Source organism: Hevea brasiliensis, chromosome 1 (assembly GCF_030052815.1).
Source record: "Hevea brasiliensis isolate MT/VB/25A 57/8 chromosome 1, ASM3005281v1, whole genome shotgun sequence".
Classification (NCBI taxonomy): domain Eukaryota; kingdom Viridiplantae; phylum Streptophyta; class Magnoliopsida; order Malpighiales; family Euphorbiaceae; genus Hevea; species Hevea brasiliensis.
In genome coordinates, this window is record NC_079493.1 from 109,958,501 (window position 1) to 110,102,679 (window position 144,179).

The following is a 144,179-nucleotide window of genomic DNA, read 5'->3' on the forward strand; positions in this document are numbered from 1 at the left end:
CACAACAGTTTCAGGATAAATAAATAGTTAATATAACCTGAAAAAAGGATTTTTCTTTTGGTTTTTTTTTTTCCAGGTTATTTTGCATCAAGCAAGCTAAAAATTCATGCCAGTGGGTGCATGCTACTAAAATATTGTGCTCTAATACCAAATGTTTGGCGTGTGTTTCAAGTTTTGATGGCTTTAAATTTGACTCTTCTCATCAATAACTTTCAATAGTCATTTTTTAATTTTAAAAGTTATAACAGAGTCGTCTCTAAATTTAAAAATATAATATAAAACTCTTTAAATTTAAAATTTTACTCAGTAAAATCAAGTAACATACTAATGTGGACAGTCCAAAAGTGACGATAATATGGACTGTTGTTGCTGTTTTTTAAACACAGAATCTCTTTAATCAGTTGTTACATATTTAGTATTGATTTTTTTTATGGTTAATCTGTGAAAAAAATTATAACTGGTTTTGCCACTATCACACAGTAGATAGAGAATTATTTATGTCATTATTATTCTGAATTGCATAAATTGAGAATCAGAGAGTTTTATATTATTTTTAAATTCAGTTACAATTTTATTACAATCCCTAAAGAACAACTCTTGAAATTTACCCATATTCTCATGCAACATTGATCTGAGACTGAACCAACTAAGGTATGCAACACAGCCAAACATCTTGAAGGCAAAATTCAAGATCATAAAATATATATATATATATATATACAAAACAACATTTACCACAAGCATGGAAAACACCATGATCTCCTGAGAAGATACTGCTTTTGCTGGTAATTGAAATTTTCCTCTGTGACCTCTGTTTAGATAACTTATTGGGCTCTTCCAACCCGCGTGGTTTCGTGCAGAAAGCAAATTATGGGAGGAGGTTTTTCAATAAGTGGCATTTCAGACTTTTAAAACGTCTCATTATACATTTTGATTTTTCCGAAAGTGAAATTATTATAGCCCTGCGATCTTCCTATCACAGCGCGAGTAAAACAAACGCACTAACCTGTTTAAGCAAGTGGTTTGTGACAGCTGAAAAATATATTAAAATAATTTGGGGTAAAATTACTCCCAATTAATCTTCCTATTTCAAAATCCCTAAATTCCCAATATAATCCCATTTCTTTACAGATTCTAAACCCACCATATTTAAAACCAAATTGAAGGAAGTATTATCAATTTCGAGTATTTTACAATGGATGTGTGTGAAATGTTATTTGATCTCTGCATCCATCACTTTATGGATTCACTGTCAACTCCACCGTTAAGATTTGCTACAGACCTCTTTTTGGAACCACTCGATACCCACGCCGGCAATGGATACATGTATAAAGCGGTTGTGCAACATGAAGACTGCCACCAACCACTTCCCTATTTACAGCACTGCCTAAACACTCCAGTGCAAGAGCATATTGTGCCGGGTATGGTTGACTCCTCAAATGCAATCTGGTCCAACCCCAAATTTAATCCTTTCCAATCAGACTTAGAAATGACTGACTGCTTATTCAAATCATCACCTCCACCAGCCATATCCTGCTCATTCTTCCATTCATGTACATGATTATGTTCAACTCTTCATTCTCCCACTTAACCTTCCTTGGAGATTTGGAAGCCTTTTTGTTAGGCTGTATCACCTTGGCATCTTTTGATCGTTTATCCTAATGTGAATTTGCAGCCTTGGAACTGATAGATGACATTGAGGGTGTTTCGTTTGTCTACATTTCCTTAATACCATATGAAGCTTCATTTGAGTGGGGCACATAAAGAGCATGCTGCCGTGGGGGGAGCATGTACTCCACCCCACGTGCAGAGGATAGCTTCTTCCTTATTAACACTAATTTTTATATAATAATTAATTTAAAAATTCGCACAACGGGCAAATAACTAGTTTTTAAAAAAACATGTAAAGATGTTCCTAAGCAGCTGCTATCCGAACTCTTAACAAAAAATCACCAAACAAATCAAAGAAAATAAGCGTGTGGTATTAGCATCTTCAACATTTATTAAAATTTCTTTAACAGGATCTGCATGACAAAATGGAGTCCATAGGCATGGAGTACACCAAGACATTTTTATATTAGATACACACAGTGATACGTCATATGCAATGATCAGAAATCGAAGTTCCATGAAACAAATCACACACTCTAGTAGCTAGCCACCCATGTAAGTACACAGGAAGTTCAAGGGAGTTACCATCCTGCACAAACATAAAGTTGTCAGTAAAAACATTCTCTCAGAATAATAAACTAATTTCTCAATATATTACTTACTTTAGTTGCTTGCTTGGTTCCCAGAACGATAAGCGAAAATGATGGACAATATAATAACAAGTAGGATAATCTGCATCGAGTTTATGAAAGAAATTAGTAGATATTTTTTAAAACAAGTCATGCAATGGATACGTGTATCCAGATGTTTAAGAATGGATATGATTGAAAAAGAGAAAGAAAGAGAGGAGCAATTCCATTCAATTTAAAGAAAAACAAAGTTGAAAGACAAAAACTGGCTGATAATTTGACAGGTACTCACCAGAGCAGGATTATATCTTGGCTTGTTTCTAATAATATAAGATTTTCTGGCGGAACCAAGAAAGGAAAAATGTCAGCCAAATAAAAGAAGAAAAAACAGATCCAATGTTGATAGGACAGCTTGACAACCTTTTGTTTAGAAGTCCAGACTCCCTGCAAGTTTTTTGTATTGCTTCCACCCTGCTAAATGTCTTTTCTGCATTAGGATCACTCCTGTCAACCTGCAGTTGCCAAAGGCACATTTTCAATAAGCACATGTATCCTCAAGAAAATGTTGCAAAGAAACAGTGTTTCCACTTAGTGCAATGCTCAAAACACTTGTACCAAATATGTCTTGTAGCATATTAAAAATGTTGGCCTCATTTGCAAGTAAAACAATCTGGTAACCCATCAATCAGGCTAAAAAATGTCTAAACAAAATTTAAATAGATTGCAATTTTAACACAGAAATTTAAAACAAAGTCCACAATCACCGACTTGTATTAAACATGGTCAATTTGTAAGGTCCATTTCTTCATTGTCAATATGGAACATTCTAACAGTTAAAAAATGCATAGACATGATAATTCCCATAGATGAAAACATTGATAACACTGCTCCCATCTACAAAATTATTGTCTAAAAAGTCTCTTCAACATGTATTATGCAGAAACACTCTTATGGTTCAAATAAATAAAACCAACAAAATTGAAGTGGTATTGGATAAAGTATTAGATATTACAAAGTTAAAAATAACACTCCCAAACTAACTTGCTAAGCAGATATATCTTGTTTAGAATTAATGGAAGCATCATACCTTGGACTTGAGCGTACAGGAAAAGTCAAAGAAAGCACCATAGACATCAGCCATAGTTTTTGTTTGGTCGATGACTTTAGCAGTAAGACCTAGAAACAAACATGATTGAGTAAGGAATTTAACATCCGAGTCTTTTCTACTCGCATTTTTTTTTTGGTACATTGGAAAATAATTCAAAAATCCGAGTCTTTTCTGCTCTCAACTTAAAAAGAAGAATAGTTCAAAATCCTTCAAAGATGAGAGGGCAGCAGGGGCTGATGGCTCATAAATGCTCAAAATGGCCTGACATATACAAGTTGAAGCATGTTTGTTGCCTGGTAAGAAATTATCATATTCGTAGACAAAAGCACAAATGGTACATTAGGCATGGAAGTATGGTTCTAATATTGGATTATGAGATGACACCATTTCATGAAATGATATGGAATAAAATAAAACGAAAAAAATTGTCCCAAAATCTTCCTAAATAATTGGGAAATTAAATATATTGACATTAGGTGCTACATTGTTCTTTTTCAGAAATAATATTCTAGCTCTTTTAGATCTTTTTACAAAATAAGTTTCAGTTGTTTTACTATGCCTCAAACCCCTTGACAATAGCTTTTAGTAATTTTAATAGTTTTCTCTGCACATCTAAAATATAGTTCTGGTTTCAGCAGCCTAAAAAGCAAAAAAAGTAGTTCATAGATTAAACTTACCACGCCTCATTTTTACTACACCTCTGAATACTTCAATGTTGTTGTAGCATAGTGCTAGGGTTCCAATTGCCATGACCTAGCAATAGACATGTCAAATGAGAAGCATGCTTCCACAGAAACATCCATCATAATCATATGAGGAACAATTATGATAATATGACACATCAAATTCAAAACTAGGAACATACCAACATTTCATTATGTAAAAACACATTCATAAGAAGATGGAAGTGGCATCCATTAAAAAAAGTTGAGGGAAAGAAGATTCAGGTGGTTTGAACATGGGCATCATAGATCAGCAAGAGAAAAGATAAAGGGTATGCCTAGGATGACAGAGAGTGAGGTGGTAAAAGAGTATTTAGCGGCCGTATATCTTTCTAAACATATAGCCCTTAACTAGGTAGAATGGAGGAAAAAATCCATATTGCCAACCTCAATTAATTTGGGATTAAAGCTAAGCTAAGTATGTATGTAATAAATTTAGATGAATGCATTCATGTGGATCTCATGAAAAAAGCAACTTAAGAAAAACCAGAAGAGACAGATACAATTTCAGAGAAGTATTACCGAGACAGTAACATCAAAATAAAAGAATAGAATGCTAAAGGTGGAAATGTAAATCTGATCACTACATTAAACAAGAAAACAAAATTTTGGAACTATCAAAGAGTTCTTAAGACAGATAGAAAAAGCTCATCCTAGTTAGCTACTAAGAAGGCAAGAAACTATCAAAGTAATACCGCTTTGAGCTTAATTAAAGGACATGACAGCTACTAAGTAAACTAATCATAAGTTCAGAACATGAAGTTTAATTTTCAAATCAGACGACAGCATAAGCAGTGATGTGATTTATTGGATTATTTATTGAAAGCCTTAGCAAGAAAAAAAATCCAAGAATTGTACAAGGCTGCATCTCAGATAATGCTAAGAAAAGCGCATTCATATCTCAGATGATGCTAAGAAATGGGCATTCATATCTCTTGCTTTTGTGGATGTAGACTTGTGGATGTCCCTAAATAGTACCCAGATTAACATAGTAGGTAAAATGTACACAAAGGATCATCTTGAATTATTTCATCTCTTATTTTTTTCAAGTCACAATAATATAATAAACAAGCAGCAAAAGGGTGCAAAAAGATTTGCAAATTTTTGCAAAATCTATATTCATCTGAGGATTAAACAGGAATTCAAGTGTCAAGTTCAAAATTTTGTTTATTAGTCACATTAAAACAAGCAAACGACATAGCAAGATATGCAAGCTGATAACAAGACATGAGACCACCATTTTCAAAGATCAGTAGAATATATTTCACACCTGAGGATGGCACAAAATCGAAATATAGCGGGATCTCGCAATGCAGACATGTATGTCAAGCAATCATCCACATGAATCAAAGCATTAGTAATCATATCATTCAAGCATTGCACTGCCTTGACTGAGTTCTCTTCATCTTTCAAGTCCTGAGAAGCAAAACAAGAAATGGAGGGAAAATGGCCTATCAGAACAGGTATGCTAACAAATAAGGTGCAAGTCATTGCCATTCAATGACAAAATGACAACCAAGAATACTAGTATTGGAAGAATTGAGACAAGAAATGGAAAATAAACAAACCTCGAGTTTGTTAACATATTTACTCCAGGTCTGTGAGGCCAAAACATGCGTGACTTAGGGATCTCATTTATATCCTCCAAATAATCTCTAATAATGTTTGTTTTCTGTGTTTTATCAAATGAAGAACATATGGTATTAGAATCAAATATGAAGACAAAGTTAAGAGACTGCACGTGAAGCACAGGTTACTTCATGCATCATAACAATACCTGAAGAAATAAACCCATTGAGTTGGAGAGGACATCTGGTGCCAAATCTTCTGATCCAGAGGCATGGAAAAGTTTGGACAGGCCTAGTCCAACAAGTCCAGCTACATAATGGCAATATTCATCATAGTCATCAACTGTTTCCACCTGCAAGATAAGAAGTTTAATGGCATCACATAGAAATTTTACCTATCTGCACCATGAAAAGATAACGACAATATTCATGCTCTGAAGCTTATGCAATTTGCATAAAACATAACTAGCCTCAAATACTTCAAAACCACAGATCTGATTACCATGATGCATGTTAATGGGTTCACTATGGTCCAGATTATATGACTGAATAATCACGTCTGACATCACAACAGATGCACTGTACATATGCTTGGTTGCACAAAAATTTGTATTATATATCATTAGAATTAATAGTGATTCCCAGAGAACATTTTTCAGTTAGTTATCTAATCATGCAGTACCCTTACATGATAAAATTTCATCCCACTAACCTCCTTGCATATGAATTTAGCCATTCCTGCACCCATTCTTTTTGTAATATCCTCGATTGCCTCCTGATAACTAAAGAAGAAATTGAACTCTCTAAGTCATTTATAGAAGAAAAAGAATATAAAGAATATTCACAAATAAGTTTTAGATGCATCAAGTTGCTAAACCATAAATTACATCACATAGACTCCAAATAGATTACAAGACATGGTATTGTGAAAATTAACCCTCCTGTAAGTCTTAAATAAGGTTTAGTATTCTTTTTCTTTAAAAAAATAACCTATTAAAATCTTCAATAACCCAGAATAGACTTATCCATGTTAAGAGAACCATATGCTTGGTAAATGGCTTGGGCAGATTCTCATCATTAAATTGGTTGCAATATATTTTCTAACAGTTTCCTTGAAGTGAGACATCACTACATTACCAGAGAAGTTCTTAGAAGTTAACTTGTTCAAAAAAATAAGCCATAGGATAATTCTTACAACAGAAACTAAAAATAAGATGTGGAAAGGTGAGGAAAATGGTAAAGATACAACTATCTATCATATCATGGTTAGAAACCATAAAGGAGTCAAGAACAAAAGGATATATCTTCAAATTTATAGAAGGTCCCTTCAATAAGGTGCACCAGGAAAGATACAGGAAGTAAAGGAACCTTTTCCCAAGCTCTAGAAAGGCAGTTGAAACATGATGAAACTGGTCCATGAGAACTTTGTAGTCCTTAGTACCACCTAACACAAAAGAAATAATCAAATTAAAGTAAGCACATATTTTTATTAACATGTGAAGCATTAAACATAAATTCCATATAACCATGGTCTCTTATGGCTAAACTTCAGAAGCTTTCTTCAAGAGATAAAGGAACTTGGAGATTTTCTAAGACTAAATTATCATAAAAAGAAAAAGAAGTAAAACAGTTTTAAGCACAGTGTTCAAGCTCTTAACCATGATGAATCATCTGTTAATATGGTAATTCTAGCGAGAAAATATGGTTTTACAGAAAAAAAGAAACAAACTTAAGGAAAAATGAATAAATATATGCTATACATCACAAAATGATTGAATAGAAGATTTAGAATTAATCATGATTAAACTGGTATGCACATCCAGCAATATATGCCAGGAATGTGTCAATTAAGAAAATATGTGCTACAAGTGCAGTAAAACAATATTGTCAAACCAATTTTGGCAACTGAATATATCCAATCTAGTGCTCTCCATTTTGTAGAATCCAGGAAAATCATAAGTGAGATTTTAATACTCACAAGAAAAATGCCACTCGCAATCATATATATGACGGTGAAAAGCTATCAGAATAGGCACCTTCACATCTGTAGGTATGCTTGTATCATCCTCTGTAAAGAAATCATGAGAACAATTAAATAGGAAAAGTTGCATCAACTTTAGACAATAGTATCAAGAATAAAATATTAGAGGACCTTCTTATACAATGATTGAGTTTGTCTACCTAGTACTCTTTACCATAGTTACCTAGAACATTTATGCGCCTTGGATCGTGGTACCAGTGCAGTGCGTGGTACTCCAGTTATCTAAATATAGGGTATGTAGGGGAACACCTAGTTCATACATTAATTCGATTACGATGCGCAAATTATATCAATTTTATTCGTGGTACGTGAATTACATTAATTAACATAATTTCTAAGCCTAAAAATACTAAATAAAATAATAATTTTCTTTTATTTTTCTTAATTTTATAATTTTTTATGATATATACATTTTATAAGATTAATATTAGTAAAAGAAATAATAAGTTAAGCCCATAATTATAGGCCTTATAATAATATCAAGATGGGTTTTAATTGTAACTTAGGTTTACATAAAGATAAGCCCAAAATTTGAAACATAATAATGAGGTGGACTTTTGTTGTTGGTCTTATAACTTAGTCTTCAAACAATGTGCCTTACAACCAGGCTTCTATTATAACTTAGGCTTCTTCTATTGAAAAAACAAAAATATCAGCTTATCACATCTTGTCCTGTTCTTCGCTGACTATTCTTCTTCTTTTAGATGCAGAGAATGCACCTCTTATTCTTCCTTTGTGATGCTTGTAGAGACTTCTTCTTCTTCTTCTTCTTCTTCTTGTTGTTGCAATGGGATTGCTTGATTTGGCAACCTAGATCGCATCCCCAAGCGATTTGGGACAAAAACATCCACGAATTGGGATCGAGACCCAAAGGGACTGACAAATCTGACAACTATGCTCTCTACCAGTGACCTGTCCAATTTCCTCTTATTTTTATTTTTTCCAAATTTTTGCATAGGACCTAAAATTTCAAACCCTCTCACTCACCCATCAGCCCAAAAAAAAAAAAAAAAAAAGGAAAACCTATATTTCTCTTCTCTATCTTTTCAAACCCTCCACATGGCAGCTTGATTGCATTTTCATAAGATCCATCTTTTTAAATGTAAAACTAAAATATTATCTCAGATGCAACAAGTGGCATTCATTGCAAGCAGAAATTTGTTAAAAGGCGTTTGAAATGTAACCAAGCTTCCTATTTGCCTATAAATCCAGGACTGACACAAATTCTCATGCTCAAAATGCAAAGATAAAAAAGTGACTTCATCCGGTTTCAAACCAACCTACACTAGCTTATACATGCTCCCAACTTAAAATCCTTGTGAACATTTAGTAAAAAAGATATATTGCTAAAGATAGCAACTTCAACTGCAATTTGGCAACTGATGATGTAAGAAAATACGCAACTTGTAAGGTTAAAGATAATAGAGACAGAGACAAACCAACAGTATCAAGGGCTCGAAGAACCAAATAGAATATGCATACCTGCAAAACACAAAAAGCAACTGGAAATTAGAAATCATTTATGCAATAAGATACAGTAAACACATTATTTGGTAACAATATCTCACAACAAACAATAACAACAACAACAACAACAATAATAATAATAATAAAGTTGAGAGAGGAAGTACTATTCTGTAGTACATGCTTATTAGAAATCAAAGCTGGATAGTAGAACCCATAGAAAAAAGCAAGGAGAATGCTACAACTTATAAGTTCCGGAGGCCACATGAAAAGCATTTTATGCTAGAAACATAAAGGAAGTTCTGTCCTGTTATTCTACATGTCAAGTGATTATACTAATTCATATAGTTAAAACACTTTCCAAATATTAACTCACAATTCACAGAAGTTTAGCAACATAAAGCAATCAACCAGCTGCATAGACCGACTGGCGATAGCTAAAATGAAATATTAAAAAAAAAATAGTTTCACAAATAATATATGTTCATAATTCTTTCCCAAAGAAAAAAAATCCTAAGCAGAAGCGCTTGATTCATATCCTCAAATATAGTTCATAAAACAAGATGCAGATAAACAATGACCCATGCAACCAGACTTTAAGTTGATCATCCAAAAAAAAGAAAAAAAAAAAAGAGCTCTGCCTTAATCTCATTCTAGTTGGGGTCAGATTTATGGATCCTTTTCCTCCATTGTTCTCAGTTTAGAGACTCAATAACAACATTATATTCAGATTAAATATACAGTACAGAACACAACATCCATATTCCAAAAGAATCATCAATTGCAAAGCACCCAACATGTAAAACCCACAACATCACTCTCAACATCTAAAAAACAAAAAGCTCACAGTACTTCAAGCTGTCAGGCATATTTTGCTCATACTCTAAAAGCTATTCAATATTAAAGAAGTGGAAGACATTTACACCAATAAATTATTTTGCTAACTGTTTCTGGAACGATTTTCTGAAATTTGTTTTCAAGTCCTTCCTGTTTTAATAACATGAAAATGTTGTCTTCCAGTTACAAGTGATTTCAAAATTTCCCCCCAAGTGATTTCCAAAATTGTGTAGAAATAACTCTAATAAGAAAAACTTGAAAAAAAAAAAAAAAAAAAAAAAAAAAAAACTCCACAAATAATTCAACAACTCCGGCATCCAAAAGAAAAATTGGTACAGTGAACAAAAAATAGGCCACAAATCCCATCAATCATAAGAATCAGAAAAACAATAATAGCTCTGCCTCACTTTCTCTTTCCCTGTGTGTTTATACATCTACCCATGAAACTTAACCACAAAAAATCCTTGCAAATTTCCCAATATCCAAAACGAATACAGCCTACACTGATGAAAAGGTCCAGAACCAATCCATAGCAGGTGAAGATCATTAACAGTCGCAACTGTAAAATTTAATCGTAGAACCTGAATTTCTTCCAGTAACTCAAAAAATCTCAATAACCCACCAATGCAATCCCCAAATAACAAACTTAACACAAACAATTACACAGAAGAAATGCATGCATAGATTGGCATACAGTTTTTTAAAAAATAAAAACAGTCAAAACTCACAGCGTTACGAAGCTGAGGACCAAGCTGCTGAATGACTAGAGCAAAGCTACGAGAGACCTTGTGAAGCATGGAGTAACAAAAACCCCAGTGAGGTTCTGGTGGGATCTGCTTCTCTGCATGCCTCACGGCCATTTTCAACTTCAAAAGCGGGTAAAAATCATCTGGGTGTTTCAAAATGGCTCCCAAACTTCCCATTATGACCAGATCCCTTGAGAAACGAAATGGGATACGGAAAAGGATTTTGATTCCCAATCGAGTTTTACAGGGCAATTAAGTGAATGGGTTTTTATAGGAGAAGAAGATGGGCAAGGACTAAATAAAGGATTCAACTATGAATTACCCTCAAAAGTTGTTGGTTTGGCAAATTGGCTGACATTCAAGAAAATATTTTGTATAAGTTGGTAAAATCCACAAGCAAGAATAATTTGCTGCTTGAAAGCGACCCATAGCTCTGAACTACACAAGCAAAAGCCATGGTGTGGAATATTAATGGCTTTTAAAAAAAAATTGAAAATATATTTGCGAAGCCAGTCGCGAGGGACATATGTCGGACTTTTTCTTTGGTAAAATGGTGCTCTTGCTCTGAACTACACAAGTAGAAGTCATGGTGAAAATAGCAAAATGGCAACGGCCTTTTCACAGGAAAAGGATAAGAAAATTGGAAAAAAAAAAAGGGTAACTTTTTTGTTTTGTTGGGAAAAAAAAGGAAATTAAAAATTCAATTTGTATGATAAGGAAGAAGAAAAAAAAATTGTGATAATTTATGTGAGATAACTTTTAATTATTATTTTTTAAAATAATGTTAATTTTTTTTTCAAATAATTATTTTTTAATATAATTTTATTTATTTAATATAAACATAATAATAAAAATTAAACAATTTTTTACTTACTTTTTCTTATTAAAACATAAAAATAAATAAATTACTTAATTTACTTTCCTTTTCTTATAAAAATATTTACAAAAAAATAATAAATTTTCATTCTATTGAGACTTTAATTTCATTATGATTTCATTTACTTTTTCTTACTTAGCTTTCATTTTTATAAAACAACCCTATCGGTCTGATAGCTATGAGAAATTATAATATAAAAAAATATAATATATTTTATATTTTTAAAATTTTAATTATTTTTTAAAATATAAAAATTAAATTATATATATATGAGAGAAAATAAATATATATTTCAGAAATACTAACATAAATTTTAAATATTTTTAAATTAAATTTGATAATTAATGTGAAATAAGAGTTTTTATAAGATTTTAAAATCATGTATTTACAAAAGTTCATAAATTTTAAAAGTAAACTATATTTAGAGGTTTTTATAAATCTCCATTTAATTTCTCTTTAAAATTTTTAAAATTTGTTTAAAAAATTTTATTTTTCCAAAAAAAATAAAAATTTTAAAAATAATGAAAAATTTTATGTTAAAAATCCTTGGCTTCCTCTAAAATAAAGTATTCATTTTATTGATTTTGGTTAAATTAAAATTTAATGAATAAAAATTATAAAATATAATGAATAAAAGTATTCATATTATTTATAAAACATAATTAAATATCTTAAAATAATAAAAAAAATCAATAAAATCAGTGATATTGTAATGATATCCGGACACGTGAACTTACAGTCACAATCAATTATATTAGGGAGAGAAAGCAATCATTTATTTTAATAATTTAAAATATTAAAATAAAGTCAAAAATATTAATTAAAACATTTTTATTTAAAGCATCGTTTGCAGGTAGGTGAATGGCCAAATCATAAATAAAAGTTGACTCTATCTTCCATGATATGATCCTGTGACGTTTTCTTTCATCACGCGTTTAGGTGATAACCCATTCCTTAATATTTAATATCAGTGGTTGAAAGCCTAATTGCATTTTTTTTTTAAGAAGACTTTGTTGATTGCTTTTTTATAATTTTAAATATAGATAATCCCTTTATCTCAAAAACATAATCTACTTTGCTTTTTGCATATGGATTAAGGATTTTAGTTATTATAGTTTAAATTTTTTTTTCACATTTTTTTCTCTTTATGCCCCTAATTCAAATTGTTTGCCGAAGTAATATTGCTTAAACTGCATTAAATATACGATCAATATAAAAAATTACTGTTATAAGTTAGAGCATCAATTTGATCTTCCTTTTTAGGCGGTGATTTACATCAATGTGCCTTTAATTGAAATCTTAAAACTTCTCATTTATAAAATCAGAATATAAAGAAGTTAAAGTAGCATTCAAGTGATGATAACTTAAAAAAACATGAAATCAATTAGGGTTGTGCAGTTTTCAGTGTGAACTGAAAAATCAAACCAAACCGAGCCATTTCAGTTCAATCGGTTTGAAAATTTGAACATATTCGGTTTTCTATTCATTTAGGTTTTTTATCGGTTAAAACCAATTAAACTGAATAGTGAAATAGCTCAAATAAATTTTCAGCCCAATATACATAACCTGGCCCAAAATGCATAACCCGGCTCAAGATGCATAACCCAGCCCAAAAAAAATAAAATTCTAATATTTTTAGTTTAATACAACGGAACCGAACTGATATTTTTCAATTTGATTAGGTTTGATTCTTCTTAGGTGATCGGTTCAATTCGATTTATATTTTTAAGTGATTCGATTTTTTAATTTTTGGTATTTGATTCGATTCGAAATCGAACCGACCGAATACTCTCTCCTAAAATCAACAATAAATTTTATTGTCTTTTATGTTGTGATCAAAATTGACAATAAATTATTTACTGCACTCCACTTTCTTAAAAAAATGTAAATGTCATTAATTGTTATAAAATATAATTATATGACGGTATAATTGTAAACTCAAAAAAATACATATTTTTAAAAAAGAAAAGGATGACAATAGAGAAAATATAGACTATTTTTTTTTGGAACAGAGTGAGTATTATTATTTAATATATTATTAAAGACCTATTTGGTATTATAATTAAAATATCTAAAATTTTTTTTTTCTTGAAAAATAATTTTAACCTTCCAACTTTAATACTAAACAGATAATAAATAAGTTCTTGTTAAATAAAATGATACTATAACACTTTAAAAATTTTAAAAAGTAACTATAAAAATTATCCATTAACTAAATTTTATTGATAATTACCTATGCTTTTTACCAATGACAATACTGACCAATTATCGATGAAACTTTTACCTAAACATAGAGTACTAAAACTTATTAATTATTTATTGCTTCTTTGAGAGAAATCTCATTGAATTTTGAAGATGTTTAAATTTAGCTTGTATTTAATATAAATTTAATTCCACATGAAGATAATTTTATAATAATTAAATTAAATATTTATATATTTTAAAATTAAATATTTAATTTAATAATTATTAATTTCTTTCTCATGCAACATTGGTTTTATAATAGTAGCACCCTTAAATTTAACATTTAAAACTTCTTTTGGTGGTTGTACAGGCGTCAAGCAAAATTAATGGAAGCTCATTTATTTTCTTTGATATGCAAACACAAACGTCCTTTTCAAATTGGAGCCATTAAAATTGATATGAGTGAATTTTGAGAGTTTGAATTTGACAATTTCACAAATCTTTAATTTATATTTTAAGATTTTTCTTGTCTTTATTTTGGACTTATTATTATTAGTTTAGTATGTTACTTTCTCCCTCGTATGGGGTGAGTATTAAGTTCAAACAAAATCGAACTGAATTAAATTATGAAAATCGAATTATATATTTTAGAAATCGAATCAAATCGAAATAGATGAAAAACTGAATTAAACCAAACCACTCTATTTTAGTTCAGTTCTGTTTAAACATATCAGTTTTGATTTTTTATTAATTTTTTAATTTAAACTTAATTTTCAAGTTATTTGGTCTAATTTTAACATTGATTTGAACACAATAACTATTAATCAATGAAATTGAATATATATATAATTCATAAAATTCTCATAAAAATAAATCAATTCAAAAATCAGTTCAGTTCGATTTGAATATATAAAATACTATTTAGTTCGGTTTAATCGTTTTTTTTTTTTCAAAATCAAATTGAACTGAAATAACTGAAATTTTTATAATATAAAACCAAACCGAACCGAATTATTTTAAAAACCGAACCAAATTTTCAAATTAAGACGATTCAGTTTGATTTATTCGATTTGAACCGAATAATACTCACCCCTACTCCCTTCACAAATAATAGTCAAATATAATTTTTTATTTTATTTAAAATTATCTGTTATATTTAGAAAACCAAGGAGATTTAACTATTTTTTTTCAATTTTACCCTTTATCTCTATAAAATACAACAAATATTTATATAATTTTTTAGAATTAATATTATTACTTCATTTTTAATTAAATTAGTTATTTGTCACATTTATATTCATTATTCAGATTTCCAAAAAATGATAATTAAGTAAATTATTAATATTTTTTTTTATAAAAATGAGATTATCTAATTATTTTATGTGAAAACTCAAATTGTGACTATTATTTCTAAATAAAATAGGTATTTAATTAAATACTTTTACGAAATGAAACTCATTTCAGTTAAAAGAAAAAGCCTGAGTACATCAATGAACTCAAACTTAATAGTAATATTGTCATTTTTAGGACTATAAGATCTTAAAATTGATTTTCAATCAACGTCAATTTTTTCAAAAAAACAAAGTCAAGTAGAAATTTTTTTATAAAACAATTAATAAGGTCTTAAGGGTAATTTACAAAAGGTCCTTGAGATTATATCATGTTTACATGTTAGTCTTTTTTTAAAAAAAAATTGAAAATCTCTATAATTTGGTTATGTTTCTTAATTAATCATTTCACACAAAAAATTTTCTCAAGTTTTCATTAATCAACGCAACATAAATTGTAAAATCATAAATTAATTAAAAAAAAAAAGAGAACTCATAAATATGACCTAACCTCAGGGTTTTATAATCCAACAACGCTCATTCATAGCTTATTACAAGCTTATAATTACCCGCGCGATGCTGCAGTATTATTATTATTTTTTTTTATCATATTTATAAAATTAATAAATAAATATTTATATTGAAAATATATACTATTCTATTTTATAATAATATAAAATATAAAATATTATTTTACAATAATAATATAAAATATTATTTTGTAACTTATAAATAAATTTAATTATTAAAATCATTTGATCAATACAATTGAAATAAAATTTTAATCATTTACTATATTGTCAATTAATGATGTGTACCTAGTTTAGTTTAAGACCAACTAATATTAATAATATAATATTTATTGTTAGTTATTATAATACATCAAATAAAAATAATTTAATTATAAAAAATATTTAATTGTAAGGTCTAATTATAACTCAACTCAACTAAGCCTTTATCCTAAAAATTTGGGATCGGCTATATGGATTCTCTTTCTCCACTCTAAACGATTTTGAGTTAAGTCCTCGGAAATGTGTAATGCTTATAAGTCATGTTGTACTACTTTTATCTAAGTCAATTTAGGCTACCCATACTTTTTTTTCTATCATCTAACCTAATGTGCTCTACTTGTCCAACTAGAGCCTTTGTATGTCTACACTTCATATGATCAAACCACCTCAATCTCCCTTCTCTCAACTTATCCTCAATTGACACCACTCCTACATTTTCTCTAATACTCTCATTACGGCCTTTATCTACTCTAGTATGGCCACTCATCCACCTTAACATTATCATCTTTGCAACTCTTATATTAGACACATACGACTCATTCAGTGCCCAACACTCACTACCATATAACATGGCCCGTCGTATGGCTGTACAGTAAAATTTTCCTTTCAACTTATTGGGAATTTTGCGATCACATAAAACTCCCGTTACACGTCTCCACTTCAACCATCTGGCTTTAATCCTATGACTAACATCCTCCTCACATTCCCCATCTACTTAAAGGATTGAGCTAAGATATTTAAAGTGATTACTTTGGGGCAGTACTACTCCATCTAAACTAATTCTTTCCCTATCACCAATTCGGCCTTCACAAAAACTTGCAATGCATGTATTCTGTCTTCCTTGTACTTAACTTAAAGCCCTTTGACTCTAGAGTGCTTCTCCAAAGCTATAGCTTTCTATTGACTCCTTCTCGTGTCTCATCTATCAGAACTATATCATCCGCAAACATCAAGCACCAAGGAATACTCTTTTGTATATATTTCATCAATTTATCTAAAACTAATGTAAAAAGGTAAGGGCTTACAGCTGAACTTTGGTGTAATCCAATTGAAATAGGAAAATCTCTTGTGTCCCCTCCCATTGTGCACACAATAGTAGTTGCTCCTTCATACATATCATTTAACACTTATATAAATATCTAATAGATACCCTCTTTTGTTCTAACACTCTCTATAAGATATCTCTTGGAATACTATCATAAGCCTTCTCCAAATCGATAAAAACCATGTGTAGATCTTTATTCATATCTCTATATTTCTCCATCAAGCTTCTAATGAGAAAGATCGCTTCCATAGTTGAACGACCGGGCATGAAGCCAAATTGATTGGGAGAGATAGAAGTGTCTTGATGTAGTCTATGTTCCACAACTCTTGTCACGACCCAACCTATGGGCCGGACCGGTACTAGGACCTGGGCCAACCTAAAGCCCCCGAGGCCCGTAGTAAGCCTAACGATTCATTAACCCAACTCTAAAGCCCATTTGGGCCCAATTTCAAGAAATCAACCGGACAGAGTCCGGCCATAAAATGGACCTTTCAACGAGGAGTTTTTGACTCACCCGACCTGTAAACACAATAAATAATCAATTGGGGAGCTCAGCTGACCCTCCACATACCCATATCATCATAAAAATATATGGGAGCTCAGCTCCCTCATCCAGTCCATCAAACATGCATGAAATATTAAGTTTACAGGTCCAAAATAACAATTTATATTACAGACCCAAATCAAATAAATATTTTTAACACATGCGGAAATTCTAGAAATTTATAGAATTACACCAACATGAATAAATGACCTGCGAGGGATAAAGCAGGTTAACCTAAAAAATATCCTCCTGTGGCCTGAAAAAATATTGAACAGGAGTGAGCGTTCGACTCAGAGAGTAAAATATCAATTTTAACCATAATCTCTATAACTATCTAAAACTAATGCACCCTGTGGAGTGAAATGCAGCATCAGCAATAAATTCACATCATAACAGCAAAAAGGTAATTTGGAACTCAAGCTGGAATTTCGCTTAATAAACCAAATCGGGGTCCCAGCGAAGAACTCAAGCCGTGACTACCTCGAAGGACCGGGCCCCAGCGAAGATCTCAAGCCTTGTCTACCCGTCCTATCCATAGTCCACACCACATCACATGCACGCTAACGCACGCACACTGCTCCAAATTACCACAACAACATCCATGGTACTTTAACAGTTATGAATGCAACATAAATCGTGCCTAAATTTTAACTACATAGATATATACATATAAGTGATGCATGGGCATGCTTGAACATATAATAATATCGAAATTACAATTAAAATTAATATTTTACTCACAGACTTGACAACGGTCACTGTGGCGGCTGGGCGGAGGAAGAAGGCTGTCCCGGCTCACCTGACAATTACATTACAATTATTTAATAAAATTGACTCAATACAAATCAAGAAAAGACCAAATACGTCCTAAGTCCTGTCGAAAATCTGGCAGAGTCTCCCCTATACCTAAGATCTACCCAACCTGCAAAAAGGGTCCAAAACACACTTCTATATTCACAACCCATATATCCACAACTCAATCTCATCACACAACCCCTCCTGGGCCCATCAAATCAATCATCCATCACAATATGTAAAATTTCAATTTAGTCCTTATAATTGATCATTTTTGCAAAACTACCCAAACAAGCTCTAAAAATTCTAAAACTTTGCCCCACTGTCCTTAGCAATATTACTAGGCCATTGCAAAAAGAATCATAATTTTCTAAGCTACCACGAATATTTTATGGATTTTTAATCCTATTCAAGCACTAGAAAAATACAAAAAAGCAAGGTTTGGGTTTACCTTTGCCGATTCCGACTCTGGGGACGTGCTCGAGACGTTTGACAATGGGGGGTAGCCAAAATCTCGATCCAATTCGGAGACTTTTCCGGTAACGGGTCTGTCTGGCCGGAAATTCACAGACCCGGACAACTGTCGAATTTCCGCGAATTGATGATACCTACACGAAGCCCACAACACGGGGGTTAGTACATAAATTTTTCAGAATTTTCTAAGCTCATTTAATGCTCGAAAAAACACTGCGAAATTCTATGGGACCCACCGAAAAACAGTGTCGGAAAATTTTGAAATTTATATCCCCGCGAAGCTCTCGACGAGTGGAGCGCTCTGGTACTCTCGGTTTTCTCGTGAGATTCACGGTTTGCGAGAAATCTTGCCTGAAAGTCAAAATGGGCTAAAACTTCCCCGGCAAAAATTGGACAAACCGCTCGATGGATTTCGGTGTTCTTGGGAAAGCTCTCGACGAGTAGATGAGTTTAGACACAAGACCCGGTCCGATTGGTGGCCGGATCGGCCGGATTTTGGCCAGGAAGACGAACGGTCGCGCGCGCAAGGGAGGGGCGTTCGAGCTCGTTTTCCAGCCGTTTGAGGCGGCAGCCGGCCGTGGGGAAGGGGTGGGGCGGCGCACCGGTGAGCTGGGGTGGTGGTCGGGCTGGGGCTTGAGGAGAGAGAAAACAGGAGAAAGAGAGAAGGAGGAGGAGGAGACGCGCGCGGGAGAAAAAGAAGAAGGAGAGGGAGTCGGTCCGATTCGACCGGTCCGATTCGGTCCGGTTCGATTCGGTCGGTTCGATTTGAAATACAAAATTTTAAATTTTTACTCTGCCTCGGGACCGAAAACGAGGTCCAAAAATTTTGAAATAATTCCAGAAAACTCAGAAAAATTCGTAGACTCCAAATATATTTTTAGTTTTACCACGTGGTCTTTAAATTAATTTTTAAAAATCATCAAAGTTTATATTTTCGGAAAATCGAACCCGATTTTTAAAATTCGAAAAAATCTCAAATAATTTCTTAAAATTTAAATAAAATTAAAATACCAATATTACTCATCAAATAATAAATTTAAAATTTTTGGGGTGTTACAACTCTCTCCCACAACTTCATAGTACGGCTCATGAGTTTAATTCCCCTATAGTTTGAGTAACTCTGTATATCTCCTTTATTTTTAAAAATAGGTATTAAAATACTCCTCCTCCATTCATCAGGCATTTTTTGTGAGTTTAGAATCTTATTAAACAATTTAGTTAACCATGCCACTCCCACATCTCCCAAACACTTCCACACTTCAATTGATATTCCATCAGGTCAACAGGCTTTACCTACTTTCATTCTCTTAAGTGCTTCCTTTACTTCTAAAGATCTAATCCTTCTAGTATAATTCATATTCTTTTCTATTGTTGTGTAGTCTATATTCCCGCTATTACCACTTTGACTATCATTAAAAAGATCATTAAAATAATTTCTCCATCTTTCTTTAATGTCCTCATCTTTCACCAATACTTTTCCTTCTTTATCCTTAATGCACCTAACTTGATTGAGATCTTGACATTTCTTTTCTCTCCTCTTTACTAATCTATAAATATCTTTCTCCCCTTCTTTAATTTCAAGTTTCTCATATAACTTTTCAAAGGCTTGCGCTCTTACTTGACTAACTGCCTTTTTTGCCTCTTTCTTTGCTATCTTGTACTATTCATATGCCTCATTATTATCACACTTAGATAATTTCTTATACCATTCTCTCTTTCTCTTCACTGCCTTTTGTAATTCCTTATTCCACCACCATCTCTCTTTTGAGGGTGGTCCATGTCCTCTAGACTCTCCAAGTACTTTTCTGGCTACTTCTCTAATCTTTGATGCCATATGCATCAACATACCATTGGCATCCACATCAAGCTTTCATGCTTCGGACTCGATAAGCTCATTTTTGAACTTCACTTGCTTTACTCCTTTGAACTCCCACCACTTTGTTCGAGCTACACTATTTCTTCTAATCTTACTTGAATTGTCCTTAAAGTTGACATCCAAGACCACCAACCGATGTTGACGTATTAAAACCTCTCCCGAAATGACCTTACAATCCTTGCATAGAGCTTTATTTGTCTTCCTGGTTAAGAGGAAGTCAATTTGGCTTTTATGTTGCCCACTTTTGAAAGTCACTAAATATAACTCTCTTTTTATAAAGTAGGTATTTGCTAGTATTAGGTCGTATGCCATAGCAAAATCCAGAATATTTTTTTCCTCCTCATTTCGGCTACCAAAATCAAAACCTCTATGAACATTCTCATAACCTTGCCTATCACTTCCTATATGTCCATTCAAATCTTCACCAATGAAAACATTCTCTTCATTTAGTATGTTTTGCATTAGATTATCCATATCTTCCCAAAACCTTTGTTTACTCTCACTATCTAGTCCTATTTGTGGGGCATAAGTACTAACTATATTTATTGTTTCTCCTTCTAGTACTAATTTTACTAGTATAATTATATCTTCTACTATTTTCATAGCTATTACAGCATCTTTCAATGTCCTATCTATGATTATGCCCACTCCGTTCTTATTTTTCTCCTTTCCGGTAAACCACAGTTTGTACCATGAGTTACCCACTTTCTTGCTTTTCTCTCTTACCTATTTAGTCTCCTGAATACAAGCAATATTCATCCTTATCCTTTCCAAGGTATTCACAAGCTCCATTAATTTTTCTGTAAGTGATCCAATATTTCAAATACCAACTCTGATTCTCTTCTTATCCAGTTCTTTCCTAATTAATCTCCTTCTATGATATCTTTTATTACTCTCTATGCCTACCTTGTATTCTGTTCCACTATCTATTCTACTATCTGTCCTGTGGACTAACTTTTTTACCCACACCCATCCTTGATGTGGGAACTCTTGCTCATTTAACACCACACCCGGGCACCGGCATGGCTCGTCGCTTTCGGTGAATGCCCTACACCCTTGCATATTTCTCATTACACCTGAGCTTCGATGTAACGCATCGTAAGTAGAGGACGCCCCAACGTTTATATTATTTAAATCCATATCATGAGATATGATGAAATTTTTACACTGGTTGTTACTTACCGCAACCCTCCTCCTTTATCTAACCTTGGGATCGGCTAAGCACAAACTACTTAGGCGGAGTTGTAAGGCCTAATTATAATAATAATAATAATAATAATAATAATAATAATAATAATAATAATAATAATAATAATAATAGTTAAAAAAGTAAATTAATTAACCCATCTAAAAAAAGTCTAACACTGTTCTTATAGTAATAGGCTTAATTTTATATTTATATGCACATCGTTTTAACATTTTTTTTAATTTAAATTTAATATATTATAAATTATATCAAAATTTAAAAATAAAGCAATTTTAATTTTTTGTTACTTATAAACCAAATTTACACATTTAATAGGCTAACAAATCTAAATAAATGTTATGAAAAGCCTATAAATATTATTTTTAGATAACAATAATAATTACAAAATTATAACAATAGAATGTAATTATGTCAATCAAAATCTTAATATTTTAAAGTAGTATTTATAGAAAAAAAAATACAAAAAAATATTGCTAAAATAGATTATTATACTTTCTTCCTTATAATGAGATGAAAGTCTAATGTTTAATTAATATAATGTTATATAAAGTGAGATTTATATTTATCATAAATTAAAATTTTATTAAAATTGATTTAATAGTAATTAATGCAAACTGAATGACTAAAATAACAATAATAAAAAAATAAAATACTAAAAAAATAATTTAATTCATATACAAACACTTAAGTTTTTAAAATTTATAATAATAAAAATTTTGAAAACTCATTTAATAAAATAAAACTCATAAACAGAAATTTGATGGTGATAATATTTTTTCTAATAAAATAGAGGCAAAGAGGAACTTTTACTGTTCTTATAAACAATAAAAGTGTCTCATTTTTTGGTATAATAATGAGGATAAATGCAAATAGGGGCGGACTTAAAATTAAATGCGGAGGAGCTAAAATTTAAAGAGTTATATAATTATTAAAATTAATAAAAATTTATAAATTTATTTTTATTAAATATTTATTAACATTTATATTAAAGTAAGTAAAATGAGTTTTAATAAATATATAAATTACTAATTTAAAAAAAAATAAACAATATAAATTTAACAATATTCATATAAATATATTTTAAATTACGAAAATTCTGTTGTATAATTGTTCTAACACTATATTGATCGAGAATTTACTATAACTAAAATTGAAATTAAAAATTATAAGAATCCAGATATGGTAAAGAGACACTAAAAATCATATATTTTAAATAACCAGCAATTCGATAATTTAGTTATGCTAAAATCACGAGTGGAAATAAAAAGAGCATAGAGGTCTACACAGATTTTAAAATATGTGCTATTTTAATAATTTTTATCTTTATTTTTATTTTTTTATTTATAGAATATTCTAAATAGATCTTCACACTTTATAAATATTTAATTTAATTATTATTATTATTTTATTCACTTTTTAAATTATTTTTATTATAATAATATTTCAATTCCATAAATTTATTATTATTAATAATATTCCTCATTATTCGAATATTGAACGCAGGATTTAAATTTTAGAAATTGCATTCAAATAATGTTAATTATTATCAAAATGATTGAAAATATTGGTTTAATAATGAAAGTTGTATTCGAATAACATAATTTTGCGCCTATTTGGCATTGCATTTGGAGGTTCAAAATTACTTTTCTGAATAAAAGTATTATTTTATATGCTGTTAAAAAAAATAATTTAAAAAAATTATTTTATTATTTTATTATTATTATAACTAAAATTTATTAAATTTAATTTTAAATTATTTTTTAATACTCTATAATTAAGATATTTAAAAAAAATAATATTTTCAATAAAAATTCTAACAGTAATACAAAACAGACCTTTTATATCCGAATATATGCCATTTTCTTGTGATTTAATTTATTACTTTAGACTCTTATCAAATACAATAAACATCCATTTAGAATGATAAAACCCTAGTAATCTTAGAAAAAAAAAAAAACCTTAAATTTGTGATCATTATTATTTATTCTAGTGAATTTTAAACTCTAAACAAAGGAAGAACTCTTGAGTTGTAATTAATCCTCGTTTGCTGGAATCCTTATAATAAATTAGTATAAATACATATTAAATTCGCACATTACCTGAATCCGGCACAAATAAGTTTTTAAAACATATAGAAAAAATATAAAAAACACTTTCTAATTTTGTATTGTGACATTTTTTTCTTCGTTAGTAAATGTGGTCTAAATTATTAGTTACCATTAAATAATATTGACATAACGAACATATGACGATATATAATGTTGACATAATGACACATATTTGCCGCCATATTATAACATGTTTACTATGTTAATATTTTGAAACATACTTACTAACGGAGAAAAATACAGAATATTAAATCGATAAAAAGTAAATTATAGTCATTTGTTCTCAAATGTAATTTAGTCAAAAAAAATTTATATATTTTTAATTTGTAAAAAATGCACTAAATTTTAGTATTCTATTACCCTTATGCTAAGATTTTTATTTATTTATTAATTATTATTCTATCTAGTGTATTTTTTTTAAAAGAGAAAGGAAAGAGCAAGCATAGGCTGGTGCTGGTTTTGATTTAGTAGCAAAGGACTTGAGATCGAGAGGGAGAAAGATATAATTTTTTTTAATTTAAATTTGATATATATAAAAACTAAAGCAAGTATTGTAAGAAATAAATATAAAGATCTCACGTTTCAATGTTAATTTTCCTCCCCATTTCAAGCAAATTTAGCTTAAAAGAGAACTTAGTCTTTTGAGAGAAAAATAAAATTAAAGTCCTTTTCAGTAATGTTAAATTATAATCAAAATCCAATTTTTTTATATTTATTTCATTTAAAAATTAAAATATATATATAGATATTTTCTAACGAAAAAAAATAGAATTAACTTACAGCATTACGGAGGTTAGCTCCCTGGCGTTGAATTACGAAAGCGAAACTCTGAGAAAGCTTGCGGAGAATTGAGTAACAGAAACCCCAATGAGAAGGCTCCATTGGAATCTGCTTCTCTGCATTCTTCACTTCCATTTTCAGCTTTAAGAGCAGCAAAAGCTCATCTGGGTGTTTCAGAATCTCTCTAAAACTATTACTTCCCATTATTTCCTCTCAAAACAAGCTCACGTGCCTTCAGCAACCGAATGGGTTCTTTGGATTTTGTAGATGCTTATTATGCTTTGGAAATGTGTCCATTAGATTCAACTTCAATTTCATTCTTTTATTGCTATTATTATTTTATTATTTTTTAATTTTTTTGGAAGATAATTTGTTTGCCCCTAGAAGAAGCCAAGCCATGATCCACGAAAAGTGGCAAGTTCCATTTTTGGGATATGATATTGCGAACTTGAATGCGTGCATTAATTGTTTATCCTAATTTTTTTATATCAAATATTTTATAGAATATGACGTTATAAATTGTTTATTTTATAATTTAAGAAGATGAAGTTTTTAAATTTTAACAAATTTATAATTTCTTTATTTTTAATATAAATAATTGATCTTTAATTAATGGCTTATACCATCATATTATTTGAATAATAATAATAATAATACATAATAACATATATTTTACTATTAATAAAAAATGAATCATTTCAAAGCTAAAAAGTTATTAATTTCTGATTAGCCAAAAATATAAAGGGAAAAATTCACTCACTAATTCCGTTGCTTTCTTTCAAAAGAAAAATATATTTATAATCGTGCAATATTTTCAATAAATCTTATCAAATCTGAAAGTAGTGTTTTCTGATTTCATTTGAAGGGTAACGAGTTCTAAGATGATATATTAAGATGAAAAAAAAAATTAAATATTAAGATGATTTTTCTAACGACTTCAATATCATTATTGTACACCGAAAAAATATAGAAATTATAAAAAATAAATAAATATACAAAACATTAATATTTTACATGATTTATCGTATTCATGTAGGGTTATATTTACGGCCATATCATTTTCTATTATCATTAATAATAAATCATCAATTATAAACTCAAAAACTATATCACCCATTAATATATATATATATATATATATATATATATATATATATATATATATATATATAAAACCATCAGTAAACATTAAATATATTAATTAGTCTCTCTCATCCTTCTCTAGATATAATCTAATATATTTACTATTCTAATTATCTTATACACTATAAAGAATATCCTTAACTACAATAGATAATAGTTTCTTCCTATTGGACTATATCCTTCTTCACCTTAGACGAAACCCCTCTCCCTTCATGGGAATACAATGGGCAAGAGCCTCTCATTAATCGGCAAAACCTCTCCCTATAAGAAGCAACAGTATTTCTGTTGGTAGTTTGAATGAGTCAATAAGTCCTATTCTACAGGAGCTATTTTCTGTTAGTTAGTATATACTCTTACTGCTATATTTAGCATGTTTTAGCAGATATTTCGTTTTTCTGTTTGTAGTAAAGGCTATATAAAGCCTAGCATTTACTTCAATAAATATCACGTTCAAATCCAATTGTTCTGGTTTCTATTTTGTTTCTTAAACCTCACAATTGGTATCAGAGCCCCACTAGCCTTGTGAAAGCAACAATAGTTGAGTGATCAAACACCGCGAGGATGAGTGACGATAAAACCTTGACTAAAATTCCTCACTTTGAAGGTCACTACGATCATTGGAGTGAGCTGATGGAGAATCTCCTTAGAGCTAAAGGTCTTTGGAGCTTGATAGAGAATGGTTTTGAAGAACCAAAGCAGGAAACGAGACTGACAGAGGCACAGCAGGCCCAACTTGACGATGCGAAAACCAAGGATCATCAAGTGAAGCATTATCTATTTCAAGCAATAGATAGGACAGTCTTTGAACAGATTCTGGATCGCCGGACAGCAAAAATAGTCTGGGATTCATTGAAGAAGAAGTTTGGTGGAAATTTGAAAGTGAAGAAATCTCTTCTTAACGCATTACGAAGGGAATTTGAGGTTCTTGAAATGAAACGAGATGAGACTATCACTGAATATTTTGCAAGGGTAATGGTGGTAGCAAACAAAATGAGAAGTAATGGAGAAGAAATGACGGATACCAAAATTGTTGAGAAAATTTTGCGTACCCTCACAGATAAATTCACTTATGTCTGTGTATCCATTGAAGAGTCAAAAGATATTGAAACCATGTCTGTTGATGAACTCCAGAGCACCTTGGTGGTTCACGAACAAAAATTCCGACGTGTGCACAGGGAAGACGAAGACCAGGTGCTGAAAATTGAAGGCCGCTCAAACTCGACCACAGAGGAAGAGGCTCCTATAGAGGACGGGGACGAGGTAGAGGCAGAGCTGTGTTTAACAAAGCTACCGTTGAATGTTACAAATGCCATGATTTAGGGCATTTCCAATATGAGTGCCCGAATTCAAGCAAGGAAGCCAATTATGCCGAATTGGAGGAAGAAGATGAGTTGCTTCTAATGGCGTATGTCGAACTCCATGAGACCAGTAGGAGTGATGCCTGGTTCGTAGATTCGGGTTGTTCGAATCATATGTGTGGTAACTCGAAGATGTTTTCAAGCTTAGACACCGATTTCACCCATTCGGTCAAGCTTGGAAATAACACAAGAATGAAGGTTACTGGAAAAGGGGTTATAAAACTGTTCCTGCAAGGGGTATGCTATACTGTAAGTGATGTGTACTGTGTCCCTGAACTGAAAAATAACTTGCTGAGTGTAGGTCAATTACAAGAAAAGGGTGTCGCAATTTTGTTTAAAGACGGAGTGTGCAGCCTCTATCATCCACTGAAAGGAAAGATGGCAGAATCAGTGATGAGTGCAAACCGCATGTTTATTCTGCTTGGTGAAACACTTACTACGGTGCTTAATGAAAATTGTTTTCAAGTTGGCAGTACAGATGAATCGATTTTGTGGCACAATCGATATGGGCATCTCAGCTACAAAGGCTTACATACCTTGACTGACAAGAACATGGTTTTCGGATTGCCCAAAATCTCAACACCAACGTCCCCATGTGAAGCATGTGTAAAGGGCAAGCAACATCGGAACCCAATCCCAAAAAGGAGCAATTGGAGAGCAACAGAACAGCTGGGCCTTGTTCATGCTGATATATGTGGACCGATTACTCCAGCTTCGAACAGCCATAAGAGGTACTTGTTATGTTTTATAGATGATTTTTCAAGGAAAGCCTGGTGTTATTTTCTTGTTGAAAAAACAGAAGCATTCTACCATTTTAAATGCTTTAAAGTGCTTGTGGAAAAAGAAATTGGGTTTCCAATTAAATGCTTGAGGATAGATAGAGGAGGGGAGTTCAACTCTACAGAGTTCACAGATTTCTGCAAGCAGCAGGGAGTAAAACGACAACTGACCATGGCCTATACTCCACAACAAAACGGAGTAGCTGAACGGAAGAATCAAACCGTGATGAATCTAGTGAGGGCAATTTTAACCGAAAAACAAATACCTAAAGTTTTTTGGCCAGAAGCGGTGCAGTGGACGTTTCATATTTTAAACAGATCACCCACACTAGCGGTAAAAGACAAGACTCCCGAGGAAGCTTGGAGTGGGGAGAAACCTTGATGGATTATTTCAGGTTTTGCCAGTCGGCCATGTACACATATCAGACGCAAAAAGAACAAAACTTGAAGTAAAGAGTACAAGCTGCGTATTCTTTGGATTTAGCCAAGAATCCAAAGGATACAGGATGTATGATCCGATTGCAAAAAAAATTGTTTACAGCCGCGATGTGGTGTTCGAAGAGAATCGGGCTTGGGATTGGAGCACAGACTCTCAAGAGAAACAATTACTTGAATTAGAATGGGGTAATGACATCAGCACAACTGAAGAAGAACACTCTGCTGGGCAAAACAATACTGGAGATACTGATGTTATTTTACCAACAGAGGGCACTTCCGATCTCGAAAGAGATTTGGGAGCAAGGGAGGGCAGAACCAGACGCCCCCCCATACGACTAACTGATTTTGTTTCAGGTGAGGGCTTGTCCGATGAAGATGAAACAAACATGATGGCCCACCTTGTGATCTCTGATCCCACAGATTATGAGGAAGCAGTAAAAAGCAAAAAATGGAGGATGGCCATGGATGATGAGATAAAATCCATTGAGAAGAATCACACCTGGTACTTGATGGATTTACCAGCTGGAGCCAAGAAGGTTGGCGTGAAGTGGATTTATAAGACAAAATTCAATGAGCATGGAGAGGTTGACAAATACAAAGCAAGGCTAGTCGTAAAAGGGTACACCCAGCAATACGGAATAGATTACACAGAGGTTTTCGCACCTGTGGCTCGAATGGACACTGTTCGAATGATTATTGCTTTTGCAGCACAAAGAGGCTGGAAATTGTATCAGTTGGATGTCAAGTCAGCCTTCTTGCATGGAGAACTGGAGGAAGATGTGTACATCGAACAACCGAAAGGTTACGAGAAAGCAGGAAGTGAGAAAATGGTGTACAAGTTGAGAAAAGCCCTCTACGGTTTAAAACAGGCACCCAGGGCCTGGTTCAGTCGGATTGAGTCTTATTTTATCAAAGAAGGTTTTAGAAGCAGCTCCAATGAACAAACCTTGTTTGTCAAGAAGAAGGGAGAGAAAATTTTAATTGTGAGTGTATATGTAGATGATCTGTTATATACTGGTGATGATGATAAATTGCTTGCAGATTTTAAACATTCCATGGAAAACGAATTTGACATGACTGACTTGGGACCAATGAGGTTTTTTCTTGGCATTGAGATAATTCAACAGAATGCTGGAATTTTTATTTGCCAAAGGAAGTATGCTAGCGAAGTTCTACAACGATTTGGGATGGAGAACTATAATCCAGTAAGTAATCCGATTGTTCCTGGTCAAAAGTTGAGCAGAGATGAGGGAGGCGAGTCAGTTGATGCAACGCAATTCAAACAAATGGTGGGAAGCTTGATGTACCTCACAGCTTCACGACCCGATCTTATGTTCGTTGTGAGCTTCATTAGTCGGTTCATGGCCAACCCTACAAAGCTTCACTTTGCTGCAATAAAAAGGGTGCTAAGGTATTTAAAGGGGACTGTTAATTATGGACTTTTTTACAGAAGAGGTGGCGAAAGCAGGTTGGTTGGTTATACGGACAGTGACTATGCTGGCAACATAGATGACAGCAAAAGCACCTCCGGTTATGCATTTCTGTTTAGTGGAGGAGTTGTGGCGTGGTCTTCTCGCAAGCAATCCATTGTTACCTTGTCAACTACAGAAGCTGAATTCATAGCTGCAGCTGCTTGTGCTTGTCAAGCCATTTGGATGAGAAGAATACTAGAAGAAATTGGTCATTCACAGGAAGAAGGGACTGCTTTGATGTGTGATAATACTTCAACCATCAAGTTATCTAAAAATCCTGTTTTACATGGACGATCCAAGCACATAAGGGTGAGGTTCCATTTTCTCAGAGATTTAGTTAAAGAAGGTATTGTTGAATTACAGTTCTGTGGCACCAAAGAACAACTTGCAGATGTGATGACGAAACCACTCAAGTTAGAAGCTTTCCAGAAGCTGCGTCAAGAACTTGGTGTATGCATTCGAGTTGTTGAACTAATTCTGCATGCAGGAATGAGTTCAAGGGAGGGATTGTTGGTAGTTTGAATGAGTCAATAAGTCCTATTCTACAGGAGTTATTTTCTGTTAGTTAGTATATACTCTTACTGCTATATTTAGCATGTTTTAGCAGATATTTCGTTTTTCTGTTTGTAGTAAAGGCTATATAAAGCCTAGCATTTACTTCAATAAATATCACGTTCAAATCCAATTGTTCTGGTTTCTGTTTTGTTTCTTAAACCTCACAATTTCCCTATGAGCTGAAAGCTGAATAACCTTTCACCGTACTTCTATTTATAATGTTACCCTAATTCATAATCTGATTAGAAATTCAACTCAATTTATGAATAATATTAAAATAAAAGTTATACTCTGTATAATAAATATTCATCTATCCTATTGAGAATTATTTCTCCCACTCAAATTAGGTGAAGGTTTTCGAAATCAACTAGAATTTTGAATCATAAATATAATAATTATACTCATTAATATTTATTAAATACATTTATTTATTATTTATTTTGTATTGAGAGTTATTAATATTGTATACAAATATATAACATTATATAAAAAAATGCAATATAATATTGAAAATACAATTTCTTATATTATCGGTTCAAAATTAGTACTCCCTCCATCCTAATATTCTATAGTCCCACAAGGATTTCACATAGTTTAAGAGTTTTTAAATTATGTTAGTTTAATTAACTATTTTTGCATGTTTCTTCCTGAAAATGCCCCCTATTTAAATGGTCAACAGCATTAACTCAGTTAGCTAGATAATTGGAATGCATTAATACTCTATTTGCTGCATGAGTGAGTTTAAAATTCTAATTAATGCTAGGATTGGTGCCAAAAAAAAAAATTAAAGGATTAAAGAAGTTAATAAGGGTGATGTAGGTGGGATTTTAAGAGAGAAAATGTAAATTTCCAATTCCAGCATTAATGAGTAAAGTTTGAAAATTCTCTATTATTTAGGTATCATTACAACATTAAATGTGCAGTTGGCCTTTAATACAAGGGTAATATAGTAATCTTAAGCACACAAAAAAAAACCACAAACGAAAGTGGGATGGATATAGACGCCAAAAACAGAAAGCTGGACTAGAATTTAATTAGTTCCTTTCTTATGAGTGAATTTCTCAAGAAATAGGTCATTTAATCCAAATAAGGTTTTAATATCACAAACGTTATGTTTGAATAGAAAATTTGAGATTTGAATTTAATAAAAATTATAAAATTTTTCAATTAATTAGAGTCATAAATCTACACTAGACTCATAAATGTTGTAACACCCCAAATTTTTTTTATTTATGAGTATTTTTTATATTTTAATTTTATTTAAATTTTAGGAATTTTTTTGAGATTTTTCGGATTTTAAAAATCGGGTTCGATTTTCCGAAAATATAAACTTTGATGATTTTTAAAAATTAATTTAAAGACCACGTGGCAAAACTAAAAATATATTTGGAGTCAACGTATTTTTCTGAGTTTTACGGAATTTTTTCGGAATTTTTGGACCTCGTTTTCGGTCCCGAGGCAGAGTAAAAATTCAAAATTTTGTATTTCGAATCGAACCGGCCGAATCGAACCAGACCGGATCGGACCGGTCGAATCGGACCAGCTCCCTTCCCTTTTTTTCTTCCCCGCGCCGTCCCTCTCTTTTCTCTTTCTTTTCTCTCTCCTCCCCTCGCTGCGTCGCTCCAGCTCTCGGCCAACCGGCCGATCCGGCCACCGATTGACCGGTCTTGTGTCTAAAAACATCAAATCGGCGAGATCTTTACATAAACACCAATAACGCCGAAATCCATCGAGCGGTTTTTACGATTTTTGCTCGGGAAGATTTTAGCCCAATTCGACTGTTTGGCTAGATTTCAAAACCGTGAATCCACGAGGAAACCGAGGCCACCAGACGCTCCATTCGCCGAGAGCTTCGCAACGACATAAATTTTGAATTTTTCCGACACCGTTGTTCGGTGGGTCCCACGGAACTTCGCAGTGTAATTTCGAGCATGAAATGAGCTTAGAAAATTCTGAAAAATTTATGTGCTAACCCCCGTGTTATGGGCTTCGTGTAGGTATCCTCGATTCGCGGAAATTCGACGCTGACCGGTTCGCAAATTTCGCCGCATGCACTGTGGACCGGAAAAGTCTCCGAATTGGGCCGAGGTTTTGGCTAGCCCCATTGTCGACGCCCCGAGCGTCCTCAAGTCGGAATCGGCAAAGGTAAACCCAACCTAGTTTTTACGTAATTTTCTAGTGCTTAAATAGGATTAAAAATCCATAAAATATTCGTGGTAGCTTAGAAAATTACGATTCTTTTGCAATAGCTTAGTAATATTGCTAAGGACCATGGGCAAAGTTTTATAATTTTTAGAGCTTGTTTGGGCGCTTTTGCAAAAATGATCAATAATAAGGACTAAATTGAAATTTTGCGTATTGTGATGGATGATTGATTTGATGGGCCCAGGGAGGGGCTGTGTGATATGATTGAACTGTTGATGTATGGATTGTGAGTATAGAAGTGCGTTTTTAGCCCTTTTGCAGTTGGGTAGGTCCTAGGTATAGGGAGACTCACGGATTTTCTGCACGACTTAGGACGTAATTGGTCTTTTTCTTTATTTGTATTGAGTCGATTGTATTAAATAAATGTAATATGATTGTCGTGAGCCGATGACCTTCTTCCTCCGCCCACCGCCACGGTAATTTGTCGTCAAGTCTGTGAGTAAAATATTAATTTTAATTATAATTTCGATATTATTATATGTTCAAAGATGCCCATGCATCACTTATATGCATATATTTATGTAGTTAAACTCTAGGCACGATTTATGTTGCATTCATAATCGTTGATGTACCATGGATGTTGTTGTGGTAATTTGGAGCAGCAGCGTGCGTGCGTTGGCGCATGTGTGATGTGGTGTGGACTATGGATAGGACGGGTAGTCACGGCTTGAGTAATTCTGGGACCTGTTCCTTCGAGGGGTAGTCACGGCTTGAGTAATTCATTGGGACCCTCGATTTGGTTATTAAGTGGAAGTCCGAGCTTGAGTAATTCTGGCACCAGTTGGATTTAAGAGAGCTGTATAGGGATCACTCCCATATGTTATGATTGATACTACAGGTGTGTGAGTGCTCCAAATTACCTTTTGATGTTATGATGTGAAAATGTTGTGTATGTTGCATTTCACTCTACAGTTGCATTAGTTTGAGATAGTTATAGAGATTATAGTTAAGATTGATATTTTACTCTCTCGAGTCGAACGCTCACTGCATTCAAAAATTTTTACAGCCACAGGAGGATATTTTATTCGGTTAACTCGCTTTTATACTTCGCAGTTGTTTATCGATATTTGTGTAATTTTATTTACTCCTAGAATTTTCGCATGTGTTAGCGATAATTATTTGAAATTGGTCCGTAATATTATATTCATGTTGGACCCGTAAACTTAATATTTTAAGTCTGCTTGATGGATTGGATGAGGAGCCGAGCTCCCATTTATTATTATGTTGATGAGTATGTGGAGGGTGAGCCGAGCTCCCAATGGATTGTTTATTGTGTTTACAGTCGGGTGAGTCGAAAACTCCCGTTGGAAAGTCCATTTTATGGCGGACTCTGTCCGCTTGTTTTCTTGATATTGGGCCCAAATGGGCCTTAGAGTTGGGTTAATGAATAGTTAAGGCTTACTACGGGCCTCGGGGCTTTAGGTGGCCTGTGTCCTAGTGCCGGTCCGCCCATAGGTTGGGTCATGACAAATGTGGTATCGAGCTTAGGCTCCATTCCTAGGGAAAAGTTGTCTAAAGTGTTGGGAAAAGTCTAATAGGAGTCACATGCGGAAAAATAGGGTCCATATTCGTCTTGCATTGTCGTCTTTGCTTCTAGTTTCTGCTTCATATATTGTGTGTAAATATGAGTCTATAGAGTTGTGCAATGTGCAATTTTGAATTTTGTGGGCTAATGCTGCTGAATTTTAGGAAAATGCGTAGAAGGTGAGAGCTGCCATCGCACTGTAACGGATGTGCTCGACGAGGTGTCAAGACAGATGAGGCGCCGCCCGAGGAGGCGGGTAGGAGGCCTAGAGCCGCTCAAGTAGAAGAGCAGCTACCCACGGTCAGAACGATCTTTCATGGCACAGGGTCCCATGGACCCCATGGCACTACTCTAGCCGGTTCGCAGAGAACCATCGACATGATGGCGCAAAGATATGGTCCACCCTCCACAGCTGAGCATCCACCGCACCAAGAGGGGAACCTTACAAGCAGATTATAAATTTTAAGAAGTTGGTGCACGGTACTTATGATGTGTCGACGATGCATATCGGTTTCTGGATTCTCGCAGGCAGCAGAATGTAATTACGATTGATCGATAGAAGATTGATAGAGTGTATGCAAGACGTCATGGGGCCCATGCCTAGACAATGGATGAATGACTACGTGTTACCGGATGGAGGGTTTGACATGGGCTCGGTTTGTGGAACTTTTATCAATCGGTTTGTGCGTAAAGCTTCAGAGAGATCGAAGCGGCCTTTGAGGCCTTAAGACAGAATGGCGTGTCCAGATGAATATGCTGCACTTCGAATTGAGCAGATATGCCCCTACAGAAGATTCTACAGAGACTATGAAGGTGAAAAGATTCCTAAAGGGGCTTGACAGAGGTATGCGAACTGGCCATGATGTCGGATCGTCTTTTGATGTGGTGGTTGATCGAGCTGCATGATTGAGATTAGCTATCCGTGGATGACAATGAAGAGCAAAGAAAACAGAGCGTAGGGTTCCTCGTGTGTCCCTTCCATGGGTACTCCGGACGGTGGTGGCTGTGGTAATTACAGAGGAAAGGGTAGGAGCAAGAGAAGTGGTTTTGCACCACGAGGATCTGCACTGTGGTACGGATCCAGCAAGGGTCACGATCGGGTACAGCAGCCTGGTTCAGTTCAGATCCTCTTGGCACCGTGTGCACATGCAGGGAAGAGGACATTCGTGACCTTGTTTGATGGGGTCGAGTATGATCTGTGTGGCCAATCGGGCCACTTTGCTAGAGATCGCCTGCTGCAGTGAGCCACAGATGGGGTCACAGGGTTATGTTGCAAATGTTCCTCGACAATTGTATCCGGGTGCTTCCAACATGGCAGTAATCGATGGCTACAGGCCGAGGACAAACGGGACGGGGATTTGGAGGCAGATCCGGAGGTAGAAGTCGATGTCGAGTTCTGCCACTCAGGGTAGGGGTCAAGCACGGGTTTTCACCCTGACCCACCAGGATGCTTAAGCTTCAAATGCAGTTGTGGCAGGTATTCTTCTGGTCTGTTCTTATGAGGCTCGTGTTTTAATAGATCCGGGTGCTACGCACTCATTTGTCTCCCCTGTGTTTGCCATGAGGTTGGGTAGAAACCCTACAACTTTAGAGTGCCTTTTGTCAGTAGCTACCCCACTTAGTGACAACATAGATGTAGATATGGTTTTTCCGGGTAGCCCAGTGGTAGTGGATGGAAAGATCCTTCCAGCAGACTTGGTCCCTCTACCAGTAATGGACTTTGATGTAATTTTGGGGATGGATTGGTTGGCAACTCACTATGCCACTTTAGACTGCAGGAACAAAAAGGTGTATTTCCACATACCTGGTGTGGAAGAGTTTAGCTTTGATGGTGACAGGAGCGTGGCTCCATATAATTTGGTGTCAGCAATTAGTATTAGAAAAATGTTGAGGCGTGGATGCCAAGGGTATTTGGCATTGGTGAGAGATACATCTGTAGAAGGTGTCAGCATGGAAAATGTTCCTGTTGTCAGAGAATTTATGGATGTCTTCCCAGAGGAGCTTCCAGGGTTGCCACGAGGAAGGGAAATAGAGTTTTGCATCGATATTATGCCGGGTACAAACCCCATATCGATGCCACCTTACAGGATGGCACCAGCAGAATTGAAAGAGCTGAAGGAGCAACTACAGGAGCTCTTGGACAAGGGTTTCATACGTCCGAGCACTTCACCCTGGGGTGCTCCTGTTTTATTTGTGAGAAAGTAGTATGGTTATTTGAGGTTGTGTATCGACTACGCATACCGAACAAGGTGACGTGAAGAACAAGTATCCACTTCCTCGGATCGATGATTTGTTTGATCACCCAAGGAGCTAGATTCTTTTCAAGATAGACTGCGGGTCGCTACCATCAATTGAGAATCAGAATGAGGACGTGTCCAAAACGGCTTTCGTGACAAGATATGGTCATTATGAGTTCTTGGTGATGTCTTTTGGACTCACTAATACACCAAAGAAATTTCATGGACTTGATGAACAGGTGTTCAAGCCATTTTTGGACCGCTTTGTCATCGTATTCATAGATGACATTCTCGTATACTCTCGACCGAGGAAGAACACGTGTGGCACTTGAGGATGGTGTTGCAGACTTTGAGGAGCACCAGCTATACGCCAAATTTTCGAAATGTGAATTTTGGCTAGAAAGCATCTCATTCTTGGGACACGTGGTTTCAAGTGACGGTATTCAAGTGGATCCCAAGAAAATTGAAGTCAGAATCGATTGGCTTAGGCCTACAATACCACCGAGGTGCGAAGTTTTCTGGGTTTAGCTGGCTACTACAGGCATTTTGTGCAAGATTTCTCCAGGATAGCGGCTCCCCTAACTAAGTTGACCAGGAAGAATGTTCCATTCATTTGGACAGATGACTGTGAGGTGAGTTTCCAGAAGCTCAAGGAGTGTCTAACCACTACCCCTGTGTTGACACTACCTGTGAGTGGTGAAGGATACGCTGCAATCGTGACGCCCAGAGTTGACCTAGGGTGTGTTTTGATGCAGAATGGAAAGGTAGTGGCTTATGCTTCAAGGCAGCTGAAGAGGCATGAGCAGAACTACCCCACCCATGATTTGGAAATGGCGGCTGTAGTCTTTGCACTTAAAATCTGGAGACACTACCTATACGGTGAAGTGTGCGAGATATACACCGACCACAAGAGTTTAAAGTACGTCTTCCAACAGAGGGATTTAAACTTGAGACAGAGGAGATGGATGGAGCTTCTGAAAGACTATGATTGCACCATCCAAGACCACCTGGAAGGCCAATGTTGTGGCAGATGCCTTGAGCAGAAAATCTTCTGGCAATTTGGCGCACATTTCAGCAGAGAAAAGACCATTGATTCAGGAAGTACATGAGTTGATGGATCAAGGTCTAATCCTAGATCTTTCAGATGAGGGGGTATTGTTGGCTCACTTTTCGGAGGCCGACTTGAGGGACAGAGTTAGAGTTTCTCAAAGACAGAGACCAACAATTGATGAAGATCATAGAAAGAGTACAGCAAGGTGAAGGTGGTGAGTTTGGATTTGCCAATGATAGCGCCCTAGTGCAAGGTTCTAGGATATGTGTGCCCGATGTGGACAACCTCAGGAATGAAATCATGCAAGAGGCACACTATACATCAGACAAGATTCACCTGTGTTCCACCAAGATGTACCATGATGTGAAAGATAGCTACTGGTGGAATGGCATGAAGAGAGACATAGCAGACTTTGTGTCCAAGTGCTTGACTTGTCAGAAGGTGAAGTTTGAACACCAGAGACCGTCAGGGAAGCTGCAAGAGCTCCCTATCCCATAATGGAAGTGGGAAATGATTACTATGGATTTTGTGGATCGGGTTGCCTCGTACCACGCGAGGATATGACTCGATATGGGTAATTGTAGACCGCTTGACCAAATCAGCTCACTTCTTACTCAGAAGACTACATACTCGGGCACAAGATGCCGGCTCTACATTCGAGAAATAGTCGATTGCATGGAGTTCCGGCTTCCATAATATCCGATGAGGGCCCCGCCACTTCTGCTTTTGGAGAAAGTTTCTGGAGTCACTTGGCAAACAGTTTAACTTCAAGATGACCTTCCACCCTCGTATGCACGGACAAATTGAAAGGACGATCCAAACACTGGAAGACATGCTTCGCATGAGTGTCTTGGATTTTGGAGGTCTGTGGGATGAGCAGCTAGCTCTGGTGGAGTTTGCCTACAACAACAGTTATCACTCTAGCATAGGGTTGGCACCCTATGAGGCATTATATGGAAGAAAGTGTAGGTCTCCTCTGTGTTGGACAGAAATGGGGGAAGCAAGGGTGCATGATGTAGACTTAGTGCAGTACACTTCAGAGGTAGTTCCTTTAATCAGGAACGATCGAGGACGGCTTTCAAGAGGCGTAAGAGTTATGCGGACCCAGACGGAGGGATGTGGAGTTTGCGATGGCGACTATGTATTCTGAAGGTTTCTCCAATGAAGGGAGTCATGAGATTCGGAAAGAAGGGAAAGTTGGCACCTCGGATATCGGACCTTTGAGGTTACCGATAGAGTTGGAGCAGCTTGCTCACGGCTGGAGCTACCACCCAACCTTTCTCACGTTCATCCCGTGTTTCACATCTCCATGCTCAGGAAATACATTCCTGATCCTTCTCATGTACTGCAGCCGGATGTGATAGAGCTAAAAGAGAACTTGACATTTGAGGAGCAAACAGAGCCATAGTGGACTACCAAGTGAGACAGCTGAGATCAAAACAGATCCCTATGGTTAAGGTTTTGTGGAGGAGTCAGTCAGTGGACGAGTGCACCTGGGAGTCAGAGCGGGACATGCGTAGCAAGTACCCTTACTTGTTCAATGCATCATCATGTGTTTTATTCTGCTTGTGTAAAAATTCGAGGACGAATTTTCTGTAAGGGGGAAGAATGTAACACCCCAAATTTTTTTATTTATGAGTATTTTTGATATTTTAATTTTATTTAAATTTTAGGAATTTTTTTGAGATTTTTCGGATTTTAAAAATCGGGTTCGATTTTTCGAAAATATAAACTTTGATGATTTTTAAAAATTAATTTAAAGACCACGTGGCAAAACTAAAAATATAATTGGAGACTACGATTTTTCTCGAGTTTTACGAAATTTTTGAATTTTGGACCTCGTTTTGGTCCCGAGGCGCAGTAAAAATTCAAAATTTTATATTTCGAATCGAACCGGCAATCGACCGAATCGGACGATCGGACCGGTCGAATCGAACCGCTCCCTTACCTTTTTATTCTCCCGCGCGCCTCGTCCCTCTCTTTAATCTTTCTTGTCTCTCTCCTCCTCCCCGCGCTGCCGCGTCGCTCCATTTCTCGGCCAACCGGCCGATCCGGCCACCGATTGACCGGTCTTGTGTCTAAAATCATCTACTCGGCGAGAGCTTTCCATAGACACCAAGAACGCCGAAATCCATCGAGCGGTTTGTCCGATTTTTGCTCGGGAAGATTTTAGCCCATTTCGACTTTTGGGCTAGATTTCTCGAAAACCGTGAATCCCACGAGGAAACCGAGGCCACCAGCACGCTCCATTCGTCGAGAGCTTCGCAACGACATAAATTTCGAATTTTTCCGACACCGTTTTTCGGTGGGTCCCACGGAACTTCGCAGTGTAATTTTGAGCATTAAATGAGCTTAGAAAATTCTGAAAAATTTATGTGCTAACCCCCGTGTTATGGGCTTCGTGTAGGTATCCTCGATTCAAGGAAATTCGACAGTTGACAGGGTCTGCAAATTTCGGGCCAGACAGACCCGTGACCGGAAAAGTCTCCGAATTGGGCCGAGATTTTGGCTAGCCCCCCATTGTCAGACATCCCGAGCGCGTCCCCAAAGTCGGAATCGGCAAAGGTAAACCCGAACCTAGTTTTTACGTAATTTTCTAGTGCTTAAATAGGATTAAAAATCCATAAAATATTCGTGGTAGCTTAGAAAATTACGATTCTTTTTGCAATAGCTTAGTAATATTGCTAAGGACCGCGGGGCAAAGTTTTATAATTTTTAGAGCTTGTTTGGGCAGTTTTTGCAAAAATGATCAATAATAAGGACTAAATTGAAATTTTGCGTATTGTGATGGATGATTGATTTGATGGGCCCAGGAGGGGCTGTGTGATATGATTGAACTGTTGATGTATGGATTGTGAGTATAGAAGTGCGTTTTTAGCCCTTTTGCAGGTTGGGTAGGTCCTAGGTATAGGGGAGACTCTGACGGATTTTCGGCACGACTTAGGACGTAATTGTTCTTTTATTTTTTTTTATTGAGTTAGATTGTTTTAAATATATGTAATATGATTGTCGTGAGCCGATGCCTTTCTTCCTCCGCCACCGCCACAAAGAATTTGTCGTCAAGTCCGTGAGTAAAATATTAATTTTAATTATAATTTCGATATTATTATATGTTCAGATGCCCATGCATCACTTATATGCATATATTTATGTAGTTAAACTCTAGGCACGATTTATGTTGCATTCATAATCGTGATGTACCATGGATGTTGTTGTGGTAATTTGGAGCAGGTGCGTGCGTAGGCGTGCGGGTGATGTGGTGTGGACTATTGATAGGACGGGGTAGTCACGGCTTGAGTAATTCGCTGGGACCCGTTCCTTCGAGGGGTAGTCACGGCTTGAGTAATTCGCTGGGACCCTCGATTTGGTTATTAAGTGGAAGTCCGAGCTTGAGTAATTCGCTGGCACCAGGTTGGATTTAAGAGAGTCAGATAGGGATCACCACATATGTTATGATTGATACTACAGGGTGTGTGAGTGCTCCAAATTACCTTTTTGATGTTATGATGTGAAAATGTTGTGTATGTTGCATTTCACTCTACAGGTTGCATTAGTTTCAGATAGTTATAGAGATTATAGTTAAGATTGATATTTTACTCTCTGAGTCGAACGCTCACTCCTGTTCAAAAATTTTTACAGGCCACAGGAGGATATTTTATTCTGGGTTAACCTGCTTTTATACTTCGCAGGTTGTTTATCGATATTTGTGTAATTTTATTTACTCCTAGAATTTTCGCATGTGTTAGCAGTAATTATTTGAAATTGGTCTGTAATATTATATTCATGTTGGACCTGTAAACTTAATATTTTAAGTCTGTTTGATGGATTGGATGAGGGAGCTGAGCTCCCATTTATTATTATGTTGATGAGTATGTGGAGGGTGAGCTGAGCTCCCCAATGGATTGTTTATTGTGTTTACAGGTCGGGTGAGTCGAAAACTCCCCGTTGGAAAGTCCATTTTATGGCCGGACTCTGTCCGTTTGTTTTCTTGATATTGGGCCCAAATGGGCCTTAGAGTTGGGTTAATGAATAGTTAAGGCTTACTACGGGCCTCGGGGGCTTTAGGCTGGCCCAGGTCCTAGTGCCGGTCCTGCCCATAGGTTGGGTCGTGACAAATGTAGATATCTTATTTGGTTGTGAATTTAAAATAATTTATAAAATATTACTCCATCCGTCACAAAAAATAGTTCACGTCACTTTTTACATATAGATTAAGGATTTTAGTTATTATTATGGTTTAACTGAAATTTTTTTTACATTTTTTCTCTGTACGTCCCTAATTAAAGTTATTTGTGGGAGAAATATTATTTGGACTGCATTAAATATAAGATAAATATAAAGAATTACTGTTATTTGGCTAGAGCATCAATTTGATCTTCCTTTGTAGGTAGTGACTTACAGTAATATGCCTTTAATTGAACCTTATGACTTCTCATTTATAAAATAAGAATATAAAGAGGTTAAAGTAGCATGCAGGTAGTGATAAATTAAAGTAGCGAAAAATTAATAATAAATTTTATTATTTTTTTATGTTGTGATCAAAATTGATAATAAATAAATTATTCACTATACCCTACTTTATTAAAAAAATTAAAAGTCATTAATTATTCTAAAGTGTAATTACATGAGGGTATAATTGTAAACTCAAAAAATTATATATTTCTAAAAGAGGAAAGAACAATAATAATAATAAAAGAGATGTGAACTATTTTTTTAGAACGGAAAGAATATTATTATTTAATATCTTGTTAAGGACCTATTTGATATTACAATTAAAATATATAAAATTGAATTTAAAAGAAAAAACAATTTTAACCTTTTAACTGTAGTATCAAATAGGTAATAAATGAATTATTGTTAAATAAAATGATATTATAACACTTTAAAAAATTTAAAAAATAATTATAAAAATTACCGATCAATTAAATTTTATTAGTAATTATCTATGCTTCTTTTTACCAATGACCCATCAATTACCAATTAAATTTTTACCTAAACATTGATTAGTAAAACTTATTAATTATTTATTGCTTCTTTTATGGGAAACTCCATTGAGTTTTAAAGATATTTAGATTTAATGTGTATTTAATATAAATTTATTTTCATATAAAAATAAATTTATAATAATTATATTTAATATTTACATAATTAATTAAAAAATATATATATAATAAATAAATAAATTTAAATTATAATATTTAATTTAATAATTATTAATTTGACTCTCATATCACATCGGCTTTATAATAATAGCCCCCTTAAATTTATCATTTAAAACTTTTGTTGGTGGTTGTACAGGCGTCAAGCAAAATTAATGGCAGCTCATTTATTTTCTTTAATATCTAAACACAAACGTCCTTTTTAAATTGGAGCCATTAAAATTGATGTGAGTGAATTTTCAGAATTTGAATTTGAGAATTTCACAAATCTTTAATTTATATTTTAAGATTTTTCTTGTCTTTATTTTGAACTTATTATTATTAATTTATATATTATTATTTAATTATAAAATTTTTACGAAATAAATTTTCGAATAGAAAGTTATTTTTAAAATCGTAAAATTTTAAATTTAATTTTTAATTAAAATTAATTATAAAAAAATATTAAATAGAAAATTTTTTTTATTAAAAAATTATAAAACAATTAATAAGGTCTCAAAGGTAACTTACAAAAGGTCCTTGAGATTATATCATATTTAATGTTAGTATTTTTTTTTGTTTTAAATTTGAAAATCTCTATAATTTGGTTATGTTTCTTAATTAATCATTTCACACAAAAAATTTTCTCAAGTTTTCATTAATCAACACAAAATAAATTGTAAAATCATAAAATAATAATAATAAAAAAAAAGAGCTCATAAATATGACCTAACCTCAGGGTTTTATAATCCAACAACGCTCATTCATAGCTCATTATAGGCATAAATACAAATAGGGGCGGACCCAAAATTAAATGTGGAGGAGCTAAAATTTAAAGAGTCATATAATTTTTAAAACTAATAAAAATTTATAAATTTATTTTTTATTAAATAATAATAATTAACATTCATTTATTAAAATAACTTATATAATTTTCAATAAATATATAAATTACTAATTTAAAAAAAAATATTTAATAATATTTTAAATTAAGAAAATTTTGTTGTATAATTGTTCTAATACTATATTGATTATGCTTTATTGATCAAGAATTTATTATAATTGAAATTAAAAATGATAAGAATCGAGATATGGCAATTGGATCAAAAAGCAAATCGAATAAAGAGATACCAAAAATCATATATTTTAAATAACAAGCAATTCGATCATTTAACTATGCCAAAATCATGAGTGGAAATAAAAAAAAGCATAAAGGTCTACACATATTTTAAAAATATGTGTTATTTTAATAATTTTTATATCTTTATTTTTATTTTTTTATTTATAGAATTTTCTAAATCGATATCCATACTTTATAAATATTTAATTTAATTATTATTATTTTATTCACTTTTAAAATTATTTTTATTATAATAATATTTCAATTCCATAAAATTATTATTATTATTATTATTATTATTATTATTATTATTATTATTATTATTATTATTATTATTATTATTATTGTTTTGAATAATATTCCTCATTATGCGAATATTGGATGTAGGATTTCAATTTTAGAAATCGCATTCAAATAATGTTAATTATTATCAAAATAATTGAAAATATTGGTTTAATAGTGAAAGTTGTATTCAAATAACATAATTTTGTGCTTATTTGACATTGCGTTTGGAGCTTCAAAATTATTTTTTTAAATAAAAGTATCATTTTAGATGTTATTGAAAAAAACAGTTTAAAAAAAGTTATTTTATTACTTTAATATTCTTGTATTTAATTAATATATTTAAAAAAGTGATTTTTTCAATAACAGTTCTAATAATAATACTAAATAGGTCATTTATATCCGAATTTAAGGCACTTTTCTTGTGATTTAATTTACAACTTTAGACTCTCATCAAATACCATAAATATCCATTTAAAATTAAGAAAAAAAAAATAGTAATCTTAGAAAAAAAAAAGAAGAAAAATCCTTAAATTTGTGATCATTATTATTTATTCTAGTGAATTTTAAACTCTAAACAAAGGAAGAACTCTTGAGTTGTAATTAATCCTCATTTGTTGAAATCCTTATAATAAATTAATATAAATACATATTAAATTCGCACATTACCTAAATCCGGCACAAATAAGTTTTTAAAATATATAGAAAAAAATATAAAAAACACTTTCTAATTTTGTATTGTGATATATTTTTCTTCGTTAGTAAATGTGGTCTAAATTATTAGTTATGTTAAATAATGTTAACACAACGAACACATGACGATATATGACATTGACATGATAACACATATTTACCTCATAAATATCACATAAATACTATATTTATTATGTATCACCATGTTAAGACCTCGTATTTACTGTATCAATATTTTAAACTAAAGAAAAATATAAAATATTTAATTAATAAAAATTAAATTATAATTTTTTATGTGTAAAAGCATAGTGGACATGATATTTTTTTATATTTTTCCCAAATATAGATCCATTCCAAACTCATTTTTAATCATTAGAACTTCGTATTATCACAAATATAGATTTGTCATCTGAGTACTTAATATTTACTCGTCATCATTTGTTGTTAAATGTAATTTAGTCAAAAAAAATTTTATATTTTTTTTAATTAAAAAAAATGCACTAAATTTTAGCGTTCTGTTACCCTCCAGTGATGTTAAATTATAATTAAAATCCAATTTTTTTTTATATTTATTTCCTTTAAAAATTAAAAATATATATATTTTTTCTAACGAAAAAAATAGAATTAACTTACAGCATTGCGGAGGTTGGTTCCCTGGCGTTGAATCACGAAACCGAAACTCTGAGAAAGCTTGCGGAGAATTGAGTAACAGAAACCCCAATGAGAAGGCTCCATTGGAATCTGCTTCTCTGCATTCTTCACTTCCATTTTCAGCTTTAAGAGCAGCAAAAGCTCATCTGGGTGTTTCAGAATCTCTCTAAAACTATTACTTGCCATTATTTCCTCTCAAAACAAGCTTACGTGCCTTCAGCAACAGAATGGGTTCTTTGGATTTTGTATGTGCTTCTTATGCTTTGGAAATGTGCCCATTAGATTCAACTTCAATTTCTTTTTTTTTTATTGCTATTATTATTTATTATTTTTTAATCGTTTTGGAAGATAATTTGTTTGCCCCTAGAAGAAGCCCAAGCCATGATCCATTAAGAGTGGCGAGAAGCATGTGTACGTTGCTTTTTTGGGATATAATATTGCTAACTTGAATGCGTGCATTAATTGTTTATCCTAATTTTTTTATATCAAATATTTTATAGAATATGACGATATAAATTGCTTATTTTATAATTTAAGAAGATGAAGTTTTTAAATATTAACAAATTTATAATTTTATTTTTAATATAAATAATTGATCTTTAGTTAATGGCTTATACCATTACATTCTTTGAATATAATAATAATATTAATATATAATAACATATATTTTACTATTAATAAAAAATAAATCTTATCAAATCTGAAATATTGTTTTCTGATATCAGTTGGAGGGTAACGAGTTCCAAGATGAAATATTAAGATGCGGATAACAAAAATAAATATTAAGATGATATTTCTAATGGGTTCAATATTTTAGTGGATCATGAAAGGGTGTAAGTTTAAAAAACTAAAATAAATATATGAAACACTAATATTTATATAAGTTACCCTCTTTATATAGAGCTACATCTACCGTCATATCTTCTTTCACTATTATCAATAATAAAATATCAATTGTAAGCTCAAAATTATACTACCATTAACCTAATTACACCTAAAAGAATCATCAAATTAAACTGGTTATAATAAATATATTAGTTAGTATCTCTTATATACTCTAGACATAACTTTATGTATTTACTATTTTAAGTATCTTACTACATAATATAATAAGTATTTTCAACTACAGTAGACAATAATCACTTATTATTAGATTATGTTTTTCTCCACCTTAAGCCGAAATCTCTCTTTCTTAATAGAAATACAATAGGCAAAAACTTCTCATCAATGGTATCATGACTCAAATTATAGGCCGGACTAATACTAGGACTTAGGTCAGTATAAGACCCCTAAAACTTGTAGTAAGCCTAAACTATTCCTTAGTCTAACCTAAAAGTCCATATTTGAGCCCATTTCAAGAAACCAATCGGACAGAGTCCGGTCATAACCCGGACCATCCAACAGGGAGTTATTAACTCATCTGACCTGTAATCTCAATAAAAAAACATTTGGAGAACTCAACTCACTCATACAATCATCCACAAATTAAAATAAATTCAAGTGGAAGCTCAGCTCCCTCATCCAAACCATAAGCCTAACCCATTCAACCATACATGTATCATATGAAGTTTACAATTTCCAAATACATAATCATTACAATCTCAAATCAAATTAAATATTTCCTAACACATGCAGAGTTTTAGATTTCAACTGACAATATAAATTATAAGAATAGGCATAAAAGGACCTGCGAGGTAGAGAACAGGTCAATTACATGTAAAGCTTTCCTATAATCTGGGAAAAATGGGCGAACAGGAGTGAGCATTTGACTCATAGAGTAGTATATTAATTTTAAATATAATTTCTATAACTATCTAGCACTAATGCATCCCTATGGATGAAATGCAACGTACATCAACAAATTCATCCAATTCAAATAATATTCACATAAAGAATAATTTGGAACACTCACACATCCGTGTGTCACATCAATAAATATACATATATGGGAGTTGATCCCTTATACAACTCTTTTAATCCAATATCTGTCAGCGAGATCAACTTGAGCCGAACTTTCTCTTATAATCCAAATGCGGGGGTTAGCGAGATCAAGTCAAAGTAGTACTCACCCCTACTTATCACAAAAAGGACCGGGCCCCAAGTGAAACTAGCTCAAGCCGATTTGCCCATCCTATCCATATCCATCACACCACACACATGCACACACACATACTACTCCAAATCATCCTAAGGCGACATCCACATCCATTATACAAATAAGAAAATGCAACATAGATGGTGTCTAGCAATTAGCTACATACGTATATTTATATGTGATGCATGAGCATGTCTTGAATATATAATAATAATATTGAAATCATAAAAAAAATCAATATCTACTCACAACTTAACCGAATATCACTAAGGCGACTGGGCAGAGGAGGAAGGCTGACCCTGTTCACCTAAACATTATATCAAAAATTTTATCAATATTTATTCAAACAAAACTTTAAAAAGTCAAAGGACAAATCCTAAGTTTTGCCTAAAATCCAGTAGAGTTTCTCTTATACTTAGTACCTACCCAACTTGCAAAATGATCTAAATAATACTTCTAATACATAAATCCTACATCCACATCTTATCATCATCATATGGCCCCTCCTGGGCCCTCCAAAATAGTCAATACTCATAATTTTAAAAAATTACATTTTAATCCCTATACTATCATTTTATTATAAATCATTCAAACGAGCTCTAAAATTTATAAAATTATTCCCCGTGATCCTTAACAATATTATGAAGCTAATACAAAGGATTTATAATTTTCTAGCTACCCACAAATATTTTATAGATTTTTATTCTAAATTCGACACTAGGTAATTGAAGAAACTTAGGATTTTGGTTTACCTATGTCAATTCTGATGCTTGGAACACGTCCGGGGCATCTGAAAATTGTGGGGTAGACTATAACTTTGACTCGAATAGGAAGTTATTCCGACAACTTGTCTGTCTGGCCTGAAAATGCAGATCCGAGCAACGGTCGAATTTCCAAGAAACGAAAGTACTTACGTGAAGCCCATAGCACTAGGGGTTAGAATAAAATTGTTAGAAAATTAATTAAGCTCATTTGGAGTTGGAAAAAACACTACAAAGTTCGAGGGACCCACTAAACTTTTGGTGTCGAAAAATTTTGAAATTTATATGGTTGCGAAGCTCTTGTCGAGTATAGCACACCGGTACTCTTAGAATTTTTGTGGGGTTCTCGATTTGGGAGAAATTTAGTCCAAAAATCAAAATGAGGTAAAACTTTTCGAGTAAAAATTAGACAAATCACTCAATAAAATTGAGTGTTATTGGTGTCTATGAAAAGCTTTTGAGGAGTAAAAGAGGTTTAAAACAAGACTCGATTCGAGTGGTGGCTGAATCGGCAGAATTTTGATCGGGAAGTCGAAAAGGCACACGCTCGCCTGAGGGAGGTTTCAAGCTCTACTTTCCGGCAACTGGAGCGGCAGCCGACGGCAAGAATGGATGCTGGAGGGGCACCGGTGAGCTGGAGAGAGAGGGGCAACTATTGGTCGACGAGGGGAGGAGAGAAGAGAGAGAAAATGAGAGAAGGAGAGGAAGCGTCGAGCCTGCTCGAGGAGGAAAAAAGGAGAAGGAAAAATGGGCCTGTTCGATTCAATCTGTATGATCTGTCCTGTTTGATTCGATCGGTTCGATTTAGAATACCCGAAATTGAATTTTTACTTTGCCTGGGACTAAAATGAGGCCCAAAAATTTCGAAAAAATTTCAGAAAACTCGAAAAAATTTTTAGAGTCCAAATATATTTTTATTTTTTATCATGTGGTCTTTAAATTAATTTTTATAAATCTATGAAATTTATTAGTTTAAGAAAATTGAACCCTATTTTTAAAATTCAAAAAATTCTAAATAATTTTCATAATTTTAATATAATAAAATATTAATATTTACATATCAAATAATTATTTAAAAATTAGGGGCGTTACAAATGGTCAAAGTCACTCCTCGACAATTAGCAAAGTCTCTCTCTACAATGAGCGATAACGCTAATGTATGAGCCGAAAGTCAAGTAAGCTTTTTTACCATATTCGTATTAGTGTTAATCTCTTAAATTCTAATTTAATTAGGAATAATATTAAGTAAGAGTTCTACAAATATTCACCTATTTTATTGGAAAATATTTCTCCCATTTAAATTAGAAAAAATGTCTTTCAAACTAGTTAGGATTTTGGGTTATAAATTTAATAATTATATTCGTTAATATTCATTAAATACATTTATTTATTATTTATTTTGTATTGAGAGTTATTAATATTGTATAAAGATATATAATATTACATAAGAAAAAGTATCATATTGAAAATAAAATTTCTTATATTATCGATTCAAAATTAGTGATAAATAAATATATTCAACTAAACTTAATTAGGATAGCATTGTATATCTTGGAATTTAATAATAGAAAAATAATATTCTTAATTGCAAATATCAAATAAAATAAATAAATAACAAACAATGGATGGAGAAATATGGGAGAAGGGGCAGATGTTATCAAAACGACACTTCACGTAGCAAATTTATCATATTGTTTCAAAAATTATGACCAAATTCACTTACCCTTATGATTTTTCCCTTAATTAAGGAAAGGATGGGAAGTTTATTGTATGGACTTTAAAATATTTCTTTTAGACTTGATGAGTTAGGGTTCTCCTTGATAATATTTAAAAATATGATATTAGAATTCGATAAATTATATTTTTTTAATTAATTAAAGTTGTAAATTTTATTAAATTTATAAATATGAAAAGCATATTATTTAAGTGTAGAATTGAAATATTTATAGAATTGATAATACTTGAACTGTTATTTCATCAATATAAATTTTACTTCCATCGTCTCAGTTAAGGACTTACAAAACAAACGATAAATGAGTTAAAAGTTCGTCAGAAAGGTGTACAGTGAGAACCCTTCAACATTTAAGATAGAGAGATGGCAGTATCAAGGTAGAGATAAAATAGGAGAGAGAAGAGCATAGAAAGAGCGAAAGAAAATAGTGGAGGAAGAAGGAATATCTTTCCTTTCTTATTTAGCAAAAAAGAAAAGGGATGGAAGCATATTATTTAGCATATTATATAAAATATTCCTTAGTATGGTATTTTCTTAATTAAAATAGTATATATTATATGTGATTATTTTACATTGCATTAAAAATACGTGTCATTTGAGATTCACTTTAAAGGAATTTTCAATAAGTAAAGTTGAATTATTTAAAATTCATAATTTATTAGTAATTTATACTAAATCAAATCTAAATTTCTTATTTCAAATTTCGGCATCAAACATAGCATTAGTTTAATTTCTCATATAGAGATTTTATTTTATTTTGACCTGAAAAGCATCAGTTAATTTCGTATTTTTCTTAAATTAGTTTGCGAAATTACATTTTTTTATGATTTAATTCTTTGTATCATTTAATTTTTATAAATTAATTATTGGATTTACTTATTTATTTATACTTTAATATAGGCAGTAAAAAAATCTCATTAATAAGAAATTGAGAATTAGACAACATAAAAATACCAACTATGAATAATAATTTCATTTATTTTTCAATAATTGACCATTATATATAATGGCTATAATTTGAAAATCTAGACCTGAATTATTTAAGAAAATATAATTTATTATATTATGGTTTTTAATTTTGGCCTATTATTCCTTCTTTTTATTTTTTTTATAATGAATACATATAGTATTTTTATATGTTGATTTGCACAATTAACGAAATTGAAATTTTAAACAATATTTTTAGATATTTTTGCATTTTTTCCCCAATGAGAATTAAAGAACAGATATTTTTGGTCAGCAATTCATTTTGTCATTTTTTAATTTTTTTTTTCTAACGATAATGCGTTTATAACAATATTAATTTGGAGAAATCATGTCTATTAGTTAAAAAAAAAATACAAATCAAACTTGTCCTATATCGGTTGATTAGCTTGGGTTGTGTTTGTGTATAAGCGTGACAGATGCATCGTTCAGCCAGTAATTACTTAAACGTGTGCGCTTCTATCGTAAGTCTTATATATACATATATAAATCAAAAGAAAAATTAATTCATATGTGAGAGGGTCAATAAGTTATTATGCTGATTGTGTGTGCTTTTGGTCTTAGACTTGTCCTATATTGGTTGATTAACTTGGGATGTGTGTATAAACATGGCAAACACACCATTCAATCAATAATTACTTGAATGTGTGTGTTTGTATAGTAAATCTTATACGTATATATAAATAATAAAAAAATACAAATTTGTGAATATTATTTATACTAAAGTAGAATCTTATCATCAACATTAAAATTTATAAAGAGAGCAGCTCTATTTTCTCTTTGAAAATCTTTTCTTCTTTATTTTTTCATTATACATATATATGTATTTTGTTATTTTCTTCATTTAACCTCTTCTCAGGCGGCCAATGATGAGTGTTTTTACAAGCAACTCTTCCCCTTTATTTTCTGTTGGTTTTATTTTTTAATAATTTTTAGGTCTGTATTTGTTTGAAATAAATTGTAATCATATATTAATAAATTTATCATTGTTAATAAATTTTTTGTGAATAAATCTTTACATATGTCCTTATCGATAGATATTGAGTTTTTGTTATATTTTCTCTTTTCTAATATATTTTTTTGTTGAAATATTTTATTTTTTAGAGAATAATATTTAATAAGTGCATATTTCTTCTTGATAAGAGATATAAATTTAGAAAACATCTGATGGGCTCATAGAAATATTATGAAGTTAAAGAGTGAAGTACTATTGGCTATTGACCAATCTACATGCTATATCAACATTATATTACATCTTTCTAATTATTTATATTATTTTTTATATGAATATTAGTTTTATTTATATAAAATATAATATATTAATTTTTATTTTTTTATTTTATTTTTAATTAATAATTTTTTTATTCCATTTCTATAAAAAAACTGCATCTTGATCACTATTCATGAAACCGTGAATAGTTTTTTTTTTATAAGTTTTATTTTTAAAATTATTTCTGTTTTCATTTGATAGTAAAATTCTACCCGCTAATAGATTTTATTTAAGATATTAAGCCATAATAAAATTTATCAACTAATAAGTGATATTATAATTTTTTTTTCATAATGAATTAAAATCACATAAAAACTTCAGACAGATTTTAAATTCCAAATTCTTCAATTTTAGGATTGACCCTTTTAAAATATTAAATTATAATAAAATTTATCAATTGATGAATACTAAATTAGCTTTTCTTTATTTTCTTATTAAGTTAAAGGCATAATAACATTTTATATAAAATTTAAACTCGATACATTTGTATATTAAACCCAATCATATTTCACTATTTCTATGAAAAGTTTTTTTTCTTTTTTTTTAATTTTTTTACTTTTAAAATTATTTATTCTTTTTATACAATATACTGAAATGATATTCACATTTATTATTCATTGGAAGAGTATTTTTTTTATTTTTTTATAAATTTTTTTACTCTTTTCGCAAAAAAAATGTCATACTATCTAGCGCTTAATTCCCTTCATGATCCTATTGCGCGTCCAAGCACCTTTTTCCTTTTAAGTATTTTTTTTTAAATATTTTTAATTTTAATTTTTCAACCACTTGAGTGTTATTTATATTTTTTTTGCTCTTTTTGAACAAGAGTGCTAGAATATTCAGTGCTCCATCTTCTCTATGACTTCACCATACACCCAAACATTAAACCCTCCTTTTTTTCTTTAAGTATTTTTTTTTTAACTTTTTAAAAATCTTTTCATTTCAATTTGTTTTTAATTTTTAGCCACTTTAACTTATATAATAATTTAATTTTTTGTTTTATTTTTCTTTTACATTGTATATATACTAAAATGATACTCAATTACTGTTTAAATGAATAATAATTTTGAAAATAATTGTGCTTTTTTTCTTTCCTTTTATCATACAAAAAAAATAATAATAACCTCACTACTAATCAATGCTAAATATAAAGAAAAAAAAATCAATAAATGATTTGTAAATCTGCGATTCTCTGTAATAATGGGTTTACATTAGAGAACATTCATATTTGTCTTAGCTATAAATGAGTTAAACATTCATATACAAGATAATGTCCCATGGTGTAGGTTATTTACATATGGTATTGTCTTAGTGGATAAAAATAGTCAAAGAGTTAATAAGAACGACTTTTGAAAGTGAGGGTTTTAAACTAAGTACAAGTAAGATAGGATGTATGCATTATGAGTTTAGCCCTCACAAGGAATGGAGAGGAGGTTTGATTGTATAGAGCTTTGGCGCCAAAATATAACCAAATTCAAGTATTTAGATGCTTTCATTTAGAAAAATGAAGTGACGGACGAGGATGTAACTCGTAGGATCAAAACATAATGGATGAAATAAATGAAAGCAACATATATGCTATGTGACTATAGGGTCCCTCACAAAATGAAATATAAGTTTTATAAAATACGGTCAGACAGTTATATGATATGATAGCTAATGTTGTGCATCTAAGGCATAACGTATCTACAAGATGAGAATAATGGAAATATAGATGTTAAGATAGATGTCTGATATTAAGATAATAGATAAGATTATAATGACTACATTTATCAGAAAGTGCATGTAATATATATTGAGAATAAAATAACAGAAAGTCAATTAAGATGGTTTGTCATTCCAACATAGTACATTAAATAAAAACCAATTCAAATTATGAGAATCCATTTCTTTTTCTAATTTTTTTCATTTTTAATAATTAGTGATAAATATGCAATAACACAAATTTTTAATTTTAAATTAGTTAGAATCGGTTATATTATTTTTTTTATCATTTGTCTTTGTTATACATTAGGTCCATATTAATATATTCAAAACTTATAAATCCTTTAAATTAATGATAAATATAAAGTTAACAAGACAAGAACAAAATTCTTAACATTTAAAAAAACAAGAAAAAAAAAAAGAGAGAAGATGATGATGAGGGAAACAAAGAAATTAAGTTTTAATTTTAATTAAAAAAAAACAATAAAAGAGTATATTGAATGTCCATTTCATCTCATGAATGATTAAAATTTAATTCAATTAAACTAAAATTAAAGTATAAAAAATTTAATCGACCTAACTAAAATTTGTAGAATTTAATATATCGTAATTAAAAGCTATGACCTATTTTAACAATCGAACCAAAATTTATTGGTAAATTTGAGTATTAGGCGTTAAACTTTATTTAAAAATAAAAAATGGCAACAAGTATGAAGACTAATTTAAACTATTTAAAAAAAAAAAAGTAAAAGGTTCAATTTCGTAATTATATTTATTGGAAAAGTTTAATTTAATATATTTTTAACTTTTGACCTAAATTAATTTAAAAATTTTAATTTAAGTTAAATTTTAACTTACAAATTAAAATTTATGAGTTAAATTTCTTAATTTAAATAAAAAATAAAAATTTTATTTTTTTTAATTTTTTAGCTAAATTTCTTAATTTTAATTCAAAAATCAAGAAGTTCATTTTCTTAATATTCTTATTTTTTTGAGTTAAATTGAATTTAAATTAATATTTTTGAATTAATTTAATAAAAAAATTGAAAATGGGTTAAATTAAATTTTTTAATAAATATAAAGGATGGAATTGAAATTTTATTTTTTATTTAAAAAATTGATAGGAATGACTAGCAGATTCTGATTTTTGATAGACATTGTTGGTTATAGAAAGTAAGGTAGGAGAATTCAGTCAAATACAAAAACAACAGCACACCAAAACATTAAAAGCCTCTATTTGATTATTAGTTGTAGCCTTCCTTTCTTAGCTATTTATCCTTTTCAACTGTTATTAAGGCCTAATATAATGGCCTTCTGTTCTTAGTGAGTTTATACAATTTTTAATTTTAATTAATCATTATTTTATTTTATTAAAATTAAAATAAAAAATATATCATAAATAATTTAAATACAAATAATTTAATTTTCACAGCTTCTCATTTATATTTAATAAAATATTACTTGTTACTCTAATTAGGATGGATTGAACATAATTGCATTTAAATTTTAAAATCAAAATACGTATCAAAATTTAAAAATTTTATATTATCAAATCTGTTTGACTTACTGCTGGTCATGTGTTAATAGTGGGCCCCGCAGCTCTCTGCGGTTTGAACCATGAGAGAGAGCAAGACAGAAAAAAAAGAAGGCATACGGCTACCCAGCCGAGCTTCTGCCTCTTGGCTTGTCTCCGGTCCACAAATGCTTAATTACCTGTTTGCCATGGATTTTAGGTCCAAACGGATTTTTTAAATAAAAGTATTATTTATATATTATTAAGAAAATAATTTTAAAAAAATAATTTTATTGTTTTAATAATTAAAATTTATTAAATTTAATTTTAAATTATTTTTTAATACTCTCTAAAAAATAATATTTTTAATAATAATTATAACAATAATATTAAATAAATCCTAAATGACTTTTAGTTGAACATTTTAAAATGACTAATAATAGCTACCTATATATTTAATAAAATTTTTGAATGGGTGGTTATTCTAGTTAAATTAGGTAATAATTTCATCAGCTTTATTTTAAAGTTTTTACTCCTTGGTTAATAATTTATTTTATTTTATTTTTTATTTAAATTATATTACTTTTTTAAAATTTATTAATGAATAATTATTTTTATATAAATAAAGAAAAATATAAGAATTTTATAAATAATAATTAAATTAGTTATTATTTTTATTTTTTACAAGATATAAAATATATATTAATTTTTTTAACAAATATATTTCTTTTAATTTTTATATATATTATATAATAAATTAATTTTTATATATTTATTTTAATAATAAAATAAATAACTCTTATTAATCATTTTAGGCAACAATAATAACGGTTGAACATAATTTATATAAATATAATAAAATTAATCTTTAAAATAAATTCGCCTAAAAATGATAGGTGACACTTTATTATTTTTTTTTCTATTTGTTAATTTTATTCTTAATTTATTATTATCACTATTTAATATGTGACTTTTTAGTTTATTAATATTTAATTTAAAAATTTGAATAATATATTTATATATTTAATTTTAATACATTTTACTTATATTTTTTAGCTATATTTTATCATTAATATATATATATATATATATATATATATATATATATATCACGAATCACTTTTTAATGTGATTTTTTGATTTTCTAATTCTTAACATAATATTTATATAAATTTATACTTATATAAATGATATAAAATTGAGTTATAAGATAAGGTTGCAACATAAAACAGAGTTAGGATCCACCTATCGCAGTTGCTATTCAGCTAAACAAACAGTCCCTTAAAGTGATCTAGGCGGAACAGGAGAAAAGCCAAACTCTAGCCGCCAACTCTGCTGATGGCTGCAGCTCTTCAACTTTTCGAATCCGAACGTACATAAAACCGGTAGCTACCTTTCTCTCCTACTCCCTCGTCTTCCCTCTCTTCTCTTTCTCTGTATCTTAATATGCTTAAATTCAGCAAAAGAAAGGAAAGAAAATGCAGATCAAAACCATGGCTTTCTCTTCTCACACTACTCCTCTCAAAAACCCATTTCTCAAAACAAATTTTCGCTCTTCAATTTTGTTGAAGAACCCACCATCTCTTTCTCTGCCTTCACCTCGCATACACAACCCTCTTTCACCCCCAAACTTACGCATTTCACACCCTACCAATAGCTACTGTAGCCAGTTTAGAACTGCGTGCGTAGGATTCTCTGGTTCAGAAGTTATCGATGATGATCAACTTGAAAATGTGAGCGAGTATGCTAGTAATGAAGCTTTGGTTTCTGGGTCTGAGCTTGAAGACGAGAAGGTGGAAGTTGTTAGTTCAAAGAGAAAGGAATTGGTTGACCAGAGTTTATGGAAGCAAATAAAGGAGATTATGATGTTTTCGGGTCCGGCCACTGGGTTGTGGATCTGTGGCCCGTTGATGAGTCTCATCTCCACTGCTGTGATCGGTCGGGGAAGCTCCACCGAGCTTGCTGCATTAGGTAGACTCTCAGAAGATGTTCAATTTGTCCTTTTCTTTTTGCTAATAAAAAATTATGAATTTAGCAATGTAGGAATTTACATAGCATATCAAAGGATCAAAAGAAAATTTATTTTAGTGGATGTAATTAATGTATTTATTTTGTGTGTGATTTTTGGATGGACAGGTCCAGGGACTGTTTTCTGTGATAATATGAATCTTCTGTTCATGTTTCTCTCAATTGCTACTTCAAATATGGTTGCCACTTCACTTGCCAAACGGGTTTGGTTCTTCAACTTTTATCATTTCGGCATCATAATTCATGCAAGCATTATTCGATAAATTTTTCAGGAAATGTTTTGGATAGGTGTACATTTGAAATGAACTGGGATTTGGATGTGTGTTTCAAATGAAAAATCATAAAACACCAACATCTGTTAATTTTAAATATCTTCATTTAAATTCTCATCTATTGAAATAAACTTTAGTGGGTTTGGATTTTGATGAGTTGAAGCGACCATGACATGTTAATTATGTTGATATTATATATCAAGCATGAAAATTTTACAAAAATTTTAATTAATCACAGCTAGCCATTTTCTATAGTAAATTCATTAATATATTTTTCTATTTAAAACAAAAACCTAATGCCTGGTGCACTTTAAAACAACTATTTTGTATTTGAATTGTTTAATTTATGAATCATTTTTTCTTAAATTCAAAAAGTTTAGTGTAATTATGGTCTCTAAAATTTGAATGAATCAACTGGTTTTTGTACTGCAGCCGATAGGCTTGTAAGACTTTCGATTGCAAATTCCTTACTGAATCAATGAAAAGACATTTACTCTCAATGTTCTTAGTTAATTTTTGATAGGCTGTGTGAATCCACTTTTATTCTCCGTCCTTGATTGTTATTGATTTGTCAAATTCTTTTTTGTTCTTTCTTTAGTAAGATTCTGTTTTTCTCCCTCTCTTTCTTTCAATCAAGGAATTTATACCTCCTGTTTGAAAACTTAAATTTTACAAAAATTCAGTTTAATTGATTTCTTTTTGATCAACTATTATGTTTGGATGAAAGAATTCAATTCTTTTTAACTTATAAAAAAATTTTCATTTTATAAGAAATAGAAATCAATCATGATTAAGGGAGAATTCAATTGAATTTTTTCCTTGCAAAGATTCTTTCCAAAGGAAGCCTTAGTGCTTGAATCATTTGTGAAATCACTTAATATTTGCTCACCTATATTGTATCCAGCATTCTTTAACTGGATGGTATTGATGCAGAATAAAAAAGAAGTGCAGCACCAAGTATCCATTTTACTCTTTGTTGGATTGACTTGTGGCATCTTAATGCTTTTGTTTACACAATTCCTTGGTTCATGGGCACTAACTGGTAATAACAACTAATGCAGCTCTTGATTACTTGTATTGTTCTTCCACCACATCCAAGTAATGAGAATTGTAACATAAAAAACCAATTGAGCGCATCAAATAACATAAATTTTCTGGTTTCATTTTTTCAGCTTTTGCTGGTCCAAAGAATATTCATATTGTACCTGCAGCTAGCAAATATGTTCAGGTATATTTTCTTTAACTTGACCAAGTTATTCTCCTTTATCATCAAGGAAAAACTTGACCGAGATCTCCCATTATGACATAATCTGCAGCTTGATCCTGTTCAACTACTACTATTTGATTGAACTGAATCTTCATTTGTTGGCAGATTCGAGGCTTAGCATGGCCAGCAATTCTTTATGGATTGGTTTGTCAAAGCTCAAGGTAGAGATATAGTATATGTTCTTCTGTTCAAATACGTTTTGCTAATGTATATACTTGTTGGATTCTTAAGACCTCTAAGTGAATCTTGCTAAATTAGTGAAAGTGCGCACAATTCTTTCGTGTTTAGATTGAATTTTGATTGTTTTTCTTCTTATTCTCAGTCTTGGTATGAAAGATTCCTTGGGACCTTTGAGTGCTTTGGTGGTTGCCAGTGCCGTAAATGCCATTGGTCATCTAGTCTTGTGCAGTTGGCTAGGCTATGGTATTGCAGGAGCAGCATGGTCAACAATGACATCACAAGTATTCTAATATGAGCATTTCATTAGTTAACAACAAAATGCATTCTTTTTGTACCTGAATTGATACTTTTTCTGGTTTGCCACTAAATAGACATGTATGTCCAGGTCATTGCAGCTTATATGATGATTGAAGCTTTGAACAAGAAAGGATATAATGCTTTTGCTATCTCAATTCCGTCGACAGGGGAATTTTCACAAATATTCGGCATAGCTGCTCCAGTATTTGTAACAATGTTCTCAAAGGTTGAATTCATCCTACTTTTTCTGTAGCTATTTGCGTCTCACATTTGATTATGATCTTTTCATCTTTTGATCATTTTTCATGTTTTAGGTGGCTTTCTACTCTCTCATGACTTATTTTGCAACAGCAATGGGTACATTCACAGTCGCTGCTCATCAGGTTAGTTTTATTTATGTTAGTTGTTATTTTCTCTTTGCTTTAGCTTTCTTTCTGCAAGAAACCAATGGATATTCACATTCACAATTTACTTTTCTTTTATGCAAGAATCTGATGGATATTTACATTCACAATACTTTCCTTTCAGGTCATGATCCAAATGTATGGCATGTGTGTGGTGTGGGGTGAGCCTCTCTCTCAAACTGCACAATCGTTCATGCCTGAGTTACTAAATGGAGTTGAAAGAAGTTTAGAGAAGGTTAGCGTTGCTTATATTCAAATTGAAATCACTGCTAATTTTCTTATGCTGTGGTCAGCTTGCTTGCCATTACATTTGTGTAAAATTCGAAGTCATGGTTCCTTTTCTTTCACTTTAAAAGGAAAACTGTGTCTGTTTTTACTATTCTGGCATATATCTGATGTGTATATTTCATATCACTCCTACTAGCATGGATGGGATTTTGGTCTGATCTAAATGGTATAAAATATGAAACAGGCACGAATGCTGCTAAAGTCACTGATGATTGTTGGAGCTATACTTGGAGTAGTAATAGCAAGTGTTGGAGCATTTATTCCTTGGTTATTCCCTAACATTTTCACCCATGATCTTAATGTCATACAAGAGGTTAGTTCCCTCCATCTTTGAGCCTTTGAAAATATGTTTATTTCCTAAATTTTACCTCCTGTTAATAGAGCTTCATATTGGTCATGTGTTCAGGAGTTATTTTTCTCTGTTTCAAGTTCACAAAATTTATGCCCTGGAAACAGATTATGCACTGCATAAGTGATAGAGACAATGCCTAACACTGAATTTCTTAGTTTCATCTTTCCTGTAATTGAGGCTTAGTCAGTGAATCCTGATGTTATTTTAGCTTCTTTCATGCGTAGTTTCCATAAGTAGAGTGAAGAACAAATTAGTCCAGATATTGCACAACAGATGACTCTTACCTGTAGTTTTGTGTTGAAATTATGATCATATTTGCACTTCCACTTTCCAATAACTAAAATTATTAATTCTTTACGAGATTTGCACTTATTTTACAAGAATTTAGGTGAAAAAAAAGGGATCTCTTGATATGTAAATACTCTAGGATATATAATCTTCATCAAATGGTTGATAATGAATTATTTGTGCCCAACTCTGTTTGACATTTGATTTATTTTGTTGATGCAGATGCACAAAGTGCTGATTTTGTTCTTCATTGCATTATCTGGAACACCCTGTACTCACAGTCTTGAGGGAACACTGCTGGTGTGTTTGGTTACTTTTAACTTGTATTTTATCGTCATTTTCTTCTCTCTTTCGAGTCCTTGCATGTTCTATATCTATAATTGCTACCAATTATTAGTGAAGGTGTAAGAGACTCGTTTAATGCCTCAGGCACAAGTTTTATCCTTGCTGCTAATAACATTGAGTTTTTGAAGCAAGCACAAGCCTCCAGACCAAAGGCAATTAATGTTGGATTGCCCAATCATACTCTCCTTTGGCTCATCATTCGTATGAACTTCAATAAAATTGAAAGTCTCAATCACTTCTCCCAATTTGGTTTTTTTTTTCTTTTTTTTTTTTTTTTTGTTCAGCAGCATTCATATAATGGCTCATAAAATTCATCTTCTGCAAATTTCAGGATTGTAATTATAAAGTTTCTTGATCAACATACCACCTAGTTTTTGTGTTGCATAAACGTTCGTGGTTAAATTGTCCGCAAAGAAATGCAAGTAGATGACTAACTTCAGGAACTTGTATTCTAAGATTCCTAGCATCTCAATACCTGTTTCATTTACAGGCTGGACGTGATTTCAAGTTCATCAGTTTATCAATGAGTGGATGCTTTTCTCTGGGTGCTCTTCTATTATGGGTTAGACTTATTTCTTTGCTCTCTCTGTGTCAATTTCAACACTGTTTCTAGTTAACATTGATTCCCATTTTTTCCCTGTGACCAGCTTGTAAGCACCAGAGGATATGGTCTGCCTGGCTGCTGGTGTGCACTAGTAGCATTCCAATGGGTAAGACTTACCTCTCCATTCAAAGGCTACCTTATTAACAATTGTTCATTTACTTTCTTTTTTCTTTACTTTTGGTTAGTGGAATTAACTTAAAAGCACATATTTCCCCAGGGTCGATTTTTCTTCGCTCTACAACGCCTTCTATCTCCGCAAGGCATGCTTAGCTCCAATGATACAATTGAGTACAAGCTTGGGAAACTAAAAGCTGCTTAGTTTCTTAGTCCAATATCAGCTTTATATATTACAAAATCTCAGGATTACAAAGTTGTCAGGGTGCATACTCCATTCAGTCAATAAGTACAAGTAGCCATATTCTTTCATCCTATCCTAGCAGCCAAAAATCAAGGCATGCCAGATCGTAATTTTGTAAGAACTGATAACGGTTCTGTATTTGTTGACAGGATAGTTTTGTCATGTACGATGTAGTTTGAAGCAAATTTGCTTCTTGGCTATTCATTAATGAAACCTGATGAACGCTGGAAAATTAGAACATTGAAAGCTTATTGGCTTGTAATTTTGTTTTTGGAACTTTTCTTCTGAGTAATATGGTAAGCATTATTAAACCCATTTTGTATTTTTCAAATACATGATATTTATAGTGCTTACAAATTCATTCCTAATAACCAAAAAGCTCCTTTAGTCACTTTCTTTGCCAATGCTAAAATTCCAAAAATCAATTATGTTGGAATTTCTCAAGTAATGGCCTTTAATAGGCTGCACAATATTTCCAAGAAGAGAGAAACAGAAAATAATACTGTTCATATCCTGCTACTCCCCCGACGACCACGACCAGACAGCCTTGGTAGTTTTCCTCCTGGCTACAATTTCAACAAGACAATCATAAGAGTGTTCATTAGACACTTTTTGCAAATATAATGATAGTCAAAGTGGAAATCTAGAAAAGGGGCTTTTATTCTCTTTACCAGTGAAACAGGCTTCAATTTTGATTCTTTTCTCACAAAAACTCTATGCACCCGTTTCTTTTTCTCCTCCTCCGCCTTCAATTTAGAGAGACTGGGCCGGTATACAATCACTGTCCGACCGATTTGACCAACCACCACAGACCCAGTTGTTTCCTCCAACTGCTGAACCACATCCTCCAGCTCCCCTGGACATGTCCTATGTATTTTGATCTGTTCAGAATGCATAAGCATTGGGCCGTTGACTTAGCACTCCAAACAATTCTTTACACTTAATTAACACAACATGAAGATGTAAAATAGATGAATTGATCATGACAAATTCGATGACAAGCCAAAATGCACAACATGGTCCGCTCATAACTATTTGTAGAATCCAGTTGAATGCTTGCCAAAATCCAAAAGTTGAAATAATGATCAGCAATTGATATGGAGATGTAGCCTATATAGCTCTCAGCGAAATTACTCATGCGCTAAAAGTGATTGATTGCAAGCGAGTACCTACACCTACTCCAAATCAACTCATTTTTTATTTGCAATGCTTTAGTGAGCAATGACGGACGGACCTACATGGTGGCAGACCCGCTCCCCAAAAACAAAAAAGTTCTCTCATTTTCCCGTGATACATATATGAAGGTTGAAACACTAGGAGTCTTTGTTCATGCATAAAATCTCAACGTCTTAGTATTTCATACAATAAAATAAACGATTATGTCCATGGCCCCTCAAATTAAAATGTCTAGCTCTGCCGCTGTTAGTTGTGGGGAAAATAGTAATTAATTGTATTGCTTTTGCTAACTATATGCGTCAAATCTTCATGACAAAATTCTTCAATAAGTCAAAGTCACCAAAACTTGGGAGTCACGTACAAGTTCTATATCAGCTCCAAACTTATACACAATATTCCTATTCATTTTGTAAAAATCTTTGAAAAAATGTATCTTTTTCATTTCCGGGGTGGGGCATCTAAGCAAAAAGATTACAGATGAAGAATAGCTCATGAGCTTTGTTAACAAGAAGAGCATACTCACTCGGTACAACAAAGCATCACAGTTTTTGAAGCACGTAGCTCAAATGTTAGTTTCAAGCCATGCCAACTAATATTATAATATAATCACACAACGTTGTCAAAGTCAAATCCAGTATTTTTAAGAAATAATGATCCTAAGAAGCTATTTCTCCACATAGTGAATCCAGCATTCCACCTCAACGAAAACACTAGTTAATACCACAGAACAGGGAAACCAAGAGCTGGTTTTACCAGCAAATTCTGTGATAATTGGCTTTAACCAAACTCTGTCAAAACTGACACAGCTCAAATTCTGAGCTTGAATTGAAATTGCACCATCAAGGGTAATACCCAAAAAAACAAAACCTTTCTTTCACTTATCAAACAAACAATAGATAAACCCTAAACCCTAACTGAGAAATTAACCACAATAGCATTGTTACTAGCTAACTAAGAGAAAATTAACTAGCAATATTAAAACTGAACCATTTAATTACCTTCAATAGCTCGTTGGCTTCAAGTGTCTCAATAAAAGAAGTGGCAACATTTTCAGTAACACCAGACTTGCCCACTAACTGGCACTTGAGCTTCTTACCCAATCCATGCGCATAAGAAGCTAACTCTTTCTTTTCCTTCACTGTCAAATTCGGTACTTTTGAACTATTTCTCTTCGACCCTTCTTTACAGGAACCATCACCAGCGTCAACAGAAATAGCACTGACCTCCAATTCTAAGTTTTCACTTCCACTATCAATATCTTCCTCCTCATCATCATATTCAATTTCCCCATCATTATCTTGTTCTTGATCTATTTCTTCCTCTAAAGAAAGGGAGGGATTAAAGGCATTAGGTGGGGCAGAGAGAGAAGTGGATAGAGAGTGCGAAAAGAGGAAAGTATGAGGAGTAATGGGCGGTGAAAGCAGAAAAGAGAAGAGGGTGGTTGACGAACTAATTTGAAGTTGAGTATTTTGGCACTTGAAGAGAGTAGCTTTTCTGGTGATGCTAGCAGCGGTGGTGGTGGAAAGAGGTCTGAAGAAGGAAAGTAATGGTGGTTGTGGTGGGGGTGGGCGAAAGACGCGGTGGAGGACATGGGTTGTAGATGAGGTGGAGGATGATGCTACCGCCATTATCGTCGCTGCCCAGTGGATCTGGCAGTGCCAAGAAATGCCTGAAGAAATGGTTGAGATAAGTAACTGATGGGATTTTGCTAAATATAATTAGAAAGAGTGAAATACAAGTGGGAAGGGTGTTTGGTCTAGTGGTATGATTCTCGCTTCGGGTGCGAGAGGTCGCGAGTTCGATTCTCGCAACACCCCCTTGTCAACTTCTTTCTTTTAAATTTTCCAAATTGCTTAATATTAAATTAATAAAATTTCTTATTGAAAGCTCAAAATACTCTTATTTAAATATATTTACTTTTTATATATTCTCAATAACAAATTTTAAATAAACTCTTCATTTTAAAAATTATTTTCAACACAATTTATATTATAAAATTATTTAAATTAAAATGCTGTCAAATTTTTTTTAAAATTAAATTCTTTTATTCAAATTAAAATTCATCTCAAAAATATTCTATCCTTTTATTTTAATAATGTGTAAAATTTTAAAAGAAAAATAAAATTTTTATCCTTTTATTTCATTAATGTGTAAATATATAATACTTTTCGTTATAAACATACACAAAATAGGAGTAATAAATTCTTACTTATAAATACATTGAAAGAAGATGAAGAGACTTGAATAATAATAAATATATAAGTTTAATAGTATAAATACAAATGCATATTCATGATTAATGTATTCGTAATAAAATCTAAACTCCCATTTTTTTTATGAATTGATATGATTAATTGAAATTTATTTCATCTGAAATTAAATTTTCTTAACCAAATTTTATTTTGTGTTGAATCTGGACGTTGAAATGTCTAATTACTAAAACTTGAAGAGTAGGCAAAAATCAAATTATCAAATTAAAATTTGTTTATTCGATTTGACTAATTATTCAGATCAATTTGATTATTTACAATAAGCAGTTCAGTATTTCGATTTTACCGTTATAACGTCAACAAGAAGAAATTGATAAGAGCAAAATGCAGATTTCATATACATACATTCTATGCTTTACCTTGCTTTAGAAGTATCAATTCACCACAAGATAGTTCATCCATTTTAATGAAAATTCAAGTTAAAATTGATTTCTCACAGAACAAAACAATAACCCTAGCCTTGTTGATTAAGAACTAAAATTACATAAAATGCCCTAGATTTGAGTATCAAAACAAAGTTTGAAAATTCAGGCCAATTGCCTCATTTGTGTTTCAGATTGATTGTGAATAAAGAAGTAGAGGAATTGGGAAAAAAAAATTTTTATAAAAAAAGGGAAAAAAGTTCTATCATTTAATTAATTAATTTATAATTAATTTTATTATTTTCTCAAACGAAGAGATCCAGTTTTTTACACCCATAATGAAATAAGACTAATTATTACATACATTAAAGCACTGATAAATAATATTTTCTCTCCCATAAAAAATGTAAATATTTCTTGTGATATAAAAAATTAATCTCATATAATTATAAAAAATAATACATATAAATTAATTGCACTTAGTAATTTCTCATAAAATAATGCATCATATCAAAGTGTGCATAATGCTTTTAACTACCTTAGTATGCCCCGCTTTGAAAGAAACTTTGCAATTTAATCAATCTTTGTAATTTAGTCAAAAATCAAACAATGAAGCAGTAGGCTGCCCAGAAACTCCTCCTATTCCCCCTCTTTGCATATATGATCAGCTAAAGCTCAGCATATCTAATGAAGTAGAATACATACGAAATGCATAAAAGAAACTGATCTGCTGAGAAAAGTGTGAGAAAATGAATTTCTTGACAGCTTTTCTGGGATCAGACTACCATCATAATGCCTCTCCCCAAGATTTCCTGCCATAAATTTTCTTGACCAGTACTTGGGCTTAAGGGCACCATTATTTACAGTGACAAGGCGGAGAGAACACAAAAAACCATCTACTGATCACAATCCACCAGAAAAATAAAATTACAAGAAACCCAGTACAATATACTACACTTACACAAACTACTGTTCATCCGTAAGATAAGGAGGGTGGATCCCACCACCTATCCTTTCATGGACTCACCAGGACCAGGTGCCAGGGTCCACCCCCTCTTCATCACTGCAGCATTTGCCCTGTTACATGCATTGACTGGAAGTAAATTGGCAAGTTCGTTGGCCCCTTATCTAACTAATTCTAATGCCAAATCCTAAGTTAGCCACTGAAAACTATTGCATATAAAAACTGGCTAGAACAGAAAGAAAACTGAAACCCAACAAGCAGTTACAGGGGAGTGAACCAACCAAAAGCCTAAGCCTATGCCTTAGGAGACTGAAGCTGACACTCGCAACACTAAAACTAACATTGACATGGACAAGATCTAATCACATCCATCTGCTGCCACCAAATCTACCACTGAGCTAAATTTTGTTAACACTTACCAACACGTCTCCCTATTATCCTTTGCTTCACTATTATCCTTGAACCATCACGGGGAGGGCTGAAACATACTGGCAAATAATCATCAGTTCCACAATCGAAACATGAATTCTGAAAATGCTTCACCAGTCCCTCCTTTCCCTGATCACAATTTCAAATCGAATCCCACAAAAGTTCAGAGAGATGGGTACTATTTCCAAGAAAATCATAATGATTACGTCTATATATATATATATATATATATATATATATACACACACACGATACCTGGAGTCTTGCACTGGATATCTCACAAATCTTAGTTGATTGAAATAGCTCCCAACGCTGACTGTGAACTGCAGCGTAAAACTTCCACGCGGCTCTTGGGTCAGTAAAATTAACAAATGCATAGCCCTTGTTGGCGTGGTTTCTGCACCATCAATTATCACTGTTTGTTCACTTTGTTTGTATATAATTAACTCGGCTCTTAAAACCCAATAGAGACACCAAAATAATATCTCAAAAACGAAAAAAAACTAATTGAATGATGAAGCATTTAATAAAGAAACGTACCCAAAGTCCATAGGAAGATACAAGAAATCGAAAGCTGACAAGATTGTCTCTTCGCAATCAGACTTTTGGAGCTTCGCCTTCTGATTCTCTAGCATGCAGTGTTTATCAAGGAATTCCATCAACAACTCACGGCTGCAAAGAACACAAAGCCAACGAACAGAAAATGTAAAAGGAGAAAAAAAAAATTACATACAGAAATTTGGAAGAGCCGCCAATAAATAATTTTCCCAAAATTCACATGCAAAGATCACCCACACTGCATAAAAAACACAAAATATAAGAAACCCATACGTGTATCTGTTAGGAATATTTCTAATCATGACGGTTGTGAGTTCTCCATCCGGTCGGAGGGGCAACACAGGACGATTCTGTCTTGAAGGACCCGCAGAAGCCCGTGCAAGTCTTCTACAATTATAATCTTGCTTCTGATTGCAATTTTTCCCACTATCACCCTTAGCCCTCCACGTCTTCTTTTGATTCTCCCGGCCATTAATAGAACAACGACCTCTGCGATACTTAGAGTAGCCACCTTTTGCATCTCTTGTACTAATCACTTTGGTAGCCCTTCCAGGTCCTTGCTCCAACTGGGGTTCATGCACCAAGTGGGTTTGCATAGACTGTGCAACCGAAGAAGGGCCTGCGGACCCTGTCACCACAGTTTCGTTCTTCGGATGACAAGAACCAGAATAGCAAACATAAGTGGATGGTCCTACTGAAGGGTAGTAGAATGAATCAGTTGAATTCACACAAAACAGAAGTCGGGTAAATTGTGGGTTACAGTAATTTGGGAAGTACTCAGGAGCTTCTGGGTTCAAGCCTTTTTGAGCTAACATAGTAGCGATATCAAAGATCAGATAAGATCAATCTGTTTTAAGTATATGAAGTAGCTATAAAGAACGTATAGAGAGAGTAATATGAGAGAAACTGTCAGAAGTCGATCAGAAAAACCATCGCAAGACAGAAGAAAAGAGAGAGAGGAAGAGACTACAGAAGGCGGAGGGTTTCCTAGCCCCTCAGGGAAATTATAATTAACTTCTACGAAGCGTGTTTAAAAAAGGAATGAATATAGTGACAAATATTAGAAAAATAATATTCTAATAAAGGAAAATAAAGAGGCCACGTGTAGAGGTAAATAATTTATGAGTAGTTTTCTATATAATTAGGGTTTTCTGATAAAAAAAACAACATAATTAGGGTTTTTTGGGGGAAAAAATTATTTCTTTTGTGTTTTTCTCCTAAAAGAATTTTTAAAATATCAATTAAAATTAAAGAAAGATTTCTGCACATAAAGAAAATTAGGTTCTTTTATTTCATTCAAATATTTAATTGTGAGTCAATAAATTTCATAATTAAAAAAATATTTAATTGCCTTCTTGTTCGATCATTCGAAAGATTTTTTCTATAATTGTCCACATAATTCAACAATATGAAACGATGTGACAGTAAAAAAAAATCTCTTTTATTAACGTTTCAATTAACCCATGTTTGGATAAGGGAAAGTGAAAGGAAAATAAGGTGAAAAATGAGGAGGAGCTTTCAATTTTCCTTATTTGAGAAGGAAAGAGAAGACGGAGGAGGAGGAAGGAAAATAAAAATTATTTTATTTAATTTATTTTTTTAATTTAGAGAAAAATAATAAAAAAGGGAAATTATACATGAAAATTTATGCAATTATATAAATATATTTAAATTTTTTTTTGTCATTAGGTAAAATGATAAATATAATTTATGTAGTGAGAGTAAAATAGTAATTTTAGCTTTTTTTTTTATTCTTTCACTTTTTAAATAAATAAAAAAAACTATTTTCATTTCATTCAAACACTAAAGGAAAAAAATAAAAAAAAAATTTCCTATGTTATTTTTTTCCACTCTTATAAATTATCGAAATAAAGTGTAAAAGTTACAATTTTTATTTCTTAATTTTAAATAATTATCAATGTAATTCTTAATTTTAAATTATTATAGTACTAGACATTATTCGATAATATTAATTAATTTAATAATTATTAATTATTAATTATTAATTATTAATTATTTATATAATAATTTAAAATAAATTATTAAATTAGCTATTAAATATAAAAATAATTATATTATTTTATTCAACCTAAAGTTAAAAAAAATAACTTTTTATAAATTATTTCTTCAACTTTTAAATATTATTATAAATATTATGTCATCAAATAATATAAATAAATGAAATAATATTTTAATTATGATCAAAATATTAAATATTATCTTAAAAGTTATTAATAAATAAGGCCGATGGATTTAAAGTTTTAAGTTTTTATAAAAAAAGAAATTTCAATATAATTGTGTCTTTTTTTTAAATTTTCTAATATTAAATAAACAGCAAACCGTACATTTTTAATACGAATAAAATTTCTTGAAAATAAGTAATACCCAGGCATTATTCATGCCCTTCGACTAAAATTTAATAATCTATGTTTTTTGTTATTAACTCGATTAATTAGCAATAATAATAAAAGTCCTATATTATATATAAAATTATTATAATTTTAATTGAAAAATATTTTTAAAATTTCACTAAATTTTCAAACTATGCATAAAAAATAATATTTTAATTGAAATATAATTTCATTATTTACTTTTAATTTTTAAGTTAAAATTATTTTTTAATTTATAAATTAATTAAAAAAAGCAATTAAAAGTAAATTTTAAGTAACTTGAATGTTTGGTTAAGAATAGTTTAAAAGTAATTTAATTTATCAAAATGATTAAAGAAGATATGTGATTGGGTGTTTTTATTGTTAAGATAATATTTTTAAAAATTATTAAAATAATATAATATTTTACTTAATTGAATGGTGCTTTTAAAATGAGTACAAAGGTTATAAATAACTTATAACTTTTGATTTTAATTTATAAGTTTAATAAAATATTAATTTAGCCATAAATTTATATTTATAAATAAATTTGATTGATCAAAACTCTCTCTAAGTATTCGTATAATTTATTTATCTAATAAAAAAGAAATAAATACTTATTGAAAAACTAAGTTTTAATAAATACTCAACAAATATTTTTTTTAGAGAAGTTAAGTTTAAATAAATAGGTAATAAATATTTTTTTTATAAATACATTAATTATAATGATCATTGTTATTATCAGCATGTTTTACATGAATTTTTAATTTTTAAATAAATTAAAATTTTACCTATTTTTATAAATAAGTTTCATAAATACTAAAAAAAGATAGGAAAATTTTATTTTTTATTATATTAAATAATATAAATATTCATTTTGTAATTATATTAAGTAATAAAAAATATATTTTTAACTAAATTAGATTAAAATTATTCAATTAATTATAAATTAAATAAATATATGTAATTTTTATAATTAATAAAAAATTATTTTTCTATTATTAAAGTTACACTATATTAATACTAACATATAAAATAATAATATTTTACCTCGTAAACAGCCACATTAACAACTTCATGTAAAAAAAAAATTGTCAATTGTTATATCAGTATTTATTTTATTCAATTTGAGATCCAAACCACAATTAATATAAAGTTTTAAAATTAGACCAAAATTAATAAGAAAAAAATAACTATAATTAAAAAAACCATCAAATTTTAGCTTTTTTTTTTACCATTTGGCCAGTCTTTAATTTCTTGAATTCAAAAAAATATGTTTTGTCCATTATTTTATTTATGCAACTCTTTTTGCATTAGAATAGTGTCAAAGCTGATGGAGAATATATATATATATATATATATATATAATGTCTGTTTAATTTTTAAAATATAAATTATTAATAAAAATATTTTTTTATATAAATTTTTAATTAAAATATATAAAATTAAATAAATTTAAATATTTTTTAAATAATAATAATCATATTTGAGATGAATTTAAATAATTGATAATAAATTTTAATTAAATTTAAGATAAAATTAAATTTTAAAAATAATAGTTAGATTTGAATTGAATCCCCACACTCCTAATGAAAGGTTTTAACCCACACAGCAAATCGAAATAAGGTTCAATTTGCCCCTATAGTTGTTGGGTATATTCAATTTAGTATATTTTTAATTTTTGATCTAATTAAATTTACAAATTTTAATTTATACTCAAATTAGCTCAATTAATAAAAATGTGTAATTATTTTTTTAAATATGAAAATATTATTTTTTATATTGTATAATTAATTAAATAAAAATATTATTTTTATTATTCAATATTATTAATTTAAATAGTATTTTAAATATAATATTTTTATTTAATTAATTATACAATATAAAAAATAATATTTTAATATTAAAAAATAATTTATTTAAATAAATTATTTAAATAAATTATTTGATATATAAATAAATTAATTAATTAATTATAGAATATAAAATAATATTTTAATATTAACAAAAATCATTTTTTAATATTATTTAAACGAAATAATTAAATTTTAAAAATAATATTAAAATATTATTTTATATTGTATAATATGTATAATTAAAATATTAAATAAATTATTTTTATATTATATTTTAATATTAAAAAATAATATTTTTATTATTTGAGCTAATTTAAATATAAATTAAAATTTATAAGTTAAATTATATCAAAAATTAAAAATAGACTAACTTTATCCCCCAGCAAATCTATCCGCACCAAAATTACCTTTTATCTATAAACTTGATTTATATGAACCACCCAGTCTCAAGCCAGGAACTCTCTTATTGTTGTTTTATATTTGAATCCATCGGCAAAGGGTACCATCGTTTAATTCACAACCCATTTCACATTGAGTTTTAAAGTTTTTTTTTTCTTTTTTATATGAAAATATCATTTTAAATATTATTAAAAAATTATTTTAAAAAATAAAAAATTATTGGATGCATCATAGTTGCCATCTTCTTAAATTTATGGCATAAGTGATTTTTTTAAAGTACTTTTTGCATTATTTTTCAGTACATTGATTATATTTTATAATTTTTTAAAAATATATTTTTATTATTAAAATGAATTATATTCAATTTTTCTTTAATTTGATTTGTTTCGATTTAATCTATTAATTTATTTAATTTTAAATTTTTAATTTAAATAAAATCCAAATAAATCAATATTCCTAATTAATACATGTATTTGTACTTTCATGTAAATAACTTTCTAAAAAATTGATCATTTTATACCCAATAAATTGGAGAAAATAATAAACTTTCTAGTTTCTATCTCCACATTGTTTCTCAATTTCTTTCCTCCCATACTATTTTCCCAAACAGGATAAAAAGTATGATAATTAAACTTTAAAAAAACTGAGTTAGTTTTCAAAATTATATATATATATTTCAAATTGCATAAAAAAAAAAAAGATATTCGGATGTAACAATCATTACCTCTAAAGTTTAGGTCTATAGTTAAACGGTTTTATAGCACTTAATTTAACCCATCCTTAAGAAGGACCGACCACTAAATCATAATGAGTCCAAAGAGTCGTAAGCATTGACTATTAACATCAATTTACTTATCTCCATTAAGTATAAATAATATTAAATCTCAATACTTAGTTGAGGAGTCGAATTAGAATCAATGCACTTAACTTTAAAGGTTTAATGAATTAAAAAAATCGTATGTATGAACTATCTGCAGTTAATTTACTCATCCATATTAAGCAGAAATAATATTGAATATCAATATTAAGTTGATGAGTCGAATTAGAATCAAATGCCTTTAACTCTAAAGGCTTATCACTAAACCGCCATGCATAGTAATTTTCAAAATCATATATTATTCAATAAGATTTGATTATCTTATATTTATGATTCTGAATAAAATAATCATCTTTTAATTTAATGATTTTATCTTTCAATTTAAAATAAATAATTAATATTTTTATAAAATGTAGTTTCAATTTTGAAAATTAGTGATTACATATTAAAAAATATATTAAAAATTCACTTAAACTCGACAAGATTTCAATATGAAATTTCAAAATATTTATTTAGAGTTTCAAATTTCCAAGCCTCATTTGAGTAGATACTAATAAATAAAAAAAAAAGCAAAATATATCTAAAATTTTTGAAATATAAACAATTACGTCCTATACCCTCTCAAATTAAAATAGGTAATTGACCTTGTTTAAAATATATATATATATTATTAAAAAAATATTTGACAAATATAATACATTTAAAAACATAAAATAAATATTATTAAATTTTTGCCAAATATTATTAAATTTTTGCCAAATAAATTTCAATATTATTTTTATTTTTTCAATGTTTTAATCAAATCAAAATATTATGAATTTTAATAAAAATTGAACTTATAGTTTAATACAATTGTTTTTCTAAAAATCTACTTTTAAACAAAAATATTAAATCCTGGTAATTAATGCCTCCAGGTATATCGTAAGCAAGTAAATTTAATTTTTGTATTATTATTTTTTTCTTTTTTTTTTAATTTATGAATTTAATATCATATATATATATTAAAACTGATATTTGTTCATTTTAAACATATATTCATATAGTTATAATTATTCCTATAATTATTAATTATTTAATAATAATTAAATAATATATGTATATATTTAAAACTGAAATTTGTTCATTTTAACATATATTCATATGGTTATAATTATTTTTATAATTATTAATTATTTAATAATAATTAAATAAAGAAATATATATATATATATATATATTTAATAAAAAGAAGAATTTTGACGGTGGCGGAGAGAGTGCCAAAGAAATAAAAAAGCGACTGTCACTGTCATGTTTTTCGGGGAAGCGACCGAAGATCTGCCATCATTGCCTCCCATTTAATGCTTAGATTTCTGTCTTTCTTTCTTTCTTTTTTTTTTTCATTTTATTTTTTTTCCTATTTAATAGTATTTTTTATTTCATAATAATATAATTTTTTTAATATTTATTTCTTATTATCACTCTTTCATCATTGTCTCTGACGCCGAATGTTCCATTCCCTTTCCTTCCCTTCCTCTTAAAATTAAAAATATTAATTTTTTTTAACTTGTTCCTCTTCTGAGAACATATTTAAACGACTTTGTTTTATAAAAGATATAGTCTAAAAATATATAAATAGATAATTATAATTATTAAATATATATGTAATTTAATAAATATAAATGTAATATGTATGATAAACTTAATTAAGTATTATAAATATAGATTTGTAATAAAAGACTAATTATAAATTCATTAATTATGATCTTACTATATTGTGATTTCTTAATTAAATAAGAAATTATATGAATAAATAAAATTATTTATATATATATATAATATCATAGACCTAGTTATTGAAGATTCAAATAACTAAAAATTAAATTGTGATATTCAAACTTGAAGTTAGGCTTATATTTACATTTTTGCTATTAAAACTTCCAAATTAATATTAGTGCAGTATTTGTTAAATCCATATTAATAAAATTAGAGCATATATAAACTTCTCAAATTATGACTTGTATAGTTATCATGGTGCTAATATTATTCAAATTGCGACATATATAATAATCTTTTAAATTAACGCTCATATTCGTGATACTTTTTTATCATAATTATGATGTATATGATAAAATTTTCAAACTTGTATAACATTTATGTATATTATCATAATTCCGGCATATATGTAGTATTTATAGTACTCATACTATCAAAATCAAGATACATATATGTTAAACTTTTAAATTAGGACATGTATAACATTTATGATACTCATATTACCAAAATTAGAATAGTACTAAGATTATAAATAAATCAAACTGATCGTGAGTTGCTCGGGACTGCTCAAGCTACCAATACCCAATTTGTTAAGAATTGTGACCCGCTATACAGACATGTGAGTTTACTCGTTAAACAAGCCCATTGAATATGCTCGTGACAAATAATTATGTTTATTGTGTATGGTAAAAACTCCGCCTAAATAGTTTGCGCTTAGCCGGTCCTAAGCCCGGATAAAGGAGGAGGGTTGTGGTAGGTAACAACCAGTGTAAAAATTTCGTCACACCTTATGATATGGATTCAAATGATATAAACGTTGGGGCGTCTTCTACTAATGACGCGCTACATCGGAGCCCGGATGTAGTAAGAAATATGCAAGGGTGTAGGGCGTTCACCGAAAGTGACGTGCCATGCCGGCGCCCGGGTGTGGTGTTAAGTGAGTAAGGGTTCCCACATCATGGACGGGTGTCGATAAAGAAGTTAGTCCATAGGACAGATAGTAGAACAGATAGTGGAACAGAATACAAGAGAGATATAGAAAACAATAGAAGATATCATAGAAAGAGACCAATTAGGAAGGAGCAGGTTAGGAGGAGGATCAGGGTTGGTACTTGGAATATTAGATTACTTACAGGAAAATTAATGGAGCTTGTGGATACCTTGGAAAGGAGAAGGGTGAATATTGCTTGCATTCAGGAGACTAAATGGGTAGGAGAGAAAAGTAAGGAAGTGGGTAATTCAGGCTATAAACTATGGTTTACTGGAAATGGAAGAAATAAGAACGGAGTGGGCATAATCATAGAAAAGACATTGAAAGACACAGTAATAGCTGTGAAAAGAGTAGGAGATAGAATTATACTAGTAAAGCTAGTACTAGAAGGAGAAACAATAAATATAGTTAGTGCTTATGCCTCACAAATAGGACTAGACAGTGAGAGTAAACAAAGGTTTTGAGAATATATGGATGATTTAATGCAAAGCATACCGAATGAAGAGAATGTTTTCATTGGTGGAGATTTAAATGGATATGTAGTACAAGGTTATGAGAATATTCATGGAGGTTTTAGTTTTGGAAGTCGAAATGAGAAGGAAAAAAGCATCCTAGATTTTGCTATGGCATACGACCTAATACTAGCAAATACCTACTTTATAAAAAGAGAGTCACGTTTAGTGACTTTCAAAAGTGGGCAACATAGAAGCCAAATCGACTTTCTCTTAACCAGGAAGACAAATAGAGCTTTATGCAAGGATTGCAAGGTCATTCCAGGAGAGGCTTTAACAAGTCAACATCGGTTGGTGGTCTTGGATGTCAAGTTTAGGAACAATTCAAGTAAGATCAGAAGAAATAGTGTAGCTCGAACAAAGTGGTGGGAGTTTAAAGGAGTAAAGCAAGTGAAGTTCAAAAATGAGCTTCTCGAGTCCGAAGTATGAAAGCTGGATATGGAGGCCAATGATATGTGGATACAAATGGCATCAAAGATTAGAGAAGTAGCTAGAAAAGTACTTGGAGAATCTAAAGGACATGGACCACCCTCAAAAGAGAGATGGTGGTGGAATGAGAAAGTACAAAAGGCAGTGAAGAGAAAAAGGGAATGGTATAAGAAATTACCTAAATGTGATAATAATGAGGCATATGAATAGTACAAGATAGCAAAGAAAGAGGCAAAAAAGGCAATTAGTCAAGCAAGAGTACAGGCCTTTGAAAAGTTATATGAGAAACTTGGAACTAAAAAAGAGGAGAAAGATATTTATAGATTAGCAAGGAGGAGAGAAAAGAAATGTCAATATCTCAATCAAGTTAGGTGCATTAAGGATAAAGAAGAAAAAGTGTTGGTGAAAGATGAAGACATTAAAGAAAGATGGAGAAATTATTTTAATGATCTCTTTAATAATAGTTAAAATGGTAATAATTATAGAACAATAAAAAAGAATGTGAATTATACTAGAAGGATTAGATCTTTAGAAGTAAAGGAAGCACTTGAGAGAATAAAAGTGGGTAAAGCCTGTGGACCCGATGAAATACCAATTGAAGTGTGGAAGTGTTTGGGAGATATAGGAGTGGCGTGGTTAACTAAATTATTTAATAAGATTATAAACTAAAAAAAAAATGTCTGATGAATGGAGGAGGAGTATCTTAGTACCTATTTTTAAAAATAAGGGAGACATACAGAGTTGCTCAAACTATAAGGGAATTAAACTCATGAGCCATACTATGAAGTTGTGGGAGAGAGTTGTGGAGCATCGACTACGTCATGATACTTCTATCTCTCTCAATCAATTTAGTTTCATGCCCGGTCATTCAACTATGGAAGCGATTTTTCTCATTAGAAGCTTGATGGAGAAATATAGAGATGTGAAGAAATATCTACACATGGTTTTTATTGATTTGGAGAAGGCTTATAATAGTGTTCCAAGAGATGTCTTATGGAATGTGTTAGAACAAAAGATGGTATCTATTAGGTACATACAAGTGTTGAAAGATATGTATGAAGGAGCAATTACTATTGTGCGCACGGTAGGAGAGAATACAAGAGATTTTTCGATCTCAATTGGATTACACCAAGGATCAGCCATAAGCCCTTACCTTTTTACATTAGTTTTAGATGAATTGACGAAACATATACAAGAGAGTATTCCTTGGTGCATGATGTTTGCGGATGATATTGTTCTGATAGATGAGACACGAGAAGGAGTCAATAGAAAGCTAGAGCTTTGGAGAAGTGCTCTAGAGTTAAAGGGTTTTAAGTTAAGTAGAAAAAAGACAGAATACATGCATTGCAAGTTCAGTGAAGGCCAAACTAGTGATAGGGAAGGAGTTAGTTTGAATGGAGTGGTACTGTCCCAAAGTAATCACTTTAAATATCTAGGCTTAGTCCTTCAAGTAGATGGGGGATGTGAGGAGGATGTTAGTCATAGTATTAAAGCCGGATGGTTGAAGTGAATACGTGCCACGGGAGTTTTATGTGATCGTAAGATTCCCAATAAGTTGAAAAGAAAATTTTACCGTACAGCTATACGACCAGCTATGTTATATGGTAGTGAGTGTTGGGCATTGAAAGAGTCGTATGCGTCTAAGATAAGAGTTGCAGAGATGAAAATGTTAAGGTGGATAAGTGGCCATACTAGACTAGATAAAGTCCGTAATGAGAGTATTAGAGAAAAAGTAGGAGTGGTGCCAATTGAAGATAAGTTGAGAGAAGGGAGATTGAGGTGGTTTGGTCATGTGAAGCGTAGACATACGAAGGCTCCAGTTAGACAAGTAGAGCACATTAGGTTAGAGGATAGAAAGAAAAAAAAGGGGTAGACCTAAATTGACTTGGAGGAGAGTAGTACAACATAACCTAGAAGCATTACACTTTTCTAAGGATTTAAATCCATATAGCCGACCCCAAATTTTTGGGATAAAGACTTAGTTGAGTGGAGTTGAGTATTGTGTATGCTAAAAAGAATATCTAAATGGCTTATGATAAAATTACAGATATATATTAACAAATTAATATATTAAATGTATAAAATAATAAGTAATAATATTAGGAATTTAATATGTATTTTATTAGATTCACACGAAAAATGGCATTTATACTTGTCAAATTAACAAGATCCGTACGACCTTTGTCTCAACAAGTTGGCTTATTCGCCATCAATCTGAAGTGCAAGTCTATGATCCTGCTATTACTTAATCATGTCTAAAACATTTCCTTTCTAACTATGCTTCTAATTGATACTCTGTTGGGCACCCTTCAATGCCAATAGTGCAGCTCCAAAGGCAGCTTCTGTTTGCATTGCCCGACTTACAGGCAAGCCGAGTACTCTCTCTCGTATCTTTATCCATTTCTCATTTTTTGCACCACCTCCTGCTGTAAACACTTCTTCAGCCTGGGTTGCTCCCATATCTTTCAACAAGCTATAAGCCTTTGCCTGAAAATTACAGATGTTAATGTCATAACTTGGATTGGTGTGAGAAATGTTGGAACATCGAGGGCAAATCTCAATACCTCTATACGTGCAATGGATTCTAAAATACCATGCAAATATTCAACATCACTTTCTGGGCGTGGATGTAACCTGCATTGAGAATGAAACAATATCATGATATCAAACAAACTACAGTTTCTTTTGGTGGCTTGCTTGTGTGCTTTTGTCAGCTTTGCTAAAATGGATATCCTTGATTGCTGAACCTAATTGAAACAGAACAAACCCTGGAATTTTCTCATCTCATTATGAACCTGATTCTTCAAATGTTACATACAGAATGTATAAGAACATAGCAAACATATATGCAGGAGCAGAATGCAGGATGCTCAGTCAGAGAAAGCTGTTGGTTTTGCAGAAACTTCACATAGTAGTGAAACTTCCAGTCTTATCTTTCATTATATTGATCTCTAATTGCCTCAAAATGGTGGAACTTAATTAACCTTAGAACAAATTGACTTTGGAAGAAAACAGACATCTAGATGTCTATGCTCAAAATACAAAATCGGCATTAAACATTCCTCAACCGTGTCACCAGAGTGTAGGACATCAAATGACAACAGAAAATTCCCTTCTCTGGATTACAAATGACCCAGCACCAAGTTTATATCCTTGTAGATATTTTAAGGCCTCTCAAATTGTCTTGTGATTAGGCATATATAATATCATGAACTAGCTGCAACATGACTGGCTTGGCTTCCAAAAATTCAAGAATTTAGTTTAAAAGCATTGTGCTCTATCCTTGGAGGATTTCCTGAAAAGTATCATATTATCAACACTTCTGTATGCAAATCAGTAAAGATACTTGCACTTGTGCAGAAGAGAAAAATCTGGCTTTGAGATCAAACAAGGCTTTTGATATCACTTCGTAACTCCACATAAGATCACAGAAAGAATTAAATACCTGGGTGCCAGATTTGGATCTGCCACAGGAAATCTCTCACCAACTGCTTTTAGAGGATAGTATTCTAGAGGAGAAGCTTCCGTGGGATTTATCTGTTTACTCAATTTATCCAATTGTTCGTCCGTAAAAAGTTCTCTAAGAACAGCTCCGCCAGTATTTGAAGCACCTCCAACAAGCCACTTATCATCAAGGCGATGACTATAAACCCCAAATCGTGCATCCTCAATCCTCTTTGTGCTCAGTAGTTTAATAGCAAGTGTGGAACCCAAAGAAGTGACCTAGATACAAGAATTGTTGATAAATTTTGCTAAAAAAATAAAATAAGAAAAGAGTACTGTGCTTTACTGGACTTGTTAGAGTCCAAGTCCAATTGGAATTAGGAAGTATAATTAATTTAGAAAGTTTAGTAGAATTTAAATTATGAAATTTAATAATTAGAGTCCTAAAAGGACTAGGTTTTAGTGGCCTATATATATGAATAATTAGTTGGCCATTATATGGAACGTATTGCAGAGAGCCCACAAAGTGGAGAGGTGTGTTGAATTCTGTGAGTTTTGTTTGAGTGATTTTGAGAAAAATAACTAGTGGTTGTAATTATTTTTCTTTAATAGTAGATTTGTTTAGTGGAGTAGGCTTACGCTGAACCACGTTAAATTTTGTATTTTTTATTTTGTGTGGGTGTGATTTTTCACAATAAGTGGTTCAGCATGCACAAAATTTGAGGTGGAGCCGTTCGATGGGAAAAATAATTTCAGTTTATAGCAAAGCACAGTGAAGGATGTCCTTGTGCAACAAGGATTAATTAAAGCATTGAACGAGAAGAAACCAGCGACCATGAAAGATAATGATTGGGAAGAGTTTCAACAAAGGGCTGTGAGTACGATTAGATTGCAAATGTGAAGTACAATGTCTTGGAGGAGACCTCGCTTATTGTTTTGTGGAAGAAATTGAAGAGCCTATACATGTCAAAATCACTCACAAATCGCTTGTACTTGAAGAGGAGTTACACCAACTCAAAATAGATGAAGGTACCGATGTGAGGGATCATCTAAATATTTTTAATAAATTAATTACCCAATTGGCTAGTGTTGGTGTAAAGGTTGATGAAGAAGATAAAGCCCTCTTGCTTTTAACCTCTCTCCTACACTCTTATAAAAGCTTAGTGACAGTTCTAACAGTTGGGAATGAGACTTTGAAGGTGGAGGAGGTTAGCGCAGTTATCTTGGATGATGAGAAGTTCAAGAAGACAGGTAGTAGCAATGAAGATGGAGCTTTTGTTACTGATTTTAATCGTGGTAGAAGCAATTCACGTGGAAATAATTGGAGAATGAATAGCAGATCGAGTTTAAGACCACGACTAGACCATGAAGATAGAAAATGCTACTACTGTCATGAGAAGGGCCACATTCAATACCATTGTATGGAGATGAAGGAAGATCTTGTAAAATTTAAACAATTCAAAAGGAGTAGTGGAAAAGAAAAAGAAAGAACTGCTACAATTGCAATGGATGATGGTATTGATAGTGAATGTTTGAATGTGGATGATGATAAAGAAAAGGCAAAAGATCCATTACAAGATGAGTAGTTACTGGATTCTGCTTGTCCATTCTATATTTGCTCAAAGGAGGAGTGCTTTGATGTAATTGAAAAAAAGAAAGGAGAAAAAGTGAAGCTAGCCAATGAGAACAAGATAAAAGTTGAAGGTATTGGAAGAGTGAAGATCAAGCTGCATGGTGTGATCAAGTAAAAGTGTTCGATGAAGTGAGATATGTTTCTAAATTTGAAAGGAACTTAATTTCCTTGGTTAAATTGAATTCTATGGAACTTAATTTCCATTTGACTTGGAGGTGGAGATTGTGAGAGTCCAAGTTCAATTGGAATTAGGAAGTATAATTAATTTATGAAGTATAATTAGTTTTGAAAGTTTAGTAGAATTTAAATTATGAAGTTTAATAATTAGAGTCCTAAAAGGACTATATTTTATTAGCCAATATATATAAATAGTTGGTTGGCCATTATATGGAACGTATTGCAGAGAGCCCACAAAGTAGAGAGGTGTGTTGAATTCTGTGAGTTTTATTTGAGTGATTTTGAGGGTGAGAAAAATAATTAGTGGTTGTAATTATTTTTCTTTAATAGTAGATTTGTTTAGTGGAATAGGCTTACACTGAACCATGTTAAATTTTGTGTTCTTTATTTTGTGTGGGTGTAATTTTTCACAACAGGACTAAAAGACAAGAAATCTTAGGGCAGCAGCTACATCCAAACTAGAAATAAAACAAAACCATAATGCGAGGCCGATTTAATCTCCAAATAAGATTTGCAGAAAAATGCAAGTGGATTTTCAATCAGATGGTTTAATCTTCATTTAGACTCTTATGGTCTTCTACACAACTTTCAAGTTTTCCTTGCAGGTTGATATAGAGTAATTAATATTGTGTATGGCTGCAAGCGAGAGCCAATGTCATCCTAATCCTATATATAGAAATGTGTGCATCATTCACTGGCTTTCATCACAAATTGAAAGTAACAGCGCAATAATATTCTCACAGCTTTCCCAGGGTGTGTTGCACGTGCTGCAAGAAAAGCAGCTATGCTATCAGTTGTTCCTGTGCATACAACACAATCTTCTCGAAATCCTGCAAGGATGCATTATACCAAATATCAAATCACAATGCCTAAAATGGATAAAATGGGCAGATTGCAGCCTCAAAACTTGAAATTTGGCGAGTTTGGAGCAGTTTTAAGGTGCAGTAGCAGGGAACAGGGGAATTCACAGGCATAATTTCCTAAAAAAAGCATTGCTTTTGGAGTAAACAGACATAAATTCAAAGATAGTATAGCTTCAAATTAAATAATTTGAGGCAATAGGACGATAAAATACAGCAATCTTGCATGTCATGAGGCCATTTTTAATCATAAATTGTTGCTGAATAGCATAACTGATTCTCTCTGTGAGCTATGAGAGGGCATTTTCCGATAATCTGTCTGTCAATCCAAAGTTTAACGAAGTCCATGGAACTTATCAGTAAGTTACTTGCAGTTTCAAAACTTAGTAAAAGCTTATTGCTCTGTTTTCTGTCAAACAGAAACAAGATGAAGAAAAGCCAATTTTATTCTTGGCCCTCAAATGTGCCAAAAATTTCAAGGAGCATATCAGCATAGATTTAAATCTCCATGAATTAGTATAAGGCCAAATAAGGGTTATCAAAGTATATTAGGAACATCTTAAGGCTCAGCTCCATTCAAATGCCAGATCAAGTAATGTCAAAGTTCATCAGGCATTAGAAGTCATATTACTAACTCAACCAAATGGATATTAGTTATATAAGATCTTATAATCATAACTATGTCACCCAGATTTTCGTATCCTTGAATAAAACTTCAACAAGTTGACTAAATATCCCATTGACTAACTTGTGTAAAGAGAGCTGAGAGAATAACAAAACTGTGTTACTGGGCTACTTAATAATAAGGAAGCATACCAAACTGGGTTCTAATATCCTCTTTTAAAAAACCAATTGAAGTTCCCGGAGCTGTAACAGAAGGTAAAACCTGTGAATATGGCTGAGCAAGCAGCCATGGTGGATAAGAATCCACTTCTGGATCATAGCCAACCTGCAACACACAAAATGTAAGTTCTCCAGGAAAGATAATTAACGTGCATTAAAGCTATTAAAAGCAAATCCAAAATTCAGAAAGTTAGTGACTAATACCTTTAGAGCATTATTGTAATCAGACACTCCAAGTTTTCCGTGAAGAAGCCACAAAAGCCAATCTGCTTGGTGCAATAATAATGCTGACTTTTTATTTGAATCCTCAGCATTCCACCACGAGACAAGCTTGCACAGGGTAGACGATCCAGAGCAGACTGTATGGTTTACAGGAGCAATTGATTTTACCATTGGCAATGCATCGGGACAACTCTCATTGTAGAGGAAAGGTCTCCATAATGGTTCTCCTGTAGTGCTACACAAAAAAATTCAGATGCCTAATTCAAACGTGGCCTTCACTTGGAAGGGTAAACAATCAATCAAGTACAATAATAATAATAATAATAAACCTCTGCAACATTTACCCGTCCACAATGATAGTAGTCGCAGAAGTACCATCAATAGAAATAGAAGCAACAAGCGGGCGGAAATGAACTGGAACATCCTTTAGAAGTGAGAAAATTGTTGTCTTCCAAGATTGGATCCAATCCATTGTTTCCCCATTCTTTCTAGACAGCAGAAACAAGATTCTCAAACTATGTTGTCTACTAAATTTTGCTGGAATTAATACATCATTGAGATTCTTTTTTTCCTCTTCTTTTCTTTTTTTCGCACATTCAATTGCATATCTTGAGAGATAGTATGCCAATAAGCACCATGGAGATAAAGATAAAGGATAAACTAAAGCAGCAGCTTGAAAAGCAAGGAAAATACAATTCTTGCTAAACTTGAGATTGATCACACAATTTCCAGAAGAATTTTGCGTACATGGTGAGGTATTCAACTCCAACCCAAGTTACAGAACTCCAAACGATTCTCAAAAAATCCATTTCCAATTCTGGGCATTTCAATTCTTCATACATGAGAAGAATTTCAAAAACTATAGTTTGACAAGAAAAAATCTTACCATATAAAGCGGGTATTCTCTCTTTCCTTCAGAATGAATAGTCCCATGTTTGTCAATAAGAGCATATCTAGCACCGGAGGTTCCAAAGTCCATTCCTAGATAAAGTCGCTCTCCAGGTTGAAGAACAGCTTCTTGGTTATCTTTATTGCTCGCAAAAGCCATTATCGCTCGTGGGTTTGGTTTTCTTGTGGCGCCATGTAGCTCAGTTCTTGAAACAGAACTTCTCAGACTCCAATACCCTGAAATGGCGGGATCATATATAGCAATATCAGTGAAGAAGACGATGCAAAAGATGATAACAGCTAGAAATATAGCACTGAGAGAGATAGATGAATACTGGATTTTGGAGACAGTGGACAGAGAACGGGGAAGAAAAATGTGAGGTGGTGAAGTGAGACAGCCATGAACTATTCAGAACTAGATAAAAAGTTAGGAAAGAAATTGCATTGAAGCCAAGGAAATATGTTGAAAATTAAAAATTAAATATTAAAAAAAAAACCCAATTTCATTGAGGACTTATGAGATTTATGCATTATCTGTATGCATTTTTTTTTTTTTAACAATGTATTTTTGTTTTTATAGTTTTAGAAATTTCACCATTTATATTACCATAATTTTCTTTTGAATAATTATTTTACTATTATTTATAAATGTAATATTTTAATGCACTAAAATATGTTATATATAAAATATTTAAATATAATAAAATTAATCTGAGCATACATTTGTTATAATATTTTATGAAGTTTTCAATAATTTTTATTTTTAAGATAAAAGCGTACGAGTTTGCTCCAGAGGGGAATGCTTTTAAGAGTAAGTCAAATTTACTGCTTGGGTTTTAATGGAGGTTGCAACCCATAAAGCGAAAATAGGCCCATCAAACCATTTGGTTTTGCCATAATTCCAATACCATAACTTGAGAATTTTCTAGCTTACAGAACAAATATTACAGCAAACTTGCCTGAGCTCATGAAAATTTGTATATCCCTTACTATGGCTGGGTCGGTTTAATCAGATTTAATATATTTATCCAAACTAAATTGGCTAAATGGATTTAGAATGTGTTAGAACTTAAATCAATAAAAAAAATTACAAAACTAATTTCTTCTGTTTTATAATAAAATAGGCTTGGTTTGTATTGAGCTGGGTTTAGTTTGATAATTTGAGCTGTGCTCTTTTTTTATTTTTATTTCGAATTCATGCAATAATTTTTAAGGTTTTTGTAACTCGACTCTTACTCATGCATACTTTAAATTAGATAATTAAAATTATTGCTATTTATTAATTAAAAAAATATAATTTAATGCATTTAATTCAAATTATACTTCTTAATAATAAATCTTTACAAATTCTTCCATATACTATATAAAATATTTACTAATAGTAGTGGTATTCATACCTCCTTTTTCACTCTCTTTAATAAGCATCAATCCGAGTTGCATTGATTTAGTACTTTGCAAAATTAAAAGTAAATTAAAATATATCGATTTGTATAATTTGTAACCCATAACTAATATAACTCAAGTGAAAACTATTGAAATTTGATCGGATTAGTACGATTTCATCGGTTGCATATACATTCCTATCACCTAGATTTAGATTTATTCATTTATTATCTGTGGTGGGTATGGTTGTATAAACTTCCAACTCTCAACTATGTCCTTTAGAATCTGAATCGCTTTTATGATATCTCAATATTTTTTATGCGGATCAAAAGAACACATAATATTTCCAAAATAAAGAGAAAGAGTCATGGTGAGGGATGAAATTTTCATTGAAATCTATCCAATGATCAAGTTAATGACTCGTCGAAAGTGCCAGTCTAACAACTAGAACAAATTTTAGGAAAGGAAATAGATAAGCCCTTTAGTGATCTATGCCTTTCTTTTCTATCTCCTGTGAATCTTAGTTTATTTTATTTATACCCATTAAGAAGTATGGCATTTAAGACAAGTTACATTCTCTAGGAAGAATTGTGTGAAGTCACATCTTTCACAAGTGGTCTTGCTTTATTATTTAAGTAGGAGTACAACAATAAAAAAAGTACAGATTTATCTTTATAAAAATATTAAAATTTGATGGTTTTCATATTGAACTCATAGAAAAATTATGGAGTTAAATAATGGTCTAGCCTGTTCCTTCATTTACACGTAGTGGCTATATGTATATGTTATATGCATTAGGTTAATGGAAAAACAATTTAATATAAAAGATCTATATAGGTTGTTTCGTTGTCCGAATCAAACAAAAGACTAGTAGTTAATCGGAAAAATTATATCTTATGTCAAGAGAAAGATAAAAATATCATTATATTAAAAAAATTAACGAATGAATTTTATTGTCTATGACAATAAATTCTATGTCTAATTTATAGGAGTGAGGTCTTATCTCTTATGCAATTATTTATAATACTTAAAGTTTTGATATTATTAATAAATTTATATTTTTTTTTTAAAAATTTGTAATTCAATAATTAAAAATAAATAAAAAATATAATTAACGGAACAAAAATTAATATTAAAGTGATAAACAAAAGAACTTCATTGTTTTTAATTCACACTTATAATTGAAATACTCTCCTTCAACTTGTAATGTAATGCAAGCTTGTAAATTTCAGAATTATGTTGTCACTTTTTATTGAAAACTTGTGGATTGCAAATTATCAATTTAATAAATTAATAATAATAAATTAAATAATATTAACAATAAATAATGAAAAAGATAAATTTATTTTTCAATTATAATCAAATTATTCTAAATTTAAATAAATTATGGGTAGCTAAATCACTTATTGGAATATCTAGTGGGTGGGGTGGAACCCAATTCCACATGCACTTCAAATTGCAAAGTGATGGAAGAGATGACAGCTAAAAAGCTTTACCTCAAAGACACAAACAGCTCACAACTAACTCAGCAAAGAAAGCAAAAAATAACCCTAAAGTCCCAACCCAAATAGGCAAATATACCCAAATGATCTTCTTCCTCCAAAGGACCACAAAAGAAAAAAGAGAGTCAATGACAATCTCACCAAATCTATCCTTTGCTTGTACTCTTTCAAGAAAATCAAATGTACTAATAACAAGGAAAAGGGCCATTTTAGCCAATGATATAAGAGATGGAAAATTAAGCAAACCATTCTTTTTTACTCTTAGGTGTAATTTTAAAAAAAATTTGTCACATATTTTATGCTATTAATAAAGTGGTTTTGTAGCTACTAGTGGTTGGTTGGTTAAAATAAACCCATCTTTTGGGATATTATGTTACTATTAGACCTACAATTACATCTTAACTTTTAATTATTTCCTTTCTCCTTTAGGTTCTTAATGTTTAGTTTGAATCAAATTATTGCATAAGAAAAGGGTGAAGAACAAATAAAAAAGGAGGCAGGTCACTTCAACCTTTGACATATTGGTCACCAATTCTTACTTTGAAATTACATTTTAGGATCTTGGGATTGGACAAGTTAATATGATTCAAAATTTGAATGTATAAAAAAAAAATAAATTAATATAATTTTAAAAAATAAAAAATATTTAAAATTAAATGATATATATTTTTATAGTATTTATCAATTACAATGTTATATTAGTTACTATTAAGAATATCATTATATTATTTTGTCACATTCTTATAAAAATATTTAGAGACAAATAATTAATAATTTTTTAAAAATAAAAAAGTAATTTAATTTTAATAGCCATATAAAAAACTTCACTTAGTATAATTTAAAAAATAATAAAAATAACCTATTAATTAACTTATTTTAAAATTTAAAATTTAATAGTATATATTTTTATAGTCTTTATTAAATACAATGTTGTATCAGTTTCTATTAAAAATATAAGATGTTATTCTCTTACATTTTTATAAATAAATATTTATAGACAAAAATAATTAATAATTATTTAAGATTAAAAATTTAATTTAATTTTAATAGTTATATAATTATTAATAACATAAATAATTAAAATTTTTAACATTAACAAAATTTGATTTTAAAAATATAAAAATTATATATTAAATCATGTTATTAAAATAAAATAAAAAATAATTCACGCACCATATGAATGAAATAATGGAATATAACTCAATTTGCCTTATATACTTATTGGGTAGGTTCAATTTAGCCCATTTTTAATTTTTGATTTAATTTAACTCATAAATTTTAGTTTATACTCAAATTAACCAAATTGATTAATATGTGTCATTTTTTAATATTAAAATATTATTTTTATATTGTATAATTATTTAAATAAAAAATAAAAATGTTATTTTTATTATTTAATATTATTAATTAAACTGAAAATATAAAAAATATCTTTTTATTTTCATATAATTAATTAAAATTTTAATTAATTTTAATTATTTAAATGAAAAAATATGATTTTTGTATTTCATACTTTTAATTTAAAATTATAAAATTATAATTAAATAAAACTAAAAATATAAAATATTATTTTTTTCATATTATTAATTAATATTAAAAAAATAAAATATAAAAATAACTAATTATAGTTAATTAATTAATATTAAAAATAATTAACTAAATAATTAACATTAACAATTAATTAACTTTAAAAATATTAAAAAAAAAAAAAGCAACTCACACACCAATGTGGTGAGTAAGTTACACCTTCCTCAAAATTAGGATAATTTGGACATAAATTGAAACTTTTGAATTAAATTGAACCAAAAGTTAAAATTGAATTAAATGGAACATCTCTAATAATTACAGGAGGACATTGAACTTTATTCCATAAAATAGTTAGTATATGTATTATGGATGAATACATCATTTGGCAACTAAAAGTACTCCCACCTTTACTTTGTTAACATTTGATACCTAAATTTTACAACATATAACTATTTAACCCTACACTAGATGTGATTTATATACACTTTTAGTTACACATTTTAAAAACTTATGAGTTTAATAAGTACATTTTTACAAAGTTTAAGTGTCAAATTTTAATATTTTTATAAAATTCAAGTATCAAATATTAACAAAATAAATATGAGTGTGTCAAATGATTTTTGAAAAAAAAAATCAAATATTTTTATAAAATTCAAGTATCAAATATTAACAAAATAAATTATGTGTGTGTGTGTGTGTGTATATATATATATATATATATATATATATATATTATTAAAGCCTATTCTGTTTATGAAAACCAATTGAACTGCTTGATTTTATCAAAAGAAAGATATCTTCAAGATCTGAAAAAGAATGTTTCTTTTCATAGATTAGAGCACCAGCTCCAAAGGATGTTTCTTATGGAAAAATTTTGTCCAAGTCTTGGGTAGAACCTCTCCTTTTATAGATGAAGGAGGGTCTTGTACAATAATTGGAAGTTACTATTACACATGTGAAAAGTTGGTGGAGTTGGCCGAAAGTGGATTTTCCTATAGCCATGTGAAGTGAAAGAGCTGGCCGAAAGTGGATTTTCCTATAGCCATGTGAAGTGAAAGAGCTGGCCGAAAGTGGATTTTCTTATAGTCATGTGAAGTGAAAAAGCTAGCCGAAAGTGGATTTTCTTATAGCCATGTAAAGTGAAAAAGCTGGCCGAAAGTGAAGTTTCCTGTAGCCATGTGAAGTGGAAAAGTTAAATAAAGTCTGCTGAAAAATGTCTTCTCTGTAGCATTGTCAAAGTGAAAATAAGTGAAGTCTGCCAAAAGTGAAAACTCCTGTGTTCATGTGATGATTCAGGAGTGCTTTAAAGTGGAGAAAATGCCGAAACAATCATCTTCATTGTCGTTTCCAAGACTGATTGCTTCTGATGAGGCGCTGGCTTTGCTGGAAGTTGCAGAATAATCTGTCTTGCTTGATAATAGTTGCTTCATTATAGTGAAATATTCTTCCTCCATTTTAGCTTGGGCAAGAAGAGCGCTCGCATGAGATTTATGTGCAAGGAAAGTTCAAGTTGAAGTAGAGGGAAGTTGCTTTTGACGGTCCTCATACTGCTTTAGAAGCCATTTTTCCATAGTTGCTAAGGAGGCCTTTTAAGTTTTCTGGAACTTAGACCACCATTTGACCTTGAATCTTTGGATCACAATAGGACCTTGAATAAGTTGTATAGGTTTAAAGTTATATTCCCAGGCAAGAACCCAAGGAACAAAGAACTTTAAAGCAAAAAGAGTTAATGGATGAAACAAGTCTTCTTCTGGTGGAGGGATATATCTGGCTTTAAAAGTGGTATACCCTTGAAAAATTTCAGAAGGTAAGATTTCAGGTGTGGCTCCCATCCACACCCACCATTGAGCAAACCATCTGGGAAAGTGAAAAGTAAAGACAATGTTGAAGAAGAAGAGCCAGGTATGAGTTAAATTAGAGTTTTGGATTAAAAAGGCATTAATCCAGGCTTGGTGGTAATCCCAGTAAGTGAAAGTTTGGTTGGCAGGAAGGCTTTTTCCATATCTGGCTTGGAATTTTTTGGGAAGTGAAAGGTTTTGTCCCCAATCCATTGGGTGGATAACTTTAATGATGGTGCAAGTTAAGTAATTGGAGAGGGAGAGTTTTCTGGGAAGTGTTTTATTTTAATTGAGCTAGTTTCAGTCAAAATACTTTGATAATAATCTGGATCTTTACATTGTTCTCAAGGTTTGTAATTCCAAGAGCCGAAGAACTTTACTACACACAAACTTGGGTTAGAATCATAAAAACCATCTTTAATAGTTAAAATGTTTTGGAAAGATTATTTGATTAACCATTGCAGAGAGGGATCAGAATTTTGTGAAAATTTTTGAGAAACAACTGGTTCCTCATGCTTTAAAGTTAAATTCATTGGATAAACAAGCTTTGGAGTTAAATCAGTTTGAGAAGCAGTTTGTTGAGTTAAAACAGTTTGGGAAACAGTTTGAGAAAGAGGTTTTGGTTTATGTAAAACAATCTCTTTCTCTGTATTTTTTAAGCAAATATCAGAGATAGCATATTTATGTGGCCCTTCAGGAAGGAACTCTTTCAGAACCTGACAAAGCTCAGGATGGTTAATAAGATTTGCTAACCATTCCTATAGCTGGCTTTCTTGTGATTTTTGAAGTTTCTCTGGCCTTTAGATGCTTGTGAAGTGGAAGTATTTTGTGGTTGATCTATCTCTTTTTGGAATAAGGAATTCCAAGAAACGATAGGGTTTTGAGGAGTGGCTTTTGGTTAAGTTAAAGCAAGACCTTGGGATTGGCTTGAAGGCTTTTGTTTAGATGAGGAAGTTGACTTTGCTCTTGATTCTTTTTTCTCCTTTAGTGAATCTCTGTGGTTTTCTAGGAATCATGATGATGGGTCTGCAAGAATTCACGAGTCAATAAGTCAGGGACAGAATTCATATCTCCTTTAATATATTCAATATCAAAATAAAAAATACTCAAAATAGCTTGCCATCTAGTAAAAATTTATTTTGAAGCAATATTTTGAACACATTTTTTCAAAATTTCTTTTGCAGATTTGCAATATATTCTCAAAAGGAATTTTCGATTGAGTAAATCACTGTGAAAATTTTGAATACATATAACTATAGACAAAATTTTCTTTTTAACAATGGAATAATCTTTTTGGGTATTATCCCAATGTCCAGAAATATACTGAACTATAACATCTTTATCTTTTTTCTTTTGTTTTAATATTCCTCCATATCCGACTTTAGAAGCATTAGTTTTGACAATTTTGAAAGCATTAGGGTCAGCTAAGTGTAAGCAAGAAATTTCTCTAATTTGGGCTTTGATTTTCTGAACAACAAGGGTATGTTCTTACATCTAAGGCTTTGGATTTTTCTTGAGTCTGTCATGAAGAGGTTGGAGGATTCTATTAAGATTTGGGTAGAAATCTAGAACATAGTTTAGACATCTTAGAAATCTCTAAAGCTGGGTTTTCTCAAGAATTTTATCAGGAAATTTGTCAACAAAAGCAAGAGACCTTTATATAGGAAAGATGGTGCCATTCGAAATATAGTGTCCTAAAAACCTAATTTTGGTCTGGAAAAGACTCATCTTAGATTAGAGACAATTATACCATTTCTTTTAGTAACAAGCAAAAAAGTGTTTAGATGCTTGAAATGTTGTTCAACAGATGATAAAAAAATGAAGACATCATCAATATAAACAATGCAGAAAGCAGAATATGAATTAAAGTTATCATTCATAATTCCTTGGAATTCAAATGGAGCATTTTTCAAACCAAATGGCATAACTTTCCATTCAAATTGGCCAAAAGGAATAGTGAAAACAGTTTTGTAACAATCTTTCAGAGCTATTTGAATTTGATAAAAATTAGATTTCATATCAAATTTTGAAAACATATTTGCAGCAAAAAGTTTTTGAAGAAGATCTTTTTTATTTGGAATAGGGTACATAATCCATTTTAAAGCTTGATTAAGAGGCTTGTAATTAATAATCAATCGAGGAACACCTCTTTCAATTTTAGAAGATTTATTAATATAAAAAGCAGCACAACTCTAGGGGGGACCTGGAAGGAGAGATTAAACCTTGTGAAAGCAAATCAACAATTTCTTTTCGACAGTGAAGTTTAAGATCTTTATTCATTTGAATATGGTGAGCTTTTATTGGAATTTGGGATTCATGAAAATCATTTTCATACGGGAGGTCAACAACATGTTGTTTTCTTTCCCAAAAAGCATTTGGAAGATCAGAACGAACAAAATTTTCAAGTTGGTTTTGGAGAAGAGAAATCTTTTTCTGGAGATCAGAGCTTTGGAGCTGGTGTTCTAATCTATGAAAAGAAACATCCTTTTTTAGATCTTGAAGATCTCTTTCTTTTTATAAAATTAAGCAGTTCAATTGGTTTTCATAAACAAAATAGGCTTTAATAATATTTAAATTGCGAGTTTGAGGCTTTTTAACAAAAGGGAAAATAATTCTTTTTCCTTTAATCTTTGCAGAAATATGATCATAATTCACAGAATATGCAGTAATTAGATTAATAAATTGAGTGCCAAGTATAACAGTATGATGTATGTTATGCACAAGTAAAAATGAAGTTTTGATATGCAAACCATTGTTAGAAACGTATGCATCAGTTTTAAATCAATCGTTAGATAAGAGTTATTTGCAGCTTTAAGCCTCTCTTTGGTGGCCTCTTGAAAATTTTTTGGAATTATTCATTCCTTGATACAATTGAGGTCAGCACCTGTATAAAAAAGAACAATAGTGTCCAATTTAAAATCATCAGAAATTTTCAAAGTGATTTTGATCAAATACTTTTGAGAAGTGACTTGTTTTAAAACAAAGAGAAAATTTTCTGGAATATTTTGAAGATTGAAAAGTTGAGGTGTTTCAGTTTCAGGCTCAGGTTCATCTTTTTCTTCTTCAGAAAATTTCTTAAGAAAAAGTTGGATGACAGCTAAGTCTTCTGTTTGCTTGGCTTGGAGTTGTTTAAGTTCAGTTTTGATGGTTTTAATCTCAGCTTGGAGCTCTTGGATGATTGAAGTAGGGGCTTTGACTTTATTTGTTTTGGCTTTTTGGAGAATGGCCGTGAGTGTTAGTAGTATGCCCTATAGCATATCATCTAGTATGTATCTTGTACATGTTTTATTAATTAAAAGGCATTTTCACTTTTCTGTTTACATAATATATTTATGTGTAATAAAAAATGTCCATTGATATTTTGTTAGAAATTCTATTCTTAAGTTATTAAGAATATGAGTGACAGTATTTATAGCACAAAGTATCATAAATTGGTTCACAATCGAGGATACTTGACACAGGACATGACTTATCCAGAAATATTATATTCATGTTTGTTCCCAGTGTATTTATATGAGATATAAATAAGATGGAATGGTGAGCCTCATGCCATATAACAAACATGATAAGCACTTATGCATGATAAGTAGGCCGAACCAGTGACATTTATAACAAGCACATGGAGTTTACTCTTGTCAATGTATTGTTATAAATCATATAAATGCATATAATCTTTAGACCTGATATAGCACAGTTATCTTGTATATAGGTGGTTTGAGTTTGATACTGCTTTCATACTTGTACTGTGTATGGGTATATGAGCATGTGTTGGCTCATACTAGTTATATATGGAGGTAGGTGTTGATCGAGATGGAATCTGTTACCCTAAGTAAATAGGGATAAAATCCTATGTTCATTTAATTGTTCTTGATGTTTCAAGCTCCTGGCTAGGACAGATAGATTTAATCAGAAAAGAGTTTCTGATGAGAAAATCTTTTAATAAAAAACTAGAATTAAAAGATAACATAATATTCAAAGTAAATGGGGTTTGACATAAACCATGACTCTAGCTCGATTTGGGATTTTGTAACAGAGAGATTCTAGTGCATGGTAACATATGATTGTAAGTTCATTTAAGGTAAACCTTATTACTGATTGGGTGGCTATGGCATGCTATGCTAGGTGTTAATCATAGTCTATGAGCTGCATAAAATAATTTAGATAAATCATTTATGGTAAGAAAGAGTTCTGATGATATTAAGAGTTGATATCATATCTCATTGCCAATTAGTGATGAGCCTAGTGAGTCACACACATATACAAGTAGTTACCAAGTTAAATGTGATTTAATTAATTAGTTAAAGAGTTTAATTAATTAATTAAATAGGTTTGGTTTGCAATTAGATTATAAAGTCCCTAGTATGGCTTGAAACCAAATCTAAGTTATTGGATGTATAGTATAAGTTAAATTAATATTTAAAGTGTTTAAATATGAGAAATTAATTAATAGAGATTAATTAATTAATTTATATTTGATATAAATTGATTAGAAGAAGAGAAATAATTATTTTGGGTTGAGAACTCAAAATTAAGAAACAAGGGTATTTTGATCATTTCACAGGGTGACATGTGGCACCATGAGATGGTGACACATGGCACTACACATAAGCTTGCCAATTATCTTTTAATCATGTAAGATGATCAAAGTCAAGATTAAATATAAGTTTGACACTTGGCACAATGTGATTGGGTCAATTAAACTAAGAGCCAATCAGAATGTGACATGTGGCAAGGGTTTTAAGTTGTGACCTAGCTATATAATGTGTTGTTATGAAAGAGTAAAATTATAAGCTGCTATTTTCTTTTGTGCCGCCACCCAAAAAGAGCCTTTCCCCTCTCTTCTTCTTCATCTCTCATCAATTCAAAGAGAATGGCCAACATTCTCTTAAATTAAAAATACTAGAAATCGTTTATAGTGTCCTGTATGTATCTATAACATCTCTAAAGGTAAAACCTGATTTTCTAATTAATTGGAAAGGCTTGAGAAGCTGTTCAAGGAGTTGCCATTGGTGATCTTGGTGTGGACAAGCTAGAGGGACAACATCTAGTATCCTAGGCGCATCCCAAAGGTGCCAAACACAACAGCAATGCATCAAAAGGTTAGTGCACTTATTTTTTATCTAATCTAGGATTCTAATGAATTAATCTGTTAATTCTAAAATCTTAAATGGCAAATGTAGATCTAAAATATATTAAAAGTGTTTTAATATGCTATTTATCATTGAAATCAAATAGGTAAATAATGAATCTTGCATGATGCATGAGACCCTAGAAGAAAAATTTTGAATTTAATGATCTAAACTTATGCTTTTCATGCTTTCGCTCCTTCAATTGGTATCAGAGTTACTATATTTGCCATTTAGATTGTTGATCATATGATTTAATTGTGTGATTTGATCATGAGATGATTGATTCATTGCTGGTTGCAAAGCAAAGGTGGCGGCTTGATGAAGAACACCATGGCGCACATGGTTTGATGCATTCAACCATGCGCATGGCTGTTTGGGCTTGTTTATGGGCTTGGTTTCAAGGCCCATAATTAGGCCCATGACTAATTAAAGTGTTTAGTTAGGAGTTTTAATCACACAATTAAATTTTGATTCAAATATGAATTTTTAAATTTGTTTGAATGTGATTCAAATCTGAATTTTTAAATTTATTTGAATCATATTCAAATCTGGATTTTTAAGTTGAATATGAGATATTCAATTTAATTTAAGTGTGTATGTTTTATTTAATTATTAAATAGTGATATACATTATGGATGATCATGGATAATAAAAGACCAATGTGATTGGATTTATTTCTTTTATATTTCTTTGGGTTGTAAATTAATTAATTAATTTTAATTTATTTTGGGCAAGTATTATAAAGGTTGTAATATTTTTTGGGTTGTAATTTCATTTATTTAGTTCTTGTAAATTCGCCTTAATATGCCAAGAATTACTATGTAATTGGATTATAAGAAGATCAAGGAGGTCAAGAGCATTGGTGGGACCAGTGGGAGGAATTCAAGATCAAGTGTTGATTATGTACTCCTTTAGCAACTCTTGTAATATGAATGAATGAAATGTACCTAGGAATGCCCTGATTCAATTCTTGGTGGCTCAGAATTGAATCCCTTAAAAAGTCCATGATCATACCATATTTATTATCCATGAATGCATAAGATGTATGGGAATGTATGCAAGTATATGATATATGCATGCTAATTGGATAATGTGAAAGTGAGACCTTAATAGTAATTAGGACGACCACAAAATCTTCCAAATAAATGATTAAGTTAGAAATGGTATAATTAAAGTAATTATAATATGAGCCCTCCATTGAGGTAATTATTTTAAGAAATTTTAAATACTTGCATATGATGTAATTAATTTAAGAGATTTTCTTAAGAATAATTGTTAAGCATGAGATGTTGTAAATATATAAATGATTTGGTGGCCAATATTGAATGTACCTGAGGACATTAAAATTATTTGCATATTTACTGGCTCAATGGGATCAACTTAACTAATGCAAGATAAGTCAATAATGGATGTACCTTAGATTTTGAGCATTAGGGGCTAGGTAAAGGATTGAACCTCACATGAGATGTAATGGGCAAGGAGTTGCTCACTTATAGTTTATTGTAATTCCAATAATGGATGTACCTGAGGACGATCAATAGGATTATAAGAATTCAATCACCCATTAGAAATCCATCCAACTAGGATTTCCGTTTTCTATTTTGGAAGTGTAGGATTCGCTAAGTTAGTGGGATGACCAATTTGATTAAAAGACCATAATCATTTTGGTTAAATACATGATACATTTACTAATTAATCTGGTTATTTTCTGCAGTTAATTTTCTAATAATAATGAGCACACCACAACCACCACCATCCAATATCCTTGCAAGCATACTTGATCGCAATAGGTTGAGAGGACTTAATCTCTCTGATTGGCTAAAAAATTTGAAACTTGTCCTGAACCTTGAACATATAGTATATGTTATAGACTTAAATGTTCCTGGTGCCTTACCTCCAGAGGCCACTCAAGAGGAACATGATACTTTGGACAAGTGGAAGGAGCATGATATGAGAGCCAAGTGTTATATGCTTGCTTCTATGAGTAATGAGTTACAGAAGCAGCATGAGAACATGCAGAGTGCGAGTGAGATCCTCCTTCACATACAAGAGTTGTATGGTGAGCACAGCAGGAATGCTAGGTATGAGATATCTAGACAGTTGTTCCACATGAGGATGTCTGAGGGACAGAATATTGGAGATAATGTCCACAAGATGATTCGGCTGATTGAGCAGCTGGAACATCTTGACTTTAACATGGATTTCCAACAGCAGACAGATTTGATCCTTCAGTCCCTTCCTGAGTCATTTGGGAATTTTGTGACAAATTTTCATATGACTAAGCAAGAATGCACCTTGGCTGGTTTACTCAACATGCTGGTTATTGCCCAAAAGAATATACCGGGCAATAAAGGAAAAGAGTAGCTTTGATTGCATCTTCTTCTGCTGAAAATTCCAACAAGAAGAAGGGCAATAAGAAAAAGAAACCTTAGATTCCTGGTCCTTCTAAGAAAATAGCTAAATAGAAAAGGAAGACTAAAACTGATGGAGGCAAAGAAAAATATTTCCACTGCTAGCAGGATGGGCACTGGAAAAGGAACTGCCCAGAGTATAGCAATCTAAATGAATGCAATGCCATGGTGAAAATCAACTCAAGTTCAAAATATATTTGGCACTTAAGGTTAGGTCATGTTGCAGAAGATAGGATTGCAAAACTGGAGAAAATAGAGATTTTATCTTCATTGGGCTCTGAGCCTAATCCAACTTATGAATCCTGTCTTCAGGGCAAAATGACTAGATCACCCTTTGTTGGACAAGAACCAAGAGCTGAAAATATTTAGAAACTAATACATAATGATGTATGTGGTCCATTTAAAGAAATGGCTAGAGGCGATTTTCATTATTTTATTACCTTTACTGATGATAAATCAAAGGTTTGGGTATTTGTATTTAATGAAATACAAACATGAATCCTTTGAAAAGTTTAAAGAATTTAAATCTAAAGTAGAAAAATCAAACAAGAAAAATTATTAAATCTCTTCGATCAAATCGTGGAGGTAAATACTTGAGTACTGAATTTGACGAATACTTGAAAGAGCATGGCATTATTTTCTAGCTGACTTTTCCAGGAACACCACAGCTAAATGGTGTATATGGAAGGAGAAATCGTACCCTATTGGATATGGTACGTAGTATGATGAGCTATACTGATTTGCCAATCTCTTTTTGGGGATTTGCATTAGAATCAGCTTTGCATATTCTGAATAGGATTCCATCAAAATCAGTATCTTCCACACCTTATGAGATATGGCATGGAAGAAAACCAAGTCTTAAGCATGTTAAGATTTGGGGTTGTCCAGCTTATATCAAAAAGTTGAACACTGATAAATTACAAACTAGATCAGAAAAGGGTCGATTTGTTGGATATCCAAAAGATAGTTTTTGGATATTATTTTTATTTGCCTACATCATAAAAGGTTGTGGTAAGTAGAGATGCCACATTTCTTGAACAACAGTTTGTTCAAGAAGGAGGCAAAGGAAGGCAAATAGAGTTAGAATTGGAGAATTTTGACCAACCAACAAATCAGATGGATATAGATCCATCTAGTCAATCTACACCTATTAATGAAACATCTACAGTTTTTCCTCGTAGATCAACCAGGGTATCTCACCCACCAGTGAGACATAGTTTTCTTCATGAAGAAGAATAAGAGATGTCTACTTATGAAGAAGTAGATTATGGAGATGATCCACTTACCTATGAAGAAGCTATATCAGATATAGACTCTTCAAAATAGATAGATGCTATAAAATCCGAGATTTATTCCATGTATAAGAATCAAGTTTGGGATCTTGTTGACCCACCTGAAGGTATTGTACCTATAGGGAACAAATGGATTTTCAAGAAGAAAATTGGTTCTGATGGAAAGATAGAGACCTATAAAGCAAGGCTAGTAGTGAAAGGGTTTCGCCAAAGGTAAGAAATTGACTATGAGGAGACTTTCTTGCCTGTTGCCATGCTTAAATCAATTAGGATTCTATTAGCAATAGCTGCATACTATGATTATGAGATTTGGTAGATAGATGTCAAAACAGCTTTTCTCAATGGATACATTAAAGAAAACATTTTCATGAAACAACCTAGGGGTTTTGAATCCCAAGATGGTTCCAAAGTGCACAAGCTAAAGCGATCCAGTTATGGGTTAAAACAAGCTTCAAGGAGATAGAACATCCGTTTTGATAAAACCATTAAGTCATTTGGTTTTATCAAAAATAACGATGAGCCATGTGTATATAAGAAGGTTAGTGATAGTGCTATCACTTTCCTTGTTTTATATGTGGATAATATTCTGTTGATAGGTAATGACACAGGTATGTTGACAACTGTAAATGTATGGTTGTCAAATATATTCTCCATGAAAGACTTAGGGAAGGCAACCTATATTATTGGGATTCGCATTTATAGAGATAGAGCAAAAAGAATAATTAGTTTATCCCAAAGTCTATACTTGGAAAAGGTGTTAAAGAGGTTTAACATGCTTGATTTAAAGAGAGGATTGTTACCAGTGAGACATGGTATCCACATTTCTAAAGAGATGTCTTCAAAAACACCTGAAGAAAGAGATAAAATATCCAGGATTCCATATGCTTCGGCTATTGAAAGTTTGATGTATGCAATGTTGTGTACTAGGCCAGATATCGCATATGCTGTTAGTTTGACTAGCAGGTATCAATCCAATCCAGGTTTGGAACACTGGATAGCTGTCAAGAATATCCTTAAGTACTTGAGAAGAACTAAGGATTTATTCTTGATATATGGAGGTGGTGATTTGCAATTGGATGTTATACTGATTATGATTTCCAATCAGATATCGATGATAGAAAGTCTACCTCTGGGTTTATGTTCATTTTTAATGGAAGTGCAATCAGTTAGAAGAGTTCCAAACAGAGTACGACTACTGATTCCACTACAGAGGCCGAGTATATTGTTGTATCGGATGCTGCAAAAGAGGCTGTTTGGATATAACAAACCACGGTCCCCCCAGAAATCCAAACACATAGAAACATGCTACCACATTATCAGAGAGATAGTTGGCAAGGCCATGTAGCCATGCAGAAAATAGCATCAGCTGAAAATCCAGCTGATTCATTCACTAAGCCTTTGTCACAGGCACAGTTAAACCGACATCTTGAGAAGATGGGTCTAAGATATTGTAATGAATGACTCTAGTGCTAGTGGGAAATTGTTAGTAGTATGCCCTAGAGCATATCATTTAGTATGTATCTTGTACATATTTTATTAATTAAAATGCATTTTCACTTTTCTATTTACATAATAGATTTATGTGTAATAGAAAAGGTTCATTGATATTTTGTTAGAAATTCTATTCTTAAGTTGTTAAGAATATGAGTGACAATATTTCTAGCACAAAGTATCATAAATTGGTTCACAATCGAGAATACTTCACACAGGACATGACTTATCCAGAAAAATTGTATTCATGTTTGATCCCAATGTATTTATATGAGATATAAATAAGATAGAATGGTGAGTCTCATGCCATATAACAAACATGATAGGCACTTATGCATGATAAGTAGGCCAAATCAGTGACATTTATGACAAGCACATGGAGTTTACTCTTGTCAATATATTGTCATAAATCATATCAGTGCATATAATCTTTAGACCTGAGATAGCACAGTTATCTTGTGTAACACCCCAAAAATTTTACATTTATGAGCATTTTTGGTATTTTAATTTTATTTAAATTTTAGGAATTTTTTTGAGATTTTTTCGGATTTTAAAAATCGGGTTCGATTTTTTGAAAATATAAACTTTGATGAATTTTAAAAATTAATTTAAAGACCACGTGGCAAAACTAAAAATATATTTGGAGTCTATGTATTTTTCTGAGTTTTCTGGAATTTTTTTCGGAATTTTTGGACCTCGTTTTCGGTCCCGAGGCAGAGCAAAAATTTAAAATTTTGTATTTCGAATCGAACCGACCGAATCGAACCGGACCGGATCGGACCGGTCGAATCGGACCGGCTCCCTTCTCTTTTTCTTCCTCTCGCGCGCGTCCCTTCCCCCTTCTCTCTTCCTCCCGTTTTCTCTCTCCTCCCGCCTCGCCGGCCACCACCTCCCCACCACCCCGATCGGCGCGCCACCCACCTCCCGGCCTAGCGGTCGCCCCAAGCATTAAAACCGCGCGCGAATTCCCTCCCTCGCGGCTGGCGCTTTCCCGGCCAAAATCCGGCCGATCCGGCCACCAATTGGATCGGGTCTTGTGTCTAAAATCATCTACTCGGCGAGAGCTTTCCATAGACACCAAGAACGCCGAAATCCATCGAGCGGTTTGTCCAATTTTTGCTCGGGAAGTTTTTAGCCCATTTCGACTTTTGGGCTAGATTTCTCGAAAACCGTGAATCCCACGAGAAAACCGAGGGTACCAGCACGCTCCACTCGTCGAGAGCTTCGCGGCGACATAAATTTCAAATTTTTCCGACACCATTTTTCGGTGGGTCCCACGGAACTTCGCAGTGTTTTTCTGAGCATTTAATGAGCTTAGAAAATTCTGAAAAATTTATGTACTAACCCCCGTGTTATGGGCTTCGTGTAGGTATCCTCGATTCGCGGAAATTCGACAGTTGACCGGGTCTGCGAAATTCCGGCCAGACAGACCCGTTACCGGAAAAGTCTCCGAATTGGACCGAGGTTTTGGCTAGCCCCCCATTGTCAGATGTCCCGAGCGCGTTCCCGAAGTCGGAATTGGCAAAGGTAAACCCGAACCTTACTTTTTCATAATTTTCTAGTGCTTAAATAGGATTAAAAATCCATAAAATATTCGTGGTAGCTTAGAAAATTATGATTCTTTTTGCAATAGCTTAGTAATATTGCTAAGGACTGCGGGGCAAAGTTTTAGAATTTTTAGAGCTTATTTGGGCAGTTTTTGCAAAAATGGTCAATTATAGGGACTAAATTGAAATTTTACATGTTGTGATGGATGATTGATTTAGTGGGCCCAGGAGGGGCTGTGTGATGTGATTGAGTTGTGGACATATGGATTGTGAATATAGAAGTGTGTTTTGAGCCCTTTTGCAGGTTGGGTAGGTCCTAGGTATAGGGGAGACTCTGCCGGATTTTCGGCACGACTTAGGACGTATTGGTCTTTTTCTTTGTTTGTATTGAGTCAAATTTATTAAATGATTGTAATAAAATTATCAGGTGAGCCGGGACAGCCTTCTTCCTCCGCCCAGCCGCCACAGTGATTGTCGTCAAGTCTGTGAGTAAAATATTAATTTTAATTGTAATTTCACTATTATTATATGTTCAAGCATGCCCATGCATCACTTATATGCATATATTTATGCAGTTAAACTCTAGGCACGATTTATGTTGCATTGATAACTGTTAAAGTGCCATAGATGTTGTTGTGGTAATTTGGAGCAGTGTGCGTGCGTTGGCGTGCGTGTGATGTGGTGTGGACTATGGATAGGACGGGTAGTCACGGCTTGAGTTCTTCGCTGGGACCCGATCCTTCGAGGGGTAGTCACGGCTTGAGTTCTTCGCTGGGACCCTCGATTTGGTTTATTAAGCGAAAGTCCGGCTTGAGTTCTTCGCTGGCACCAGGTTGGATTTAAGAGAGCTGTATAGGGGATCAGCTCCCATATATTATGATTGATGCTACAGGGTGCGTGAGTGCTCCAAATTACCTTTTTGATGTTACGATGTGAAAACGTTGTTGATGTTGCATTTCACTCTACAGGGTGCATTAGTTTTAGATAGTTATAGAGATTATGGTTAAAATTGATATTTTACTCTCTGAGTCGAACACTCACTCCTGTTCAATATTTTTCCAAGCCACAGGAGGATATTTTTAAGGTTAACCTGCTTCCTTTCCTCGTAGGTTGTTTATCAATGTTTGTGTAATTTTATTAACTCCTAGAATTTTCGCATGTGTTAAAAGTATTTATTTGATTTTGGTCTGTAATATTATTATCATGTTGGACCTGTAAACATATAATGATATGTATGTTTGATGGACTGGATGAGGGAGCTGAGCTCCCATATGTTTTTATGATGATATGAGTATTTGGAGGGTGAGTTGAGCTCCCCAATTGAGTATTTACTGTGTTTACAGGTCGGGTGAGTCAAAAACTCCCCGTTGGTAGGTCCATTTTATGGCCGGACTCTGTCCGATTGATTTCTTGATGTTGGGCCCAAATGGGTCTTAGAGTTGGGTTAGTGGATAGTTAGGCTTACTACGGGCCTCGGGGGCTTTAGGCTGGCCCAGGTCCTAGTGCCGGTCCGGGCCATAGCTTGGGTCGTGACAAATGTGGTATCAGAGCTTAGGCTCCAGATTCTTAGGGAAAAATTGTCTAAGTGTTGGGAAGAATTTACTAGGAGTCACATGCGGAAAAATAGGGTCCATATTCGTCTTGCATTGTCATCTTTGCTTTTAGTTTCTGCTTTATATATTGTGTGTAAACATGAGTCTATAGAGCTATGTAATGTGCAGTTTTGAATTTTGTGGGCTAATGCTGCTGAATTTCAGGGAAATGCGTAGAAGCAGGAGAGCTGCCACTGCACCAGAACCAGATGTGCCGGACGAGGTGTCGGCACAGGATGAGGCGCCTGCCCCGAGGAGGCGGGGTAGGAGGCCTAGAGCTGCTCAAGTAGAGGAGCAGCCACCCCCAGTACAGGATCAGTCCTTTATGACACAGGGTCCCATGGACCCCATGGCAGCTACTCTCGCTGGGTTGCAGAGAACCATCGATATGATGGCACAATATATGATCCACCCTCCACAGCAGCAGCAGTCCACCGCACCAAGAGGAGAACCTTACAAACAGATTATCAATTTTAAGAAGTTGGTGCCTGGTACTTATGATGTGTCAGACGATGCATATCGGTTTTTGGATTCCTGCAGACAGCGAATGTAATTACTGATTGGTCGATAGAAGACCGATAGAGTGTATGCAAAGATGTCATGGGGCCTATGCCTAGACAATGGATGAATGACTACGTGTTACCCCGGATGGAGGGTTTGACATGGGCTCAGTTTGTGGAACTTTTTATCAATCGGTTTGTGCCAGAAAGCTTCAGGGATCAAAAGCAGTGGGCCTTTGAGGCCTTAAGACAGAATGGCAGGTCTGTAGATGAGTATGCTACAGAATTTCTAGAACTGAGCAGGTATGCCCCTACAGTAGTAGCTACAGAAACTATGAAGGTGAAGAGATTCCTAAAGGGGCTGGACAGGAGGTATGCAAACCTGGCCATGATGTCTGATCAGTCATTTGATGTGGTAGTTGATCGAGCCAGACAGATAGAGATTAGCTATGCTGTGGATGACAGCGGAAGAGCAAAGAAAAATAGAGCAGAGGGTTCTTCAGGTGTTCCCCAAATGGGTACTCCGGACAGTGGTGGCCAGAGTAATTACAGAGGAAAAAGTAGGAACAAGAAGAGTGGTTTTAGACACAAACCTCGAGGATTCTGCACTGTGGTACGGATCCAAAGAAGGGTCACAGCTCAGGTACAGCAGCCTGGTCCAGTTCAGATCCTCCTTGGCACCTTGTGCACAGTGTGGAAGAGGACATTCAGGACCTTGTTTGATGGGATCAGGAGTATGCTTCAGGTGTGGCCAACCAGGTCACTTTGCTAGAGAATGCCCCGTGTTCAGCGAGCCACAGATGGGGTCACAGTGGTTCATGCAAATGTTCCTCGTCGATTGTATCCGGTGCTTCCAGATGGCAGCAGATCGATGGCCAACAGGGCCGAGGACAAGGGGGACGTGGATTTGGAGGCAGATCAGGAGGTAGAAGTCAGTATCAGGGTTCTGCCACTCAGGGTAGGGGTCAAGCTCGGGTTTTCACCCTGACCCACCAGGATGCTCAAGCTTCAAATGCAGTTGTGGCAGGTATTCTTCTGGTCTGTTCCTATGAGGCTCGTGTTTTGATAGATCCGGGTGCTACGCACTCATTTGTCTCCCCTGTGTTTGCCATGAGGTTGGGTAGAAACCCTACAACTTTAGAATGCCCTTTGTCGGTAGCTACCCCACTTAGTGACAACATAGATGTAGATATGGTTTTTCCGGGTAGCCCAGTGGTAGTGGATGGAAAGATCCTCCCAGCAGACTTGGTTCCTCTACCAGTAATGGATTTCGATGTAATCTTGGGGATGGATTGGTTGGCAACTCATTATGCCACTTTAGACTGCAGGAACAAAAAGGTGTATTTCCACATACCTGGTGTGGAAGAGTTTAGCTTTGATGGTGACAGGAGCGTGGCTCCATATAATTTGGTGTCAGCAATTAGTGCTAGAAAAATGTTGATGTGTGGATGTCAAGGGTATTTAGCATTGGTGAGAGATACCTCTATAGAAGGTGTCAGTATGGAAAATGTTCCTGTTGTCAGAGAATTTATGGATGTCTTCCCTGAAGAGCTTCCAGGGTTGCCACCAGAAAGGGGAATAGAGTTCTGCATTGATGTTGTGCAGGGTACAAACCCCATTTCAATACCGCCTTACAGGATGGCACCAGCAGAATTGAAAGAGCTGAAGGAGCAACTACAGGAGCTTTTGGACAAGGGTTTCATACGCCCGAGCACTTCACCCTGGGGCGCTCCTGTTCTATTTGTTAGAAAGAAGGATGGGTCATTGAGGTTGTGCATTGACTATAGACAATTTGAACGGTGTGACTGTGAAGAACAAGTATCCACTTCCTCGGATCGATGATCTGTTTGATCAGCTCCAAGGGGCTAGATTCTTTTCCAAAATAGACCTGTGATCAGGCTACCATCAGTTGAGAATCAGGAATGAGGACGTGTCCAAAACGACATTCAGGACGAGATATGGTCATTATGAGTTCTTAGTGATGTCTTTTGGACTCACTAATGCACCAGCAGCCTTCATGGACTTGATGAACAGGGTGTTCAAGCCATTTTTGGACCGTTTTGTCATCATATTCATAGATGACATTTTGGTATACTCTCAGACCGAGGAAGAACACGTGTGGCACTTGAGGATGGTGTTACAAACTTTGAGGGAGCACCAGCTATATGCCAAATTTTCGAAATGTGAATTTTGGCTAGAAAGCATCTCATTCTTGGGACACGTGGTTTCTAGTGACGGCATTCAAGTGGATCCCAAGAAAATTGAAGCTGTAACTGATTGGCTTAGGCCTACAACAGTCACTGAGGTGCGAAGTTTTCTGGGCTTAGCTGGCTACTACAGGCGTTTTGTGCAAGATTTTTCCAGGATAGCAGCTCCCTTAACTAAGTTAACTCGGAAGAATGTTCCATTCATTTGGACAGATGACTGTGAGAGGAGTTTCCAGAAGCTTAAGGAGTGTCTAACCACTGCCCCTGCGTTGACACTACCTATGAGTGGTAAAGGATACACCGTGTACTGTGACACTTCCAGAGTTGGCCTAGGGTGTGTTTTGATGCAGAATGGAAAAGTAGTGGCTTATGCTTCAAGGCAGCTGAAGAGGCATGAGCAGAACTACACCACCCATGATTTAGAAATGGCGGCTGTAATCTTTGCACTAAAAATCTGGAGACACTACCTGTATGGTGAAGTGTGCGAGATATACACCGATCACAAGAGTTTGAAGTACATCTTCCAACAGAGGGACTTAAACTTGAGACAGAGGAGATGGATGGAGCTTCTGAAAGACTATGATTGCACCATCCAGTACCACCCTGGGAAGGCCAATGTAGTGGCAGATGCTTTGAGCAGAAAATCTTCTGGTAGTTTGGCGCACATTTTAGCAGAGAAGAGACCGTTGATTCAGGAGGTACATGAGTTGATGGATCAAGGTTTAATCCTAGATCTTTCAAATGAGGGGGTATTGTTGGCTCATTTTTCAGTGAGGCCAGACTTGAGAGACAGAGTTAGAGTTTCCCAGCACAGAGACCAACAACTGATGAGAATCATAGAAAGAGTACAGCAAGGTGAAGCTGGTGAGTTTGGATTTGCCAATGATGGCGCCCTAGTGCAAGGTTCTAGGATATGTGTGGCCGATGTGGACAATCTCAAAGATGAAATCATGCGAGAGGCACACTATACACTGTACAGTGTCCACCCAGGCTCCACTAAAATGTACCATGATGTGAAAGATAGCTACTGGTGGAATGGCATGAAGAGAGACATAGCAGACTTTTGTGTCCAAGTGCTTGACTTGTCAGAAGGTGAAGTTTGAACACCAGAGACCGTCAGGGAAGCTGCAAGAGCTCCCTATCCCAGAATGGAAGTGGGAAATGATCACTATGGATTTTGTGACTGGGTTGCCTCGTACCACACGAGGATATGATTCGATTTGGGTAATTGTAGACCGCTTGACCAAATCAGCTCACTTCTTACCTGTGAAGACTATATATTCTGTGGCACAGTACGCCCGGCTCTACATTCGAGAAATAGTCAGATTGCATGGAGTTTCAGCTTCCATAATATCCGATGAGGGCCTGATTCACTTCTCGGTTTTGGAGAAAGTTGCAGGAGGCACTTGGCACACAGTTGAACTTCAGTACGGCTTTCCACCCTCAAACAGACGGACAGTCCGAAAGGACAATCCAAACACTGGAAGACATGCTTCGCATAAGTGTCTTGGATTTTAGAGGTCAATGGGATAAGCAGCTAGCTTTGGTGGAGTTTGCCTACAACAACAAGCATTACCACTCCAAAGATAGGGATGGCACCCTATGAGGCATTATATGGAAGAAAGTGTAGGTCTCTCCGTGTTGGACAGAAATGGGGAAGCGAAGGTGCATGATGTAGACCTAGTGCAAGACACTTGCAGGTAGTTCCTTTAATCGTGAACGATCAAAACACTTTCGAAGCGTAAGAGTTATACAGACCCCAGACGGAGGGATGTGGAGTTTGCAGTGGGCGGCTATGTATTCCTGAAGGTTTCTCCAATGAAGGGAGTCATGAGATTTGGAAAGAAGGGCAAGTTGGCACCTCGGTATATTGGACCTTTTGAGGTTACTGATAGAGTTGGAGCAGTTGCCTACCGGTTGGAGCTACCACCCAACCTCTCTCACGTTCATCCCGTGTTTCATATCTCCATGCTCAGGAAATACATTCCCGATCCTTCTCATGTACTGCAGCCGGATGTGATAGAGCTAAAAGAGAACTTGACATTTGAGGAGCAGCCTGTAGCCATAGTGGACTACCAAGTGAGACAGCTGAGATCCAAACAGATCCCTATGGCTAAGGTTTTGTGGAGGAGTCAGTCAGTGGAAGAGTGCACCTGGGAGTCAGAACGGGACATGCGTAGCAAGTACCCTTATTTGTTCAATATATAATCATGTGCGTTATTCTGCCTTGCGTAAAATTCGAGGACGAATTTTCTGTAAGGGGGGAAGAATGCAACACCCCAAAAATTTTACATTTATGAGCATTTTTGGTATTTTAATTTTATTTAAATTTTAGGAATTTTTTTGAGATTTTTTCGCATTTTAAAAATTGGGTTCGATTTTCCGAAAATATAAACTTTGATGAATTTTAAAAATTAATTTAAAGACCACGTGGCAAAACTAAAAATATATTTGGAGTCTATGTATTTTTCTGAGTTTTCTGGAATTTTTTTCGGAATTTTTGGACCTCGTTTTCGGTCCCGAGGCAGAGTAAAAATTCAAAATTTTGTATTTCAAATCGAACCGACCGAATCGAACCGGACCGGATCGGATCGGTCGAATCGGACCGGCTCCCTTCCCTTTTTCTTCCTCCCGCGCGCGTCCCTTCCCCCTTCTCTCTTCCTCCCGTTTTCCCTCTCCTCGCCTCGCCGGCCACCACTCCTCCACCCCACCGTAGGCCATTGTCACCACCTCCCCAGCCAGTGGCCGCTCTAAACGGCCGGAATCACGCGAATTCCCCCCCTCGAGCGCGCGGCGTTTCGGCTTCCCTGGCCAAAATCCAGCCGATCCGGCCATCAATTGGACCGGGTCTTGTGTCTAAAATCATCTACTCGGCGAGAGCTTTCCATAGACACCAAGAACGCCGAAATCCATCGAGCGGTTTGTCCAATTTTTGCTCGGGAAATTTTTAGCCCATTTCGACTTTTGGGCTAGATTTCTCGAAAACCGTGAATCCCACGAGAAAACCGAGGGTACCAGCACGCTCCACTCGTCGAGAGCTTCGCGGCGACATAAATTTCAAATTTTTCCGACACTGTTTTTCGGTGGGTCCCATGGAACTTCGCAGTGTTTTTCCGAGCATTTAATGAGCTTAGAAAATTCTGAAAAATTTATGTACTAACCCCCGTGTTATGGGCTTCGTGTAGGTATCCTCGATTCGCGAAAATTCGACTGATTCAAGATGCGAAATTCGGCGAACACTGTTCTGGAAAAGTCTCCGAATTGGACCGAGGTTTTGGCTAGCCCCCAATTGTCAGACGTCCCGAGCGCGTTCCCGAAGTCGGAATTGGCAAAGGTAAACCCGAACCTTGCTTTTTCATAATTTTCTAGTGCTTAAATAGGATTAAAAATCCATAAAATATTCGTGGTAGCTTAGAAAATTATGATTCTTTTTGCAATAGCTTAGTAATATTGCTAAGGACCGCGGGGCAAAGTTTTAGAATTTTTAGAGCTTATTTGGGCAGTTTTTGCAAAAATGGTCAATTATAGGGACTAAATTGAAATTTTACATGTTGTGATGGATGATTGATTTGGTGGGCCCAGGAGGGGCTCTGTGATGTGATTGAGTTGTGGACATATGGATTGTGAATATAGAAGTGTGTTTTGAGCCCTTTTGCAGGTTGGGTAGGTCCTAGGTATAGGGGAGACTCTGCCGGATTTTCGGCACGACTTAGGACGTATTGGTCTTTTTCTTTGTTTGTATTGAGTCAAATTTATTAAATGATTGTAATAAAATTGTCAGGTGAGCCGGGACAGCCTTCTTCCTCCGCCCAGCCGCCACAGTGATTGTCGTCAAGTCTGTGAGTAAAATATTAATTTTAATTTTAATTTCACTATTATTATATGTTCAAGCATGCCCATGCATCACTTATATGTATATATTTATGTAGTTAAACTCTAGGCACGATTTATGTTGCATTGATAACTGTTAAAGTGCCGTGGATGTTGTTGTGGTAATTTGGAGCAGTGTGCGTGCGTTGGCGTGCGTGTGATGTGGTGTGGACTATGGATAGGACGGGTAGTCACGGCTTGAGTTCTTCGCTGGGACCCGATCCTTCGAGGGGTAGTCACGGCTTGAGTTCTTCGCTGGGACCCTCGATTTGGTTTATTAAGCGAAAGTCCGGCTTGAGTTCTTCGCTGGCACCAGGTTGGATTTAAGAGAGCTGTATAGGGGATCAGCTCCCATATATTATGATTGATGCTACAGGGTGCGTGAGTGCTCCAAATTACCTTTTTTATGTTACAATGTTAAAATGTTGTTGATGTTGCATTTCACTCTACAGGGTGCATTAGTTTTAGATAGTTATAGAGATTATGGTTAAAATTGATAGTTTACTCTCTGAGTCGAACGCTCACTCCTGTTCAATATTTTTCCAGGCCACAGGAGGATATTTTTGAGGTTAACCTGCTTCCTTTCCTCGCAGGTTGTTTATCAATGTTTGTGTAATTTTATTAACTCCTAGAATTTCCGCATGTGTTAAAAGTATTTATTTGATTTTGGTCTGTAATATTATTATCATGTTAGACTTGTAAACATATAATGATATGTATGTTTGATGGACTGGATGAGGGAGCTGAGCTCCCATATGTTTTTATGATGATATGAGTATGTGGAGGGTGAGCTGAGCTCCCCAATTGAGTATTTACTGTGTTTACAGGTCGGATGAGTCAAAAACTCCCCGTTGGTAGGTCCATTTTATGGCCGGACTCTGTCCGGTTGATTTCTTAATGTTGGGCCCAAATGGGCCTTAGAGTTGGGTTAGTGAATAGTTAGGCTTACTACGGGCCTCGGGGGCTTTAGGCTGGCCCAGGTCCTAGTGCCGGTCCGGGCCATAGCTTGGGTCGTGACATCTTGTATATAGGTGGTTTGAGTTTGATACTGCTTTTATACTTGTACTGTGTATGGGTATATGGGCATGTGTTGGCTCCTACTAGTTATATATGGAGGTAGATGTTGATTAAGATGGTATCTGTTACCATAAGTAAATAGGGATAAAATCCTATGTTCATTTAATTGTTCTTGATATTTCAAGTTATTGGCCATGACAAATAGATTTAATCAAAAAATAGTTGATAATGAGAAAATCTTTTTAATCAAGAACTGAAGTTAAAAGAGAACATAATATTCATAGCAAATGGGGTTTGACATAAACCATGACTCCAGCTCGATTTGGGATTATGTAACAGAGAGATTCTAGTGCATGGTAACATATGATTGTAGATTCATTTAAGGTAAATCTTATTACTGATTGGGTGACTATGGCATGCTATGCTAGGTGTTAACTATAGTCTATGAGCTGCATAAAATGATTTAGAGAAATCATTTATGGTAAGAAAGAGTTCTGATGATATTAAGAGTTGATATTATATCTCATTGCCAATTAGTGATGAGCCCAACACATACACAAGTAATCACCAAGTTAAATGTGATTTAATTAATTAGTTAAAGAGTTTAATTGATTAATTAAATAGGTTTGGTTTACAATTAGATTGCAAAGTCCCTAGCATGGCTTGAAATCAAATCTAAGTTATTGGATGTATAGTATAAGTTAAATTTATATTAAAGTGTTTAAATATGAATTTAATTATGAAAAATTAATTAATAGAGATTAATTAATTAATTTATATTTGATATAAATTGATTAGAAGAAGATAAATAATTATTTTGGGTTGAGAACTCAAAATTAAGACACAGGGGCATTTTGGTCATTTCACAGGGTGACATGTGTCACCATGAGATGGTGACACATGACACTACACATAAGCTTGCCAATTGTCTTTTAATCATGTAAAATGATCAAAGTCAAAATTAAATCTAAGTTTGACACTTGGCACAATGTGATTGGGTCAATTAAACTAAGAGTCAATCAGAATGTGACATGTGGCAAGGGTTTTAAGTTGTGACATAGCTATATAATGTGTTGTTATGAAAGAGTAAAATTATAAGCTGTTGTTTTCTTTTGTGCCGCCACCCAAAAAGATCCTCTCCCCTCTCTTCTTCTTCATCTCTCATCAATTCAAAGAGAATGGCCAATATTCTCTTGAATTAAAAATACTAGAAATCGTTTCTAGTGTCTTGTATGCATCTATAACATCTCTAAAGGCAAAACCTGATTTTCTAATTAATTAGAAAGGCTTGAGAAGCTGTTCAAGGGGCTGCCATTGGTGATCTTGGTGTGGATAAGCTAGAGGGACAACATCTGGTGTCCTAGGCGCATCCCAAAGGTGCTAAACATAACTACAGTACATCAAAAGGTTAGTGCACTTATTCTTGATCTAATCTAGGATTCTAATGAATTAATCTGTCAATTCTAAAATCTTAAATGACAAATGTAGATCCAAAATATATTAAAAGTGATTTAATATGCTGTTTATCATTGAAATCAAATAGATAAATAATGAATCTTGCATGATGCATGAGACCCTAGAAGAAAAATTTTGAATTCAATGATCTAAACTTATATTTTTCGTGCTTCCGCTCCTTCAGTGAGGTCATAGGTGTTATTGGCTTTTGAAGAAGGGTTAAAAGGCGAGGGCTCAAAAGACTCTTGGAGTTTCAGAAGATAGTCCTTTTGGACTTTGGGATCTTGAATGTGGTTGAGAACCTTAAGAAAGAACTTCTGGTCTTTAGTAAGCATATTCAGTAATTTTTCAAGTATTCCTTCAGAAGAGGAATCAGAAAAGACTTCATCAAGTTGGAAGGCTTGATCATCTTCAGAAGAAATAAAGGCTGTATCATCAGAATCTGAGGATTCAAGCAAAAGGGCTTCAATTTTTCCCAAAGTTCCTTCTTCAATTTGGAGCTCATGCAGTCTTTTGCTAAGCTTACAAAATCTTGCAATGTGCCCCCTTTTCCCGCACCTGTAATAGATAACATCTTTTTTAGGAATGGGTTCTTGTGGCTTTGGGTAAGATCTTGGGTGCTTTCTAGAATGGGCTTTCTTCTGTAAGGCTTTTCAGAAGGTTCTTGTGCCTTCGATATTTTTTGGTCTAGCAGTCTAGGCAAGGTTTGTTATTTGAGGAAGAAGGGTTTTGATAATCAATACCAAATTGTTGGCAAAAAGAGCCAAGTTCTTTCTTTGTCTTGTGCATCTCCCATTTCATCTGCTTTTGAAGTCTGAGATCTTGACAGATCTTTAATCCTTCCTTTTGAATGTAACTGATAAGCTCAAGATAAGTTAATTGACCATAAGGAATCTGGTCATTGAAATGCTCCTTAATTTTATTTCTGAACTTATCTCGGACCTTTATTGGTATCAGAGCCTAGGGGGAGAAGCATTACTGCTCATTATCTCTGTGATTTGCTCTGTTGAATTCTCACATTCATGAGCTCTTTTGAGGACTTGAGTTGGTTGGTTGTAAGTCCTAATGGTCTAGCGATAAATCCAGGAAAGCTCGTCCTATTGTAGGGAATGTGTTAATTAAGCTGTTTAAATCATGGATATATTTTGCAGAAATCAATCTGTTTCCAGCTCTTCTACCTCCAGAATAGGGAAGAAGATAATAAACAGTGAATAATTAATTATTGAAGATTTTGAAAAGTCAATAGATAATTGGGAACTTCCTAAAGTCCAGAAAGATCAGATATATAAGTAAAGCAAGTTTAACTTCCTTAGCAAAACTGATTATAGCATCAAAACTGAAGAAAGAGATATCCATATCACAAAGCCTTTTGAAATTATAAAGCTTTTAACTTCTTATTCCTTAAACAAACACAAAGCCAAAGGATACAACCACATCCATGTAGGATTAGTCCAGGTAGGAATAAAGCCCTTGACCAAAAAAGGTCTTAACACCTCTATCTTGGTTGTCCTTCGAGATGCATGATTCTATGACTTTCAAGATTCTTTGCTTAGCTCTATTGAATTTAGTCTTTGTACTGGTCCTATCTCTTTTGAGTGTTATTTGAATTTAACTATATCTTTAAATGATAAAAATTTGCTTGATAGTCTTGTTTTACAGATAAAGACTCACAACTACAAAACTGCTTCCTAGATCTATTCTAGTTGCTTTGATTTTTAAAGTCCATTATAAAGCCGTGATGACTGCTTTTGCTTCCAAGGCTCTCATTCACAGTCAGAAAGGAGAAACCCTCCTCCTCCAAACTGACCTCACCAAAGCCAATGTTGTTGTCCCTAGATCCATCAAATGGAGTGAAGTTTCCCTTCTAGATGATTGGGTCTTAGAAGGGGTCTTGAAACCAAAACCTTTATCTCCTCCGAGCCCAAACACACAGCTTAGAGAAATTGCTCCCTGATGCAAAAGTAAATTATCTTTCACTAGAAAATCCATAAGCTCAAGGCCATCTCATGACACTGCTTTTTCTTATGAAACCATTGACTTAGGCAGAGTCTCAAATTTACCTTCTGTAATAAACCTACCAATTACTAAAACACCCTCTGTTATTAACTTTCTAACTACCCAAGATCATTTTGTCCAATTTCATGATTTACCTAGACATTCAACTTCTGACATTCTGAGACCAACTACTGTGCAAACTGCTTATTTTTCCACCACTATCCCTAGACTTGTCTATTCTACTCCTGAAGAACAACCACGACCCACATCTCCAAATTTCTCCTTTGTGATTGAGAATTTAGATGCTGAATTAAATGTTCTTCAAAAAGAATTTGAAATTGATAAAACATATCTTCAAAAGGATTTTTATGCTCCTCATAATCATGAGAGAAAACTTTGGCTTTTTAAGCACTTTTTGGATCAGAGGCATGAAATCCAAGAAAAGTTTTATGCATTCATTTATGAGCATCAAGCACATATTTTATTCTTTGATTGGTTTGAAATTTATGCTTTTGAAAATAATCTGGAATGTCCTTTTGCCCAAAAGACCCTAAATCCACTTTCTGAAACCTCTTCTTGGCAAACTTCAAAGAATGAATTGATACAATCTGTTCATCCACCACTTCGTGAACTCCAACTTAAACACCTCAAGACAACCCTTATAGCCTCACCATTCAAACTCAAAAGCGAAAAAGGAGTTGAGAAAGATCTCGAAAATATCATTCAACAAAATAACTAAACTAATAACCATCTCCATACTATTGGCAACCAGTTGATTGAAATCCAAAAGCAGATCCAGTATCCCATGGTGGTTATTAAACTTGGAGACTCAAAATTAAAAGCTCCAGCTTTTAAGCCCTTTGAAGTGTCAAAGCCTTCTCTATCCCAATTATAGCAGACAAACAGAGAAGAATTTCTTCAAGCTATCCAAGATCGGCTGAATTAACTGGGTCCTTCAACTTTAACAAAGTCTAATGTTGTGATACCAGACACTCCCGAAGCCTCTGTCAATGTCATGGAACAATCCTCTGATGAAGAAAATGCTTTCCAAGATGATTCTTTTTTAGAGATCAATAAAGGCCATTGGTAGAATTCTCAATAACTCTATTGTCCAAGAGCTACTGCTTCGGATATTAACATTGAAGACAAGCCCAGTGCTCTTTCACAAAGTCGTTACAATGCTTCCTTCGTCTATGAATGGAACATAGATGGGAAGTCTGAATATAACATCCTCAACATCTTCCAGCAAATGACTATAGCAACCAATGCCTGCCGGACGCAGATAGGCACCTCTGACCAGACCATTGCTGAACTTCTTATTGCAAGGTTCGCGGGCCAGCTTAAAGGATGGTGGGATTACTATCTCACTCCACAACAGAAGCTTGAAATTCTAAATTTCTTTAAATTGGATACTATTGCTCTCTTTGATACAGGTACTGACATCAATTGTATCAAGGAATGAATAATTTTGAAAAAATTTCAAGAAGCCACTAAAAAGAGGCTCAAAGCTGCAAATAACTCTTATCTAAAAATTGATTTAAAAACTGATGCATACGTTTCTAACAATGATTTGTATATCAAAACTTATATATATATATATGTAAACTGAAAAAATAATCAATTTTCCAATTGATTTTTAGTAAAATAGTTAATTTTTAATAATTTAACAACCGATTTAAGAATCAGTTTATAAATTAATTTATAATTAGTTGCTAAGATCGATTGTTATTAGCAACTTATTTAAAATTGGTTGCCAATCAATATTAAAAAAAAAAATCCTAAATATGCTATTAGCAATTGATTTTAAAATAATTTATATTAGCAATTGATTAAGAAATTAGTTATTAAAATCTATTATTAATAATAATAGATTTAAAGAATTGATTGCTAAAATTGATTATTGTTTGCAATAGATTTCTTGTCAATTATTAATAGCAATCCGTTACAAATCAGTTATTAAATTTTTCTCTCACAAAATTTACGATTATTTTTTTAATTTTTTTTTATTTGCAATTAATTTATAAATCGGTTGCTAATAGTAATTGACTTTTTCCCTAAAAAATTTTTTACCATTTTTTTTATTTGTAATTAATATGTGAATCGGTGGCCAATAATAATCAATTTTTGCAATTAATTTTTTCTCTCCAAAAAATCTCAATTATTTTTTTTTATTTGTAACCGATATGCGAATCGGTTGTTAATAATAATAATAATAATTTTTTGTGATTGATTGAAATCATTAATTATTAGTAATCGATTTTACAATTGATTGTGAATCAATTATAAAATTTTCCTCCCAAAAATTTGTTAATAATTTTTAACAAAAATTAGCAACCGATAATCAATTACTAAAATTGATTGCTAATTCACTTATATAAACCACTACTCATTATTTTCTACCATTTTTACTTCTCTTTCTTCTTTTCTCTCATTTTTTTTATTCTCATTTATTTTATTCATTGTCTTTTCTTTTATAATGTATTTTTTTCACCATCTTTTTCATATAATTTTCTTTATTATTTTTTTCTCATATATTTTTTTCTTAATCTTTTTCTTTCTCATATATTTTATTCTTTATTATCTTTTTCTTTCTCATCTATTCTCTTATATATTATCTTTTTTTTTTCTCATATATTTTCTTCATCAATTTTTTTCTTTATTACCTATTTTCTCCATTATTTTTTATTCACAATCATTTTTTTCATCTTTTTTATTTAATTTATTTTTCTTTGTCATAAAATAAAAATATTGTACAATTTTTTTATTAGTAAATTATTTGTGGTATTATTTTTTACTAATTTTTTTGTTATAACATATATATGGTAATTTTTTAGTAATTTGTCATATAAATATCTTTTTATATTTAATTTTTTCTTTATATTTTTGATAATATTTATTATTAGTATTTTTTATAATATTTTTATATTAATTTTTAGTGCTAATTTTTCATTAATAATTTATTATTTAAGTATTTTTTGAAAATTTTATTTATTTGAGTTTTTATTATTATTTAGAAATTAATTTTTTTATAATTTTTTAAATTAATGACTGACTTTCGATTGCTAAATTAGTTACAAATAATAATCAATTTATAAAATAATTATAAAAATTATAAAATTAAAGACACCAAAATTTTTATAACTGATTATATTTCAGTTGTTAAATTAGTTTCTACTAATAACCGATAATTTTTTACTAAAAATTTTATTTTTTAAATTTAATTAATTTAGCTGATTTAGTTATTGATTGCTATTTACAATCAGTCTCATTGTAACTGACTGAATTGATTGCTAAATCGATTAGCAACCGATTTTAATGGATTAGTAATTAATTCAATCGATTGCTAATTCAATTTTTTTTAGTGATATATATATGGAAAAAAAATTATGCATCAAAATCTTCATATCAAAATTCAGGGTGTACAACACCGGAGTGTACAATGCCTAAAATTAGTGTACAAGTCTCAAGGCACATATATTTTGAATAAAATTATTAATAGTTTTTATTTTTTAAATAATTTAAAAAAACTAAATACTTTTATTATAAATATAAAAATTAATAAAAAATTAATTAAATTAAATTATCATGTAATTTAACTTTTCATAGGTTAAGATATGGATTTAAATAATTAAGACATTGCATTGTCATAATTTTCTGTTAAAGAGAAAAGAAAGTGTAAGATTAATGATGAAATCTCCTTTTAGATGTTATACATGGCATTGTTACGAGTTATATATTTATTTCATATTGAGAAGAATTAATGATTAAATCTCCTTTTATATAGTTTTTACTTTTTTTATTTAATATAATTAAAGATTAACTTATCTAATAAAATATTTAATTTTTTATTTAATATATTTAAGAATTATCTTTAAAATCTTTTATATATATATATATTCCTATATTGCTAATTGGCTCGAAACCTCTAACCCGAATTGAATGGATCCACAACACTCACTGAATTTGATCTCATTTCGAATTCAACTTGCCTCAATCCGACTTTCGAGCCAATCTAAATACAAATATTATATATATATATATATATATATATATATATATATATATATATATAGATATAGAAAGTCCGCTCCTTGAAGGTTGAACCGACAGTTATTTTTCACACGTGTCATCACCTCATCGAATGCAGCCAAGACTACTTTTCTGCCGCGACGCTCCGCTCCCTCGCCTCAACCCCACTGTGGTACTGTCCACACAGCAACAGAGGGTATATTCTACTTCATGCTTAATTGCTTATTTTTGCGATGAGAAGCCTTCAAATTCAAATAATTTCCTAAGAAAAGGGTGTTCTGGTGAATAAATAAAACCTGTTGGCCTATCCTATCCCTAAGCAACGAATTAGAATAAATATAATTAAATTAATTGATTAATAAATCATTTTCCATTTGTCCTAATTCTCGCCCACTGTTATTCCCGCTCATTTTTATTGCCTTAATTTCAAAATCTTCCTGCTTCGCGGCTCTATTATACTTGCTTTAAACTCTCGCACCCTCACCTTCCACGTCACCTCCCAAGCCATTATTCTCATTTTCTTAACCACCTTCCCAAAAACAAAAAATTAAAAAAAAAAACCTATCGTTCTCACAGCTCTGTCGCTCTGGTCTATTAGAAATCAAATCTCTTCTCTTCTATCTCTGTAATTCTCAGCATCACGTTGTCTTAAAGAAGAAGAAACAATCTCTCTCTTCTTCAGTAGCTTAAAGCATCTAAGGAAATAAAAAAAAGGCAATGTTATTCGCTTTTGTCACAGAGGCCATGTGACTTCACTGACTCATTCTTCTCTTCATCGTCGTCTTCTTCCTTCCTTCTCCTTTCTCTGCTTCTGGTTGTCTTTACGCTCCTCAGCCGAGTGAGTCGCTCATTGACTCACCGAGTCAACTCGACTTTACTCCACTGTAATGGCCTCATACTCCCGAGCTAGAAGCAGCTCTCCGTTCTCTTATCGGAAACCTTCCAGTCCTTACTCTTCCACTTCTTCCTCTTCTTCTTACATCGGCAACAGGTTAATGCCTCGTTCCTGTTCGTCTTCTACTTCTTTTTTCAATTCCGGTGGCGGAGGACGATCCATGACGCCCAGTCGTTCGCGCTCTGATTCATTGTATTGCGGTCCACACGGTTACGGTGGTCGCTCTCCTGTCGCGTTCGGGTCTGAGGAACTGATTGCCGAGCCAGTTGATGTGCCGAGGAATGGGGATAGTATATCGGTGACGATTCGGTTTAGACCGTTGAGGTAAGTTGTTAGATCTGAGAGTAGTGGACCAGATCTGTTGCGATAAACTCCTAAATCGTTTGGTTTGTGTTCTGAGGTAATGTGATTGGAATTCGTTTGGTTACAGCGAGAGAGAGTTCCAGAGAGGGGATGAGATCTCTTGGTATGCGGATGGAGATAAGATAGTTAGAAATGAGTATAATCCAGCAACGGCTTATGCATTTGGTGATTATTTTTTATCTACTGATAAACTGAATAAATTCGAGGCTGTTGTTGGTTAATTGATAAAGTACAGTTTGATGGAAAGTGAAAAATGCTAACGAATTCATATTGGCAGATAGAGTATTTGGACCGCATACCTTTTCTCAAGAGGTATATGATGTTGCTGCCAAGCCAGTGGTCAAGGCTGCAATGGAAGGTGTCAATGGTATGGTGCAGAAATTCTGATTCACTAAAATGAATCAGCATTGATTAATTGGAGTAATTGTAGCGAATATTGTGATTGAGTTGTCGATTTAATTGAATTTTCACTTTCTAAATTCTGAGCTCATATGTTGACAATGCAGGAACTGTTTTTGCTTATGGTGTCACTAGTAGTGGAAAGACGCACACTATGCATGTAAGTTTAGTCTCTAGCTACAAATTTTTCTTCGAGCGTATTCTAGGCATGGATTTTACTTTACGCATTCAGCTATTGTTGAAAACGAATTAGAATTTTAGGTCTGAAGCTTTGAAAATGATGCAGCTTACTAGTGAACGATTAAGCTACAGTCGTGAGCACAGTAAAACTGATGGTCCTTCAGATGTTTGCATACATGTTTTGATGCTAATTTTGTTTTGTTAATGAGGGTGTTGACTCTTTTAGCAATCTATCACATTGTATTCTTCTTATAATCAGCAATTCCATTATAACAGAAACCGAACAGCTAGTGAAGTAAATCTTTCAGGATTAGCTTGAATTATAGAACATGTTTGATGTTAGAGTAAGTTGAGTTTTGTTGCTGAGCCTTAGGGAAGAAACTGGGCTTTTGAACATTTTAAACTTCACTTTTTGCATGAATTCCAATTACCTTAAGTGTTGCTTTGATGTCTTCCCCCAGTTTACCCTTTATCTTTAGCATTAATGTTATGAAGCTCCAATATGTATTGGATCTTGGCATGGTTAATAACCGCATAACACACAATTTTGGTGACATGGCAGTTCACTCCTGCCATAACATGTATTGTTTACAATTTGACACACGAATAAGTCATGTATATTATCCTAGTTACTTTTTCTTGTTTTATTTCCCAAATATAATAATTCATTAGAAGTGCTAATTTCATCTCTCTTGTTTGTGACATCTTAAAACATGTGCAGGGAGATCAAAATTCTCCTGGTATTATACCATTAGCCATAAAGGATGTTTTCGGCATTATCCAAGATGTAAGTGTTGTTTCAATTTCTAATATCCTTGTTCTGTTATTTGGGACCATAAAACAACATGGTCATTCGCATCTTGCCATTTTGTGCCTTTTTTTTCCTTGTCTCCTTTCAAGTGTATAAGTGTCAAACTTTTTCTCTTTTTTTATGTCAACTAGATATGTTATATAGTTTCTTGATTTATTTCTATGGTTTCTCTGCATTATGTACTCGATTTTCTAGTGTTGTGTTGAAAGTACAACACTATATTGCACATACCTCTATGGCATATAGCACTAATGACCAATAATGCTATTCTTTGTCTGTAATATTAAGAAATGTTTGAAAATTCATTTTCATTTGCAATTTATGAGCTCATTACACTGTGATCTGCTTCCACTGTGTGTGTGCGCATTTGCGGAATTGTCTCAATTTTTTCTCACATGAATCAACATGGTTTTCCATGATGAAGACTAGTTGATTCATAGTTTCATCTTTTCAATATCCCACTTGTTGACCAAGTATGATTGACATTATGCATTTTTGCTTCAGACTCCAGGAAGAGAGTTCTTACTACGTGTGTCTTATATTGAAATTTACAATGAGGTCAGTGGCATTTTACAAATTATCAATTGCAATTGTTCTATGATTTATCAATTTTATTTTCCTGTGCAGCATCATCAATGGTGATGCTTGGCATAATAATTTATTTTTATCGAGAAATTTTATATATAATTCAATATTCTGCAACTTCCATGGTGTTTGAGTCTCCGACAATTTGACCTATTGTCATCTTAATGATGACCATCTGATTTATGGTTTCATGCATGTTTTGATATCAGGTGATCAATGACTTGCTTGATCCTACCAGTCAAAATTTGCGTGTTAGAGAAGATGCACAGGTGTTTTTCTTAATTTTATTGAATGTTCTTTTGATATTTGCTATGTAGCTTTCTTATGCCCTCTTTTTCCTCTTTGCATAAGATTGTGTTTAGTAATTTCTTGTCCCTCTTGCTGAGACACACACACACACAAAGTGGTTGTCATAAAAAGATAGTACTCATTATTTACAAATGATGCATTGCTATGGATAGTGATTAATGAATGCTTTCACATGCTCTCTCTCTCTACATACACACAGAAGGATGCATATTTGGTGCGGAAAATGGATAATTTTCTTAAATGTGAACTTTAACCTTAAAAAATTGCTATATATCTAAGTCTCATGTTTGTTTGTCCTGTCAATGACTGCATTGTATTTTCCAGGGCACTTATGTTGAAGGTATAAAGGAAGAAGTGGTTTTGTCTCCAGGGCATGCACTTTCTTTCATTGCTGCTGGTGAAGGTAGTTACTACGGAAACCTATCTTTTCCTTTCCTGTTGGCGTATGATTGATTGGTGGGACTTTCTTTCTACTAAGCTTCTAATTGATATTTGATATTGGCAGAGCATCGTCATGTTGGTTCAAATAACTTTAATCTTTTGAGTAGCAGAAGTCACACCATATTCACACTGGTAAATTGTACATGTGTATTTAGCACTTATAATTAACATGCTGCATGTACATTTTTTTAGCAAATAATTTAGAGCATTGTTTGAAATGTTAAACAGTGCCTTTTTTGCATCTAATTAGTATCTTGCTTACAGATGATCCACAACTTGCTATGTGGATTAGAGTGATGATCTAGAACATATTATGTTTTCAACTTTAGTGTCTGCATAATTTTTTTTCTTCACCTGTTTTTCTTTTGGAAGATATAACTAGTGTTATATTGCTTGTTAAAGATTATGAAATTTATGTTATGAAGGCCAATTTCCTAAGATTCAAACCACAAACTAGCCTTGTTACATTTTAACTCATAGTTGTTCTTGGCCTTTGTCTATTGTAATGACTTATATTTCCGGTGCTTGCACTAACTTCAGTGATATGCTGAGTGATAGTTTCCTATAATTGCTTCACTGTCTCAATTTTTGTAGTGATCAAAGCGGCTCTTTGCCTATCCATTTTCTATGTTACTTGGACTCTCCCTCTTCTACAATATTTTTTTGGGTAGAAAGGATGGGGTGGGAAAACTGTTGAACTTAAAACTGAACTAAATCCTATTCATTTCACCTGAATTATAAATCTCTCTCTCTCTCTCTCTCTCTCTCTCTCTCTCTCTCTCTCTCTCTCTCTCTCTTTTCTTTCTTTTTTATTATTCTTTGTAAATATAATATGCCTTCTACTCTAGACAGCATGGATGTTGCATCTTCTGTTGCTTATTTTGCTTTATTTCTTAAATATCCTTCACAAATATGCTTATGCTTTTACAGATGATTGAAAGTAGTGCCCATGGCGATGAGTATGATGGAGTGATCTTCTCTCAACTTGTATGTTTCATTCAATTGATTCTGTTTGAAAATAAAATATTCTTCTTAGCTCCATTGCTCATATTATTTCCTTATTTCTTTCTTTTGTTAGAATTTGATTGATCTTGCTGGATCTGAGAGTTCAAAAACCGAAACAACTGGACTAAGGAGAAAGGAGGGGTCTTACATAAACAAAAGCCTTCTAACTCTTGGAACTGTACGTGACTGAGCATGCATATGTGATCATATTTCCATGTCTTTTCTTTTATGGCATTTGCTTCCATCTTAACCACATACTGTTGGATAAAAACCTGTAATTGATGAAAAGTCTTAACCGCATACTGTTGAATGTTTTCCAAAAAATATTGAACAGAGCAAAGTCTTCAGATAAAAACCTGTAATTGATGAAAAGTATATAGGTAATTTGAGTTTTTTTCTGCAGAATTGAGGATACTGGGATTATCACTGAGATTCAACAAAATCTTTGTATCTCTAGCATTTCTAAATTGGTAATAAGTGGTATTGCATGGGAGTGCTAAAAACTGAGTTGCAATTATTCCTTTTCTTCATGTAGAGAATTTGAACTTCTTAGCATCGAAATGCATGTATGTGCATTTATCAATATCAGTTTGAAATTTGTATTTTGCATTGACTTGTTGATTCCTTCATGAAGGTAATTGGAAAGCTGAGTGAAGGAAAGGCATCACATGTTCCTTATCGAGATTCAAAACTTACACGTCTTCTGCAGTCTTCATTGAGTGGGCATGGACATGTTTCAGTGAGTTCAAGATACAACAATTATTGTGTTATACCAAAATGAATTCTATTTTCTTCACAAGATCTATTTTTCATTTTATATTTTTGTTTCTTACTATGTGGTAAAAGGTTTGCAACGAGGTGCCCATCATTCATGCTGACTAAAAATAAATACCACCTAATACATGGATTTTTTTTTTTCTAATAAATTGCTACACAGCTTATTTGTACAGTCACTCCTGCATCTAGCAGTATGGAGGAAACACATAACACGTTGAAGTTTGCTAGTAGGGCTAAGAGAGTTGAAATCCATGCCTCTCGTAATAAGGTATGGTATAATCTTGGAAGGTGAGTCATTTGTTGATGGCAATGTATTATAGTTAACTCTTAAGCTAATGCTAATACTGTTTCCGGAAATTGCTTCCAGATTATTGATGAAAAATCTTTAATAAAGAAATATCAAAGAGAAATCTCAGGCCTCAAGATGGAACTTGATCAATTAAAGAAAGGGATGATTGTTGGTGTCAATCATGAGGAGATTCTGACCTTAAGGCAAAAGGTTTTGGGTTTTTTTTTTTTTTCTCCCGTCCTCACCTTTGAATATTACGGACCTTGTTTTTCTTTTTCTAATTTCTTTATGTGGTTCCATTTTTTCTTTACAAATAGTCCTCATTGTTCTTTGGATAGTTGGAAGAAGGTCAAGTGAAGATGCAGTCAAGATTGGAGGAAGAAGAAGAAGCCAAGGCTGCTCTGATGAGTCGAATCCAGAGGCTAACCAAGCTCATACTTGTTTCTACAAAGAATACGATTCCTGGATTAATAAGTGACGTTCCTGGTCATCAGCGGAGTCACTCTGTTGGAGATGATGACGTAAGTTATTGTTCTATTTCTTATGAAACAGAAGCACAAATTGTGAACTTTTGCAAATCTAAGCATAGGAAGAGATCTGGAGATTTATTTGAGTCAAGTCCTTGTCTTTTCAAATCACTTGTGCTAGGGTTTGTTCTGGTGATATATCTTTGGTTCTATGGGCTGCCTGCCTGCCCTGTTAATAAATTTGTAAGAGTTTTTTTTTTTTTTGGTTGTTCTCATGGTTTACTTGGTGTGTTGTAAACTCTTGGTTGCTTAGTGAATCTGGATGATGCATGTGTGAGGAAAGTTTTTGCCATGCCCTCCTGCAACTTTCTCTAAATTTCTTTTATTACTTGGTATTACTGCTTCTTTCTCAAAAATTTCGCCTTCAATCAAAAGAATTTCCATCTTGATTGATAAATATTAGATCTTTATTTAGTTTGAAAATGGGTAAATGATGTTTCTCATTCATTTTTTTCCCTGGGTCAGAAATTGGATGTTTTGAGGGAGGATGCTTTACATCTAGAAAATGAGAATCAGAAAGACTCTTTGTCTTCTGCTTCTGTGGTTCCATCAGATGCCTCTCATGAATTTAAACACAGGAGATCTTCCAGCAGGTGGAATGAAGAACTCTCACCTGTTAGCAGTACAATTACCGAATCAACTCAAGCGGGTGAAATTATAAGTGCTTCAAAACTACTTGCAGTATGTTTTTTTAGTTCTCTTATTTCTTATTTTAAGTATTTAATTTTAAGGAATATTCTGGTGCAGTTACCATCGTCAATGGGATTATATTTTGTCTCAAGTCTAGAAAAGAGGAACTGCTAGTAACAAGTTGGATGTTAAAACTGTCTATAGTAATGTTTGGCTCCCATTAATGAAGGTTAACTTGGTCTTATGTTGGTTTAAGTTGCATTCACATTCAATTTTTTCTTCTTTCAATCTTTTGTGGTCTATGTACTTGACTCCATACTTCTTATGAAGAGAAACGTTTGCTGGATGGTTGGGGTTTTCTTTCCTTTTTATTTTTAGTTCTCATGTCATCTTCAGTTTCCATGCCTCTTGTTCTATTTTCTCCTCATTTCTCTCTAATTAATATAGTTTGAATGCTACTTGAGGTATTTTTTGGACAGTTCTCCTTTGATAAAAAATATCAATTCTCTCTCCGAGATTACTTTGGATTTTAGATTTGGGAAAATTGGTTCCTTGTTTAATTCCTTCACTTTCAATTATTAAATTGGAGCAAGTCCTTTTGCTACTAAAATCTTGAGCATACACATCATGGATGCTGTGTCTTTCAGGACTATGTTTTTTTATTTGATTTATCATGATATGAGCAATCCAAATGTTCTCATATTTTTCATTGGTTACCAATGAACTTTTGAAAGCGACTCTTATATTGTGTTTTAGGGTGCAATGACACAAGATCAGATGGACCTGCTAGTCGAGCAGGTAAAGATGCTTTCCGGAGAGATTGCATTCAGCACAAGTACCCTTAAGCGTTTGGTTGAGCAGTCTGTGAATGATCCTGATAGCTCAAAAATTCAGGTATGCCCTTCTTCTCTTTTGTATCAACTCTATTGTTTGATTGTGTTGCTCTTGAAGTGATAAATGTGTGTTTCTTTGAAAGGGTTGGCAATAACCTGATAAATATGGATGGATTTTCGGTCAGGTGGTGTTATCCACCCTCTTGCATTGAGCCATTATCCTAATAGATAAGGGCTTTATAAATGCTAACGGGGACCATTGAATTACCCTACAACATTTGTGTTATCTGCTAATTTTTGCTCAGCTTGATTTCTGGCCATAAACTGTTCATAAATTTTATTAGCTTCATTTTATATGGTTATTCTAATGTTATTTAATTTTAAATAATGTGGTTGAATTTAATTGACTGTAGGCTTTATGTGGTTCATTTTGCTTCCACTTTTTCATGTCATACTCAGTCAGAAAAATGAACTCAATATAGTATGATTTTTCTATTTCTTAGATAACTGGTTCTCTGTTTGCAACTTAATGTAAAAAAATTTTTGGCCTCCTGCAATGCTGTATATTTCAGCATCCAGAATCTAAAATTTTTCAGCAGTATACATTTTTGTATCCATGAGAATGCATACATTCTTAATGTCAGATCCAGAACTTGGAGCATGAGATCCAGGAGAAGCGGAGACAAATGAGAATTTTAGAGCAACACATCATTGAGAGTGGTGAGGCTTCAACTGCGAATGCATCATCAGTTGATATGCAGCAGGTAATAGTACTTTCTCTCTTGCTCATTTTCATTTTTCTCTAGTGTTCTTTTATTTTTTATTTAATTACCTGCTTATTCAAAATTTTGTTGCTGAATTCCTTTAATTGTGTTTCTGTTACAACAGACAGTCATGAGATTGATGACACAATGCAATGAAAAGTCTTTTGAGCTGGAGGTGAGTACTTAGCACCACGATATTAAATTGTGTAATGCATATTGAGTTGAATAGTTTTAATTAAGTCGGTCCATTACGACTTGTTTACACTAAAATTGTTGTACCATCAAGCTTATTTAGAATGGAAGCTAGCATTTATGCATTTACCAGGAAAAGAGTAATATGGTTTCCTTAACAAACATGCTTTTTCAGGTACTAATGTTGTGCTTTGGAGGTAAATCTAGCTCCTTAATTTTTGGGTGAAAAGGGATCCATATAGCCGACTCTAACTAGTTTGGGATTAAGATTTACTTGATTTTTGTATTTGTATGGTTTTAATATGAACTCTTGGCCACCCCATGTAACCATTCCCTTAAATCTTTGCCCCAAATCTTATAATGGAAGCTATGTTTTATGGTACTTTGTTTTCACTGATCTCATGTGCTTTTTTAGTTAAAACACTTTTTACTTTTGTTCGTTGTTTAAATTAAATGATTTTGCCAATTGATGCAGATAAAGACAGCAGACAACCGTGTCCTTCAGGAACAGCTGCAGACTAAGGTCAAAACACAATTCTCTATATCTATTGACTTCTTCCTCCTTCTTCCTCCTTCTTCCTCTATTTGTATCCTACTATAGTTATTTATGGTGCATAGATGTTCTTAGGCCTCAGCACAACCGTGTGCCTAAATACTAAATAGTGTGAGACTCAAAAAATTTTAATAAAAATAAAAATAAAAATAAAAATTAAATAATCATAGATATAAGCCCCATTTAACGAAATTTATCAAAATTCTCTATCTATGAAGCATTAATAAGCATAAAAAATGCATAAAATAAATATAGATTTCACTATTAATATCTTTTTTTACCCTCTTTTTAAGAGAAAACTATAAGAATTTACTAGAATAAATCTAAATTTTGGGCATTCAAAAACAAACACCAGATTTTTTATATTCACAAACAAACCCAAATAAAATTGTTGGTGTTATTAGAAAAAATGAGAAAAAAAACAATTTTAGATAATCTAAAAACATTGGCCCAAAATAACATGTTAGTGGTTCTTTTACTAGAAACAGAGGACAAATAATAAACAGATGGCCAAAATAGAATGTTAGTGTCTTTTTTGAAAAAAAATAGGCAATTGAGAAATTCTAAAATAAAGACTCACATAGCAATGTTAATGGTGTTTAAAAAAATGAGGGGGCAATTTTAGATAAATTGGAATATGAAGAGTTCAACAGGCATTAAAGATGAGAGAGATAATGTGAGAAGATTGAAATAAGGCATGCAAAGAGAGATAAAGAAGTGTAAGTGTTGAAAATGTAAATATGGTGGATTTGTGATCCTAGGTGTGGTAGTTTGATGAGATTTTGACAACTTTTTATCATTGGAACTCAAATTCCGACGACTTCCTAGTGCATCAACATTGGATTCTAGTAGATTGACAAATTTTGAGCCTAGTGGTATTGTCCTTTGCTAATGGAAGTACTCGTTGGAGGTAGAAATAAAGAAGGCATGCCTTTCTAAAGCCTTTGCTATGTTCCCTAGTCAAGGATATCATCATAGGCCCATGGACTAGAAAATCCTCTTCCACAGCTTTCCCTTTGTTTCTGTTCCTGCCTCTCCTTGCCGAACCTATGGAGACCGAAACAAGAGCTCAGTTACCTCAAGACTTGTTTGAAAGAGAGAGTCTCAAACCTCTTGAAATTTGGAATAATCTGCTTGAATTTTTATTGCATCAAACCATCTCCATATGTAAAAGAGTTACAAGCAACTTATTGGAATCCTACTGAAATTAGAAGTCCTAAACTAGTAGGGACTATAATTAAGCAGGAAATACAATTAATTGGAAAAGCAATAAAATTCTAGAAATAATAAAATTGCTGCCTGTAGATCAGGTTGGATGTTCACAAGCCCCACGTCTATTGTAGCTCTTTCCAACGAAGGCATTCATAACAGCCTTGTTCTTGGAACAAGCACAAGGCAAGCACCTGTTAACGTCGCTTGCCATTCTTCTCTAGTGGCGTTAGTATTGGAGCCTTGTAAGCAAGCCTTGAGCCTGTGGAGTACCTTTAACGACACTGTATTCTACAGTTTGGTTGAAGCTTAATACCTTCTTTGATGAGAGCCTCTTCTTTAAACTTGGATGCCATTTGTATTATTTTGCTCTTGGTTTCATTGGTTTGCTAATGGTATGAGTTATTATTTTCTCATATGCTTCCTTATTGGCAGTGTTCTCAGAACAAGGAATTGCAAGAAAAAGTAAAGATCCTGGAGAAGCAGTTGGCTTCATTCTCTGGTGATAAAACATCACTTGCTTCTGAACATGCTGTGTCTGAGGAATATGTTGATGAATTGAAAAAGAAAGTTCAGTCACAGGTGATTACTGCTATGGTGATGTTTACAAGCTTTTGACTGGGCTTCATATTGTTTTTGGGCATGGTCAATATTTTTTTTTATAACTTTCAGGTAACCTTAAATGTGTAGATGCTAATTTCAACTATGGAGACCATATTAGTATGACTATATGTCGAAAATATAAGCAAAGAAATGTTCCTAGTGGACAGCTGTTCTATTGTTATTTCACAAAGAACTTAAATGACTTGCATAGATTTTTTTGGGTATATGAGCAGGAAATCGAGAATGAAAAGCTAAAGATAGAACAGGTTCAGCTTTCAGAAGAGAACAGTGGGTTACGGGTGCAAAATCAGAAACTGGCTGAAGAAGCTTCTTATGCAAAGGAACTGGCTTCTGCTGCTGCAGTTGAGCTGAAGAACTTGGCTGGTGAGGTTACCAAGCTCTCATTACAGAATGCAAAGTTGGAAAAAGAATTGTTGGCTGCTCGAGAATCTGTGCATTCTAGAGGTATTGGCACACAAAACATTAATGGTGTTAACCGCAAGTATAGTGATGGCATGAGACCAGGAAGGAGGGGAAGATTCTCTGGCAGAGCAAATGAAATTTCGGGAATGCACTCTGATGAATTGGACTCTTGGAACCTTGATTCAGAAGATTTGAAAATGGAGTTGCTAGCAAGGAAACAACGGGAGGCATCTCTTGAAACTGCATTAGCTGAAAAAGAGTTCATCGAAGAGGAGTACAGGAAAAAGGCTGAGGAGGCAAAGAAAAGGGAGGCTGCTCTGGAAAATGATTTAGCAAACATGTGGGTGCTTGTTGCTAAGTTAAAGAAAGAAGGGGGATATATCCCTGAGGTGAGTACTGATGAGAGGCATAGTGATGGAATCGATCCAAGCGAACCAAAAATTAATGAGGTTGATCAAAATACTGTCCAAAAGGAGAGACAAGTTTCAGATGCATCAAGACTGCCTGATGAAAGTCCCGAGGAGCCCCTGGTTGTTCGGTTGAAGGTATTGCTGAATTATTTGGACGTTTATCTTTGTTCTGCTTTATTTGCTGCCTTAATATCATTCATTTTATTTAAAAATTTCTCCTCAGAAGCTGTTGGAGAAACAGAATCTGTTTAAGTCATGTTGTTTGCTACTGATTTAAGGGGAAACCCCTTAAAATGTGAACTTGTGGTTTCCATCTAATGGTATTAATCGTTTCTTAGTAATACACGCCATTATAGTTTTGCTGCTGTCCTGGCCTTTAATTTAGAAACAGTTTGACTTGCACTTTCTTTCTGGTGACATTATTGTTTAGGCTGCATTGTCATGTTAGCTTGCAAAATTCTTTTGATGCAATGGTATGTTAGGCCCGTCTCTGGGCTGAGCAACAAGTTCAATTAATTAGTTGATCAAAATATGATCAAGTTTTGTGTTCTTTAGTTTACTTATTTTGCTTGCCCTTTAGAAACTTTTTATCAGACGACAAATCTTAATGCAATTGTAGGGTTATGAAGCCTTTTGAGTTTTCTTGTTATGATTTGGATGATATGGCTCTGTTTTTTCTTCAGTACTTCTGAATATTTGAACTCAAAGTAGATTTGTGGCTTGCATTAGATGAGAGTTTAATTGATCATCCATTTGCACCTTGATCTCATTACTAGTGGATGAATTGCTTGAATGGGTGGCTACAATTTATATCCTTAATTTTCTGGTTTCAGGCGCGAATGCAAGAGATGAAGGACAAGGAGCTCAAATGCCTAGGCAATGGAGATGCCAATTCACATATGTGTAAAGTATGTTTTGAATCAGCAACAGCTGCAATTCTTCTCCCCTGCCGACATTTTTGTTGTAAGTCATTGAAGTTTCTTGCATTTGAATTGTAGCTGTGCATGTCTATTGTCTCTATTGTACAAGTGTAACTATCAGTGATAACTAAGTCTTGCTCAAATTATTTGTGGTTGATTGTGTGGATTTTTTTTTCTTGTCATTTATCTCTCCAATTGTAACTATCATTGCGTTATTTTTTGCAGTGTGCAAATCTTGTTCGCTAGCTTGTTCTGAGTGTCCAATTTGTCGCACAAAGATTGCAGATAGGCTTCTCGCGTTCACTTAATGAACGACACTGCAGTTTATGCCCATCAAAGAGGTCATTTGCATATCTTTCTGTTTGTGATTATAAACTGATAAACTAACACATGCCTCTCTGTTTTTATTTTTCCCTTGCTCTTATTTCAGGGCTTGTCAATGTTCTCCTGTTGGCAAAATTCAATGCAATAGCGGGTGCAATTCTTTCATTAGTTAAATGTATGTAATTGTCTGAAAGGTAAGTCAATATATTGTTTCCTCTCCTTTCGAGGCTGTAAAATAAGATGGTGATTAAAGGTTAGCGAAAAAATGAGCACATTCTAAAGTACATATTTGGGACGTTGAATTGTTTTCAAACATCCAGCAGAAGGCTGTGATTTGTTTCAATGTATGTATAGAAACAATGTATGCTTCCGTAAAAGCATTTTTGACCCCTTGAATCAGAGCACATGTCAGTTCCTTGGTTCTCTGTCTCTCTGCTTAGCCTTTTTTTTTTTTCACTTGGCTCTTGTCAAGAATCTTGAATATAACAATTAATTGTCAACGAAGGACAGCGATTGAAATGGCAATTTGTTTTGGAAATTGTCTTTAGTAATTTTAGGTGCTGAGCAGGTTTCACATTATAAGATGATGTGACAGGGTATCATCCTCTCGAACTGACAGGTTTCACATTAAATGATAAAAAATATAAACTTATATAAATATTTTTAATTTTAGCCAAATTAATGTTACTTTTCATATTATTTTCTATTGTTGCAATATATTCAATTAAAATAATTTGATTAAATAATTTAAATCTTTTTCTCACTAGTTTTATTTTTTAATAAGTTTTAAATTTATAAAAAAATATTTAATAATTAAAATATATATAAGATATTATTATCTTAATTTATAAAATTTCTCTCTATCTAAACATTTAGTTTACATCTATTTCACTATTTATCTTGAATTTAAGTTTTAAAATTAAAAAACATTCAATAATTTAAACATAAAGTAATTGTAAGTAATATATATAAAAAGAGAGAAATTAATTAAAATAATATTTTATTTGATTTAAAAAATGAAATTTTTATCAATTTGAGAAAATTAGCTAAAATTAAAAAAAAATTTGACTAATATCAATAATGTAGAAAAAAATATTGAAATTAATTTTGTTAATTAAATCATCTAATTAAGTTAATTACTAAAAATAAAATCAATGTGAAAATTTGAGGATAAAACTAAAAAATTGGTTTCTTAATTTTTGCGTGAAAATTCAATTTAGTCCATTGATTTTAAAACTTGGGCCAATTGGATTTTAAAACTTTTTATTTTAGCTCTAATTTAACATATTTTGTTGATTAGAATATGTGAGACTTAAGAAAAAAAAATTTTAATATCTAAAAAAATTATTGATTCTTAATTTATTAGTTTCCCTTTATCAATTCTCAATCCCAAATTTATGTGAGAATAGAAAAGAAATACAAAAGTCAGAACCACTCTTGTCTTCTCTTCTCTTCTCCATATATGTTTCTCCAATAACCTCAAGAAACTCATTAATTAATAAATTTCTTTTGGTTGAAGCTTTGAAAACTGTCAATGAATAGCTTTTTTAATATTATATATAATTGATTTATTTATGTTGACATTATTAACATGCTATGATATAATTTTTGACCATTTCATATGAATGGCTTTCTTAATTTTATGACTATTTATTGCAAATAATTATTTATTAGAATTTGGATGTCAGTCTCTGATATACGCATAAAACTTTTTAAAAATGAATATTGCGCTTTCTAATATTTTTTTATAGACATTTTAATGAAAATACCTTTTTTATTATTTTTTTAGATGATAATGAGCTTGAAAATTTTGAGATACTGAATTAGAGTTGGATGGGCAATTTTTTTTTTATGATAATATTAGTTTTAATTGCTTTGGAGAAGTAGAAATCCATGAATTGGGATTCTACATTGATTGTTTCAACATAGGTCTATTTTATTTTATTAAAAGAATTTAATTTAAATAAATTTATAAAAAAATTCAAATGATAGAATTCATTTGAATTTTATTATTTAAAATAATTAATAAATGAAATAAATGTATTTATTTTCATATTTTGTCTTTATTTATAAATAAATAAATATAATTTAAGTGTAAGAGATTTAGATATTTAATAGAAAACTTCATTAAATAAATTAAATTCTTATAAATGATGCCATTTTTAGTATAAATTTATTTTTTTAAAGTGATTTATTTTTTAATTAAAAAATAAAATTCTAACAATTTAAAAAATTTTAAATATGAAAATTAATTACAAAAATTTAATTAAATTAAATTCTTTATTTTTAGACTTTTCAAACAGACCAAGGGACATGAAGAATAGAATACCTTTGATTGAGTCATCTTGTCCACTAATATTTATAAATATAAAGGGTGGGATGGATCAGAAAATGAGAGTCCTTAATTATATAGTTGAAGGCCACTGAGCTTGAAATAGATGAGATAGATGAAATTTTTACTAGAGATATATAGAATTGTGGATTTTTCTTTTATAATTATAATCTAATTAAGTATTCTAATAAAAATTAAAAAATAAATCCTTTTATATATATATATATATTGCAAAAAAGAGAAGTTCAATTAAACAATAAGTTGTAATAGTCACATTTAATTAATGTGGAGGTCTTTTTCCAATCCAGCAAATATCTTGCTTAGTGCACTGTTTTCAGTTGACCAAGAAATTACAAGGTGGTATGAAATAAGGATTTTTTTTTTTAATTTGATTTAATATAAATTTAAGATATAAAATATACAGTAAAAAAATATGTGTTCAACACGAATATCCAGGTCTAGGCAACCCATGAAACAAACTTCACTTTCACTTCCTTCTCTCAGAGTAAAAAATGGTTGCCATCAACTGACTCAGAAGTCAGATCAACAGAAGAACTCTTGAAGCACAAATTTTGCGTGTTCTTCTATGGGAAATGCCTGGATTTCTTGAATGCTTTATGGCTCATCTCAGGAACTGTAAAAGCATCCTCAATTATCCATTTCCTGTTATCTTTCCGATTGTTTACTTCTTTGGACTCCTTCGATCCATTAAGCAAACCTCCTTTAATCTGGGAATGGTATGCAGGATCTTGTTGAGGTAATTGGGTTGAGACTTGAGGTACCCAGAAGGCTAAATCTTCCTGGGAAAAAGAACTAATATGGCTTTCAAGATCTTGATCCTCCACCAATGGCGAAAAATTGGAAAAACTCTGCATCAAATTCGCAGGGATAAAGTCAGCAGAAGGGGTAGTGTTCATGAGTCTCAACGCTAACACCCTAAAAAAGCAAGAAAACAAAGAAACAAAGTTGGATGAGAGACCAGAAATAGAAGAGGTTTCCTCTGATTGTGTAGCCTAATACTATTAGAATAATGGGTATAGAAATACGCCTCTCTCTTCCAAAGATAGAGTGCAGTGATCCAAACCTTACAGAAACCATCATCAGGAGCAATTGAAGGATCAAGGAAATCGTCGACTCGCCAGCCCGGAAGTGTCTCTAAGTACTCAGAAATGCTACTCGTTGAAATTGAAATGTTATCGCTGTGGTGACTATCATTTGCTATTGACGGTGATTGTATTTCAACCGAAGGACAACTGAAGATTTCATTGGAAAAGCTACAGGGATTATGTAGGCATGTCTGCTGGGGGCTTTTCCTATTGTTAGTGTTCATACTTGTGTTGCAGCTGTTGGAAGAAGGTGATCTTGGGTATAAAGAAGAAGAAGTAGAGAGCTTGACGCCTGTGAGAAGAAATCTGTTGTGTTTCTTGGTATGTTCATTGGCTTTGTGGATTGGAAGATCACATTCTCTGCAAAGAATAGCTCTATCTTCTTGGCAGAAGAGGAAGGCTCGTCTCTCCTGAAGGAAATTTAACCAAAAAAGAGAAAACAAAGATAATAATTCCGCCAATTCCTGCTAAAATTATCACTATAAATCATCAGAATTCTTTTTTCCCTTCAGTTCCAAGATCCAAGATTTTGTACCACTACTGTTCTTGAACATATATATGAAAAAGAAAATAATTATGTACCTGACAGACATCACAAAGAGGGGATTGTTTAGAGGAAGGATGAAGAAGAGAGTGGCGCATGTGTTTGCTTGCAAGCTTATTTGCATGGTGGACATGGCGATCACAACCATCACAAAGAGCAGCTTCATCTGCAGAACAAAACACAGAGGCCTCAGCCATGCCACAAACATCACATTTGATCTTCATTCTCTTCTCTCTAATAATCTCTTTTGCAGCAGAAGTAGTACTGTTATTCTTGCCTGATGTTAAAGAGAACATGGCTATCTCTCTATACATAGACGAATCTACGAATCTATCTCTATATATATATATAAAGAAAACTGACAAAGGCGTTATGGGCGTATGGGCAATAGGGTCTAAAAAATAAACAGCTAAGCCGTAGGGGATCTTGATTGTATCTGATAACTTTCAAGAGAAAGCTCTGGACTCTCTGGATGGGTTTGCTAATGGATTTTCTCTTTCTTGATCACTAAAGAATGAAGAGCAACTTGGGTTTTAATTTGTTTATACATATATATACCGTAAAAGCCATAGCTTTTCACAGTCATTATATCCTCAGTCGGTGGTCACTGGAGTTTAAGTTATGGCTTGCAAATTAGCTTTTACCTTCCTATTTATGATCTGAGCTTCTCCTTTCAAATTATTTAATTAGTACTTAAAACCTTACACACACACACACACACACAAAGACAGAGAGAGAGACTGTGTAGGGGACCAAGAAAAGCCATCCAGCAGTAGTTCATGAGAGACCGGAGCTGTTTCCATTAACCTTAATAGTTGACATACTATTTGATTTTTTTACTGTGTTGAAATCAAATTATATTCTCAATTTGTTCCCATTAACCTTAAAGAATGATTTTGGTAGAAGATTAAAAATTAAGGTTAAATGTTATTCTTATAAATTTTAATTTTTAAAAGTATAATTATTAATTTAATCTCTTAAAATTAATAATATTCAATCTCTCAAAAATATAAATATTAATGAAATAAAAAAATTAATCTAATTTATTTAAATATAAGAGATTAGCGCCAAAAAAATTCAGTACTTTTCAAAAATTTATAATTTTATCTAATGCTATAAAAATTATCAATTAAATTATAAACTTTTTAATACTTGTCCATTCTACCTCACTGTTAAGAAAATTATTATTTCACTGACAGAGACGCTACCTAAGATGTCACGTGAGTATAACCTAGTTGTAATTAACATAAAAGAGGAAGATATATCTTTAAATGAAAAAAAATATATTTAATTCAATATAAGTATCTTGTAATATCTTTGAATGAAAATAAAAAAATATATTTAATTCGATATAAGTACCTTGCATTAATATATATTTGACAAGTTGCATTTAAAAAATTATTTACTATTGACAGATGAAATAAAAATATGAAATTAAAATATTTGAAGAGACTGAGAATATGTATTTTTTTATAGGAGCATATTATTTCATCGTGCTAATATGAAAAGTATTGCATATTATTAAAGTTGTATTCTTATATAACACTTACATGCAGTCTCTGTAAAACGAAATAATAGTTATCTTAACGGTTAGGATGAATTTGGTAAAAGTTAAAAAGTTTAAAATTTAATTAATAATTTTTAAAATATAAGATAGGATTAAAAAAAATTAAAAAATATAAATTTGTTTTAATAATTATCTCCAAATATAACAAATATAAATATTATAAAAATAATAATTACAAGTAATTAACCACGTACCAAACGTCCAGAGTTTTCATTATGTTCTGAAATTTAGAGGCGCTCATTTTCAAGGAAAATTCACACCTCAGTTTATATATATTCAAAGCAGACCAAAATATATCCCCAACCCAGACCCACATTACAAGTAACAATCCAAACAAACAACTTAGCCCTAGTTAGTATGGTAGCATCTAAACAAAGGGAAATTCTACAGTGCACTAAAAATATATAAATTTAGTATTTCTTCACCTACATAATATTAAATTTCTTAAAAAATTAATGTTAAATTTCATTTTTACATTAATAAAAAAGTATGTGTACTGAATGCACCGAATAATTTCTTAAATGAAATGAACAAAACCAAACAATAAATCAGATACATATTATTATTAACTAGCTACGAGGTAATTTAAAAAAAAATGATAGATATCAAATAATAATAATAATAAATAAATAAATAGATAAAGCAGCGATAAGAGAACACGTGTATCTTGATTTGATCTAAATTTTCACTTTCTGATTCATTTTAAACCCTATTCACAAATGCATATATTATTATCAAAAGATAATAGAATTCATTTTCTCATTATTTGTTTTTCTGGGTATTTTTGTTCTGAAGATATTTGCATACATAATAATACTGTTACGCAATGTACCAAAGTAGCATTTAATAATAAAAGCTTGTAAATGTACCAATGGCATATAATGTCATTATCAATAATGCCCACACCAGCAGAAAAGCTTGTTTTTATATATTAGGTGCTGCATAATTAAGAAAATTAATTAAATGATTAAATTATACTCATCCACTACCTAACTGGGATAAGACATAAATTTATATAAGAGTTCCTTTTTTATTTATTACCATTTTTTTATTAGATTAATTATATTGAATTTTAACTCCTAATTTTATCTTTGTCAAAAATTTTAATCTCATTTAACTAATGTTAAATTCCTGTTTGGTATTGTTTTTATTGGCAGCTATAATAATAATAATATCAGCCAAATTTTAGTCTAATTTAAATTTTATCATGAACATTAAACTATATTTGACTACAGGTGTATTTAGAATTGAAATCGAATTAAAATTAATTAATTTAAATTGAAATAAAAAAATTAAATTAAAATTACTTAAAATCAATAATAAATTAGATTGAAATCAAATTTTAAATTAAATCGACTTAATTGCTTCAATTTCAGGTCAAATTGAATTTAAAAAATTAAAAAATTTGAACCATCATTACTTGTGCCATGGAATATTCTAATGGAATCTCTTGAAATTACAAAACAAAGGACCCAATTGCTTTTTTTTTTTTTTCTTAAAAAACTTATATATTGTGAAAGTTTAGGAAACAAATTTAAGAACAAATCGCATGATCGATGGGAATTGCTTTAAACTTGCAAAAAAAATAAATGTTAAATCAGAGGATGAAAGTGATAATTAATAATCATGGTGTGAAAAGAAAGCAAATTAAAGGAAAACGTTGATTTAAATATATAATTTCAAATATGCATTTGTTTTATAAATAGTGGTAATATTGAAATCGTTTTTAGGATCGGAAGGTTTTGAATTTGAATTTTAATTAAAATTAATTATATAAAAAAATATAAAATATAAAAAGTTATTCAAAATATATGTTAAAATTTAAAATATGGATAAATGAAAATGAGAGAGTTGAAATTAGAGGATAAATTTCAATAATTAATCTTGAATTAGAGTTATCTGTAACTTTCAATAGCCGATTTATACAATTCAAAGTGATGTTAACACGAACAATTATCTCTTCTATGTGATAGTAGTAAAACTGATTTTGATTTTCTTTATAGATCAACTATAAAAAAAATTCTAGTTGTAAGGACTATGATGAAGTATTATATATATAGTAGTTAATTAGAGAGACTTTTACCTCCGAAAAATGATAGCAATTATCTATATCATTACCACTTTAGATTATTTACATTAATATGTTACTTAAAAATCGACTATTGAGAGTTAAAAGAATTTTATTATATAAAATTTGAGTTATAATAATTTTACTATACAAAATTTAAAATTCAGATAATTTTATATTATATTTTTAAGTTCAATGATATTTTTATTATGACTCTTAAATTTTAAGAACAACTCTTAAAATTTATTATCAAATTGAGTAAATAGTTTAGCTAAGCTTCAAAGAAAATTGCTGTGCTTAAGTTTTAATTCAATAATATTAGAATTATTTTTAAAATTATGAAATTTAAATTTTCATTAGAGTTAAGTATACCTTAAAAAAAAAAAGACAATTGGTGCAACTAGTCGAAATTAATACTTTCAATCTCGTTAATGAGAAAAGGTTGAGCTTTGACATGAAAAATAACAAATTAGAGGTCAAACCAACATCATCAAAAAGGGCTTCGCTGTTTCTTATTGCAAAATCAACAACTTTATAATTATTTTCAATCCTATGGCTGCCCTTCTATATAATAATAGCAATAATATTAGAATAATTTATTCATCAATTTACACCATTTTCAAATTGGAAGACCAACTAAAATCCTTCAATTTCACGTTTCTCCTGCCAAATTGTTAATAATTTATTGTGTAATATTTAATTTACATGAAGCCTAGCTTCCTTTCAATGAGTTGTATGCATGACATTTGTAGTCGTAATTAAAAAAATAAATGAGGAAGGAGATGGTGGTTGAAACTTGGATTGTAAGATAATATACGTGTACAATGGTGGATGGCCATATGATTCAATTTCACTTGACACAACAGCAATTTGAAAAGACATTTCATATTTAAAGAAAGGTTGAGTCACGTTACTTTAATAGTGCTTGTTTTATATATTTAATTAGTTTTTTTTAAACATTATTATTTTATTTTAATAATATAATTTAAGAAATTAAATTAATGTATTAATTCAGTGATAAAGATGTAAGATTATTTAAATTAAAATGCCTTTAGATTCAATAATTATATTTTTTTTGTATTTTAAAAAATTGTCAAATAATTAATTTTAATTTATTAATTTTTTAAGCGTATACAATTACTTTTTATTAATTAAAATTTAATGTTATAAGTTTATAAATATTTAAAATAATTAAAAAATAAATTAATAAAAATGATATTCAATATTTAAGGTTTTATTTATTAATTTTATTGTAATAGATTAAATAATTTTTGATAAATTAATGATAATAACAGAATTAAAATTATAACATTATGAAAATTTTAAATTATGAATTAAAGATAGATATACTGTTGCTGAAACATATTATTTGCAACAAATTCGTATATCTATCATTAAAGATAATTTTTATTAATATTTTTATAAATTATAAAAAAATTATATGTTCATAAATATGAAATTGAATGATTAATTGACACGTGGGATATTCGATAAACTTGAGATGCACAAATGGAAGTAATCTGTCCGCAATCCCCCAAATAATTACACCAATAATTGATGTTATTAAAGAGATCTTATAATAAAGGTAAGCAATTAGAGGATTTGTTCTATCTAATTTAAAATTTTAATAGTATCAAATTAATTGAATTTTTTTTATCAAGAAAATCAAATCAAATCACGTTAAAATTATTCATTGAATTAAATTAACTGAATTATGTCAATAATTAAATTAAATTAAAAGTGAAATATATTAAATTAATTCAATTGGATTCATTAATTTTAATTATGTTATAAATTTTTATTTTTATAATATACTACTTATATGATTCATTTGATTAATTTAATTCCTTTTACTATAAAAAATTTAATCAAATTAAATTAATTGAAAATGTTAAAATTATAAAACCAAATCTAGCCTAATAATTAAAAGAATAAATTATATTGATTCAATTTTTTTTTTATCAAAATAATATCTATCCAATCTAATATTCACTCGTCTCATTTCAAGTAATATTTTAAAAGAAAAAAATTATCTCATTTTATTTATTTTTTAAAAAAATTAAAGAAGCATTAATTTATTTTTTTTCAATTTTATCCTTATTTATTATTATTTCTAATTATTTATCACTTTTCTTATTTTAATTAAATATAAAAACATTTTAGTCAATTATTAATTTTTTTATAAAATAAGCTTATATAATTATTTTTTAATTATTATACAAAACTTTTAAAAATACTATTTGTATATATTTTTATCCGTCCCATTTAAATTTTTTAAATTAATAAATATTAATTATTTTTTTAAATAAATATTTATGTAATATTTTATGTAAAATAAAAAATAAATTAATTAATTATTAATATTTTTTTACAAAAATAAATTATTTGATATTTTTTTAAATATCATATAAAATACAAATACAACAAAAAACAATGTGGAGGCTTTGAAGTGAGATGTTGGGAGTAGCATTATTGTAAACAAATTTAAGGCAAAGTAAAAGGCAGTTTGCAGCAATCAATGCATAGAATTGCTCAAAATCGCTTTAGACTTTAATTTAGGCGTTGAAATTTTATCACATCTTTTTGGTAACAATAACGTGCCCCAATGCTAATTAATAATTAATGATTTTTCATTTAATTTTTCGAAAACCATTATAATTTTTCAGACAAAGTATGCCTAAAATCCCGGAAAATAGTTCTCTTTATACCATATTTTATGGGTAGGGACGTGATTTCGTAATAATGAAGAATGTCAAATCATTTGTAAATTTAACTAAATTTCTAATTTTTATTAATAATTTTAAAAATATATTATTACTAAATTTCGTAATAATAGAGATAATTTTAATGAATTATTTAATCTTAAGAAGGCTAATAGAAAAGGACAAAAAACACTTTTTGAGGACGGAAGACGTGGGTGATCTTTTAAAGAAGAAAAAATTTAAAAAAGGAAGATATTTGCAAGCTGTCCTCTAAAAAGGAGGGCACTTTTAACAAATATTGTATAATTTTCAATCTCCAATGCTTCTCACATGGAATTAGGACTTTTGGGGTATATATATTATATTATTTAGTTAAATTATAATGGCTTATGGGACATTGTATGAAGTGCCAAGAATCATGTGGAACACTCATACATCCTAATGTTTATATGCTATTTATTGTTATGGCACACAAGAGTAAAATGCAAGTAATAATAAATTCACAAGTATTTTTAGTACATATTTTATTACTTACTTTTAAAAATATTTTTAAATTAA

General features: G+C 32.1%; 7 protein-coding genes, 1 long non-coding RNA gene, 1 other non-coding gene and 1 pseudogene across 12 annotated transcripts; 5 read left to right on the forward strand and 5 right to left on the reverse strand.

Annotated features, from left to right (window-relative positions):
* Nucleotides 1-1,958: 1,958 nt before the first annotated feature.
* On the reverse strand, nucleotides 1,959-11,316 carry LOC131179905 (squalene synthase 1-like; annotated as a pseudogene).
* Nucleotides 11,317-26,439: 15,123 nt separating this feature from the next.
* Nucleotides 26,440-27,198, forward strand: LOC131183268 (uncharacterized). Its single transcript, XM_058153821.1, has one exon. The coding sequence runs from the start codon at nucleotides 26,440-26,442 to the stop codon at nucleotides 27,196-27,198; it is 759 nt and encodes a 252-aa protein (XP_058009804.1).
* A 12,374-nt stretch (nucleotides 27,199-39,572) lies between these two features.
* On the forward strand, nucleotides 39,573-104,111 carry LOC131179909 (uncharacterized). The gene is made up of 3 exons (XR_009148862.1): nucleotides 39,573-39,803; nucleotides 39,906-40,063; nucleotides 103,623-104,111. It is a non-coding gene; the product is annotated as an uncharacterized LOC131179909 (long non-coding RNA).
* LOC110659405 (protein DETOXIFICATION 46, chloroplastic) lies at nucleotides 56,842-62,373 on the forward strand. The gene is made up of 14 exons (XM_058147017.1): nucleotides 56,842-57,412; nucleotides 57,578-57,672; nucleotides 58,675-58,783; nucleotides 58,914-58,969; nucleotides 59,114-59,169; nucleotides 59,331-59,469; nucleotides 59,574-59,711; nucleotides 59,800-59,868; nucleotides 60,014-60,124; nucleotides 60,362-60,490; nucleotides 61,040-61,117; nucleotides 61,653-61,724; nucleotides 61,810-61,872; nucleotides 61,984-62,373. Exons 1-14 carry the CDS (start codon nucleotides 56,920-56,922, stop codon nucleotides 62,083-62,085), a joined length of 1,710 nt encoding a protein of 569 aa, XP_058003000.1. The 5' UTR covers nucleotides 56,842-56,919; the 3' UTR covers nucleotides 62,086-62,373.
* Nucleotides 62,431-64,961, reverse strand: LOC110659406 (uncharacterized). Its single transcript, XM_021817325.2, has 3 exons — nucleotides 64,299-64,961; nucleotides 62,796-63,005; nucleotides 62,431-62,690 (listed from the first exon to the last, which is right to left on the reverse strand). The coding sequence occupies exons 1-3, from the start codon at nucleotides 64,926-64,928 to the stop codon at nucleotides 62,631-62,633; spliced, it is 900 nt and encodes a 299-aa protein (XP_021673017.2). The 5' UTR covers nucleotides 64,929-64,961; the 3' UTR covers nucleotides 62,431-62,630.
* TRNAP-CGG (transfer RNA proline (anticodon CGG)) lies at nucleotides 65,046-65,117 on the forward strand. The gene has a single exon. It is a non-coding gene; the product is annotated as a tRNA-Pro (tRNA).
* On the reverse strand, nucleotides 67,116-68,868 carry LOC110659394 (protein terminal ear1 homolog). Its single transcript, XM_021817313.2, has 4 exons — nucleotides 68,157-68,868; nucleotides 67,866-67,997; nucleotides 67,581-67,722; nucleotides 67,116-67,454 (listed from the first exon to the last, which is right to left on the reverse strand). Exons 1-4 carry the CDS (start codon nucleotides 68,696-68,698, stop codon nucleotides 67,305-67,307), a joined length of 966 nt encoding a protein of 321 aa, XP_021673005.2. The 5' UTR covers nucleotides 68,699-68,868; the 3' UTR covers nucleotides 67,116-67,304.
* Nucleotides 79,108-85,553, reverse strand: LOC110652602 (D-ribulose kinase). 2 transcript variants are annotated; one of them, XM_021808217.2, is made up of 9 exons: nucleotides 85,411-85,553; nucleotides 85,074-85,312; nucleotides 84,532-84,671; nucleotides 84,170-84,422; nucleotides 83,939-84,071; nucleotides 83,004-83,092; nucleotides 80,454-80,731; nucleotides 79,573-79,642; nucleotides 79,108-79,495 (listed from the first exon to the last, which is right to left on the reverse strand). In XM_021808217.2, exons 1-9 carry the CDS (start codon nucleotides 85,475-85,477, stop codon nucleotides 79,292-79,294), a joined length of 1,473 nt encoding a protein of 490 aa, XP_021663909.2. In that variant the 5' UTR covers nucleotides 85,478-85,553; the 3' UTR covers nucleotides 79,108-79,291. The 2 variants fall into 2 exon arrangements, with proteins under 2 accessions (XP_021663909.2, XP_021663912.2); XM_021808220.2 differs by lacking the exon at nucleotides 85,411-85,553 and having other exon boundaries at nucleotides 84,532-84,675; nucleotides 85,074-85,204.
* Nucleotides 104,112-120,359: 16,248 nt separating the features above from the next.
* LOC110648476 (kinesin-like protein KIN-7D, mitochondrial) lies at nucleotides 120,360-133,725 on the forward strand. Of its 2 annotated transcripts, none has more exons than XM_058147037.1 (25): nucleotides 120,360-121,079; nucleotides 121,186-121,283; nucleotides 121,396-121,485; nucleotides 121,625-121,677; nucleotides 122,419-122,484; nucleotides 123,013-123,066; nucleotides 123,303-123,362; nucleotides 123,727-123,805; nucleotides 123,908-123,975; nucleotides 124,774-124,830; nucleotides 124,922-125,026; nucleotides 125,483-125,587; nucleotides 125,786-125,893; nucleotides 125,993-126,124; nucleotides 126,253-126,435; nucleotides 126,907-127,122; nucleotides 127,828-127,965; nucleotides 128,549-128,671; nucleotides 128,793-128,843; nucleotides 129,336-129,383; nucleotides 131,058-131,204; nucleotides 131,459-132,193; nucleotides 132,892-133,021; nucleotides 133,204-133,319; nucleotides 133,409-133,725. In XM_058147037.1, exons 1-24 carry the CDS (start codon nucleotides 120,748-120,750, stop codon nucleotides 133,284-133,286), a joined length of 3,261 nt encoding a protein of 1,086 aa, XP_058003020.1. In that variant the 5' UTR covers nucleotides 120,360-120,747; the 3' UTR covers nucleotides 133,287-133,319; nucleotides 133,409-133,725. The 2 variants fall into 2 exon arrangements, with proteins under 2 accessions (XP_058003020.1, XP_058003022.1); XM_058147039.1 differs by having other exon boundaries at nucleotides 128,549-128,668.
* Nucleotides 133,726-135,860: 2,135 nt separating this feature from the next.
* Nucleotides 135,861-137,915, reverse strand: LOC110648475 (B-box zinc finger protein 20). Of its 2 annotated transcripts, none has more exons than XM_021802722.2 (3): nucleotides 137,323-137,915; nucleotides 136,719-137,150; nucleotides 135,861-136,570 (listed from the first exon to the last, which is right to left on the reverse strand). In XM_021802722.2, exons 1-3 carry the CDS (start codon nucleotides 137,596-137,598, stop codon nucleotides 136,529-136,531), a joined length of 750 nt encoding a protein of 249 aa, XP_021658414.2. In that variant the 5' UTR covers nucleotides 137,599-137,915; the 3' UTR covers nucleotides 135,861-136,528. The 2 variants fall into 2 exon arrangements, with proteins under 2 accessions (XP_021658414.2, XP_021658412.2); XM_021802720.2 differs by having other exon boundaries at nucleotides 135,861-136,503; nucleotides 137,323-137,913.
* Between the last annotated feature and the right edge of the window lie 6,264 nt (nucleotides 137,916-144,179).

What these genes read in the sequence shown, in the direction of transcription:
- LOC131183268 (XM_058153821.1), top strand. Translation starts at nt 26,440, where the DNA reads ATGAGTGACGATAAAACCTTGACTAAAATTCCTCACTTTGAAGGTCAC.
- LOC110659405 (XM_058147017.1), top strand. Translation starts at nt 56,920, where the DNA reads ATGCAGATCAAAACCATGGCTTTCTCTTCTCACACTACTCCTCTCAAA. An exon ending in TTGTAACAATGTTCTCAAAG is followed by an intron (nt 59,712 to 59,799) that starts GTTGAATTCATC and finishes TTCATGTTTTAG; the next exon opens with GTGGCTTTCTACTCTCTCAT. An exon ending in CACTAGTAGCATTCCAATGG is followed by an intron (nt 61,873 to 61,983) that starts GTAAGACTTACC and finishes ATATTTCCCCAG; the next exon opens with GGTCGATTTTTCTTCGCTCT.
- LOC110659406 (XM_021817325.2), bottom strand. Translation starts at nt 64,928, where the DNA reads ATGGCGGTAGCATCATCCTCCACCTCATCTACAACCCATGTCCTCCAC. An exon ending in AAGCCAACGAGCTATTGAAG is followed by an intron (nt 63,006 to 64,298) that starts GTAATTAAATGG and finishes CATTCTGAACAG; the next exon opens with ATCAAAATACATAGGACATG. An exon ending in AATTGAAGCCTGTTTCACTG is followed by an intron (nt 62,691 to 62,795) that starts GTAAAGAGAATA and finishes TTGAAATTGTAG; the next exon opens with CCAGGAGGAAAACTACCAAG.
- LOC110659394 (XM_021817313.2), bottom strand. Translation starts at nt 68,698, where the DNA reads ATGTTAGCTCAAAAAGGCTTGAACCCAGAAGCTCCTGAGTACTTCCCA. An exon ending in AATATTCCTAACAGATACAC is followed by an intron (nt 67,998 to 68,156) that starts GTATGGGTTTCT and finishes TGTTCTTTGCAG; the next exon opens with CCGTGAGTTGTTGATGGAAT. An exon ending in TATCCAGTGCAAGACTCCAG is followed by an intron (nt 67,455 to 67,580) that starts GTATCGTGTGTG and finishes AATTGTGATCAG; the next exon opens with GGAAAGGAGGGACTGGTGAA.
- LOC110652602 (XM_021808217.2), bottom strand. Translation starts at nt 85,477, where the DNA reads ATGGCTGTCTCACTTCACCACCTCACATTTTTCTTCCCCGTTCTCTGT. An exon ending in GAGAATACCCGCTTTATATG is followed by an intron (nt 84,672 to 85,073) that starts GTAAGATTTTTT and finishes CTGTCTAGAAAG; the next exon opens with AATGGGGAAACAATGGATTG. An exon ending in CAACACACCCTGGGAAAGCT is followed by an intron (nt 80,732 to 83,003) that starts GTGAGAATATTA and finishes TCTTGTATCTAG; the next exon opens with GTCACTTCTTTGGGTTCCAC.
- LOC110648476 (XM_058147037.1), top strand. Translation starts at nt 120,748, where the DNA reads ATGGCCTCATACTCCCGAGCTAGAAGCAGCTCTCCGTTCTCTTATCGG. An exon ending in TTTCATTGCTGCTGGTGAAG is followed by an intron (nt 123,806 to 123,907) that starts GTAGTTACTACG and finishes TGATATTGGCAG; the next exon opens with AGCATCGTCATGTTGGTTCA. An exon ending in GAGTGATCTTCTCTCAACTT is followed by an intron (nt 124,831 to 124,921) that starts GTATGTTTCATT and finishes TTCTTTTGTTAG; the next exon opens with AATTTGATTGATCTTGCTGG.
- LOC110648475 (XM_021802720.2), bottom strand. Translation starts at nt 137,598, where the DNA reads ATGTATAGAGAGATAGCCATGTTCTCTTTAACATCAGGCAAGAATAAC. An exon ending in CTCTTTGTGATGTCTGTCAG is followed by an intron (nt 137,151 to 137,322) that starts GTACATAATTAT and finishes AATTTCCTTCAG; the next exon opens with GAGAGACGAGCCTTCCTCTT. An exon ending in CTGATGATGGTTTCTGTAAG is followed by an intron (nt 136,504 to 136,718) that starts GTTTGGATCACT and finishes AATTTGATGCAG; the next exon opens with AGTTTTTCCAATTTTTCGCC.